We start from the raw sequence: 144,179 nt of genomic DNA, 5'->3' as shown, positions 1-144,179 counted from the left end.
TAACAGCAGATCTGCAATATCATTTTGTCTCAGGATAACAACTTTTTATTTATTAATTTTTATTGTTATTAGTGGAGTCAGTTTCCTTAGAAGTGTCACTCCTTGGGTGATCAGGTGCTCTCTGATCCTGCATTGGAGCTAGTTCAAAGGTATACAATTGAGGCGGCTGACTCAACATTCTCTGAAGAGGTGTTTTAGGTATGGCTCCCAGTTCTGTGTATTTAACAGTGGAGGATTCTGATTCACCCACACCCACATACTGTATACTTGCAACGGTCCACATTTTCATTCATACCATCCTTTTCTTGTAATGTAGGTTGACCTTTAGAGCTTTCATGAAAACTGTCCAAAACCTTCACATTTGGCTTCAGATGCATATCTGCCTCTAGTTCCATTCTCTCTAATTAAGCTCTTTTTTTTCTTTCTATTTCCACAGCATGTTTCTCTTTCACTGCAGACATACGTGCTTGCAGTGCTGATTGTCCTGTCTATTTTTGAACCTTTTGATTTCTTGAACTGTTTAGACACATTGGAAATACTATCACGAGTTTCAACAAACACCTGAGGATCTGATGAAGAAGTTTTTCATGAATCCACATCCAATACGAATTTCTTAAATGTTTCCATTTTGGGTTCATACCAGTCCCTTGCCTCATTTTCTTTTATTTCATCAGGCAAAGGCATTTGGACAGCAGCATGAGTATCTTTAAAGTCGTTGAGTGTCATCTTAAATTGTTCTGCACCACTTAACACCCTTTCAGTATTTCCATCATCAGCAAGCAGTGATCTGAGTTCATTTATTTTACGAGTGCAAACGCCAAACTTCCCTTGGCGAGTTGCACTGACAGTTTTTAACTTGTTTTCCATTTCAGCACTCTCTTCAGCCATCATTCCGTTTTAAGCCTTAGGATCACAGTTTATTGATCATGCCCATTCCTTTTTGTTTATTTCCATCAGCACCTTAATCCAAATATTGCATCAACACACATTTCTCTCAGCTCCATTTCCATTAATTTTGACAGGCCTTTAACACTACTTATGTTTATTTCACACTATGCATCTTGGCTAACGGAAAATAATGTATCTGAATTAAGCTTGTCTTATAGCCAACAGGGAAAAAAAATCTATATGTCATCAGATTACTACTTCCCTGTGAATCTGAACTGATGTATGTATAATGATGTTTAAAAGCTGTAAAATACAAAATTTGATGTAATGAGGTGTTGTTTAAATTTTGAACAAATAATACAGTTTGATAGCCGAAAGTTAAAGTTGTGAATCTGCTCTATCTGAAACAGGCTGTTAAATGTTTAAAAAAAATACTTGGTTTGTGATTAACCAACCTTTTTCATATATTACATTCTTAATTCCATGTTTTATTCAGGAGAGTTTCTGACGACTAATCAATGGGAATGTACATTTTGGTTTCTTAACTTTATCAATATTCATGTACTGCTGCATACTCTGTTATTCACATTCATTATCACAAAGCCAGGAATAAAAAGAAATGCATCTTTAATGTTAAGAACGTTGCATTTGCTTGGTAATGTTAATAGACAAATAGTGACAAATAATAATTGGGGATAGAGTGAACAAATTAGATACAAAGTCATTTCCAAATGAGTCTGATGAAAATGGAATTCACAACCTGGTATTTTAAAATGAATGGCCATGAAAAGAGCACTAAAAAGTTAAGTCAGAAAAGATTATTCAGAATACATATCTATCTTTACATGCATACATATCTGATCAAAGATGGCAAATGTAGATATTAAAATTTGATCTGTTTTAGTTAGAGGCAACTAAGAAACGTAAAGTCTAGAAAGGCTGTAAGACTGTTTTAAGGGTTTCAATTTAAAATTATTGCATGATTAAAAAGAATCTCTTTTATTTTTTACTACTAAAAAATGAATGTATTTTCCCAATCAGGTTAGTTTGGAGTATATGAGCTGGAAAGCCTCTAGTCAGAGGATTATTAGAGGAGCTGATGTTGCAAACTACATTATGGTCCAGTATTGTGATTGTCTGTGAGCAATTGTCATTACATTTATTCAATAAATGTAATTTTCTCAAAATTGCTGTTATTTTCAAAAGATCACTATTATCCTCAGCCATCACACTGCAATTTGATAACAAAATCATGACAACCGAAAAGCACCCTTTTAAAATCAGTGTGGGCAAAGGTTGCCCTCTGACTTAAATGCCTCATTCCTCATCCCAGTAACTGTAACATAAATGTCTGGGTAACCATTATGGTTATTGATGGCTTTGACTGGGGTCATTATACATGCTGTGGGCAGCATATGCTCTTCCACTGCTCTTGAAAGTCCTGAGGGTTTAAAGGACTCCTAGAAGGATGCATGTCTAGACCTCAGTGTTTACACCAAAGCAATTATGTGCCTCTGTTTTCACAGCAATTGCAATATGCATATGCAATCACATGTGTACTCTGAGTAAATAAATCAAAATGGTAGTTGTTCATTGTGATGGCGTTAAATTCATACAACTGAACTGTGTGTGATTATGCTACAAAATACCAATAGAATAACCATGATTAACTGAAGGTGCATCAAAAACTGTGTATCATATATAGTATAAAGTAAAATAATATTATATAGCTAAATTGTGTATCTTTTTAAAAAATGATGAAGACATGAGATGAAATGTGCATTAACATTACACTCCAGGAGCCAATATCTCACTGTCAGTGTAAAAGGTTATTGACTCAGTTGTAGATATCTAGTGAATGTCATGTCTGTGGCTAGTACAGTATGTTCTTCAAAATCAGAAGCAGTAATAGAAACTGTTCTTAATTTCTATTTTTTGTCAGCCAGAATAAATGATTTTAGTATGTCTAGATTTTTAACTGAGAATGAAAATTGAAAAATGCCTCTAAACGTTAAGAAATTGATCTGAAAAATGCTTGACCTGCATCAAAATCTGACATCTGTTTTTGATTTGTTTTTTTAGATATTGTGAAATCAAGCAGACAGATGGAGTTGCTTAGAAAATACAAAACAAAGCATATTTTGAGTGTTTTTCTTTAGGCGATCCGCAACATGGTCATAAAAAATGACCTTTACATTTTTTTGAAATGTGGAAGTAACAAATATGTCATGATGTCTTTCATTCATTACTGGGTAATATGTCTGGGTCTACTTTCACGGTTGCTGACTTTCAAACACTTGTTCCATTGGGGGGGAAAGACATAGCAATTTCAAGCTACATTTATCCCCAGTGACTTAAAATAGCAGTGATGTTGTCATGAGTGATCGCTGTTTAAGCAGGGATTTGCAGACGTGCCCTAAGCATCTGTTTCACTCTTCTTTGTGAGCAATATCTCCACTTTTGATTGAGATGTCAGAGGTGACCACTTCACTGCAGACTAATGGATAGAGCTGGATTGAAGATTGGGAGAGGTACTTATGTCATGTCTGAAGACCTGTGGCGAAAAGAGAAAGGCAAGCATGTTCCAAAAGTTTCGGGATAATGTGCTTTCTTATTACAGAGTGAGCCACATGCAGCTGTTGTTTTGGTATACATTTATTCATAGGTTTCCTCGCAGAAACATAGACTTTATGAAAAAAACATTTTGGGGGGATTTCATTCACTTTTCCCTTAACCTTAGAACACCGACTTGACTTCCGTTTTTTCCCCCTTCAATTTCAATTGTATATTCAATGCAGATCCTTCTTAGAAATAAATAAACTGCCTAAATGGCAAATAAATCATTTTAATCCCTCCCAAAATGTGTAAGACCTTGTCTTGAGGACACCACTGACTACAATGTACGTTAGGTAAGAATATGATTAAGCATGTTGCAGTTAGCATACGATTCTTAGATATTCATTTAAGCATGGTTATTGCAGCTTTAGCACCTAAAATATTGATACATGAAAACTGAAAATATCTATTTATATCTGACTTTATGGACACCATACATCATGGTAAGCAACAGTGCTGATTGGCACAGAGAGGGTGTCAGGTGAGACTCCATCAGGCCCTGAGGCTTTCCTTGTATGTGCTGCCATAATGTTCTATATGTATTGTCTTCTGCAAGGAATACCCAAGAAAAGAGAAGGCAATATCTATATGGGTGTCAAACCAACACCCACACAGGACTCCTGCTCCCCGCTGCCGGGCCAGTCTTCAACTCCTCAGCTGCCTCCAGTGTGAGAGTTTTTGTGTATGAACCATTGCAGCTTTATTTGCCAGTGTAGGCTCAAGGTGGACCATCTTTAGTGGTAGAATAAAAGTGTGGTTGAAGATCCAGACAGAGTACATACAGTATGTACAGTAAGTATGTAGGTAAATAAAGTTTGTTCAATATAGCACCTTTCATAGAGCAGGTCATAAAGTGTTCCACAAAAGTACATAAAAAGTAAGACCATAAAAATAGAACAATATAAATACAAAAAAAGAAAGAAAGAAAAGAAAAGACAAAAACCAAACAGGCAAGACCAAAACACGTACGAATTAAACTGATGCAAATCAACCCTGTGTAAAATAAGCACAGATGCAAATACAAATAAAAACCAAAACCTATATAGACAAGGGGGGATTACAAACAGGACACAGGTGAGTGAAACACGATACAGGTGAAACACATGAGGAAATCAACTAAGGCGGGAAAACACAGGAAGTAAAACTAACTACAAACACAAGGAGAAAATCTCTTTCAAAAAAAGACATGAACTAAAACACAACAGAAACAACAGACAGGAGGTGACAAAAACAAGTACAGTAGTCAACAACATAGTATCAGCATTTTTTCAAGTAGTTTGTTTGGGAGGAGTTTGATGCTAACAGGAATTGTGTCTAGTTTCGGAGGTAACATGGCATGAACTAAAGGGAATTTTGACTTGATGTTGGAACATCTTCTGGATCATGGTTATTGAATGAAAGTAATAGTAGTGTTTATTCCTTAATGTAAGGTTCCTTAACCTTAATGAAGTAAAGATTTTAACACAAACCACAATCTTTCCCTGACCTTAACAAACTACTTGCTATGATCTTTTCCTAAAACCTGACAAAGTTGTTTTTGTACCTAAATTTAACTAAACCTAAACACTAAAAGTGTTTATTTTTCAACAGTGATTGTACAGACAGATGAAGAGGTCATCAGATCAGTACAAATATTAATGTGCTGTTCTAGTGTGTCAGGGCCTTGCTGTGACAAGTCAAAATGTCAGCAATTTAGTAGTATTCCCTTTAAATCTATGTTTTCAGGTCTGTTTTTCTCAATATGTGACCTCATAATATATGACACAGATGCAATAAGTACATATAATACAATATATATGTATATATATATACCTCATTGATTGTGTATGCCGCTTATACTAAGTGAAATATTCAAATATATATTTGCATAATTTGTGTTAGCAATGATGGACCCCTAGTTTGTCTGGTAGCGTTAAAGGAGTATAAGATGAGATGCAGCTAGTAACTCAATCAATCATCCATTCATTCTTTATTAATATAGCGCCAAATCACAACAAAAGTCATCTCAAGGCACTGTTGTTACATAGAGCAGGTCTAGACCGAACTCTTGTACTAACTATAGACAAATCTAAATGAAAACAGAAAGACCAACATGAAATGAATGTAATACCTTGTGCTATTTAATATGATGCTGTCTATGTTAACCATTATTGGTTTATACACATGAATTTATTTCCTTAATGGCAAATGTGAGATAGTGGGAGTCCAGCATGATTAATTATTTTCTAAGAACAGACCTACAACACTAGAGAGTCTGCAGAGTTTAAATGCACTTTGAACAAGAGAGCCACTTTGATGAAGAGCCACTGAACATGTCAGAATATTAAGAAATCCGTTAAACTACATATTAGAAATTATAACGGCATGTTTCAACAGTTTGTATAATTTCACAGCACATCATTGAATTCGGCACAAGTGGAAAACATTTTCATTGCAGAGCTCTTATCAGCTTTAACCCAACAACACTGCTCATTACTTGTAATATTTCTGAGTTTTCTATCTGTTTCATAACCGGATAAGAATAATTTTTTATATTTGCGGAAGACATGATTCATCGATTTGTTCACAGTGTAATAACACCCTTCTGTGTTTTCCAAATATGCCACTGCTGCATTCAAGTTCATGCAAACCAGTGATTATTACATGAAATATGTCTGTGATTCAATTTTGAGAGGCTTACAAGAAAGTTGAAGTTACAAGCTGCTAAGATCAAAAAACTGTCGCTACAGACCAGCTGATATCTGATATCAAGAAACGCAGCATCTCAACAACAGAAATTTGATTTTTATTACAAATAATGATTTCAGTGGCAATATTTAAAGCTGCCAATAGCACAGTAACATAATAGTAGTACTAATAATAGTAAATAATGTCAAAATGTGATATCACATCATATGTCTGAATACAACTTTCTCTTTTTTCTGACTATGGCTTATATCATATATATAGTGCTAAACAACTTGAGCATTCATACTTTAATACTGTAGCACATTTTTAAAAAGACTGACCTTAAGAATTATGATTTTATTCAGTATTTTTAATACAATTACATTCAGTAAGAGTCTGCTTATTTTTCATTCAGTGATCGAATATATGCGAAATAGGGTGACTGAAAACACAGATAAAGAAAACCAATCAAGAGGACATTGTTCATAACAAAACACTCAAAATGGCATTCCAGTTTATTCAGGTTGCAGCAGTTGGTAGTTTAGCTAGTAATATTCATGGCATCCTTTTTTATGTGGTCTATTTTTCCACTTCATCAAATCCTGAATAACGTTTCATTCAGAGCACACTGTTGGAACACAGATGCCATGCCTCCTTTGAAAAGATGCCTCAGCTTCTTCTGTCTGCACATTTTCTCTTGGTTTGGAAGCAGTGCAGGTGTTTACAAAACTCTGGTCAGGTTAAAAGCATGCATAAACACTGGTGCAGATAATCTTGACCCATGTCTTCTCCATATAAGTGCCCCCTTAACCTGTCCACATTTAACACATCTTTTTAACAAACCTTTGTAACAGGCATGATTTTCTTTGTGGAAAAGCATCTTAGTGGTACTAAGTGGTGATGTCTCCAGTCTGAACAACTACTGACAAATATCTAAACTTCCTTTCTTACCAAAAATCCTAGGATCATCAGTCAATTTACAGCTTTATTGATTCACTGAATTTACTACAGTCACAACAGTCTGGTGTTTGCCCAGCTCAAAGACCAATTACAGCTGCAGTTTCAGTCACTAATAACACTGCCTCCTCCTTGGATATAAAACTATTTTCTGCCACTCTCTTCATTGACCTCTCAAAAGCATTTAATAGTGTCGATCATAAAATCCTACTTCATAAACTGCAGTCTATAGGTTTAGATGAAGCCACACTTAATTGATTTCAATCTTACCTTACAAAAAAGAGCTCATACTGTTGTTGCTGATGGTGCTAAATCAAGTTATCTTATTATCAGATATAGGTTGCCAGAGGGATCTATCCTTGGTCTATTGCTGTTATCATTAAACATAAATAACATAATTCTTCGTAATCAATACATCAATGTCCTTTTTTTATTTGCAGATGACACAGTTTTATGTGCCTCAGGCTCCAGCCCAGTCCAGGCCCTTCAGGTCTTCAGTCTGCCTTTACTGCTTTCCAAATGTCACTCCTTAACAGTGGCGGCTGGTGACAAAAATGTTTGGGGGGGCGCAGTTTGATGGTTGGTGGTCCTAGGGTTAGTGTCAAATAAGCCGTAGCACCACTTCATACCGCAGCAAAAAAATAAAAATAAGAAATAAAAACTAATCTAAAAACAACACAACACATTATAATGTCCCCTGGTTTGTCCCAGTATGGTATCTCTGACCCACAGAGTGAGGAATAAAAAATTATAACCAGACATGATAAAATGCCCATTTCACTCACATCACCTAAAGTTACCAGCAGTTAAAGCAGAGTTACCAATAAGGTAATATGCTTAAAAAGAGACACCACCTATATTTTAGTTATTGTGTCTTCAGTCCTGATTTCACTGTAATCTGTTAGTTGTTGCAATACCTAAACATGACAATAGATGGCGCATTAAACACTATACACTGCTGTGATTAAGCATAATTTATTTAACTTATTTTAATAATGTACCCCAAATCAACTGTAATAGTCAAAATTACTTCCATCATTTCTTATCCTGCATTTATGCATTTCAGTTTTTTACACTTCATAGTTATGTCTTTTATAAAGTATTTTTTAACACTTTACAATATTAATAACAGCAATCCAGCTACTACCTGATCTTTTATATGTCCTGTTGGAGCTGCTGGATGCAGCCACTGACTGAATCTATGTTCCTCTTCTGGAGCTTGGCATAGCACATGTGGCCAGATGTGGTGAAACAGCTGCAGAAAGAACTCAGCAATGCTAAGTCTGCTAAAAACAACTTAGCTCCATGCTATTGTCTCGATGGCTGCAGCTTTCTGTTTGATTTTTTTCAGAGAGATGTTTTAAGTCTCGTTCCCCTGTCGTTGTCCACAACGCTTCGGTGCTGACACTTTGAAACAGCAAACAGATTAAGCAATAAAAGGAATAACTCACACTGCATCCAGCTAGCCAGCTCCGTTTGTCAGCAGCAGGAGATACTCTCAGCTCCTCCATCACCTGCTGCTGCTTTATCCTCTTTCTCTCTTCTAGTTAAAGTCTTGTGAAATCATGTTTTTGTAGAGAAATTACAAAATAATCTTCTTTAATTTCCGCGGCTCCACTTTAACGTCATCTCCTGAATCTACCGTCAGCAGGAGTTTGGGTGACAGCAGCTGACGGGAGGGCGTGAATGACAGCCGGAACTGTCCAATCACAGTAGATTAAAAAACATGAAACAACAACAATTCGCTGCCAATAAAGTGGGCGTGTCCGGGGCGCACTGAGCTGCGCCCCGTGGGAAACGTGGCGATGGCCAATTAGAGAGCAGCCTCAGGTCATGTGCTTGTCAAAAGTTTGAGGGCTTGCATTGACTCCCATTAGTCCGGCGCCCCGCATACAGGAAGTACATATAGAAATTAATAAAATACAATTTGGAATCGATTTATAATGAATGCTGACAGGTGCTGAGAGACTAACAGGCGCATTTTACAAGCAAATACTTTGTATTTCATAATGATTTAGCATTATCTAATTAATTTATATTTAATATGTTTAAGTAGACTTTCTCTAGATTATTGGATGGGGCAGCGCCCCAGCGCCCCGCATTGACCAGCCGCCACTGCTCCTTAATCACAGACTACTTTTAAATGCAGAAATGACCGGGTACCTGATATTCTCCACCTCCGCCAGTGACTCTGAGTATCCTGCCATTAAAACATTAAATATTAAAAAGCACCCATATGCATACATGAAATCTGACAATGTCTGCAGTTAGAGAAGTAAAGGTTCTCACAGAAGGGATCTCTGACATTGTTCCATAAAACCTGGGGCCCCCTGCCAACCTATATTAGCAACAGTCTTACTATTATTCGTAATGATGATGAGGACACCTTTAATGCAGATGTTCTGATGAACTGTAAAGTTGATATACTACTTAATATTGTCTGCAAAAACTGAATTTAAATAATTGGGCTGAAAAACACCCATATTATTGTCAAGCAAATATTAAGGAATTTAGCTTGATAGTAGACTATCATTCAAGATTCATATTCAACATTTGACTCGATTAAAATTCAAACTAGGCTTCTTGTAACGAATTAAAGGTTGACTGTCTTTTTCAAACTGCAAAACTCTTGTACAGTTAACCTTAATGCCTGCCCTTGACTGTGGAGATATTCTGTATTATCATGCACCCCCATATACACTTCAGCAGTTAACCCCTGTGCATCATAGTGCATTAGGCTTTATTACAAATGACACATTCATGCTCATCATTGTTCTCTGTATCTCAAGGTTGGTTGGACTTCCTTACAGTCAAGAAGAAATTGCCATCTAATGTCATTCATCTGTAAAGCTCTACTGTTTAAGCTTCCAAACTACTTCACCTCTCTTCTCTCATTTAAATCTAGTAACCACAGTACACAATCCAGTAACTACTTAACCTTAGAGATCCCCCCATGTACATAATGTTGGCAGCTCATTTCAGGTACAATGCACCTTTTTAAATGGAATGAACTGCAAACTGCCCTCAAATTTGAGTCTTACATTCCCCTTGTGTAAAGCTTTATTATCTGATGTTTTTTTATGATTCTTTTAACTGTCCACTTTCCAAAAGTGTCCACTTATGCTGAATTTACGAACATTTCTCTTGTCGTGTTTTTGATTGGTTATGTAAAATCTCTCTCACTGCTGTGTTTTTTTTTTTCGTATTTAGGAGCTTTGGGTCTAATAGCACACTCGATGATTGACCGAGGCACCTTCTTTTTTATTTTGGCTTCCTTTTTCCTCACATAGAGTTTTTTTTATTTTATTTTACAATAAATGATTACTTTTGGCTCCAAACCCAGTGTGCAGTTTTATATGTTGCTGACCTCCTCTTTGAGCCATGCTTTATTAAGGCCATAACACATACCATATAGCTTGGATTTTTTTTTTGTATGGAATATAAAAAATATTGAAATTGAAATATTATTCTTGTTTTGACAACTCAATTTTGGCCATCATCCATGGCCTATTATGTGCTTCATTTATGTCCATGAACTTAAGGTGAATATAAGGACAGCTGTAATTTCAGCTACAGCTGCAACAGCTCTTTCAAAGTAGTTTTTAATCATAAAATACTCATTTAATATCTGCGCATGTGGTAACATTTGCAGTCTAATAGAGGTATGATGGTTCCCAAGGAGTGGCAGATTTATCCTCCCCTGCCAACATAACTGAGGCCCTATTTTCTTGTTCAGTGAAGTGGAAGTGGGTGGTTCAGCACTGTTTGCCAATGTAATACCAAACAGATCTTATACAAACACAATTAGAGCACTGCTTGGTTCTGTTGTGCATACAATTGATTGACAATTGGAAAGTAGCTTTATTGAGGTGCATTCTGCAATTCTGAGCAATTGCTTTCTTTAGAAGAGAAACGAGAGGTATGCCTGTTGCGAAGGTGTGGACTTATCCTCTTAGCTGCAGGTTATTATACTGGAAAATAATCTGCAAGCCCCCAAGGGTATTAGATTTGGACCAAACCAAATATCCAACTTCTGCTCAACTCCCACTGAATCACCTTACTCAAATGATGCGCAAAAATAAGGAGGAAAATTGTAGAAATTTGTGAATTCTTTGAATTGCATGTGCACTGTATACAAAATATAAGTATGTGTCATTCTGGTCACACATACAAACACATGGACATAAGTGAACCATTTTTAGAACAATGCTCTCTGTTACTCACCCATCTCTGCTCCATTTCCAGCACTCCTCACTGCACAATTTGCATTGCGTGAGTGTAGAAGCCCCCTACAGCTGGTCTCTTTGATGTCGGTCAGCAGTTGGAAGAAGCCCACTGATACGTATATTGATTGCTGTGAACCACAAGTATACCTCCTGCCGTTCTGTGTTTCTTTTCCTTTCCTTCTTTTCCAAGCTTAATCTCGATATTGATATATTAGATGAAACAGTTTCAGCCACAAAAACCTGCTTTTAGCAGTTGAATGAAATGCAATTTCTGTTGTTAAATTCAGTTTTCTTGAAGATTTTGAAGGCTTTGTTTCTCAAATATAAATGGATAGGCGTTTGAATGTGGTTTTCTGTTTATTTGATATCATCAATTTATAGTCAACTCTTTGATGTTTTAGGGAGTCTGCTTAGGAGAGTTTTTATTTTGTTTTTTCCTAGTTATTTTTCACGTCAAATTCATATTAATAAGTTATTAAGCCTTGTCAGAACTTAAACTTGTCTTCCCTCAACAACCTTGGGCTTCATTAACATTTTGAACCTTGGGTATGTTTTCTTCTCGCTTCATTGACTCTCTCCTTCTGTGCCTGCTCAAACTCTTATTTTTGCCCTTTTGAGATTCAGTGAGATGACTATCCACTGAGAGTTATACATAAGTTTGTAATGTGCTTTTTTCCCCCAACAGGCGTAGTAAAGATAGTTCTGCCTGGATGATTATTTATGCAGCGTGATAATCTACACTTCAAGGTAAGAATACAACTGATGTGTCATATGTTATTGACACATCAGTTACAAAGCTTGCACATGGTGTTAGAAATGTATTTCTGCGATTTCTTATTAACTGTCATGAGAGTTACACTGTGAAATGAAGTGTTTAATTGTTGTTAATAAGATGATACAGATCATTTTCAGTTCTTTATTACAGAAGTACATTCAAAACTATTCAACTGAACACTGATCAGTACACCAAGTCACATATCAGCATGTGGTGACTTCTAGGCTGATGTTTCAGTTCAATTTCAGCTCTCAAATGAGGAAGGTGGCTGTCCCGTATCCGCCAACAAATTTAGATCTCCTGGTAATGTGAAACTTATCTCAAGTCAAATATTTGCCCGTAGATGCTGTCAAGGAGAGTAAAGAGCCAGGGGATGATGAGAGACAGCTCTCTGCAGGCCACTCTGTTTGTTCGATACTCATGGGAAGTCCTGATACACACAAGTCAATAATGGAGGACTGAGCCTGATGTCAGCTCTGTGGACAAGGCTGGCATGGCTAAAGCAGCACTTAGAAAAAAGAAATGATTTCAACTATACTCTTTAAGGCATTGTATCATGCACATTTCTAGGTCTAAATTTACATTATACGCGTTGATGGTATATATAGTACAGATTAACAATTATTATTATTATTATTTTTTTAAAATCCATATTTAAATTATATTAACTCTTTACGAAGCCTCTCAGTTCAGTTTCTGTCTGTAACAGGCTGTTTTAGCTGCTAACTTTTTAAGGCCAATGGCTCAGGAAGCTGCGTAAACAAACAGCAGGAGGAGGATTTCACTGCTTTTTCTCATTCTTTTCTCAAAATGGAAATTGCTCAAATACATCCGTACAGCAGTGGAGACTGCAAACTAACTCATGGGACAACCTTAGCAACAAAGTATGAAGAGCAGATGGCTGTTTGTGGGCATGTGCCAGTAATCTGATGTCATCCCAAAGAGGAAATAGAGGCAACTTTGGAAACTAAGCTTAGAGCTTTGGACTATTAACCATGCCACTGGCTGTTTTAAATGTGCTATATACATAAAGATGACATTGACAATGACATTGACATGTTTAGCATAAAAAATAAAACAACAGAAAATCACATCTCTATATCTCTTTTACCCCTTTCTAACCATTCAACTGGTTTGGGATTTATTAAGATAGGTTTTTTAATAATGTGTCTTTGAGATTTCTGCCTCCACCCTGTGCAGAATACTGCAGGACTTTTAGGTGTCTTGCACTGATTTCTAGTGTGACTGTAAACACTGTTGGTGAGTGGGTCATGCATGATGAGCACTTGAGCCAAAGATGGGAATCTTTTCATTTGAAAGGGTTGAATGATGATGGTGTTTACTGATTTTGTCACCCAAAGCTCAGTGCACCGCTGCTGGTCAGAAAAAACAGGATGCACACCTGAGCTTAGCCTCCTTTTATGAGCTGACAGTCAATCAGGCTCACATCCCTGCAGCGCATGTAGGTTAACCCTTTCTGTGCTGCTTCTGATCAGCTTGATAAGGTGGAGATGAATAGGATTTAATTTCTGGTGTCACCAGCTTTGAAAAATACATTTTAAAAAATGACAGCAGCAACACAAACAGTATTCTTGACACTGTGAACAGTTGATGTTGAGGTCTGTGGAGGATTGTTGGACATTGTTTCTGAGAAGTCAGGTTGCTGTTTTGCAGTTTTGTTTTGAAGGTAGTTCAACATTTCTGGAAGATATGGTTATTTGCTTTCTTGCTGAGAGTTAGATAAAACGATTGAAGCCACTCTCATGTCTGTACAATCAGTATGCAGCTACAGCCAGCAGTCAGTTAGCTTAGCTTACTATAATGACAGGAAACCATACAGACATGAAAGTGATATAAATCTTTGAATCTAGCTCTCGCTGAGAAAGGGAGTAAGTGCATTTGTGTGTGGAAATATTCCTTTAGGCAAAGCAAGACAAGTGTATTTGTATTGCACATTTCAACAACAAGGCAATTCAAAGTGCTTTACATAAAACATAAAATACATCAAGACAGAATGTAAAAGCAACATAAGGCAATACAAAAAAGACATTTAAATACAATTAAAAAGTGTTAAATTGGAAATAACAATAAGCTAAAATAGAATAGAAGACAGATAAAACAAGAGAATAAAAGTTACAATGCAGTGTAAGATATTATTCAAAAGCCTCAAATTTGATTTAATAGACAGAAGCAAACAGAAAAGTCTTCAGCCTTGATTTAAAAGGACTGTGAGTTGCAGCAGATTTGCAGTTTTTTGGGGAATTTGTTTCTTCAGTGTAATATTTTCTGTGAATACCTCAAATCAAATTCCATTCACCTTCATTGTAATGGGGTGTAGGACTGACTTAAAGGGCATAGAGGTTAAATACCTTGAACCAATCCTTTAACTGTCCAACTAAATACCTCAAGACCTTTATTACAGCTCCCTGCTGTGTCACATACACAGGCAGTAATTTTCATTCTCTGATAGTCCTCCAAATAAATATGTATATTCTGTTGTATGAATAACAGTAGACACAAAAGGTGCTGCAGGCGGCATATTTATGCAGAAATATGCTATTGTAAAGAGGAACATTGAATGAGGATGGGATTCATGCTTTCAAGTCATTGGCTCAGGAGACACAACAGCTCTAAAATCAGCTACAAACCATTTGATAAATCATTCATGGAGTCGGACCAATGCATTTAGTGGTAGAGCACTCAGTCCTATAAGACCCCCCTGAGGCTGACTTCATTAGTTTAGTTTTCTTTTGCTGAAAAGCTATGATATTCTACAGGAAGAGCTATTCAGGGAGCAGAATGGTTGACAGCGGCCCAGAGGTTAGGTTGGACTTTCAGGGATATCACTGTGTTAGTTCAGGGTGTTCCTCCATCATCTTTAAAATAAGACAAGACAAGAAGATGTGTATGGGTGTATCCACCTTAAAAGGGAAGAGGAAAGAGGAGATATTGATTTATGGCCTCCTGCAGCTTTCCTCCCTCATTCATCATGCTGTCCCTGTGCACGCTGCCGTCACTCCCCGGTAGGGAGCTTCTCTTCCTCTCCATGCAGTCAGCCACTCATTCTCATGTCTGGGTAAAATGCTGTGTGCTCCACTCAGACCCCCAGCAACCCCCCTCCAATGCCCTTCTTTCCCGTTTTACTGTCACACTCCTACACCCAGAAACGCACCATGACAGGATTACTCACAGCACGCAAGGTTATGAAATATGGCAGAGCTAGATATGTGCGGACGAATACCTCCTGTCATAGCCCATCAAACAGCTTATTAATTCCCAATTCATTAACAGAATGCTCTATTTGTCAGCTAATTTGTTTTAGTTAATGTTTGATGGGCATAATTAAGTGATTGGTTTTCGAAAAAAAAGAAGTTATTCTATGTGAAAATGTAGCTCAGAGAAGATTACACGTAGGACTGATATTTGTACATGTGGCCTTTCAGAGAGCAGGTCTGACTTTCATGCACAGATATGAGAACAAGAAGTAACAAGCCCTTGAAACAAGTGTCAGCTCCTTCATTATTCAACAAAACAAAGTGACAATTGCACCTGTGTGATACTGGCTGGCATCATGCTGAAGTAGTCTGATGCTAATTAGTACCATTTCTCGCTGTGGGAGGTCTAAATAATTTAATTGCTCATCTTCATCGTTACATTCAGAGCGCTATTTCCTTTTATTATTCCCTCAAAATTTAATGACCTCCTTCAGATAGTCATACACTTTTATTGCGTTTTTACTGCTGCATTCATTTAAAAAAACATTTTGTGTTTTATTAATGCATTCAAACACCGAGGTCTACAGTATGAGCTGTTGATGAATATTCAAATCAGGCTTTGCCCTTTAATAAGAATAAAGGGTGGCGCAGCCTTTAGTGATATGCTGTCAAGGAAAGAAAAAAAAAAGGAAGAAATGTCTCCAGGAATGTTATAACACTGGGCTACATGCTATTTTTGACTTATTTTCATTGTCAAACTTCTGTTTTGCATCTACTTGAAAAGATAACATGATGACATGAAGCAAGGTCTCAGCAATGTTATTGTTTTTTTTTCTCTCGGGTCACTCATGAAAATGGTAGTGTCATTTCACTTTGACGTTGCCATTTGAATAAGATTTTCCTCTTCCTTCACGGCGATGCCACTAGCCCGGGTCATCTGCCCTTCACCCTTACAAAGGTTTCACGAAGCTTTGCCACTTCCCTCACGTAACATTGCCATTGCCTCTGATCTTCGGAGAATATTATCCTGCAGCATAGCAACAGCACATTCTCATTCCATTCCCTTTCCCTTCCTTCAAGGCCCTCACAAAGTCAACCTCAATTTATTCGCGAGGAATGGACTCATCATCGCTCTAGTCTGCCTCTCTCCAAGCCACACTCTGCATAGGGATAACAGAGCCCTGCTGCTCATTCACATGCAGCTGTTCGTACTGTATTTCATATATCTTGTCTCTGAGTCACACTGATCCCTGGTCAGTCAGAGTAAATTAAAAACAGCAGCTGCATTCAGATGAATTGGAAGTTAATCATTTAAATGAAACTCAATTCTCAAATGCCCGTGATTCAGTGGAATATAACTTGTATATCTACTACCCCTTTAATCTTAGTCTGAGGATATTTATATAGTTTGTTGCCAAATTCCAAAAACAAAAAGAAAAACGTATTTTCTCACTGACGTTTATCAACTACTGCAGATAGTTTTTGGTTTTGTTTTCCCAGGTTTCTTTGTAATGACTTTTCATTTCTGTGAGCACCAAAAATGAAACTCACGTCTCCGTCACTGAGTGGGAACAGAAACCTCTCAAACAGGTTTTTCAAATTTTGGACAAATAGACCAGAAATATTTGCGTGGATTCATACTTCATGCTATACGTAAGAAAATGTGTTGCTTTTGTAATTTGGGAGACCTGACCCTTTAAATTGTTTGTTTTGGTGGGAAAACAAAAGGCATCTGAATCAATCAATCTTCTGTCTACTTTCAATTTGCAATTTGCAGCTGCAGCGTGTTTGCTACACAGCATAAAGCAACGTGTCTGAAAACCCGGTTGTGAATAAAGTCAGGCGGTATATGTCTAACAACAGAAAATACCATAGCTTTACTCCTCTTGACTATTCAGAGAGACAACAGAGGAATGTCAAGCAACCAGTGGGCTGATACCCCTCTCATCCTTTATTTACCTTTACAACAATCTGGAGTTGTTTTCATCCTCTATGTGAATAGACATGCCACAGGGAGGAAATTTAATTTTCCTCTAGGATCAACCCCTATGGTTAGCATAAAACACGTTGTTGTTTTTCGTTTTTATTTTTGGCATGCATGTTTTGTTGAAACATATAAATCTCTTGCTTTATTCAAAATCTCCTCATGAACATCATCGCAGAACAGAAATAAACATGTCAAACAAATCTTCTCAAAGGAGGAGAATTTAGTTTGTATTTGAAGACTGAATTCTCCCATTTTGTGTCTGTGTAGCTCTCACACTGAGCATTGTCTTTTCTTTCAGTCTGAAAAGAATCAACCTGGGCCAACAGCTGCTGCTTTTGGATTTGCTGTGTTGGCTGACTGATTCCAATGCGGGAAAAACATTCAGATCTTCCCCGAGATTTTACTGTACCCACATTATGTCTGCCTCTCGATTGAGTGAGTTACATGTCCTTCAAAAACAATTCTAGGCTGACTAATGAAGCCAAGCTGATTCAGAGGCAACCAGCCTGCACAAATTGAGCACAGCATCCTTTCATTCAATCTCCTTACAGGAACCATGTTCTTGTTAGAATTTACTCAGAGATTTTCCTTGTGCACTAACGTATGACCAGAAGCTCTTCTTTGACAGGCTCTTTGTGCCAAAATGAATGTGTTTGCATTTTTAAAATGAAAATCTTTATCACAGAAGGATAAAATACGATATCCCAGTTTGCTTCTGATTCATGATCCAATGGGTTTGAGCATGTAATGTCATCTTACAGCAAAACAGATCTTATTGTGAGTGGATCCATTTCAAAGGTGTGGCTCATCCTGTCCATACTGTGGTTGTCTCTCGGTGATGGAGAGCATGTGTCTGTGGCCATACGTGCTGTTGAGCTCTCCAGATCACCCACTGCAGGCGTGACCTTCCCTCTCTTGCTGCTTAACCTAATCAATTATGGTTCAGAACAGAAGCCAAGAGAGAGGGGAGACAGAAAGCCTATGACCTTGTCATAGCCCTGAGGAGACTGTGAATAATTCCCTTTGAGCCCCATAAAGAAGGTTTCAATGGCAGGAGGAGAACAGTAAAGGTAGCTTGACGAGCAGAAGAGAAGGAAGTTGAACAATAACATGGTACGAACGTAAGATCAGGACCTGCTCGATAAGCTCAGAAAACCACAGACATGACTCAGGTCAGCTGTCTGGTGCTTGTAGCATCAGACAAGTATTCTGCTTTCACTGCAAACAACCTCAACCTGCACCAAGAAGGTGACGAATAAAAGTCTGAAAATGAATCATTTCAGCAATATTCTGATATTAGATCAATACGTTAACTACATAATATATGTTGTTAAATACATATTACTATAATAACTGTGGAACTACATATAATATATAACATATGTAGTTATATTATAATGTTTTCCCACTGCTGAATTAGGAGTAAACAGTCCAAAAAGTACAGTTACTATGAGTGATATCTATGTATTTTGAGTATGTATATTCTTATTAATTTGCTTATGTTGTGTTTATTATACAGTACATTAGATCGCGACGTGATGTGACGTTACGTGACGTTACGTGACGTGCATGTTTTAGCTGGGACGAGGCAACTTAAAATCTTTTGGACCTGAATCTGAAGATCTGTTGTCTCTCTCAATTATCTAATTACTTTCCTCTATTCAGAAACTGTGACTTCTGTATTTATGACAATTCAAAGCCACTATTAACTGTGCCAGAGATCTGTAGGTATTTAGTGCTGAGTGACTACCCGAAACTGGCTCCTTTTTGTAATTTATGTGTAAAATAAATACAAATAAATGAACACGTATTTACCTTTGCTGAGAGAAACTGATTGACACTCTTATACACACAGCTTCGAGCAATTAAATCTTTCAGCAGTGACAGAATCTCCAGCAGAAATTGTTTTATTTGTCAACACAGTGAAGCATTGATGTTGATGCAGCTCAAAGCTCTGCTGAGTCAAGTTAAGTCAATTTCATTTATACAGCCCAGTATCACTAATCACAAATTTGCTTCAAGGGGAAATTTGTACAACATATGACACCCTCAATCCTGAGACCCTCAATTTGGAAAAGAACAAAGATAAGACCTTTAACAAAAAAATGGAAGAAACTTCTGTGGAAGAAAATAAATCTTTCCTCCCGAATGGAGAGACATGGAAAATATGTTGACCATAGATGCCGACTTTTGTTTTTGCCCGTGGGTGCTCGCGGTTCCCAACTGGGGGTCGCGACCCATAAATTGCATAATAACGTTTCATATAGTCCTATTTATTTTCCCTGTGCATATCGCATCAATATTTTACAATAAAATAACCTATTTAAATTTAAATCGAAAATGGAATTACACGGCAAACGCTTGACGCGACACAACCGATGGCACTTATGACCAAAACTATTTCCCGGGATGAAAACACGGTAAAGCAGTCAAGCTGAGCTTTGTAATATGACAAATCAATCTGTAGCCAGCCTAGTACATGTGTTGTAGTGTGGTAATATCACTTTGCTAAAAGATCTAGCCTACATTTTATCAAGGGTGGTGCTTTTATCCCTGCATTGAGTTTGGATAGGCTGCTAACGGATGGGTGCGCGCGCCATCTCCATTGGCACTTTTAATCTGACTCCCCTCCTCCAAATTTTCGACACTCGGTTTCAGACATCATGAAAATATTTCTATTAACTGGTTTAGAGTTAGGCGAAAATAATGTCCAGGACAATAAAAGAAACGCTTATTTAATGCCTGAGCGAACAGAACGCACAGAGGCGAAACGTTGTTCGCTCTGAATAAAGGAGTGTAAAGTCAAACAAGTGCTTTCCATTTGAAACGTTTATTTACCTCTTATTGCAAGGCGAGTAGCCTAACTTTGGCACTGTCAACCTGAGTCCTAGGCATTGCATTTTTTTAACTGAGTAGCTTAATTTATTTAGCTGAGTAACCATGAAGTTGTATCAGGAAATTCAACAGGTAAAACAACAGGCTGATAATGAACGCTGGTTGATTGCAATCAAACAAGTTAAACACAATCACATTGCCCAAGATAACTGATTCCATTCATAAACTAGGCTAAATCAGTTGATTTAGACAGGTCTTGCTACTGGTTGTAGCCTATAACAGATTTAAACATGAGTGCGTTTGAAACGCTTCACAGAAATAGCCTATCTTTAACAGATGAGATGACAATAAAATAAAATAAATCAAGAGTGAAAATCATTAGGCTACATTACATCATCATAGCCTACATTTCATTGCATTCGTGAGACGCTTTATAACCAAAAATTAGAAGTAATTAGAAGCTATATTATAAATATTTAAACATTTCTTTGATGGACATAAATTAAATATGCCTAAAATGAACCTCAGAATTCATCTCAAAACACAACATTACAAATATAATGCTTGTTTGTATGGATTGTGCTCCTTTATTAAGTAAATGACTACACTTCTCTGCGCACCGTTATGCAAACATATTTTAAATAGAGCGCTATATATCCCAATCGGACGTCTATAATAAGTGTAAGTAGGAACAACGGTAGGAGTTACAGTGTTTTAACAGAGAAACCGCTAGTCTCGTCCGAAGTACGTGTTTGATTAAAAAAAAATGTCAGCTGGATCCCGTGGGTGCCCGGGCCCCGGAACACGGTTTCGGCGCCTATGATGTTGACTGTACAGAACAGACCAAAATAGCTAAATGTGTGAGTGTGGAAAGTCAGGATGACTAAATTACAGTCAGACTGTAAACATATGTGAAGAACGTGATCAGAAGGACATTAGGCAACTTCCAGATGCCACCAAGCTGATCAGCACCTGAGCCACACAACGTCCTCTCATAACAGCTGAGGTCTCCTGTCGCCTCTCTGCAGAGGCCTGAAAGTCACCCTGGATCTCCATTGGGCTGCAGAGCCATGACTCTGTCCCACAGACAAGTACAGTAATTAAACAGACCATGTTGAGATGAATGTGTAATAACGTGGAGGCTGGCATGGTGATTATTTCATGATTATCAGCGAAAGCTCAGCAATTCTCTGTGTTTAAAATCTTCAAAATTGTAATAATGCCTTTACTAAGGCATTCAAATGAAGAGGGGAATGTATAGTCTATATATTCTCAGCTATACCTACATTGTTTTTATTATTTTACACAATACAGCTCTTAGACCCGTAGATCATAGATATTGCTGCAATTTAACCATCAAACTTTCCCTTTGTAGTTTATTCCCTCTGTAGTCAATGTACATTGTATTGTAATAATCTTAATCTCTGTCAGAGATTATTAGCCAGATGTGAGTTCTGATGATTTTCAGACAACTACTATCTGTTTTATTAACTTTCAAGATAAGATGTTGGTTAAACTGTGGAAAATGTCCAGTTATTTGGTCCAGATGTTAAGCATCTCCTACAAGAAATACTGGAATGTGGTCAATGTGATGTGAACTACCTACTGTATTTCTTTTTAATGTTTTTTGTTGTTAAAGAAGTCCAGATTCTTCCAGGTACAGGTGATTTTCAACCAAGATATTCTGTTCAATATTTAAAATCAAGACATGTATGTATGTTGACTTGCCTATCTGAACATTGAAAATCAGCTGCTTTATTGTTATTATTATTTAGTTGTTATTTTACATATTAAACCTTTAACCAGAACAAAGTTTGAGAGTCTGCAAATGCTTTATTACTTGCAGCCACTTTTTCAACAATTATTATTTCATACTGAACTAGCTCTACAGGCAGGTTCATCTGGAGGCTGCCCAGTACAACCATAGTTGGTGTTGAGATTAGCATTCAGGGCTCAGGGGAAGGTTTTTAAAGGACACACCAGTGGTTAGTGTTAAAGGAACCGGCATCAGGATTTCAACCAAAAACCTTTAGAGTCCTTTATATTTAGCCTACATCACTCAGGTTTACAACATCACATAATCATCTGTAATGACTGAAATGCACTCCACAAGATTTCTGCATCCTTTTTATATGGCACTTAAAAAGCATGGGTGGAATTATATGAGTTTATGTTTCACACAGCAGTTATTCATTTGAAATTGTTTCGCTGAAGGGTCGGGTGGTAATGCAACATAGAGCTATTTCAACAGCTTGTCTCTGCATGAATTCTTGTCTTTAGAACAGCTTATTACCTTTCACTGCTGTATTATAGCCTAGGGAGGGCAGAATGTTGAGTTTGCACTACTATAAGATACATTTCTATAAGGTTTTTAAATCCCCCACAGTCTAGTGGGTATTTTAAATCACCAAAGTGTCTTTGGAATAAACAAATGCAATAGCAAATCATGCTGAGTGACACTGAATATAAAACATGTTTTTCATACAAACACAAACACTGTCTCAAGATTTGTGTCCTATTACTGTTTTTATTTGCTTGCATTTTTACTTTGTTTGATGGTTTTTCAGTTCACTGCGCCAGAGAAAAATGGGACTTGATCACACAAGTCAGATATAAACTTGGTAGGATAAAGTATGGAGGTTTCACCACCCTGATTTGAAGAGCTGCAAACCCAGTTGGAAAAAAAAAATTAGTAAATGTTCAGTGGAAGGTTCAAGCTTCCCATCGTCTAAGTGCTTTTTCAATGGCTTTTCTATTGAAAAAGATACAGAAGGAAACACTGCTTGTATGCCCTTTAGCCAACAGAGCCATCAGGACAACCTGCTGCCTTTTATATGTTAATTGCTGGTAGCAGTTATAAACTCTGTGTATTTTTGTAAAGAGCCTGCCATCCATGTGCTAATCATAACATCCAGCCAAATCCAAGTAATCTGGAAAGCAAAACATCAACTCTCTGCGAAGAACACTGAGCTTCAATGCCTCATCCAATCAGAGATCCCATAAGGTGCACACAATAAAGTTAATAAAGTGTTTAAAGAGCAAACCACATATAAATACTCTGTCATGATGAAGACAATGAACATATGGTGGAATGAATGCCGTCTGCATGACTCTGCAGTTGGTTCACCTGCAGTTTGTCTGGCTTCCACACTGATTCCGGCAGCAGCCGACGGTAGCTTGTTTGTTTCTAACACATCAATCATAGTCACCTCCTAATGACTTATTCATTAACTCCTCCAAAACACACATCTTGATGATGAGACTGGAAGGAGCATGTTTCAAGACACACAGTTGCCGAGTCTGCAGTCAGCATTCTGTGGAATTAAAGCCACTATTAATCAATTTTAGCTGAGCTGGAACCGATCCCAGACGCATGATCCTAAGAGCAAAAGACTGAGAAATGTGCTGTAAGTGTGTCTGTGCATGTGTGTGTGTGTGTGTGTGTGTGTGTGTGTGTGTGTGTGTGTGTGTGTGTGTGTGTGTGTGTGTGTGTGTGTGTGTGTGTGTGTGTAGTGTTCATGTGGTGTCGAAACAGAAGGGGTGGAGGCAAGGCAAATTCAAATACTAATGATGCCTTGCAGACCACAAATAAACCATGATAACAGCAGATAGATCGATAAATACTGGAGGACAGTCAGATAGAAATTTGATTCAATGTTTGCCTGAAAGATTCCCTGATGCTTGCACTCCTTCAAATCTAAAATGATCAATTTTCATATTGGTGATCAGGAGCTTATTCCACTGTTCCATCCACAGGAAAACACTCTCGATTAAAGCATCGCATACACGCCTAAAATGTTAGCCAAATGTGAAGTCATTGGCACCATGTGAAGCATCGTGCCTCGCAATTTATGTTTCTCCAGCACTGGAACAGGGATATTACTGTGATCAAGGGTAGATTCAAAACGTAGCTGTAGGATACAGACAGCCTTTCCTGAGCTTCCTGCAGGGAAAGGACGACAACATGTGTCCAGCTGTCAGGCACAGTCACTGGCCTCTGAAGTGATACCCTGGGCGGGTGCAGCCTACAGTGGGTGGTTGTAACACAACTCCTGAGGTGGCCCCATCAATTAGGTTATGACAGTGTTGTGACCCTGTTAAATATCAATGTGTCCTTGGGTTTGTACTGCTGTGTTGCTATTATTGATCTTACATAATAGAAACATTACATTTTCCTCTTTTGAAGGAATCCATGTCATTTGGTATAAAATTGCAGGCAGCTCCAGCAGAACTGAATGAATACATTTGTTGGAGGCACAAACAGCTCTTTTTGGATAAAGACAAGTGATTTCAAAGCAGCAATTATTGCACTTGTTTGTTTGTGTGTTTTTCTTCACCCCAGGGAAGAATTGGCCAGTTTTCTCATTGGTGACCAAGTGGAATATGTTTTCTTCTATTTTTTCTTGTCTGTAGAGAGTATTTTCATTGTTCAGGCACTCGGCACAGAACCAATTTTGCATTGCCTTCAACTCTGGGAAAAAAAAAAAAAAAACAGAGCTGAGACAACTTGACTATACTCGTCTCTGTGAAACGCTGCCTATCACACAACTTCGACAATGGCAGTAACACATTCTTTTGTATATGCTTGGTTTATCATCTGTGATTTGGAATGGAGTCACAGGTGGAGTGAGCGATGCCTCTCTCATTAAAGAGGCTCTTGGCTGTGCTGTGACACATGGATAATCCAACAAGGAATCAATCATTACGTAGTTATTGAGGTAATAGGTGAGCAAATATGTTTCCTGGTGGCTGTCCTTATTATTCTGGGGCTAGCGGGCCCCCAGGAGACAGTACAGCCAGATGGAATTGAGGTGTTGTCACTACTGAGTGAACAGGTAATGAATTACTCCAGGACAAATGGGTCGCCACAAGGGAGATGAAGAATCCTCTCACAAAGAGTACAAACAGAGGGTGAATGGCAGCATCCACAAATACGGCTCTGCCTCTACTTTATTACTATATGTTATTTCTTTCTAAATAGACTTAAAGTCAATGAATGGCAGGGGTTGTGAATCAAAAGAATGAATGAATGAGGTAAGAACCCTCTGACATAGAGATAAAACAAATATTTTCAAACCTACTTTAGAATTATAAACCCATTTTTAAGGATTCTGATGCAGCTTTTTTCCAGAATTGCATGAAATTACACAACACATGATACTGAACCTTTCAAATTACAGTGTCCAACCTTTCCCTCCCGCTTCCTGGCTCCTGTTCTTGAAACCAGCTGATTTGTTATGACATTAGAGTAATGGTATTTCTCTGGTGACAGTCATTGCTGAGGGATATGATTACGCTGTGGTAATTATGATTGTTACTTCCAATCACAGCTGAATGAAGTCAGAGTGTGTTATTTCAGCATCGTAGACAGCACCAGAGTGACTATGTGCACTCGATGATTCTGATGGGGGCGATTTGAGATGCAAGCGTTCTGCTGGCACAAGCACTGACAAATGCATTCTGTAGTTCTGCGGGGATACAGCAGACAATCTCACATTCTCTGCAGGTGGATCTACTGGTGGCTGAGGTGGCTGGATGACTTTACAACACTCCAGTAAAGACAGAGAGGCGTGCAGCAAAGATTGTAGTGTGACCTTGTGTACAAAATGAAACTTATATTCAAATTATTTGATTCTGTAGCCAAAATGCACTTAAAAAATATTTTGAGGTAAGTGGAATACATTTTTTACTTAGAGAAATTAGAAATTATGCAATGTCAGCCATGAATGAACAATATAAGATATTACTATTAAAGGGTTAAACTAAGCTATTGGGCTAAGTAACTGGGATATTGACAGAGTCATCCTTTGCTTGTGTGATGGATTTATTTTTCTTATTTTTATTTCCATGATAACTACATATTTATTCAGTTTTCAAGCTTTTTGTACTGCTAAAGACGAATAAGATGATACATAGCATTCTTTAGTTTTTAAAGTAAATATATAACTTCCTAACAGGTTTGATATATTTAATTAACCCAAACTGTTTCATTTCTGTTGTTCTCCAATTGCTTAAAGTAGATTTTCAATCTTGTATTCCTCGTAGTGACTTTATGCAGCCACTTGGATGCATAAATACTCTACCCAGCAGATGCTGGTGCTACCGGTAATGAACAGAATCAGTCTACCAACCAAATTATAATTTACCACCTCTATCTAGTCAGCATCTGCTGAGTAATAAATATAAATTGCTCAAATTTGCTAAGCATGTTAATGTAAGTCACCATCTGTACTAGTATACCTTTATGATTTCCTGATGTTTATATAGCAGGAGATTGTCAACGCCTGACAGATGAAAGGTTTACACTCAACAAATAAAACACTCACACATGTGCAGATGTACATTCATATGCACAAATAGAGTAAAAAACTCTCCTCACACAAGCATTTTTCTTCATCAGATAAATGCATCATCATCGTATTTATGCAACAGTAATAACATATATAAACATACATTTCATTAAATTATTCTAAAAATAGGGTCCTGCTATTTTCCAAATTTGAATATGAAGTTGGTGCAGCAGCCTGAGCAGTAGAGAAGTGGAGAGCAGTGTAGCACAACGTAGCTCTCAGAGTGTGTAATGAAGATAAATTAAGACGTTTTGTTCGTGGATAGTGCTGTGTTTGCTCAAATGCCATCTCTTTAGCCTTTTCTTGGGAAATTAGGATTCAGTCAGCTGCGACATCACACACCACCTTGCAAAGTGCAGATGTCAGATACTTGTGTTGTTAGAAGTGTGAAGGCGTTACTGGCAGAAAAAGAGACAGACTTGAGTGAAGGAAGATTATGTAAAGAACAGGTTGTGCCAAGTATGAATGAGCTTCCAGCCATGCAACTAATTTCTTTAAGGTAGAGCTACAGTAACCTGTGGGGCTGGCTGGAGTCCCCACAGTTAATTTGGATTTAATTTCATGTCAAGTATAAAGGAGAACAATTTACAGTCTAACACCATTCAGGAATCTCCATAAAAGTACACTAATATGATCATATAAAGTTTGGCTCAACAGTTTCAGAAACTCTTGCACCTTAATATATAACTCATATAGCTACTTGCCATTAGTTGTCAGGCTCTAATTAATAATCCTTTTCCTGCGAGCACCATCTCTCTAATTATTTGTGACTGCTGTCTTCTTACCACTGACAACGTGTCATCATGTTCTGCATTTGGTATGACAGTTTTATCTTGTGGGAAGGATCAACTTCTCTAGACTACAGTTAAAGTTGAAGCTTCCCAAGTCTCTACACTGTGGACTGATTACTCTACCACTACCTAAGTCTGACTCTATGAAGTTGTCAGTATTTTATAGGTCAATTGCGTTGGGTTATGTGATACATGACTGTATAATGTTTTTCTTTCATTTTTATATATTTTTATATTTACTTGAGATTGTATTGCCTGTTGTGCTCTATTAAATATTGACTGGACCCCAGGAAGACTAGCTGTCGTCTTGGCGTCAGCTAATGGGGATCCTTTTAAATAAACAAATAAACTCCTCAGCTGTAATTATTTGAAATTATGTGTTTGCAGGTGGTTAGAAGTTGGAGTGTCCAAAAAAGGTCAAGGGTAGAAAGACAAGTCATATTAGATAGAGGATAACACAGGTTAAAATTGTATGAATCATTTAATCATTGTATTAATCACTATAGAAGCTGTGTACAAGTTGGCTAAATCCCCAGTTTAGACTAACATTGTTTATTTGCAAACAACAACTAAGTGCAGTGAAATAAGCCGGATTTCAGATTTAGTTCCTCATAGCTCTAATGTGCACCCAACTTTTGTAGTATGTGCACATTTTATGCACATTAAATGCAATATCATGCTCTCAGGTGTTACTGCCATAATGACTCTCTAAAGCCTTTGCCTATACCACAAACTAATTTGGAATCAACATGTTCTAATATTAATACCTCTGTTACTGGGCTAGAGATTTTTTCTATATATAATAACATAAAACATTTTAAAGGGAGCACTTCACAGTGTTGCAAGGCCTTGGGACGCAGAAATCACTGCACAATTTCTGGACTCAGCGTGTGAGTGTGTGTGTGTGTGTGTGTGTGTGTGTGTGTGTGTGTGTGTGTGTGTGTATTTGTGCATGCATCTGTGTTTGTGTTGCACAGTGATTGCTTTGGTTTGCAAATTAAAAAAAAAAAATGCTGTGGACTTGCCATCACAGGCCTGCCATCTTGTTCCTGTTGCCCAGTTAACAATGTAAAAGTGCATGGAAGAAAAGTAAAGAACTAAACTAACACAACCAAATCAAAAGGGCATCTGAGAGGAAGAGGAGAGAACTGGAGCAGCAGCCACAGCAGTCGAGTGTCAGAGAGAGACCTGTGCTGCATCCAGGTTTAAGTAAACTGGGAACACCCTCAGGTATTTCCAGTTGCTCTAATGATCACCTGCAGAGAGAGAAAACAAACAGGTGAACAACATGGCAAACACAAGACATCTTCACAGTAGCTACATGGACCAACTGTGACACAAAGATGAATCAGCTGCAAGATATCTGCAAATAAATCCATCCACTGAATCCGGTCCCTGAGTGCAAAGATCTAGGAGACTGGATTTTTCCCCATTGTGCAGCTTTGAATCCATGAACATTACAAAAAGAAAATTAAAAAAAACTGTAGCTCCAGACCATACAGTGTTGAGGCAGAGAATACTGTCTCTTGATTAAAGTTGTATTTTGACTGATTGATAATTGCTTGCTTTATTTACATGCGTGACAACAGGACTGCTGAATAGATGACACTGCATTAGAAATGATCATTCAGTGTATATTCACTCTGCTGACACAATTACACTGCCATACATAATTAAGTACTGGAAACCACAGTCCTATACTACTATGCTTAAGCTAACAGACACAAGAAATAATATGCCTGTTTACTGCAATATGTTTTTTACAGTGAGCAAAACTCTCCAAACGATATCAGCACTGACAACCAATCCTGTGAAAAGGACCCTTAAAATACTGCTCTTCAAAAGATGGCATCTAAGACCTGATAAAAGCTACAAGCATTGGAATGGATCAATTGCGCAATAGGAAGAGCACTCAGTCATGGGCACTGTTTAATTAATGATGGGGGATAGAGATAGGCTGTTAGCTCCATATTGTCAGTCAAACTCTCACAGCAGAGTGTGGCAATATGAGCTATGTAACTGATACATGAAACAGAAGGACCAAATCTATACTTGCCAGTCTAGTACCATTAATGTTCTGTTAAGAGAACAGGGGTGCTGCTGCATGGCATACATACACTTGTTAGTTTCTTCTGAATGCAAAGGAGCAAAGGTCATGGATAAATATGGATAAAATGTGGTAAGAAAGTATGGTATTCTCTTAAGAATTTGGAGTTTGAGTGCCTCTTTGGCTTGGAAAAGAATATACATGAAACAACCCCACTGGACTGCACATGTACTTCTTCAATTTCACTACCCAGAAGACTATAATTTGAATTTACATTACAAACAAGCAATCCAACAGATGGAAATAATACAAACACATGCATTTTCTGTTGTTTGTAAGATTCTTTGCTGTTGTTGTTTTGACACTTATCACCATCTGGTGCCTCGGTCACCTTTATATTCAGATTTTTATTCTGTAACTTTCCTCAATGTTCTTTAGTTTATAATTGAGGACAGGGTATGCTGAAAATGAACATGGGGTGTTCTGGGAGAAAAAATGAAAAACAAACAAACAAACAAACAAAAAATCAATACAAAGGCAACACATTTAATAAAAAGAAAAAAAGAAAGAAAACCAAGTTATTTCGAGCTCCAGGGAAATTTTCTGAACACAATCTGATTTTGAGTCTCAATGAGGTTACAAAGTGGCCTATTGATTAGTGAGGTCTTGATAGATCTACAGCCAATTATAACTGTCAGTAATCACTTGACCTGTCAGAAATTACTGGAGCAAGGCATTAAACCCATAACTGTCACCCAAAGACTAATACAAGTCAGTTTGAGGTGAATGCCTCAATCTGCACTAAGTGATGGATTTGGAAAATGTATCTCAAATAAATATGTAAATTTTCTATACTTTCCAAAAAGGTATATTTTCCAATAATAAAATGAGGGTAAATTAACCAGAAAAACGACTTTGGTCAATTGAACAAAAAAAGTGTATAATCATGACAGTTCAGTGCCCTTTTGTAGTCACACCTATTTATATTAATGTGTTTACACCACTTCTCTGTCTATGGTAGATGTTAAGTTAAGGTTTTTCATTAGAATTATTCAGGAATGTACTAAGTATTACAATGCTTTTGTGTCTGTCTCGATGAGAAGAGTCAACAATTGTGTAATATTTTTAATATGAGACTTTGTTGTAGATGGACTGCTATGTGACTGATGTGGTGAGGTTTTACTTTGTCTTATGTATTTTATATATTTTTATATTCTCATTATCTCCAACTGTATTTATTGTCCTCTACTCCCATCTTGTCAATGCCAGTCTTGTTACCTCTCTCTGTGTTGTGTGTTTTGCTTTGTATTTTACTGCTTTTGCCTTGTCTGTCAAAGCACTTTGTGAACTTTGTTTTTTAAAGGTGCTATATAAATTAAGCTTATTATTATTATATATTAGTTGAACTAGCGCTAGACAAATATTTTAACATTACCCTAGTTAGGAAGATTTACCTAATTGTTTTCTACCACTGTCTGTGTTTTGGCTGGGCGACTAATTACAATATATTAATTTATCATCCACTGAAAATTAACTTCCATGGCCTCCGCCATTTCTGAAAACATCAACAACATTTTACAAGTTATAGTGCTTTTAGAATATGTTCACTTCTGAAGTTGTGAATAACACAGGGAAAATATCAGAAACAGAAAGCGAGGAACCACTGCAACACACAGGAATGAGGATCATGTTATAAAATCAAAAATAACATGGATGTATAAAGATAACTGGATTCAGCATTGGAGGTGAGGCACCATCCATTCCTGTGAAAGTTGCTCTGTGAAGCCATAAAAGCCACTTCATGCTGTAAATAAATTATCTGGATGAAAACATACTGAGTACACTCTATTGGCCCTATGCACCCATAAAGCGTGCTCACTAAATATTTGTTCAGTTGAGACAGCTAACTTTCGATTTAGCCCTCCAGATAAGTTGAATGGGGATACAATTATTCGATTGTCCAGCTCTTCTGTGACTTTCGAAAATGTAAAAGGATCATTTTCGGGGACTGTGATGCTAAAAAAAATGTATCAACTATTTTACAGACGCTCCTATTCCCATGATTGTGTGCAGGAAGAATGTTTTTTTGGGCCCCTGTCGGACTCGGAAGATTGTCCGAGTTTGACATGGTTTTCCACTATGTCAAATTGGCACTGTTTCTGGGAGCTCGTAAAATAACCTTTTAATTACAGACAGATGTGCAAGTCGTTTTGCCTATTGGTTGACACTATGAGCTACAACATCTGTATGTGTCCAGTCAAACATGTAGTTACACACAGTCACCACAGGAGTGCAACGAACACTCTTGATAGTTATGCGCTGCTAAGTGATTTTTTTTGTTGTAAGAAAAGCAACAGACTAGCAAAGATGGGAGAACGATTTTGCTGCTTTTCCAATATTTTTGGGCCTTTGAGACACTTACTTTTTATTATATAGCAGTCAAATGATAAGAAATGTGAAGTGTTTTGTCAATTTAATTGACACTAAGCTAATTACTTAGTTACATTTTTTTTTTTGATAAAAAGTTTCGCTGAAATGAGAAAGAATATGCAGAAGATGCTACTTTTGATACTGAAAATAATGTAATTAAAGTTTAAAGGACCAAAATGTAGGTTAGTGACATTTAGCATTGCAAACAACTGAATAACCCCCCATTCACCATCCAATGCCTATGCTATCCTAGGATTTCGCGAAAAACAGAAAAGGCCCTCCTAGAGCCGTTGTTTGGTTTGTGCACTCTGGGCTACTGTAGGCACCTGGCGGCAACATGGCGGGCTAGATAAGCTTTGACAGGTAAAGACAGGTGAGGAAAACACAATTATTGTCTTTTTCAGATGATTATACAGAAGTGAAAATATAGTTATTATGTTAAATTTCTGCGAAAGGGTCCCCTAAATCTTACACACGTCATTTAACTGTATTGTCACATGACCAGTTCATTGGGGATCCATTAGTTAGCTAGTTAATTGTCAAACTAACATTTACATTAGTGGAAAGGGGGGCGGGGAGGGAATATCATTTATTCTTTTAGGCAAAGAGCAGCTATCTTTACATTCTTTTTCACTCCTCATTCAACTATTTTTTTCTGAAAGGGCTCAACCTCCTGAAAAAGTAAACAAACAGATGTTGTGACCCCGATAACCTCACAGATTGGAGGAAAGTGATGACATGCCACTCCTTATAACTAACGGAGGGCCACCTTGTTCCCTTCAGAAGCAGTGAGGCGGGATGCAGCGCTGCAGAGAGCCTCAGCCGGCTGCTGCTGCGGTGGAGGCTGACTGAGAGAGAGGACAACACAAACCAACGCTCCGTCCAGCACGACGCACAGCATCTCCGGAAAGGTGCTTGAAGTGGATAAAAAAAGAAGCTTTGGCTCTTAGGGGGGGGAAGAGCTGGACCAAAAATAACTATACATACATATGCATTATTATTTTTTGCACTTGAGGATGTTGTGTATACGCTGGCTAACCAGATAGAGCGGCAGAGACTTGACTGGATATTCTTGATATCGCTGCCATTTCGCTGCTTGGGTCGGGAGGAAGAGGCAAACACACGCACACCGGTAGCGACTGCGAGAGAAAAAGCAAAGAGACGGCTGACCGCTTGCATTTTTTTGTGAGTAAACTATTTTACTTTTGTGTTTCCGTGTGTGTGTGTGTGTTTTTTTTTCTTAGTTGGGGTTGTAATGTTGCTACAGCTGCATGAGTGAACGCAGGTTGGTCAAAGAGAGACAAGTTCTCCGTGCAGTGCTGGCGATAGTATCTTTCTTCTTTTTTTTTTAAACACCGAAAAGGAGATGGATAGTTTTGGATAGTGTCATTTGCCAGACTGTAAGTTACTGTGGTTTTGACTGACAGCCTCCTGCTCTTCCATCTGAGTTATTCCTCCTCTGGTTGTTTAAATCACTTAAGTGCCTTTTTTCTCTTATGAGTGAATGGTGTAAAAAATGAAACCTGGGTGATTAAGCTGCCCAAACACACTACAAAGTATCCTAAATGGTTATTTCTGCTCTTTTTTATATGACCTAAGCAAGTTGAATAAGGTGTCCCACACTGAACCCTGTAAAGCATTGAAAAGAGAAACAGTTTGAAATGTATTTAAACTGAAGTGGGGGTGAGGTCTGAGGTTTGCTTTTGACAGCAGCTCAAAGGGATCCGTTGAAAATATTTTGTCAAAGAGAAAGAAAAGAGCTCTCCTTCAAAGGGCAGAGGCAGGTCCTTTTTATTTTTGGGGGAGTGCATCTGTAGGGTAACAGAGCAAGCTTCTTCTAACACACCACTTACCACACAAGTAGACCCACAGGAATGATCTAATCAGAGATATGCAAATTTCTCCAGCTCTAATTTTGCGGCTTGGTTGCGGTTGATTGTTTAGTATAATACTATCGTCTGACAGTGCTGGTGACAGTTGGGGTTATGCTTTGTGGCTTGGGGGCTTACAGAGTCTTGTTTGATCCCATCGATTTGGCTTTTTCTTCAGGACTGTGTTCAGAGGATGCACGGAGATAAATGGACATTATCAAGCCATTATTCAATTAGGAATGTTATTCACAGTGTTTTTTTTAAGTTTGTTTGAGGTTGTTTTCAAATGGCAGCAATTAGCGAAGTGATGGCAGATAGAATAAAGTCTGGCAAAGGAAAGCACTACCCTTAAAAGTATATCTGCTGTCAGTGAATTCCCCCGCTGCTTTGGCTTTTCTTCAATTTTAATGCAGGTCCATGCAGAGTCACTAAAAAGCAGCATCATACTATTTTAAGACAAGTTTATAATTTAAAGTCACCAAGTATTTCACTCCAATATTCAAGGCTCCTGAAGATTTAAAACCATAAATCCTTGATCCAGTTTCCCTTTCTAAAAATATGACAATCTAGTTTATGTTTTTGTGGTTTATTTTGACACAAATTATGTTCCAATGAAGTGATTCTTTTGAAACGGACAGAGAAAAATACTAATGTCAACAAAAGAAGACAACATGATGGATTTGCAACTACAACACGTGGCTCAGAGGCTCAATTTTACAAGGAAAACATGAACAAATCGACACAAAGACAAGTAATAAGTGTGTTTATAATCTTCTGTGGAAGAAATATGATTTATGATATTCCACGAATCATGACATTCAAAAATGTCTTGTGACACACATAATGGGGTCTTGACCCGCAGATTGACTTACATACTATGTAGTGCATATGTATGTATACTGTCTGTGTTAGAGTGAGAGAGGGGTATGCACAAAGAAAAATAGCCTACTCAGTCTTTTTCTGCTCCGAGCACAATTTCATTCACACACTTTGAAGGATTGTGAGTTGAGCACATCTATCTTCAACTGTCGTGTCACATATACTGTATGGTAGATGTCCTGTATCGTTTGCAGCATGGAGGCAATCAATATTACATTTTGCTACAATGTATCAAAATTCTTTCCGACTCAGCAAAAAATCATTTGGCCTTTTGTTTTCCTACAAACCTGCTCTCAAATTAGTTTCAGTTTTTATTTAATTTTTTTAAAGTTTTTTTACTGACAGTAACTAGTAAATAATTTCAGTATGGAATGCACATTGTTTAACTCTCATTACATACTGTGTTGTCTATTTACAGTGATACATTTCTCTGTGAATATCTCCTTTACTGTGCTAAAATCATATAACCTTTGTCATAGTCTAATGTTGCCATGGTTTCCTTTTAGTGTTATACAACATCCATTAAGACTAAGTTATGGAGAGCATACTTGAAGGCACACGGGTGATTTATATAATTTGCCATAATGTCATGGCTGAAGGATAAGTTCACATTATTTCAACTCCTAAAGCTATGGCTGCAACTAACGGTCACTTTCATTACTGATTAATATGTGGATTGTATTCTAGATTATAATTATTTATCAGTTCAGTGATGAAATGTCAAACAATGATGCCCATCACTATTTCTCGGAGCCCATGACGACATATTGAAGTTGCTTGTTTTGACCGAAAGTCAAAAACACAAAGACATTCAGTTTACAATGATGTAAAGCAGAAACAAGCAGCACATCATCCCTAAGCAAGAGTGGGAATTAGTGAATGTTGGGCTTTATTTGTTTGAAAAATGACTGACACAATTAAATATCACAATAGCTGCTGATTGAATTTCTGACTAATTGTTTCGGCTCCACTTAAAACAGTGCGAGTTATAGCTTGCTGTAATTGTTCCTCGGGTCCACACTGAAAGGAGCCCTCTTGAGGCAATTTCAATGTAAGGTATGAGGGACTAAATTCACAGCCCTTCTGTGGAAAAATGCAATCTAAAGTTCAGTGGACATCAGACAGTGTTTTAGCACCGCTTTATGTTGTCTATGCCGAGGCTCAGTTAGGGAACACAGTTCATGGAAGCACAAATAGGAAATATCGCACTATAAAGACAGCAACTTTGGAAGATAACCACTTGATTTGTCTAACTCCACTGAGGTATCACATTAGCTTTAGATTGAGTGCATTTTTGCACAGTATAAGATCTGTGGATTTCATCAAGAGAAGGAATCACAGCGCCCAATAACTCTTCAATGTGCATATACCTGTAGGCACATCACTATGGTTTTAAGATGGAATAATGTGAACCTATACTTTAATCTAGATATATATTTCATAACACTTAACCTGCTTAAACCATTCTCATATTAACACCCTCCTCGGTTTTGTTTAATTTCACAAGATCATCTGAAAATGGTTAATCTCAGCAAGAGATGTATAGTTAGTCACTAGACGCAGCCTTAATCAAAAGGAGATTCACCTGCATATCAGGGGAATACATGAAGGGAATGAACAGCTGTGCCTGTTTCACGTGGCACAAATCAGAGGTTACCTCTATCCTTATCTGATGTAAATCAGTTATGTGCTTGCGGTAACTGCTTTAAAATGTTTGTAAATCCACTTGGGGGCAGGTGTGAGATGAAATGCAAATTAGTAGATCAGGTAACCTTGATGAAAATGGAATATGTCTTGAACTTACAGCTGTCCCATCCTCTTCAGTGAAATGATTATTGACATCAGCCAACAGACATGCATTTAGGGTATAGCTAATTGAAAATGACAACTCTAGTGAAGGCTAGCCTTTGGTGGGAAAAAAAATGCATCCCACCAGTGACAAGAGGGAGGGTAGGGTAAGAAATTGTCTGACCAAGACAAGACAGTGGCACCCAAGGGAGTCCTATTTGAACTGAGAAATCTATAATTAAATATTAAATATTAATATTAATATTAAAAATAAGAATAATCAAGTGAAAATGGACAAAAATGCCTTGCAGATCACACTTCCTACTCAACATGTCCCTGAGGAGTGTTTTTTATATCATGTGAAAAAAGATATTCAAAGACAGTGATATGACTGGATCGCTGTGTAGGCTGCATGATATAGAGCACTAGGTAGTTATTCCTGTATGGTGACAAAAGTGAGGCTAGGAAGTGTTGCATCCTGAAAATCTGTTAAGAACATGTTTTTCACTGTCCAGAGGATGCAAGGGTGTAATTTTGTTCTCAAAACACAACAGTGTCTAAGAATGTAGGTCCTGGGCATCTCTCCCTGGTAAGATTTGAGATGGCATGCATTTGTTAGATTAAAGAAATTCTTTTTTTAAGAAATGTTGGTAATCTTGACAAGAAGCAAACCCGTCCTTGGCTGCCTTCCTATCTAGCACTTTTGTTTGTCGGGGGGGGGGGGGGGGGGGGGGGGGGGGGGGGGGGGCACTGGTCCTGCCTCCTGAGCTTGGAAGACAAACGTCCCTCAGGACCCATCTGACAACTTAATTTATATAATTGCTTAGAAGCATCTGCGTAAGAAAGACTGACTTTAAGCACCCTCCTCCACTTGTCACTGTTATGAATGACTCAGATTTGATGTCCAATGAGTCAAACAGACAAGTCACACTATTGTTGACATACTAAAGCATGTGCGAACTACGAAATAAGCACTGTTATTTGATTATGGGCATTGCATCTTTCTCAAGGGAAACAGTTTTAGTCGAGTTATATCTTCACCTTACGTTGTTAGTTAGCACTCTGGTCTGGCTCTTCTGATGCAGCCAGCTGATTGTACAATACATCTTTGCACCATGACAAATGTGTCCATAGCAGTAATGTAATTAACAGCGGTGACGTGAGAGCATCAATGTGTAGGCTTTCTCTCTTGATTTTTGCAGCTCACAGTCTTTCTGGTAGTTAGCAGCTGATCTAAATGGTTGAAATAATTTGTTTTGGTTGGCTTATATGTCCCACGGCCTCATTATTATTAATTATTGCAGTTCCTTTATCTGTTTGTCTTTGTGCTGTCCCCATTGTGTTAACTTTAAACAAGTCATCTGCTGATACCCGCAGGCTTCCTTTATGCCACTTCTTAAATGGGTGGTTGAGAAAATGTTAAAGGTTATTAATTGCGTGTTAAATGTGTGGAACCAGGCAGCAAGCTTTGGGGCAGGATTTGGAAATTAAAGTATTTCTTTTATTTTTTGGAAAAGCCAGAACACACCGTGTTTGGAATAGTAAGATAACAAATTAAGATGAATCAAAAGGACATTTATCATCCACATTATCAAAAATATTTGCCCCTTATTTTTTAAGGTATTAACATTTGGCAATAAAGGCAAACCTTTTGGATGTAATATTAAAATATGTTTATATCACCATTTGCACAAAGGATTCTTACTTTAGTGATGTGCTGTAATGAAATAGGTGATATTAGGTTTGATTTGTCTTGCAAATAGTTTGTCAGTGAAGTGAACATCAAGTACTGTGTTTGTGAAGATGGTATGGAGAGAGTAGTGATGATGGTGATGGTGGGGAATAGCCTGAGGATGGAGTGTTTTTCAGTAGGCAGCTCCTGATATTATGTGACAGTAAAGGGCCTTATCTACCAGGGCTGTGATGAAGCACAACACTCATTTTTTATCTTCCAAATGTTTAACAATCTCATGCTCTGAACAGATTAGTGAGATGAAGGTGCAAAAACAGGCTATGTGGTTTCAGGGGAGTCAAATGCAGCCAAATGTGGGGTCTAAGGCAATATCTGCATCATGCTGATAGCTCAAAATGAAAGATTAACTGAAATTACTCGCATACTTTTGACCTTCAGGTTCAAGAAAGTCAGAACATATTATACATTATGGCGTGATTTTTGCTTAAACCATACAGTATTCGGCAGACAGTAAGTGAGATAAAAAGGGGTTGAAAAGGGAGCAGGCTCATGAATAACATGCAAGGCTCACCCATAAACTTTACTTGAACCTGCAGTAGCAATATGTTCCCCTTGTTGATCTATTCTAAATCTATTTGTGTATCTGCTTTGGATTGTTTTTGTTTTTTTGGTTTGTCATGTTCAGAAGTCTCTCACTTGCAATCAGCTTTGCAGTTTACATTTATTTCTGTTTCATACCAGGGCACCAATCCCCCTAAATAATTAGCTGGTGGTGTTTTTGTACCCCACTTAAAATTAATCAGGGCCCAAACCTTTTCTTCACAAAGGCACCTCAAGATCAATTTGTTTTCATGTTTCACTTAGTTATCATACCCAATCATGTAGAATTACTGTTTTGGATTTCAATCTTTAACCCTAATGAAAATGTCTTCAGGGCCTGTTAGTTAACAATTGTCTTTGTTAGCTCATTAATGTGAAATTGCTTCTGAGCTTCTTGTAAAAGCATGTCCTGAAACAAATAACATGCAGCATCCATGCAGATTGTTTTTTTTTTTCAGTGATCTTTTAATCCCGTGTTTTGTACAAATGTTCGTGTCATGTTCTTTTCTTAGCTAAGTTTGAATATGACTGTGGAAGCATCTTGAGTAAGCTTCCGTGTGCTGTGTGTCACTTGCCATTAACTTGTTTTCCAAAGCTGTTGCTTTCATACACCATGCAATTTAGTGAGTAATGCCAGGTCTTTCAGAATGAAAACATTTTTAGAATCCAATAAAGTAACTCAAGGTTAAATTGCTGTTAAAAACTTCTCAGATATTTGTCAGTCTAGGCCTTCTGAGTGTCCACTAACTCATGGTGAAACTGCATAGTAATGTTTCTTGCAACCTAGTGAGTATTTTTTAAAAGAAGGCAACAATGCTGTACATTAAAAAACGAGGAGGAGTGTTTTAGGAGTGTTTTTCCTTACAGTCATGCATCCCGAGAGATGAAATGTGTATGGAAGTATCTGTCAGAATACAATGAAGAGGACTGCTTTGCTTTAGCTCTGCTTGTGCACCACTTTGCTGTCTATATTCTTGTGACAAACACTGAGTGAGGATGATGTAGCATAATTCCTTTAATATCTTCCTGTTATGCAATGACATAACGGGACTTATTATGCAGGAATAATGATTGATGAGGAAGGATTTAATTTCTCATTTCATTTTTTTCATGTAATTTTTTTCCTACCAATCAATGGACAATCTCGATCTGGTACATAAACTACACACACAGTGAATGCTCAACTTGAATCTGAACTGCTAATATTGACTGGAAAATGTTCAGCAAAAAAAACAAACATTGGTATACAGAATGCATGCTTTAACAAATATAAGACTTGATACCAATAAAATGTCCTCCAGATATTAGAATCATGTGAGGCTTCATTAGGCATTGGGATAAGACTGAAGCTCTGATGCATTGTACACTAAATAAAGGTAAGAAAGCCGCTGTATGAAGCTTTTATTCAAAGCTACTATAGTGTGGTGAATACTGATGTTTGGTTATACACAATTTCTGGATATCAGCTGTCAGTTTGCTTTTTTGCAGCCTTATAGTTATAACCATTTTAGCCCAAGGGTCCTGAAAAACAAGAAAGAAAGATGCATCATATTATAGCTATCTGTATAGTAATTAATTCACACTGCTTACATAGTAAGTCACAAATCAATATTCAATCTTCTTTATAACATCTCAAATGATTACCTCTTCATAAAATAATAAGATAAGCAACCTGTGGGAAGCTCAGGGAGACTAAGGGCTCAGCAAAACTCAAAGGAACCGCCTTGTCACTCAAATGAGAATATCTGGTCTACCTTAAATGTATGTTAAAGGCTATTTGTAAGTGAATAAATGCTACGACTCTTCAAGATCCAAGCCAGCTTCCCATGTCTTGCTTGCCACTTAGCTGAAGTGATCAGGGGTTAGCCACCAAACTAGTGACAAGTTCAACCCAGCCTCACTTACGATGGACTAGTTTAAGTTGGACCAGCTAGTCTAATCTTAGTGACAATGTCAGCCACACCTCTGAGTTTTGCTCAGTGCTGGACCTAACAGCCTTACTGGCGGAAACCCTGCTCCCTCTCTCTCAACTACACACTTGCTACACACACAACCTGCACTGAGCTATTCCTTAAAGGAGCTATGCTACTTGTATAACACAATTTAGTTTAAAAAATATCTTATGAATGCATTAAAAAAAAAACTCTCTGATGCTTAGGCCCAGCGCAGAGTCTGCTTAGCCGGGTAGGTGTGGGCGATGTGACAAAAAAATCATATAATATGATCATGATCCACAATCTTATCTTCTTTTCCATGGTGGTTTTTAAGACTATTTTGTAAGTTACTGAAGAGTACTCACGATTCAAAAATTGTCACATTTCTATCACATAATGATAGAAACGTGTCTTTAGTTTAGGGGCTCACAAACAACATAAAAAAACATACAACCCATGAAAAACTTAGAAAAATATATAAAAACACAAACATTTCCAGAAATAAGTAAGAGCAGGTGTGCAAAGCTGCATTACAAAGTAGTGACAGTGTATTTGGCCTTGTTTAAATTGGATATTGTTGTGGGAAACCAAACTCACAATGCAACCAAACTAATTTCACAGTTAAAAAGCAAACAGTTGATGTTGTGTAGAAGCGTTACTGTGTTGTTTCGGATAACTAGCATGATGTGCACCATTATAAAAAAAGAAAAAAACAAAAAAGAGACACCAACACAGTACACCAGAGAGCTGACATGCTAGCTTGCAGCATGACAGAAGTTAGTGCTACCACTTAGCAGGCGAGCTAACTGCTAAACGTTGGCATTTACTTGCAGCCAAGCTGTTTAACATGATGTGCAGCAGGTGAGATTCCTTGTAGGACATTAAAACTGCTGTAGATAACACACTAACATGCTACCAAGCATCAAATCTGAGCTAACTGGTGAGCTGGTGATGTGATCAGACAGGTGGCAGACACAAGCACCACTGCTTGCTGTTTTTGTAGCATTTACCGTTAAAAACAAAGACTTTGGGCTCCGGATGTGAGTAGTGTAGATAGCTTGCTATGCTTAGAGCACTTCGTCACAGAGCTGAACTCATACAATTTGCACTGCAGCACAATAATAACGATCTCTCTGTAAAGGCAGATTGTGGAGACATTTTAATCGTTCATGATCTAATATTGTCATATCACACACACCCCTACCACCGGGTTTGCAATACACTGGCAGAAACCCTGAATACTTCACATTCTGGGAGATTAATGAGAGATGTGACAGCAGCGGATGACGGATCAGTTTTGTTGGAAGACATAAATTGAAATATAGTACAGTCTAATACGATCAAAATAATAGAAACTGAATCATCAACCATTAACCATACAGCTGTAAAATTATTCAGCTGACTTGCTGAATTCCCACCTCACACTTTGATAAGCAGCTTCCAATTGGTCAGCAGCTGGAGGTTTGTAATTAATCAGCAACTCAAAACATCTGCTGCACAGAAGAGTGAACAGACACATACAGTAGTAGGCTACATACAGTAAGTAGTATGTATCTATTGCATCTAACAAGTCAGTTAAATTAGTCATTTTTTCAGGGGGAAATCATTTATGGAAGGTCTCAATTGTCTTGAGTGACCTTACTCCAGTCAAGCCTGTTCTATTCTATTTAGCATAAGACTGTAATATGATTTTAGATTACATTGTATGAAAATGCACTGGGAGTTTGAGTGGTTTCAACAAAGGATTTTATTTTAAATAAGTATTCAGTGATTTCATGATTTAAATGTTCAGCAGACTGAAATATGATGACTAGTTATTGTTATATCGCCATATGTACACAGGTAATGTAAGAATCACTAAATCACTTAAAAATGCTAGGTGAACATAGATGCAGTGTGTTAATACTGCAGTGTTTCTCGGACCAGTGTTTCTATCTGCCATGTGTTATATTTAGATTAGTGATGTTCCACAAATGTGTGTTGATGCGTCTGTGAGTTGAAGTTCAAATTAAGTTTTTAACTGTGGTAAAAGATTTTTCATTTATTAATTCATACACAGAAACTATGTCCTCTCCTTTAGGCTGTGTTTTAATAGGCGATTTAAAGTTGTGCCAAGTCAAATATTTATGAGCTGTTGTGTTGTCTTTTCTTTCAGCCTTGCTGTCTTTTCATCTAATGTTATCAGCCTAATGTTTTGGTCTAATGCATTTTGAAGTGAGCAAAAACCCATTTTTGAATCTCAGAGTTTGGGTTAAGTATTCACATTTATATTGCTCACATTTTACTGGGGCACCATAATCAAATTTACCTTAACAATTATCTCTATTCATTACAATTAATGATCACAGATCACATTATTTGAAATCCTAATCCCCTGTTCAGCTGCTAATGTCAACCAGCTAGCAGCATCATTGTATTGTTCATAGAAGAGATGAAGGCACTTGAGCATCTAGGGAGCCAGACAGTGGAAATCGCATTCAAATAAATTGAGAATTAATTAGATCTATATATCATTGCCAAGAATGTGCCATGGGACTGAACAGAATTGCACTGGGAATGAACATGTGACACAGAAACCCATAGTTTCATTTCAGTGGCTGTTGTGCTCCACTTTTCAATTGTGCTTCTTTAACACTGACCACACATAAAAAAGACTTATCTCTGTCACAACTCTATTGCATTTATATAAAAGCAATTTTTAGAAGATGAAAGGAGATTGCAGGGTTTTCCAAAAGTGCTTTAGTTCCAACTTTAATTCTACAGATCAGCGTATGGTTACTATAGCAACTTGTGCCCCTTGATTTGAGCAGGGGAAAATCAGGTCACATTATTGCTATGTTAGATGCGACCTTTACCTCACCACAGATCTAATGGTTGGTTTCCTCCTTCCAACCTGCCACTCAGTGTGCATCTCAGCTCTTTACCTTCATTTTCTCCATTCACTTAGATGTCAACATAATTCAAAACATGAACTTTAATCAGGATTAAAAGCATCTTGACTAATTCACAGAGATTGTACCATCAAAGCAAAACTTTAGAAAGGACTTTTAAAAGACCATCTGTGCATTTCCCTTTTTCTCTTTGCCTTTAGAACTCAGTTTGCACCACTGCCATTTCATTGTTTAATGGACTTTTGGACAGCAATAATTAGTGGGAGTATATAAAAGAGCCTGACCGATATATCGGTCAGCTAATGTTTTCAGCTTATATCGGCCTATCACAGATATATTGGTATCGACCTTTATGTATGTATTTTATGTATATTCTGTCCTTTTCTTATTGCAAATTTAACATTTACACACGTTTTTGGTTATGTTGTAGTTATTTATACTAAATAAATTCCCAGTGAAGTTTACTGTTTCAGTGTCAAATACATAAAGTTTATTGTTAAACTGTAGAATATCATGCGCCCATTTCATATCTTAGTCACAAGTGTTTGATGTGCTATGCATGTCATTTTAGTGTGTTAGCAATTGGAAAAAACTGTAATAGTCTAACATTCATGCAGTGCACAAGTGGAAGTGTTAACTGTGCTGACCTGAGCCGTAGTGATCCAACAATGAGCCTTGAGACAGGCCCCACGTGCCAGATCACATACTCATTAAATCTCAATTTTGATACACAGATTTTCAACACAGCATAATTGTGTGACACACAGAGCCTGTTTTCTGCCGATGCCTGTGAAAAAGGACAAATTGAAGCAACAAGCCTCAGGTGCTCAAACCTGCTGTGTGTGTGTGTGTGTGTGTGTGTGTGTGTGTGTGTGTGTGTGTGTGTGTGTGTGTGTGTGTGTGTGTGTGTGTGTGTGTGTGTGTGTGTGTGTGTGTGTGTGTGTGTGTGTGTGTGTGTGTGTGTGTGTGTGTGTGTGTGTGTGTGTGTGTTGTTTGCAACAGCCAGCATTGACATAGTTTGTCAATGCAGATGTAATATTCTGTCCGTTATCTGTATTCAGCTGTGCATATCATATATTCATGTTTGTCAGGATTCAAACACAATCTTTTTAATGCAACAGTTAAAATGAGGGGTCTCCGTCCTATATAACTGGGCTTAGTCTATGTACAGAGGGATATTTCTGGCTAGATGGGTTATTTAGTGTATCCCAGTCACTTCCTGTAGCAAAGCAGTGTTTTGTCATTGTTTTAAGGTCAGAATGAATTGATTAATCTCCAGGGAAAGAACATTTCTAAAAAATAACCAGATGCTTTTACAGATTGTGTCTTTTGGCGAACTTGTCATACTGAAAATGGGCTCAATTTGTGGTGTGAGAAAGGATTTTAATTACAACAATTAAGCAACTGCAAAATGTAATTTATTCAAGGCTACATTGTATAATCTACAAATGATGCTTACCATTTTATTAAGCATGGGCAAATGTAGCCCTGCAAGCCATTCTAGATCCAGTAAATTCACAGCATGGCATGACCTGTCTGCCCCTCTCATCTGATAGAAGACTCGGAATAAAACAAAACCTTTACAGAAGGTTCACTCAGCTTTTTTAGGGATTAAGACCCCAGTCTACTGAAGTGATAGTCAACCATTGTGTGTCCCTGGGCGATCATTGATCATCTGTGGCTGACTATTGCTCGAGCCCACGTAATATTACCAACTGACATGCTTATAATGATTCAATACAAACATAAATATTCAATTTATAATTTAATCTGACATGGTGTTGTGCAAGGGTTCTTTTGGAGGCTTCTGCTATGTGAGCTTTCCCAGAGCAGACTAGTGTGCCGCCCTCTGATTGTCTGCATAACAGCTTTAAAAAAATGAACTGGCTTGTTTAGGTATTCGGGACTTCATGTAGTCTCTGATGTTTTGAGCAGTTTCTTAGGCGCAGATTTTTTTTTTCTTATGGGAAGTGTCAACTGCCCCATTATCCTATTGTCATCTAGATGGATGATAGAGGTGGAAATTCTTGGGTGAGATGGTGTGTGTTAAACATTAACAAGCGCAGTGTGGTGTTAGTGCATTACTTCTTTTACAGCAGAGGATTTTCTCAAAATATACCCACCTAGAACGAAATACAGCACCTGATATTCATGTGGAGGTTGCAGAGAGAATGACTTTTACTGTGAAGCAGGTGTAGGAAGTGTTGTAGATTCCATTAACAATAGGTCAGCCATTAAACTGCAACAGCCTTCAGCTGTTGGTTTCTGCTTTCTTACAACTGTTTTCTGTTACTGTTATTCAGCAGAACTTTGCCCACATGGTGCATTGTTTGTGAGTACATGTTAAATAAGATTAACTATTAAGAGATGAAAAATGAACTTTAAAAAATAGGCATGAATGACGGTTGATAATAAAAATGTAATATTTTCCCGTAAGGGATCAATAAAGTTAACTTAATCTTACATTAATAGTAATTAATAACACTATTTTAAAAAATATTTAAAAATCAACTAAAGCCATTAGCGCAATGTCCAGTTGAAGTTCATCATGACATGGATTATTTGTTTTCATTTTTCTTACTTGCTTTTAGCCCAGGACTACCTCTGCTACTGCTGCAGTTCAGCCCGCTGTGCAGAATCGTTGGTGAAGTGTGTGTCTTTCTCCCGCTTCAAAACAAAAAGTGATTTCATCGATCCGTAGTATGGTGAAATAAATCAATTTATGATGATTGTGAAACGTGTGTTTTCCTTGAATTATAATCATACCTTCAAAACCTACAGTTGTTGCATGCCTGGTTAGCATATTTTCAGTAACTAGCTGTGTATCCCGGGGAGCTGAAGTGAGGACCTGCACTGCTTTTTTTGGCTATGTGTTGAATCTGTGATGTTGTATGGATATTGGTGCTCCTGTGGGAGTACTGTTTACAACACCGGGGTATAGAATTACTTTAAGAGCCTTTTGCTCAAATTTATTCCATTGCCAGATGGACACAGCTTGCATCAATGGTTGAGTACATGGTCACTGTTTTTTTTTTCCTTTGAATATAATCAGCCAGATTACTAAAACCTCAATTACAAAAATATTTATGAGTGCTAGATGGAACATGTTTTTGCTTACATGCACTATAGTAAGCTAAAGAAAGAAAGGCACTTGGCTTTGTCTAAATCGGTTTCAGACATTTTCAGCTTACCGCTGTGTTTTTGTACTGAACCAAGAGTTTTATCAGAATATACTGCCGTTGGAGTTAAAATACTAAAATAAACAGAAGACGAGCTGTCTGTTTATTTTCCAGAAAAACTTGTAAATATCATATGTTCAAAAATCCCTTGGGAAAGATGCGCCGCTCAGAGAAATGGGAGACAGCTTCCATAAATGAAAAAACAATAGAGAAGCAAGTGTTGCATATTCCCAAGGGAACAGCTTTGACTTTACTCAAGTGCTTCTGCATGCACACACAGAGAGTATAGCTTTATAGAAAACTGAAAGTAAATGGAAAGCATTTATATGACAAAATGTTTAAATATATCAAATAGATGAATGATTTAACCTGCCTCTGTTAAAAGGAATAGACATTCTTTCAGAAGCAGCGAGTTCATTCTGATCAAACTGCTGACACATTTCTGACCAAGCTTTTATTTTGAATATTAGTGGAAGAAAAGGGCTGATTTAAACACAGTTATTGATAAGGTTGATCTGAAACTGGTAAGGAAGACCAGATTCAACCAGACTGGATGAAATCAAAACTGATTGCATCCAGTCTGGCCCATTAATAACACAAAATTATGTTTTTTATTATTTCAACTAAAAAAAAATAACGAAACAAAATTATTTAAATTACTAAAATCTGAAAACGAAAAGCAACATAAAAAGTAAATTGCATTCCAGCAAATCACCAGCTGCACATTTGATCCAATGAACTGCACTGTAGTCGGCTCCTTGATTGGACTCAGGTGTGGGTAATCAAGCTGTTGCTGGAGGTAAACATGTCATTTGTGGCACTGAAGGTATTCCAGTGCAGTGCTTCTATAATCTGCTTCAGCAGTGTCAGAGATCGGAATCTAATAAAATAATCTGCCATCCACAGAAATGATATCTTAAAAGAAATAAGGCCTCAGATGGACTCATGCTTTGCTCACTCTTAAGACTGTATCTAATCCTTTTACCAGTTTAAAATCTGTGGCACCTTTTTCTCTTGGCTTAGATGTGTCAGCTCTTCTTCATCTTCCTTTATAGCTTTGTTGAATGCTGGATGGTAGAAAGAAAGATGTATTAGTTATCAGAATAAATAACTTTGATTGTGTAAGTTGTCCATTGGATAAAATGAAAAACATGGCTGTTAGGCTTGGATAATATGGTTTTATGATAAATTGGAAGAGGTGTAACCAAAATGGTTTGTTCTCCACAATTTAATGAATATCATGCACAAAAGAAATAATATAATGTTAGGGTTTCAGGTATTTCTGTGACTGACCCATTGCTTGACTTTAAAACTATACCAGCAAAGATTTCAACTTCTTTTATTTTGAGTAACAAAGAAAATCTTGATATTTATTGTAACATAATGCTGTCATTTAGTGCTTGCTTTTAATGAGGAGATACTGACTGAAGAAAATGTGAATATTGTCCAGCCACAACAAAATGGAGTAGGTTGGGTGTGCTAGCATGACTCAGCCAGCATCAGTTACAAAGAAACTTTTCATGTAAGGCTTATTGTTCATCCTCAGATATTTTTTATACATACACTCTAAGTAGAGACAATGAGTAGAACTATTTACCTGCTTATTTAAATACAACACGTAAAATGCATTGCGTAAATTTGCACGACAGTTTCATTGACAAATGTTAAACTAATTATTTAACTGAGTGAAAATTTGAGTGTGTGAATGTGGCATATTATTTGACTCTGATCTCGGCAGCAATGAGTTAAAAAGCCCCAGGGGGGAAGTTTGAGGTAATTAATTATCTGAAATTTAGGGATTTGGAGTTTGCAATCTTCATACTATGTCCATGTGTGTATGCATTTCCTGTATATAAAAGATGAGAAACAAAAGGTAGAACATTTTCACCTTCTTTCAGCCATGGTGAAATAACAATAGATCATTTTTATGCCACTTTTCAACCTTTAACAGGCTTCACGAGGTTGTGTGTTCCCTTGGTAACCATCTCGTCCTCAGGTCAGTGTAATTCCCTAGGTGGACTCTGTAGTGGATATAACACACAAATAACTTGTCATCACAAATATTTCAAGAAAATAACAAATACAATTGCCTCTCTCCTCAAAACATTATTTGGATGAAGCAAAATGCTGATAGAGTGCAGTGTTTCCCGCAGAATTAGAGTCTATCTGTGCTGGTAGCTGAACAGGGAGGTAGTGGGTGGATGTGTGTGTGGATATACTGGATTCAGTATATCCACACACTCCACTGCAAACATTTTAATTGCCAAATATTTTATGACAAGTAAATAACTGAATGGATGAATTATATTGCAAATGCATTGTCGTTTTATGTAAAGCACATTGTGTTGTCCTTTTTTTCCCAACTCACATCCCAAATTCATCCAAACAACGGGAGGTCCGCTCATATATGGATTAGAGAGACCATATGATTATGTATGGTCTCTCTAATAACAAGGTAGAATTACTTGATCATTATAAAGTGAGTAAAGTACCAGAAAAAGGCACTGTTTGGTACCGCTACAGTATCAGTTCAAATATAAACACTACCCAACCCTACTTGAAAGACTAGATGACAGAGATGATTGTGAAAGTACATATTCTGACAAGACAGGTGACATTTTAAAGTGGCATTTCAAAATCTGGTTTTCTGGTATAATTTACGTTGATTTGGCTGTTTGATTTAGGACAGCATTGCATTGCTCGACCACAGTATGCATTATGATGTTCTATCAGTATATGACATTGCATAATATGAAGTTTAAATCACAGAGTCAAATATATAAACCGGTATTAAAAAATATTTGTTTTTATTAAGCTTTTATGTCACATGGATTTGTGCATGTCTTTATACATGCACAGAATAACAGGATGGCTCTCCTGTGATCCCCAACAGCTGCAGAGATGATAAGCACTTTTGAGGCTTACTTCTCCCTCAGTTCAGGAAATGTCATTTCACCAGCCTCAGTGTGCATCTCTGCATTGATTCTTGAAACAATGATGGATTTAAAAGTCAGACAATGAATAATTTGACTACAGTTTTATGGAATATGCCCAGTTTTTACTACAGTCCTAATCCACATAATCAGTAATCGGCTGATTTTATGCCAAATTGCAGAGTCTTAAAAATTCAGAGAAAATGTGTTTAATTTATAGGAGAGTAACATTAAAGTAAAAAAAAAAAAAGTCTATATGCTCACAGTCCCTCTTAACCTATTTTCTAAATCATCTCAGCTTGCCCTGAATTCCTCTGCATAACTTCATATATGCGTGCCACTTCAAACCATAGCACCTTGCTCATTGGGCTTTGAAGTGTCAGTGTCTTTTCATATTCCGTCTTCTCTCAGGACACCAAAGCATTTCAGGCACATACTTCATGCTCACTTCTTCATCACGACAGCCATCACTGGCTGCACATGTCATTTTACCACTGTGAAAAGCACTAGCTTAATTCAGGTGTGCTCTGTCTCATGGTGAAGACAATAATTGCCTGTACTGCTCTTCCCTTTGGTAATTGTCTTTTGATTGAGGTCATCAGGACAATTAAAATCATTGAGGGGTGAAAAGTGGTAGCGAGAGACCTGAGACAGCTATGGTAGGTGGTAGAATGGATCAGCAAAATGTACAGAAGAGAGTTGTGTGTGGGATCACCCACTGAAGTCAGAATAGGACACTACAGAGAATGGCTTTGTCTACACCGCTTTATTGCAGTTGATTAATTATATGGCAATTTCAAAAATCTATTGAAGGTAGCAGGGTGGTGTAGGGTTTTTCCTGGATCTTTTTTTTTTTAGACAAAGGTGGGAAAGGCTAGAGAACATGTGTAGTATTGGGTATACGGTTTGTGCGTGCACCTTTTGGAGTTTTGTGCATTTACGTAATAAACAAAATCTTTTCACAAAAAAAATTTCACAGACAAACATGTCCAAAGTGATTTCATAACAAGGATATAGAAATTATAAAATAAAATATGCTTATCTCTCACGATACAATCACAATACTTGGGTGAGGATTTGATTCAGAATCGATTCTCAATTCAAAACCGATTCTTGATTGAATGAACAGAAAAGGGGGCATATTTTCAGTCTGTTGCTCTGTGTACTGTCTGCCAAACCATTCAATGTTGTCCGTAGTCCACTGAAATAAAATACAAAACACAACTGACAGGTAAGATAAATGGTCTACAGCTTTTTTATTTGAAAAAAATGAATTGCATTAATTAATTAATTTATTTATTTGAAAGCATCTTATTCTCCTGCCTGTCTAAGAATAACAATGAGGAGGAGTAATGCTCTGCTTGTTGTTAATAAAGTCATATCTCCAGCAATGGAAAGCAGCCTCTCAGCTGCACTGTTAGCTACAGGGAAAGCCACCATTGTTCAAAATGCTGAGTGGATTCAGGGTTTTTGGGTTCAAACGGACTGACCACTGAGTTATTTCTTCACCACAGATTTGGATTATGTTGTTTTATGCTGCAGTGTGTTGGTCGGCTAGTCTGCTGGAATTTGCTGTTCCGCTTTCCTAATGTTGGTCTCAGAGTGACAGCATCAGAAATAGTCACAATATACTTCATGTTTGTGTTGCTAAGGTAATTATTTAGTTATTGACTCAAAAAATGCTTGCAACCACTGCCTATTGTAAGGATGAACTACAAAATAACTCTAGCCTGTGCGTGATGTAGACTGACTAAATAATCATGACCTGAATCTGTGAGTCTGTCCCTGTAACATAATACACAGAGCTTCTTTGATGACAGAAAAAGATATGCTTAAAAATGTTGTCACCCACCAATAATGGCAACATCTGCAAAGAAGACCAATTGGTTCTGTCAGTATAGGAAACTTTCTCATGATGAATTGCAACTCAACAAATATTCATGATGATATGTCAGAAAAGACTGGAGAGATTATTTCGCTCATTTGCTGTGGGGCCCCTTAGGCAAATCATTGTAATTTTTTGAAATGCTGCTTCTTAGAATAAGACACATCATTCAGCCAAGTTTAGTCAAAATCGGGTCAGTAGTTTCTGGGATGTCGCTTGTGACTAGAGAGATAGAAATGGATAAACTGTTCAAATAATGAATAGGAAACTGTTTCTGAGCATTCACACATCGGTTGCCTCAACCATAACAGACAGTTGAATGTCAGGTATGAGGCCCGAGTCTGAAAATATGCACTCATCCCCAGGAATTCCTCTTGTATTGTGTGACAATCACTTTTTTTAATCTACACTAGCCATTCTCTGTGAATGTGTAGCAGTGAAGCGTGGGCTGAACAAAGTTGTCTCTGCTGTCTCTGTGTGGGAGATAGTGGTGGATCTGTACTGATACACACTAAATAGTCTGAGGGTGTATGAGCAGCATTTTGTAGGGCTTGAAGTTTTATGGTTTCCCTGTTGTGATGACTCATTGCAGGGCTACCAAACATAATCTTAATTGTCTCTGTTACAGACAGTAGCAGCAATCATCTAGTTTACAGTTTAACTCCAATTTGAGAGATTTTGGGGCATTATTTGACACAAACTTCAAGGCATCTTTTTCCAAATTAATGGATAACCACTTTTGTTTGACCACATAGACTGTTGTGCCAACCGTAATAATATAAATCATATATTAAACAATATTATTGTAATTTTAAAACCATTTTATGCCACTGTTGTAGTTAACATGGTAACAGTGGTTCAGATAAAGAACTGTTATAATAAAGTTAAATGAAGTACTGTTATATTGACAATCAAAGAGGGGCCGCTGATGTATTCTGCTTGTGCCTTGCCTTGGGCCGGAAGTGTTGATGTAGTTGCTGCAAATTTGAAGCTTCCAATCAACAAATAGTTGAACAACAGTTAGCAGAAAGTTAAGCTGTTACCGTTAAACGTGAGGATTTCTTCACTGTGAAAGGGAAACTGGTTACACCTGGCCACTGTTTGAGCAAACTAACAACTCTTTGGTTCACACTCGGATTCTAACAGGCTAACCGTCTAGCTCCAGGTCTTAATGTTAGCTGCTAGCTGTCATATGTATTATAGCTCAATGTAAATAATAAATGAAATATCCATATAGGAATCAGTGTGGTGGTTAAAAACAGGTAGACAGATTATTTGCCTCAAATAGATAGGCCACACACAATAAATGATGCTGTTTATCCTGGCATCATGTTGATTGAAATGTTGGTGACATTGTTATGTAAGCAATCATGTATGTAAACAAGGTCAGCAAAAATGATGAAGGTCATGTCCATATATCGTTTGATGAGTCCAAAACATAATTAGTGTGACAGGCCTAACAGCAATTAAAAGCAGCTCACTTAGGATGTAGGAAACACAACAATTGTTTCTCCCAGTTACATTGTCAATAGCCATTTCGATAACTATAACCTGATTTTAATAGACATCGTCCCCAAATTTTGATGAAACCCAGTCATGAGGGGTACACTCTGAGGCAAATGAAAAACTATTATCAATAATTAAGAGTTATGAATGACTAAGAGTTATTCATAAGAAGTATTGTGGTAGCCGCTATTGTCACAGACTTGGCTTTTATGCCTGTAAACATTATCTCAGACAGTAACACACTGATTAGGAACATTCATGTTCAGTGTTTCCCCTAGGTTGACTGCTTTGGGGTGGGAGCAGGAGGGGGAGATGGGGTGCGGAGCAATACCCTGGAAAGACTCAGCAGCCAGACATATCCCCGTTCTGTTTATTGGTGGCTGAGATTGACACTAAAAAAAAGGAATAGCTGTTCAGTCCACCTTAAGTGGGCTTGGCCAGGTTAGGCTAAGCCATTATCACTAACTTTAAGACTAACCCCCTACCCCTTTAATTTTTCCATTAGTTTGGGAAACAACAGAGAAGACTTTTGTTGGTGTTGAGAAGCTACAGCTTTTTTTAACTGACACTGTAGCCTGTACTGTGCATTTACTGACAGATTGACAACTTACTGCTAACCTTTTTATCTGCTCCACTCGCATTCACTGTCACTTTTCTGTTGCTTGCTTTCTCCATTCACTCAACCACACGCTTGATATGATGGTGCACTGCTGCAGAATGAATGTAAGAGAAACACTGATGTTGCTGTTTTGGCTAGCAGGATGTCATTGTATCTTTATCCATCAATGTCAGACTGCTACTGAGACTGAATGGGGTGTGAATGACTGTTAAAACGGTGTACCATAGTTATTACAAGAAATATTTTTGAAGAAACGTTCCACTCCAAACAGAATAGTGTTATTCACCTAATTTTAAACAGCATATTTGGTATCTACACATAAAGACAGTGAGCTGAAAATCTTAGCATCAATATTAAACCATGATATCATCAGGTGACCTTTTTTGAGCTGATCCAGACTGCATTAATGACTGATGCTTTGTGCTCAGAGGATTTTTGTTTTAAATATTGCATCCAAATGAGTTTTATTTGAATGTAGAGCTTTCAGCTTTGATTCATAAAATGTCCCTATGTCCCAGTATAAACACCATGGGTGCTGTCATTGTGTCCCATGAGTTTTGTCATTTTTCACTGTCTATGAAGCAGCTCCAGGATTTGACTGTAGATGACATAATCTCTACAGTCTGACTCACAGCTTTTCAGTTAAGGGAATACTTTTTATATGGTACAAATTACATAAATGTGTGTGTATGTGTGTTTTGAAACGGTCAATAAATGAAATTCAAATTCCAAACATTTTTGTGGTACTCATCTAGATGTTCATGTTTAGATGATTCACAATGAGGCAATTTATACATTGTTTGGTGAATGTCATACACCAACATATTTGTCTTGATATCAGTTCATAAGTGCACCTGGTACCAGAACACTTTAGGGCAAAGGAGTAGTGAGTTAAGCAGAAGATGTATATCGAAGGGCGGAGAGGGCAGCAGCTAAGTAGTTCGGGAATGGCATGGAGAAGGACTTCTGGTAGGCCTCAAAGAAGTTCTGGCAAACCATCAGGCAACTCAGGAAGGAGAAGCAAGGCTTAGCCCACACTGTTTTGAAGCAAAGTCGCCCATGATACCGTTAATTCTATTTTAACCCTTTTTTAAAATCTGGTATGGATGTTCTTGTTCAGCAATTCTCTTCTTCATATAGCTATTTTACATATGCACTTTCCCACTATAAGTGGCATTTAATTGCAGGCCACAATTCCGTTCTATTGGCATAAAAGGAGGTACAGTAAAATACCCTGCTCAAGGGGATCTTCAATAACGTAAATTGAGAGAGGGGACACTCCGGTCGAAGTTACTCAACTATAGTGTTTACTTCACCCAGATTTTTCCTGCCTGGCCAACAACTCAAAATGGTGAAATCCTTATCAGTAGCCTCTTACATATCCCCACATGCACCTGTTCACTGTTTTTTGAGGTTATGAAAGTTTGCTATTGTTGACTTTAGTTAAAGGCTAATCTGGAAAAGATGTCCTATTAACCAACGTCTTTTTTTATATCAAATGAGTAGACTATAGTGAAAGTAATCCCTGTATTATGATGTTTTAACTTCATCCCTTTGCACTGGGATTAAAACCACCAGCATGTGTGTAACGAGAGCCATTCCAAAGAGCTTAGTTGCTTGGATCACTTGAAACACTAATATATCTACAAACAAGATTTCCTGCCTTTTTTAATTACACATAATATAAAGTAAAATATTTAAATCTGTTGTAATACAAATTCTATTCTTATGAGGAATACTAAAAGATAGGGCATTACATAACAGAAAGATACAAACATATAATTCAGTTGTACAGTCTTTTTTTTTTTTTTTACTCTTATTCTAGGCCAAAGAAATTCCAAATCTATTACAACATATCACTGACAAAAATGAACCTCCACCCACCCATACAATAAGAGTATCCCTGTAACTTACAGATCCATAATATTGTATGAAATACTGCTAATTACACAGAGACAATATAATCACTTGCAATAATATGGCATTTTATATATTGTGTTTGTATGTGTATGTTTGTATTTCATTCTATTTTCAGATGATGTATTATTATTGTGACTAATCACAGTCAAAACCAATTTTAGTATATATTTACAGTCGCATCCTGTTAACCTATTAAGGTCTATATTAGGAAGCAGTTGATCAGTGCTTATACAGTTGCTTATGCTGCTTTAGTTCACACTACAGCCAGTGTGTGTGTGTGTGTGTGTGTGTGTGTGTGTGTGTGTGTGTGTGTGTGTGTGTGTGTGTGTGTGTGTGTGTGTGTGTGTGTGTGTGTGTGTGTGTGTAAGGGGATATAGAGACAGAGTATTGTCGAGGTCCAAGTACTGTAAAATGAAGCTTCTGCAGTTGGTCAAACTGAAGGTATGCTCATAGGCGGCTTTTCAAGGGAACTCTGGCAATGTGTCTGCACAACTGCAATAAACTACACTGGCATGCAGTGCCCCTGTGTCTAGTTTGCTACAGCCTGTTTTAGTATGTAGACTAATTAATCATATTGTATTGTAAGTGTAATCAACTCCACAATTTCAGTAATTTACCGTATAACAATATATGAGATCTACACAAAAAGTTATTCTGATATAGTAGGGATTTATTTTGTACAGAATATCAGTAATATATACCCATGTCTTCAAGTATTCATTTCAAAATATCCACAAATCAATGAGCAAGTGCAGGAAAGATGAGTATCCTAGAGAATAGTGAAGTGTCATTCACTCACTGCCTCTCACACACATGTTTCAGATGATTATATTAAAATGATTACTGAGGAGAAGGCAGATGTTTCTTACTGCTACTGCTGTCATTAGTGCTGCTGGCAGTGGTACCATTACGGACTCTACTAGAACTGCTGCTCATCACCACTGCTGTAATCAATCCTACCACTAATACTTATTATTGTAATAAACAGTGAGAAATTGTTGAAATATTTTATTTACTATTGTTTTTCATATAAATTAGGGCCCAACTGATACTGTTTTTTTTGGCAAGGATGCCAATTCTGATGTCAATGTACTGTAGTAGCCAATATTCTTGTGTATACATAAACCCATTTTTTGTAATGGTCCCTCAAATGTGGTCAACACTTGTGACAAAGTTAATGTAATGGAGGCGTGGTATTTTCCAGTTTAAGTTTATAAACTTTATAGTATAAAATGACATAAGTGCACTGAATTGAACTGGGAAGTTAATAACTCTTAAGTGACTTTAAATAAAAAAAAAACATTATTAAAACACATTAAAACAACAAATTAAACTTGAATAAAGCAAGGGTATCAATTATACATAAAATGCTACCTATATAATTTAAAAGATTAAAAAGTATCGGCACATATCAGACCAACATACTGATATATCTGTGATAGGCCATTATCGGCCAATAATATCAGCTGACAGATATATTGGTCCGGCTCCAATATAAGTATTACAATGATAAATATATTTCACAAATGGGTATAGATTTTCCTTTGATATTATTTGTATGCTTGTTTCGTGTATTTGATACTTGATAATGTATTTTAGACTTCTTTAAGACTGTGTGTGTGTGTGTGTGTGTGTGTGTGTGTGTGTGTGTGTGTGTGTGTGTGTGTGTGTGTGTGTGTGTGTGTGTGTGTGTGTGTGTGTGTGTGTGTGTGTGTGTGTGTGGCACTTATTACATTCCTGATTTCATCCTTAGATACACTTAACTTTCTTGATGCACACAGATACATGTTAATTGGAATTGGTGACAAGGTGAGAAGAGGGAGTGTGAAAACCACAATTACACTTAGGATTCTGCGTGTTTAAGCATGACTACAGAAACAGACTAGCTGTTGAATAATCCACAAGTTAAAACACACAATGTCAATACTGACAAACATACATTGTACATAAAGTGCAATAGTACCAGTTGGAATACTTATTATATTCTCACATTACAGCAAGTGGTTGATCAGAATGTAGCTGCTGTAAAAATATTATCCAATAATGTTTGTAACTTTGCAAACCATGTACAATTATAATGTGTAACACGCCCAGTGGAAACACAACCATGAGGTCAAGTAGAGGCATCAGATTCCGAACGGTCAGCGCACCTTGTTGCACTCCAAGTACTACCTCATTAATAAACATCTGACTGGATTGTGAAAGCCTGGAAGGAACGAAGGCAGAATCCATCTCCACACTATTAGTGGTTGGTATATAGCACACACCTGGACATTTTCCACGGTGCAAAGTTCTGTGTATTGAATTCCAAGAAAGACAAAACTGAGGAGATCCTTCTTTTTTAGGAAAACACACATGAAAGTAAGCATCTTTCAGTCATATGATGTCCCAGCTGGACCAGTTTCGGTAGTTAAAGCCTTCATAACAGTTTGTGTGCAGAAGTGTCTCACATCATATATTGTGTGAGAATATTTAAACTATATTCAGATGATATTATCTACTTAATTGGTGAATTGTGTATTTTGCGTGTGAATTAGGTAGGAACAATGAAATGACAGTCGGGAAATGACATTTCATTTTTTGTTGAAAGGAGTTCTTTCCTTATTGAACACACTTTTTCCTCATCATTATACACTAAAGTCTATATGTTGAGTGCAGAATTGTCTCTAGTCAATATAAAACTATCCTGCCAGTTTTCCTCCTGTATAGAGTATATGGTTGACTGGAAAGTGAAAGCTGAGCCCACAACTGACATGTCTGGCAGAATTCTGTGAGACATCGAGCAGTCAAGTGGGGTGAACTTTGGGTTGTTTGAGTGCAGACCCACTTTATTTGATATACACATGGGACTCATGTTCTCTCAGAATGATAAATATTTGACAGTAGACGAGAGAGATTCCCTTTCCGAATCCCAGTTACTGTAAGTCACAGTTAAAGCTGCAGTTGGTAACTTTGAGGAGAGAGAGGACTTGGCATCAGTACAACTTTCAGATCCCTCCCCCTCCCTCTCTGCTGCACTCCTGCCCCGCCTCCAAAGTCCCTCCCCCAGAGGAGGCTGACGTGCGCGTGGCGGCACGCGACCATGGATGTGCAGTGTATGCTGTTGTTGGTAACGGAGGTATCGGTAGTTTTGTCCTCGCTGATGGTTGTTGCTGCGCCATTACTCAGAGATATGAACTTGACCGAGCTGAGGAGGAAGGGGGAGGGGGCTGTGTGTGTGTGTGTGTGTGTGTGTGTGTGTGTGTGTGTGTGTGTGTGTGTGTGTGTGTGTGTGTGTGTGTGTGTGTGTGTGTGTGTGTGTGTGTGTGTGTGTGTGTGTGTGTGTGTGTGTGTGTGTGTGTGTGTGTGTGTGTGTGTGAGAGAGAGAGAGTGAGAGCAGTGATTGACAGCTGTCAGACACTCCATCAGACATCATCCTGGCTCTGATTGTTTTTTCTTGTCCGGTCGCGGTGGATTCTGGCAATTTGCCAATTTACAGTAGGAGCGGTATGTGGGGCTAAATGAGCCTGTTTTTTTTTTTTTTGTGTTTTTTTTTTACAGATTACTAGTTTCATGTAATGCTGTCTTTACATAGTGACAGTCTTAGCAAATATGACAAAAAGTTACTTTTATAAGACTTACCAACTGCAGCTTTAACTGAAGAAGTATTTTCTCAGTAACATTTCATTTGATCTACATTTACTGTATGTATCTACATTTACCACAGTTATCTTACAGATGTACAGCTGAAATGCACTGTTCTTGGGCCTTTGTGATGTTAAATGTTATAGATTGTCCAATCATTTTTCATTTTTGCCATTGTACAAAAAAAAGAAAATCTGATTAGCAGCTCTTTAGTAAAAAAAAAGTACAATCAATAAACAGACAAGATAAAAGACACTAAAACACAAAGAAGGTTGATGCTGATACTAATCTGATGCTCAGTCTTTGCTCTTCTCTTTCTTCCTGAATTGTTAATCGGACAACTTGATTGTGCCTAAGCAATGAAACATTTTAGCTTTATGCGCAAGCTACTGTTGTTTCAGTCAGCCTACTAAACAGTGTGAGTGATATGTGACAGACATTGTTGATATATAGGACATTGTATGAGTGTATGAGTTTGGTAATTGGCAGAGATCTGCTTGTTCGCTCCACTTGATCTCACACATTTTCCGAGAATAATCAGATGCTAAAAGAAACAGTCTGTGTTCTTTGGCAGTACTTGAGGTTGAATAGTTTTCTTCTCACTTTCCAAAATAACCCAAACCAAAAGTGTTGAATTTACAGTTTTAATATGACACCTGGAACATGCTTGGAGTCAAGTCAAGTCAATTTTATTTATATAGCACCAAATCAGAACTGAAGTTATCTCTGGGGACTTTTAACTTAGGGCAGGGGCAGAGTGAACATACTCTTGGAAAAAAGTTAGTTGTTCTATTCTGCAAAAATACACTTCAAGCCAGAGACGATAAGCAAAAAAAAATGTATGTGGATTTCTGTAGGAAGAGGTTTGCCTCCAACTCTAGTCAACTGTTGGGCTGATGAGGATGTTGGTCAGTCCGACACATACCCCAGGGTTTGCATGACAACAAGCTGACCTATAAAGCCGACGATGAAGTGAAGCACTAAAAAGAAGGGACAGAGCAGGCTTCCTTTCCTAACCTGATTTGTGTGTTTTAATGTATTCAATAGGCGTTAGCTCCTCATCTATCACACTGTTATGGTTATGTTCTATTTTTATGCAGCTATATGCAAGTAAGATTCAACGATGGTCATTGTGAGGTAAAGGAGGGTTAAAACCTTTTCCAAAAAGAACAGTTGTAACCAGCTTGTGCAGACAGCTGTCTAGACAGCAGACCTTCAGCTATTTAATTCCTTACAATCAGTGAGCGAAGACATTGAGACCTAATAGAGAGCAACATAAAGCAACTAAAAAACTGCAGAAAAAAGGCCCACTGATAGATTAGCAGATTCCATATGGAGGACAAGCTGCAAAAACAGCTTATACTAAAAGGAATGAAATGGATAATTGTGTCTCTGTCTTTATCTATCTTTATTTCTTTCTGTTTTTCTTTCTATCCATCTCTAAATAACAGATAGTCTAATTGATAATTGTTAAACCCACTATTACTAGGGATGCACCGAAATGAAAATTCTTAGCCGAAACCCAAAACCGAAACGATCGGTATCGGTCGAGGGGGGGGGGGGTTGCGATCGGTGTAGGTCTAATAAGCAGCAACACAGAGCTATAAAGACCTTTACTCTCACACGCGCTGCATTTATACTCACACAAACACACACACCTTCTCCTGTGCTGTGCGCTTCTCCGTCTCTAAGCGGGTTCTCCGCATCCATCGCGGCCCGGATCATTTCTGGTGCGCGCTGCTTTAATCCCACATCCAAGTAATGATCTTTATAACGCGGATCAAGTACAGTCGCAATGAAGTGCAGAGGATCCAAATAGATCTCAGTGAAACGTGTGCTGGCAGACTCTAAGAGTGAACTACACTTTAGTGCTGCAATTAAAGGAATAACGTCTGCTACAGATGCATCAGAGGAGCTGATCTCTTTAGTTAGCTGTTTCGGCCGTGTTGTTTCGGTGATAAAAGTATTTCGGCCGAAAACCGAAAATGCGCTTTTGGGCCATTTTCGGCCGAAGATTTTCGGTGGCCGAATTTTCGGTGCATCCCTAACTATTACTACTGCTTGTGCATTCTGGGAGGATAGGGAGCAAATGAGGTGAGGCAAAGACGAGGAGGATGATGAATGTGAGACAGCTCCTGCTGGATGTGGACATGCTTCCCTCAACCGTCAGAGCAGCCTGTGCCACTGCATTAATGGTCTAAATGGCACAGACAACTTAAATGAAGATGAGAGAGACTGTTAGTGGAATAAGAGAGAGAGAAACAAAGAAAAGGGGTGTGCACTCAAACATGCAGACAGAGAAACTCAAAAGATCACATAAAAGGAGACTGCTTTTTGCGCAGAGATGAATAGCAGTGAGGTTGAATAACAAGGTCAGCACACTCTATTTTTTAAGGCCTATACATCAGCAATATATCCCATTAGCATTATTTGCAAATAGAATTGAATCCATAAGCATAGGTGCAGTGTTTTATGTGTTTAATATTATTGCCCCTGAAAGATGGGCATTTGTTATTGTGGTCATGTTCTGATGCGGTACTTTGTAATGGTGCTATTCAAGATTATAGCCATCATACGAAAGCCTCTAAGCTAGAATTTTTGTGAATTTAGTTTGTAATTAATTGCAGTGCATCATTTGCAGTATGTTATATATTTTTTCTGTGTTGTTGGAAAATTGATTGTTGCTTCTCAACCATTTCTTCCAAAACAACAGAAACCTAATTTGACCATAGCAGAAAGAGCATGTGGATTATTATATATTGGTCTTATCCAATCCTCTGTAATCAGCCAAAATGACATGTATTTTAGTGTGGTCTCATTTGTTTCATGTGTCGTTTAGATTTTTTGTCATTAGAAAATGTGTGTTAAAGAAATTGCAATGAGCTTTTGAGCATGTTAACTTGTTATTTTAAGTGTACACTTTTTAGCATTGAAACTACTTGTTTTGTCTGTTTGCTGCACCCACAGATGTTGACTGTGGCTGAGGTCAGACTGTGGGAGGGTGAGCCATGCAAGCCAGCACCTCTTGCTCCTTCTTCAACTATAAATAAGTCTGACATAGCTTTAGTGCATGTTCAGAGTCATTGTTGTGCTGGAGGGGGAAAAAATGCCAGAATGGATGGAATATGGCCATTGAGAAAAGTGGGGCTTCTCTATGGTCAATGTGCAGTGAAATAGTCACTCGTGTGATGTTATTGCATCATTGTGCTTTGATAGCGGGATCTAAGCAGTGCTTGATTGACCTCTGATGTGGCTGTATCCTCAAAGAAACATTTGTGCATGTTTTATACCATGGCCTCTTAAAATAGTCAAAGGTGCCCGGATAAAGGCACCCTCAGGGATACACTCAATAATACACACAATGGAAATTGCTTAATGTAAACATAACCGTTGTTTAGCAAGAGCAACTCTGAGTCATACATACTGAGGGCCATATTGCATCATAGGCTTTACTCCGTTTTAGTGAGTGTGAATGGGGGTGGAGGGGTGGGGTGAGGGGGAGTTTTTCTGTCTTAGCAGAGATTTGGGTGGAGGTGAAACGTATGAAAGTAGTAACTGATACTTTAATTCAGTGTGCAGGGTTTATTCAAATGCAGGTCAACATAGCAGTAACAAATCTCCACAGGTCAAACTTACTACAAACTTTTAAAAATGGATGGTAGTTTGCAGACACATCCATATGCTATGGAAGTGAGAATTTACTGAGATATATCCTGATACAGAAAATAACAAACTCACACCTCACATCTAGATCCTCCATGTTGTCCAGTCTTTTGAATTATGTATTGTGTACGACCAACTCTCTATAAGTAATTCGTATGTGTGTAAGGTGTATAAAAATGAATGTAATTACACTTTATGACAAATGAGTGTCAACCACTTTGGTTTTTTTTTAATCTGTTGTGATTTGATTTTAAAGGAACATGGAAAATTCATGTGACAATGGAAAAACTATTCAATTATACTTATTTAAGCTAAGTAATTGTCATTTAAACATATGTTTTCCTTTAGTAATCCACACAATAAATACATTTATATGACAGTATAATCAATCATCAACGTGTATTGTATTTCACTGTATTTCTTTGATTGTTTTCTAGATAAACAGAAACTTCCTGTTCTGTCTCAAGCTGTGTTTTGCACAGTGCGTTCAGAAGAAAAAGTGTAATGGATTAGATTGATTTACATTAAATAGTAGAGTGGGGTTAACTTGCCTCTGGGCCACTCTGTATGGCGTGAATATTTCTACGATTGAGAGACATGAAACTAAATGCTTAGACTTCATCTAAATACATCAGCAGAGTGATTTGGATTGACATTTGTACAGTTCTACAGTGTGCTTATGATGCAGGTGATAACCAGAGATATATGCTTCCAGTAATTATTTTTCTTTTCTCTCTCTGTAGGCAAAGCTTTAATGAAGAAGCAGAACTGCTAACATTGTTGCAGAAGGGACCCTCCTCAACAAGTATGGGATCACCATGGAAACCATTTCTCCTCCTGTCTGTCATCAGTGGCCTTTCAGGTAGGAAATTCATAAGGTGGTGTTAAGGAATAATTGTGAGATGTAGTTGAACAGAATCATCTTAAGTACAGATATAAGAGGAAATAGTACAGTACGTACTGAAAAACTACTGTAATGACATGGCACTTGTAAATGGGACACAGCTGGGAGAATGATCATTTATAGATGTGAGAGGGGACTTGTCTTCTCACATTTTCAGAGAAGGAATCCACATCTTTTGAAACAAGGAATTTTTCAATTAACCGGAGAATAAGTGAAGATGCCATGGCTCATTTAACATTGCTATTCTCTTTTTTTTTTTTTACTTTGAGTTTGAGATATTTGACAAGGTTTTTCTACACCTGGTCAGTGAAGGTGTATGGGGGAGCAGCAGGAACCCTCAGGAAAAAACATCTGCCACATCACTACTGTACTTCCCCAGTCCCAACATATGCACAACATAATTTAAACAACAAGGTTAATCAGCCAGACAAATATTGCTTGATTGAATAAAGTAAATAAAACCCCATTTGTGGATTTGGATATTTATAGAAGCATCTTCAAGTAGCTTTCTTGCTTTTGTGGCCCAATAGGAATCAAAACCTCAATGTGATAGTGTTCTGCTCTATCAGTTGCGTTTTCTAGTAGCATATCTTTGCTAGTGCAATTAGCAGTGAGTGTGTAATTTTAAGTTCCAGATCAAGTGTCTCACTCAGTCAGTATAGTGTCTGTGTTTGCCAGTCTAATGGATTCCGCCCTTTTAATAGTTCTTTCAACCCACAAGAGGAGGGTTCATGCACTCTGTGGTTCTCTCCGAGCTTCGTTTCTGGGAGTCAAGCATACAGTGCTGACCTCATTTGTCTGCTTTTTAAATCATACTATTGAATGAAAACGATTCTTTCTCAGTGTTTGACAGTTCTTCCAGGAAATGTGCAATTGCAAGAATTAACGCAAATTCATAAAAATCTCTGCAATATTTGCAAGAGTTTATAATTTTGCCAAATTACTGCAGCTTCTCTGCATAAAATGGCTAAATCAACAGACCACTTGTGATTTGGACCAGTTGTTGCATTTCATGTCATGGTAACTTGCACTCAAGTACAGTATTTTCTTTTTATATAACTTTTCACTCATAGTTTTTCTTAATACAGTAATATAATGAAATAAACATTAACACTGTAATACAGTTGTTTCTGGGATATGCAGAATCCTATTTATCGAAGTCAGTGATTACATATGACTCATTGGTAGTCTTTTTTTTTTCAAAAGTCAATTTTTCCCAATTCCGCAATTTTACCACAATAAGAACACATTAAACATTGCAAATATCACAATTTTTGGGGAAAGCCACAAAATATAGCAGTTTTGGCCGCAATAATCATAAAAGAAAACTCCTGGAAGGACTGCTTTAGCCCTGTCTCTAGGGATGTTGGATTCTGAAGTTAAGAGGAGAAAGGCAGGTTTTTTACATGAGATGAGTAATGGGATAAGCACGCCATAATAGGTACAAGAAATACAAGCAGGGTTTGCAAGGTCCTGCCCTCCTAGTGTGGAGGGATAGGAATGTAGGAGCATGATTATTGATGTCATGTGAAGCATCCACCTTCCTTCCCTCTTAGTTCTTAGATTCAATTGGTAGGTTGTTGAGTCTATAGGCTATAGTCACTGACTGTGATGTCGCTGGCCTTAGGAAAGACGACGATTGTGTTCATAAGACTATTCCTGTAGGACATATTACATATTGCAGTGATTCATTTTCATCAAAGTCACCTGAATTTCTTTGGTAAACAATTCAAATGTGGAAAGGTGATTTCGAACATTCTCTTATTGTTTTAATTTCATGGAATATGTGTATTTTATTCATATAGCTTATATGAAATTGGTTTCACACTGTTGCAATTTACACCATTGCATAGCAATCTTAAGTGTTTGTATAGACGGGATAATGTTGTACAGAAAGCAACATCGCAAAATGAACATAACAGCAAAGCTTTTTCAGGTTGACACTTCTTTGTTCTCAGGTAAGACACAGTGTAGGGCTTCTACACTCAGATGGAATATGCTACTTGTATGAAGGCTGTGGAGGTGAAAGCCAATTCAACATTAAGGGAAGACATCTGTGGTTTTCTTTACAAAAGCACTTGGATGTTTGCTGTATTCTAATCATTTTGGTGTGACACTTGCCTCCCCAAGGAGTGTGATTCAATGGAAGCATGGGGATGTGTAGGAGAGGTGAGGAAGGGTGTGGTTATGCAAGCTTGTTACTTATTTGAAATATACGTGTAGCAATTCACTTCAAAAAACTTTTGAATGGGATTTTTTTCCCATGCTCTAAAAAGCAGTCACATTAAAATGCTTAGAAACAACAACACCATAGTGCTAACCTCAGGCCATAAAACAAAAACCCATACTAAAAATGTTACAGGTATCTTCACTAACATAGACTTCACTGATAAAACAAACTTTCTGGAACAGCAACAAAATAAATCACACTGTTCACACTCTTGTACTCCATCTCCATGTTGTTTACTATTCTGTGGTGTCATGTTTTACTAATCTCAACCCTATTTGTGATACTCATCTGGCTTAATCATTGGGTAAACATTCAACCTCAAATTTATATCCATTTATCTAATCTTGTCGCCTCAGGTAGATGTTAAAAATGCACATCAGATGACGTTACGGTGTGGTAGATATTGCCACACTTCAGTAAACTGCAGTACTAAGAATTCTGACAATTCAACTTCAGCTGTGCACTTCTTGAAGCAGATAAAGGCATGATGTGGTCAAATTTAATTCCTCAAAGGAAAATGACACTTCCATTTTCTGGTTGTCACATACTGTACTGCTTTGGTTTCCAAGGATAAAAAAAAGGAGAATAACTATATTTATTTTTTTGATGAGCATTTTGGATAAAAAAAAGAAAAAAAAGATGGAATAGTTTAAACTACATTATGTGTAAAATATTAAACGGTCAATCAAACTGAAGAATGACTCATCCACAATGAATTGTACACACAGTCAAGGCAATAAAAAGAAACATTTCAACTGCAGTGTACAATAACTACGAAGTGCCATGACTTTTGAAGGCTTTTCAGACCAACACTAGCACTTTAACTACAGCTCTCAAAAACGTCTCGTGGGTGTCTGACTGCTTTATGAGACATAAAAGCAAAGGCTGTGGCTTTTGTTGTTGCAAACATAATGAACAGAGAAATGTCAAAACTGGGTGGAAATCAATAGATTCTGATACACCAAGGTCCACTGTGGGACTGGACAATGAATAGACCCGCAGTACTGTAAAGAATGAATTTTATTCCCAGTGTTTCATAACTATAAATATATTATTGATGTTTGTATAAAATTGATAACATAATTTGAATAGTTCAGTGTTGAAACGATCATTTCTGCTACAGTGATTACATTATTATCATAGTATCTAAGAAACTTGAAGATACGGATAAAAAACACACAATACTCAAGAATATGTTGCTTCAGATACAGTCTTTTTTTTATGAAAGAGAAATTAGACACTAGAAAATAATTAATTATAGAAAAGCTGGAGTTCTTCCTTCAGTTAGTTCGTCGAGTTTATAAACAGGGACTGTGTGTTGCTCGTGCAGTTAATTTGTTGCAGGTGAGTCAATTCTGTCCATTGATTTGTGATCTCAGGACTTGGTTTCTTAGTACCTTGGGTGCATAAAGAACAGAACTGACAGAATTTGTTCTGCTTGTTCAGTATAGGTATGTCAGCCCTTCTACATTTCTACATTTAACTCTGTTGTTTTACTTTGAAAGTTGCCTCACAGAAAAACTGGTAGGCTCTTTCTCTGAGGCCTCACAGGGCTTTACTAGAGGATTTATGTTTCCACCTTTACTCTCCATACTAGTGTGGAGAGAAATCTGTGACCATGTCTACTTTTCTCCTCACCAAATATGCCATTTTATCCATCAGAGGTATAATGGTATGTATATTTCTGGAGCACAAGCAATTAAAAGTTTCAGACAAACTTCATGAAATTAGCTTCCTGTTCAACACACATCTGATTGACATTACAGAAAAGGAAAGACTCTATTTAACTTCATGGTGCTGTTAGTGTTTTTACATTCAGTCAAATATAATAATATGCAAACTCTTCAATTGCAAGTCATTAACCTTTCAGCCATGATTACATCACAAAATGATTTCCATTGGATGAACAGTAAATTATAGTCACTATTTTCGCATTAACATACAGTGCCGTATATGCATGAATTAAGATTAACCAGTTTTATATGATACCTCAGTTTGTCTGCTGCTTCCAAGTACAGTATTGTATACAGCTTTAGTTTTTGAGCATGCAGACTTTACACCTAATGCTTTGAGACAGTTTCAAACTTGTTGTTGCGATTAAAAATACAATCACTTTAGCAGGCTCCAAGAAGAATCAGGCAAACAGTGATGACATTTTTCTGATTGAGATTGCATGGTCACTATATGCTTAGTACTGCGGCCGGGGCGGCTATGGCTTGGGAGAGGTAGAGCAGGTCCTCCACTAATCAGAAGATTGGCGGTTCGAGGCCCCAGCTCCTCCTCCGCATGTCAAAGTGTCCCTGGGCAAGCTACTGAACCTTAAATTGCTCCTGATGCCTGTGGCCTGTGCCATCAGTGTGTGTGTGTGTGTGTGTGTGTGTGTGTGTGTGTCTGTGTGTGTGTGTGTTTGTGTGAATGGGTGAATGCAACATATAGTGTAAAAGCACTACTGTAAGCGCTATATAAATGCAGTCCAATTGCCATTCACTCTTTCTGCAGTGTAGGTTAAGCAGCATGTTTAGCACAGCATCAGCAGTGTGTGTGTATACAGTTGTGACCAAAATTATTAGCCCCCCAGGAATTATGGAACATTTTCCTAAAATTCTTCCCAATGTTTGCAGCATTGATGAAATTCGATATAATCAAACATTCACCAGTGCTTTTTAGTAGCTTTTGGTACATTTTCGAATATAAAATAACATTTTAGGCTAGATTTATATCAAATATAGAGAAAAATGGGGATGTCAAAAATATTAGCCCCCATGATGGGGTGGTCAATAATATTTCCCCCAATGTGAATTATTGCCTTCAAAAACACACCTAATTAACCAATCAGCTTTCAAACCACACCTGTGCAGTCAATTGGCTTCCTAACAACACCTGAACATTAAATCAGCATAAAAGGACTCCAAGGAACAGGGCACTTGAACACATTATTGAGAGGGACTACTTTTACTCACCATGCCAAAGACAAAGGAAATCAGTCTTGAGCTCAGAAAGAAGATAGTGGAGGCTCATGATAAGGGGGAAGGCTATACTGCCATTTCCAAGCGTTTCACAGTGTCTAGAACCACTATACGTTGCATCATTGCCAAGTACAAGGAGACAAATTCTATAAGAAACAAACCTGGGCGTGGTCGTAAGCTCAAGATTTCAAGAACTTTAGAGAGGAAAATTGTCAGAGATGTCAGCAAGAATCTCCAGACATCTGCCAAGATGATTGTTGCTGACCTGGCCTCTTCTGGAGTTGATGTTTCAAGGAGCACAGTTGTGAGGGCTCTCCATCGTGGTGGGCTTCAGGGCCATTGTCCAAGAAGAACCCCTTTACTCAAAGAGCGGCACATCAAAGCCAGACTGAGGTTTGCCCGTGAACATTTGAAAGGTAAAGATGAGTTTTGGAAGTCTGTGCTTTAGCCTGATAAGACTAAACTGGAATTGTTTGGGCACATGGATCTTGTTTATGTTTGGCGAAGAAAGGGAGAGGCCTTGAACCCTAAGAACACAGTTCCCACAGTTAAACATGGCGGTGGGAGCATCATGCTGTGGGGCTGTTTTGCAGCCTCAGGCACAGGGAGCCTTGTTCGGGTGCATGGCATCATGAAAAAAGAAAATTATGTTGACATTTTGAGGGATAATATGCAGAAATCTGCTCGTAGTCTATCCTTAGGTCGTCGCTGGGTCTTCCAACAAGACAATGACCGAAAGCACACATCGGAATTGGTCCAACAGTTCCTGAAGGATACCAAAACCAAGGTCCTGGAGTGGCCCGTACAGAGCCCAGACCTCAATCCTATTGACAATCTGTGGCGGGTGCTCAAAGTGAATGTCCATGCTCGGAAACCACGCAATTTGGACCAGTTGGAACAATTTGCAATGGAAGAATGGGCCAAAATCCCTCAGGAGACCTGTGCCAACCTAGTAAAGAACTACTCTAAGAGGTTGTTGTCAGTTGTGGCTCAGAAAGGGTACACTATTGACTATTAATGGCCAGGGGGCTAATAATTTTGGATTTCTCATTTTTGCCCTTTTTTGTTTCAACTCATTGTATCAATAACATATCCTAATCAAACTTGTCAACTTTTGTCTTTGTAGTGTCTTTGTTTCCACAATAACAAACACGTGTTGTTAATGGACATTTCCATGGAGAAATCAAAAATTTTGACTAAATTCACAAGGGGGGCTAATAATTTTGGTCACAACTGTATGTGCGTGCATCCACACAAGAGGCCTTCAGCTACAGTGTTTTAGGTCACCTGCATTTACAAAATAATTTTTGCTACTTGCATAAAACTGAGGAAAATAGACTTGAAGCCTAAAAATACACCTATTACGCATGTGACATACAAGCTGTGTAGCAGCTGAATTGATTAAGTTAGACACATACTGTTCCATCAGATGCGTGTGCCCAGGACTGAAAAACGTAGTAGTATTCATAGTACTCATAGTATTCAATAATGCCCTGAGAAAAAAGAGGTAGCTCTTTGAAACATGTCAGCACAATAGGATTTATTGAACTAATACATTTGTAGAACTTCTTACACATCAAATTCAATATTTTTGTTTTTATGGAGAATTGAACATAACCACATGCAGAGAAATGCATTTTACACATGGTACACGTTAATGATCACAATTTGTCCTGTTGTACATATAATACACAAGTTCCATTTTGTCTATTTATACAATTCTGGTCTCCAAGAGAAATAACAGAAACAGTGAAGACAAATGACATGTTATGAGCGTCACATAAAGACCCTGAAAAGAAGATACACACAATACATCAGTATTGCCCTCAAGCATATTGTTGTCTCATTAGAAGCAATGACATGAAGCAATATCTTTACTTTGCTTTCTTCAGCCTTGAGAGACATTTTCTGAGCTCATTCCTGTACCGGTTATTTTGGAGGAATGACTCCCAGAGGTTTGTTTCCCCTGTCATCATCCACACATTACCAGCTAAGCCTTATCAATAACTGACATCATATTAGCCAGATTAGTGTTGCACATTTTGACTGCAGTGTTGATACCATCATGATATTGATTTTTAAATGGTCATACAGGGGGGGGGGGCAGTTTGCATGCTAAAAAGACCCCAGTATTGAATGTTAAGTCTGTGGTTTTTAGGGATAGTCGTTCATCTTACTCAACAGTTACTTGACTAATGTGACCATAGGTAACAAAGACAATCCATAAAAGTAGTGGTTTTCCACTTAAGTCAAAACAGTGCTGGGAGCTGAGTATGCTTTTAGCACTCACAACTATCAGAAATATGTCACATTTTAGTAAGAGTGCTGCACTTCAGACTGGTTTTCAATATTATCAGCAGCTGAAGCCACAGGCAGCCATTCCCAGGGGTGTGATGTAGTCTTTATCTATTATGATCCTTTTGACATGATAGCTTTTGTAATGGATTATTGACCTACTGTTCTCACTGAATATTCTAAAAATGCCCACTTTGAAGACAATAGTTCCTCTGCTCTATTTTATTGTCCTCTGTACCTGTCTCCGCTGTCCAGTCATTTTCCTTCCATAGATATTTAAATCATGCAGCAGCAGAGAGGGCAGCACAATTAGATTTCTCTCATGTTTAAAGGAAGGGTGGACAGGCATGATGTCAGAGCCTTTTTTTTTTTATCCCCCAGTCCGCCCTGATTGAACTACAGTGTTGCTTGGAGTATAAAGTGTGGAATGGTAATTCAGCTGATCCTCCGCTAACTCTTAGGTGTCTCAATATTAAAAGTGTATTCGGGGGAATATGGATGTGTGAGGCTGCATAAGTGATGCATGACGTCATTTTCACCAAGGGTAAAAGAGTCATTCAGAAATATAGTTCAGTATGGGGAAATGGATGGATATTTGCATGCAATACCCATAGCAGGACCGTGCAATGAATATACATTGCTGTGATTGTATACCAAGAAAAACAAATATTAAATATATAAACTTTAGTTAAAAGTCACTTGGATGCCGTAAAGGTCAACAGCTATTCCCATAGTCCTTCCAACTAACATCCCACTAACCCAAATTACAAAGTCCATGCCAGTTATTGCTAGTATAAAGCAATAATGAGTGATCACAGTCCTACAGGTTAATAATTTCATATAGCTAAACTCTACTGAATGCAAGAACTGTGGGATCTATTTTTGGTCTGACCATCAGGGGCTCATGGAGTTTCTCCAACTGGCAGGAGGACCCAAATAATGACAGCCTCTCTTATACTCTTGAGCCCTCTTGAGCCCAGAAAACAAAAGTAATTGTTGATTTCTCTAAGCATGAGATGCCGTCCACAACATTCATGTCTTTGCAGCCGTGCTTATTAAGTGTGAACAATGATCAACACTTTTATCAGTAGGTGGGGGTTTTGAATTTGGCAATGTAGAATACACGAGCACACACAATGAGCCTGTGTGATGATGCCAAGAGTTTTGCTATCAAGTGACATATAGTGCCAATTAGAAAAGTATGTTGTCATTTTCATGATATTTTAGATACATAAAACTTGTATAATATCAGATTTTTTTTTGTCACAATGTTGTGTCTCCAGTATTGGTATTAAATAAAAAATTAATATCAGTAGAAACAGAGCATACTGAACAGACGCTTCTACACTTCCCATGAAGAGGAATGACAACATTAATACCATACACCACTGTGGTTTCATCGTCACTCTAGCAAGGTTGAAGCAAATGTTACAATCCCCATAGTACACCATAGATCAGGGGAAAAAAAGGGTTTTAGTGAGTAGTCCGCTGTGATAGAGGGTGAGGTGAGGTTGCATATGATGTATGGATTGTTCTATCTGTAAAGATATTCCACTGAATAAATGGTTTCAAGCATAATCAGCTTCAGTCAATATAATCTCCCTGTGAAGGTCTTCATTAATCTTACAGGCTATGGCTAATCATGTCCGTCTACTTGAGCCCCCTTGATCGTCTCACCTACTTACTGTATGTTATTCTAATTAATTTTTCACACCACTGTCCAGAGGCTACAGACACGTCCAAGACTAACACATTGTCTCCCGTGCTGTGCCAAGCCAGTAGCCTAATACAAGCAGATTTGATACAAGCAGATGAGTTTCTCCAGTATGTCTCCCCAGTCTTAGTTTCCTCGGGTCTCCAGTCTCTTCCACTGAAACATGTCATCCTCCTTTAGCCTCCCCTTAACCAACGTCGTCGGTTCATTTACATGTTAAGTCCCTTGCTTCATGACTCTTTGTCTTGTTTATTTAATGCTGAACTTATGTAGTGTACTGAAATGTGAGTTCCATTAATGTAAATCTGCAGACTCAAAGTCTAACATGCGTATGATAATTACGGACAAGGTAACAGGAACGTTTGGCTTTTTGTTCTTTGTCCAAGCATAAAATGGCCTTTGTCTTCTTTGGTGATGTTATCGTGAAGGTGGTGTTAAGACCTGAAACGATCACCGATGGCATTGCTTTAGACTTCCCTGAAATGCAGCAGGTGCAGCCCTTTCAACAACAATGAGTGTTTCTGATTTTGTACCCTCAGAAAGATAGGGATCAGTGAGATCTGCAAGGGTCATTGCTTTTATCAGATGAAGGTGACAGTTGACAAGAGCAAGTGCCTGTCGGCTTCAGTAGTCAAACAAACAAAAGATACTTTTTTTTATAGTATGCTGCATTTGTCAGGATTTAGCCCGAGCTCAGAATGTGGTTTTCCTGGAGATCACACAGACAAAAATGCAAAAATGAAAAGAGATGTTTTTATCTGTGAGTGCTTTCATTGACAAAACAATGTATAAGAAACATACGCATGAAACACATAGCCATTTCTTTTCTCCATTAATTTATGAGTAAACAACTAAATAAAAAATGTCAGAAAATCTAAATCCAAATATTTACAGTTACCAGTTTCTGTAGTTGGAGTCAACCTTGCAGCCAAAGTTCATTGCTGAGTTGGCAGTTTATAACTGTAAAGAGACCTAGCTACATCAGGTACAATCCAATACAACACATTTCACCTCCACTGACTCAATTGATAGGGGATGGAGAGAGTATAAGAAATACCATTTGGTATCATTCAATGCACTTAAGCAGCATGATAAACTACAACTGGGGCAGCACACTGGTGCAGTGGTTAGCACTGGGTTCAAACCCACTGGCCAGCAAAGATCAAAGACAACTTTCCTAACCAAAGGATTGGACGGCTATTTTATGCTTGGACTAAGAACAAAAAGCCAAACATTCCTGTTACCTTGTCCTTATTATCATATGTATGTTAGACTTTGAGTCTATGGATTTACTCACATTTCAGTGACCATCTAGGTAGGGAAGATCGATGGACAAACTACAAACTCCTAAAATACAGCCTCCAAAATGACTATTGAGTTAAAGCAATACCTCCCTGATACTGTGGCAACCTAAACTAAATATGTCAGAACTGTTCAATTTAACCATGCAGACATAACTATATCAAAGACAATTATAGCAGTTTGATTATTATGCTTAAATGCTGTCTTGTCTATGGCAGTATGTCACATATGTATAGTGATAAACACTTTTAACTTTATGGCGTTGGGAGAGGCTGCTTTACATTTGAGAATCTCATAATTATGTCACTATTTGGTAATGAGTCAGGGTGCAATGGTAAAATGTTTCTGATGTGTTTTGATACATCTTCGTCTTTGGTTTTGATGTGTTACGGCATGACCACATTTACAATACAGTTACAATAAAGTCTGATGAATTTACTTGCTGTACCATTTATTACGGTGACAGAAGTGTGCCAGCTTGCACTGACATGAACATTACAACATTGCATCTCCCATTTAGTTAGAGAAACAAGCCTTATATGGTGGTATTTTGAACCTTGACTGAATGAAGTCAGTGCAGCTGTCATCTTTTAACAGGATCAAGTTATTTTTCAACACGCTGTCTTATTGTTATTACTCACTGCTCTTCTCAACCGCACTGCAACTGTCAAACCACAACAGCTTTCAATCAGAGATACTGGGCTGTGCTAACTCACGTATATACTGTACATGTATGAACTGACTGAGACCATGCTGTCAACAGCTGACTACAGTGCAGTCTGGTGCTGACATCTTGGTCCCAGTCAGATAAAACCGCTGTCTTTTCTGGACTCTGCTTTCATTTAGAAAAATAATAATTTCTGAATGTGAGGAACAGGAAGATTAGTTGGATTTAATGTGCTAATCTCATAATCCAGATGTGCGTGGCAGCTCTGGAAAGGTTTGGTCCAACAACAACAACAATGACAACGGCATTAATTTACCATTATTTACCGTTTCATATTGCATAAACAGAATCTAAGTATATTAATAACATTCATTTCCTCAACGATGCTCATATAGAAACTTTTGTCACAAGGGAGTGCAATATTCACTTCTCAGTACTGCTTTCACTAACAGTTTGTGTCTGATATTGTTTTTGCTCAAAATAGTTCAATTATTTACTTAAAAATCCTTAAAATTACATTTACTCCCCTCATTGAAAAATCTATAGTCTGTGAGAAAGGCAAATATTTTTCATTTTAAAGTGTGTGGCCAAAAGACTGGGACCGAGGAAGAAAAGTAAAGTTAAAGTTTAAAAAGTACATGCTGACAAATCAATAAAACAGAGCCAAAATGAGAACAATAGAATAAAGAAGGTTTAAACCCAGTAATTACTGGTATAGTAAGTAAAAATGCTCTTTCAACAACATGGCTTTATAGAAATGTCACTACGGGGGAGTTTTTAGACTAATTAGATGTTAGGAAACCAAATGTTCAGCAAAACTATTGTTCTAGCATCTTTAAAAATTTTAGACGATTTGCATGGCATGTTAAATGCATGTTAAACATCACAATATGTGCTACCATATCCACATTTTATGAAAATATGATCAAAGTAGTTTTCACCAAATAAGGCTAAAGCAATAAGTGCCTTATCTTTAGACGCAGTGTTGCTCTTTGTCTTCGTAGTTGGGGTTAGTGTGGTTTTTTTAACTCTTTCAGTGATTAAAGGCACTTTTTCAGAAGCAGTGGAAGGTTTTGCATTGTTTAGCCAACTGTGGGCATCAACAGTGGGAATGTGGTTTACACCTCAATTTAGCTGGTTCTCAGCAAGATAAATGATTTAATTGACTACGAATCAAGTACTGATTGCTTTGCTTATCAATTTTCAAACTCACAATACCTTTAATTTCAAATATAGTTCCATATCCTGCTTCTCCTTAAAATATATAATACCGTAATTTCCCACTCTCCATTTATAGATAACATTTTTTTTGCAGTTGACAAGTCCCCAGGGGCACATCATTATTTCTCATTTTTGTTCAGTTCTTTCATTGCACTTTATCATGCAGTGCAAAACACTCCCCACCCCCATTTCCAGAGCTCTGATTAGACTCTTGATGAGCTTCAAGCTTCTACTTTTTTGCATTTTTCTTAAAGCATTATATACATACAGCAACACTTCCATGTCATCAGTAATTTCATCTATTTGCTTTAGCAGTATGATACTGTTGCTTTGGAATAAGATGTGCTGATGATTAGCTGCCATGAGAGACTTCATTGTTTGTGTAATCTTGAATTGTTATTTATAGTATCACATAAGACATCTTGGCACATTGCTGTACATAATGTGGATTGAATTCCCCAAAAGTAAGAAATAGAATATTTCAGTGACAGCCTCAACTGTAGTTTACGCTTTAGAGGATAATATCCCAAACCTCCATAGACTTTTCAGAGAGGATATTCTGAACTTTCATGGATGTTTTTTTTACTTTAAAGGATGCTATTTCTCTCCTGTTCTGTCACACTTACCATTTTATTCCATTTCAGACTTTGATGATAGTTATTTCCTGATTATACAGTGCCTTTGTGGTGCAGAAATTCATGTTTTCACCTATGACATCAAAAGAGCCTGGGCACTAGATGCTAGATGCTCCAGAAAAAGACTGAGTGTGTGGAAGCCAAAGGGGAAATTATGCCAGCATCTATCTTGGAATACAGAGTCTTTTGGGGGATTTTGGGTATTATTGTTCCATTAAGTGGATATCAAGTCTTAAGAGGAATATATTTAGGGTCACTCAGGCTTTAAATCTCCAAACCCACACCTTGTTGCCTTAATGTGGATTTTTCTGTAAACTCAAACTTTAAAAAAACAACAACAGTTCACTAATGTGTATTACATCACAAATACTATGCCCATGTTTTTCAGCAGTGTGTTTATTTTCTGCAGGCTTTGAAAAAATAAATTATTTTTCCACCTATTTCACTCAGAACTGTCTCTGAACTGTGATACCTCCTTATCCTGCTGTCGCTTACCTTTGCTGTAGAACTTTTTTTGGGGGGAAAAAAATCCTCATAGCTTGGAAAACTGACTCCATCCCATCAGTTTTATAAATGATAGTACAGAGTAGTGCTATAAATGACAGAAAATGTAACCATCAACTTAGTATCTTTCTGACCATTTGGTCACTAATCTAAAAGTAAAAAGATAACCCATAAAGATGATATTTTGCATGTGCTACTTAATGGTTTTAATACAGATATCCAAACTGAAACAACATTCTTTAAGCCAAATTTGTCATCTGAGTTTGACATACCACAGATGTTAACCACCCTGCCAAATTTTAATGATTAAACACATCGCCAAATGTATGAAATTAGGCTTCAACGTTGTGTAAAATCAACCTTTTTCTCTGCTCCCAAACGCTGTGGGAGTGCCCGCCGAGTCCACTGAAACCCCGCCCCCTACCAAGTGTCACCTGTCAATCAAAGTCACCACCTCTACCAGAAACATGGACACTAGGTCTGAGAGCTTTCTGCTGCTAACTCAGTGGCTAACTCGGCGGCTAGCTCGTTGGCTAATTCGGCGGCTAGCTCGTTGGCTAACTCGGCGGCTAGCTCAGCAGCTAACTTGGCGTCTAACTCGGCTAACTGGCTACTGTAGACTGTAGTAGTAATAGTTTGCGCTGAACGTCTACAGCAGCAGGGGCGGGTTTATGCTAAACGCGGCAGTGATTTTCAGACCCGCCCATTAAATCCAGACACAGAAATCTTGAAACACAGTTTGTGAAGCCTAGCTCCACAATTCAAATCTAAATGGTTGAAATGCTTTTTACACCTTATTTAGAAATACATTTATGACGTATTTAATGTGTTTAGAAGAAAATGTCTGAATTCACTTTACACAGTCTTTAAAGTCATAGTCATGCCTATATGTGATATAACTCTGCATTGTTGCACCTTTTTTCCCAGACTTTGCAAGAGCTGTTGCAGCCCGCCCTATATCATATGCAGCAGTGTTACGAATGAAACCAGACAGCTCTTCGTCACTGCTCAACTCACGCAGCAGACCTCGACAACACCACAGTGGTGGACTGGTGACTCCTGACTGGCCTGCTTTCTCAAGTCACCCCCTGTCAGCCCTGAGTCTGCTCAGCTCTCAAGAGGACTACAGGAGTGAAGGTAAAACTAATGGTGCGGTCAAACTTACAGTTTGTTCGCTCTTGCTTGAACCAAAATGGAAAAGTGTTGCTTTCGGTTTCTTAAAGTCCACATCCAAACAAATACAAACACATGGTACCTTTTGCACAAAAGTAACATAACATAACAAATTGCTCATAAATGGTATAATTTGGAAAGACGTATTCCTGCATAGACATCATCCACTATTTTAGCCAGGGATAATGAACGCTTGAGTATACTTTGCATGCTGTGGTTTGCATTATTTAAGAAAACAAGAGGAGAAAGCTGAATATAAGAGTGGTTTGCTGTTTGGTTGGCTGTTATTTTGTTAATTGTTTTCAAATGTCAGCATCTGCCTCTGTCTGTCAAGACAGATTTGCATTTTTTGGTCATTCCCTTTTATTAGTCCTGGATTATATTTTCAATTCTGTCCAACTGCCTTGTAGATTGTGCTCTGAATTTTCGGGTAGTTTTAATTTAAACGGGAGGTGCCACGTTGCTTGGCATTCCTCTCACTTGCCAATTAAAAACAAAGTAAAGGGTGGACACTCCAACCTCTCAAAACATAATTGGTGTGAATGCACTCTGCTACAGTGTCTCTGCACTCTGCCAACACTCTGCCATCTCTGGTCTCACGCTGTGTGTGCAGGCTTTACTGCCTGTTTAGATTTGGTCTGGAAATGAAACTCACCTATCCATCATCACTGTGCATGGGCTGTAGTGACCAGGGTCATGCCCTTTGTGAAATTGAAGTGGGATCATGGCAATATCCAGCTCTCCTTGTGTTCCCGTCAGTATAGAAGGTATAGATATGATAGATATCTTTGTCAGCAGGGAAGATTTAATACCCCAGACACAGCATGGAAACACACTGTCATATATCTACATGGGTCACTTCCTGTCCTTACTTACAGTATGAATAAATCTAGAGGATATAATGACACGTGGAGGGTTTAATATATGATTAATCACATCATGCTTATTGCATCTAGAGTGCTTAATTAATGGAAATCCAGCTGTAGCTGCTGAATCAGCAAGCAGGATAGCACACATTGGGAAAAATGAAATGAGTCACATTAAAGACAGACAGAAAATAGGATTAACAATAAACTTTCTTTTTTCATTTTGCCTCCCAGCTTTTTTTCCCCTGTCATCCTTTCAGTCATTTCTCTTTCTTTTCGTGTGCCTCACTGCCTATCTTTTTGTCTTTTTTACTTTCTGGCAGCATTATTACTATGTAGCCATAAAATGACTTACATCTCTATATCCAAGGTGAGAGTAATGCCTCTCCATTGTCAGCAGTGACAAGAGCATTACACCATTGCACTGGATTGATGTCCAGTGAATGAAATGGATGCCAAAAAGTAATGCACCTTTGATGGCTTGAAGGGGATATTGCTTTTTTGCTCTGACGGGAGATGGCAATGACACTTGAAGTTGAGTGATTTAAAGAACTCCTATGTTTGTGTTTGTGTTTTGTACACACACACAGACCGTATGTCCTTAAGCATTGAAACCAACTCTAATCTTTTTTATGCTCACAAAAAATGTATCCTGCATGGACAGAACTCCACAAAAGGAAAATAAGAAACAACTTTGTGGAGTCCATTTTCTTGTATGTTCGTCCATGATGGGAGACCTCTGATTGTCAATATACCATGGTAACAATATTATGTAAATATGAGAATCATCAATTTTCCATTTATTGAATAGTTTGAAGTCAAACTAACCAATGTTTATTTTTATTTTTGAGCTGAAGCAGAATGCATATCTTAAGTATCTTCTCTGCAGTACAGTGAACCATACCAATTTAGATCAGATTCAACTGTTGCAATCAGGAAAGTTGACAACACTCTTTCTCACTCTTTTGTGTTTTTTTTTTTGATGCAGTGCACTGTAGCTGAAATAAAGCAATAACCAAAGGGTTAAAGTTTACTGTCAAGGTGTTTACATCCACATTCAGTGGCGGTTCTAGGCCATGTCAACCACATGGGGTAATCTGTGCTTTTAAAAATTCCATGTAAATGGACTCTGGAACTACAAGTGCTCATTTCAGCAGTGAATAGGTTCAAAAGCCAAGTCATACAGGTCATATAAAGAAGTAACGTATAAGGTAGGATAGTGTCAGAGGTCTCAGTAGATTCATGATGGTGCAGCTGGATACTCACCACAGGCCCTTACAATGGGTCAAAACATCATTTAATATTAATACTGGGCTTCCATTGGAATGCTCACCCAACGTTTGGCACATTTCACTATGTGTATGGAAAACAAAGTGTCATTTTACCAACAACAGCACCCTCAAATCTGTAGTACTGTTCTACTGTGGTGTAATACAACAAACCACATGATTGATTAATAAGCTCTTAGTCAAATAATGTATTTATAAAAGAAATACACATATAATAGATACATATATGTATCAAATGCATGGTGTACACAATCTTATCTATATGCATACAAAACATACAAAAATAGCCTACAATGTTTTCAGTAGCCTTACCACTCATTGTGTTGCTTACTATACAGCACATCTTAAAAACATAACAACAAAGAAGACATTCTCATAAGCGACTTTCAGACCTTCAGCACAGGCTCATTCACAAATCACACACCATCAACAAGTGACTGAACAACCAATAAATAACACCAGAGGCATTCAAAATTATTCAAAACCCTGCAGGAGGCTGTTTTTGACTCACATTATTTGATGTCAAGGTTCATTCCCATTTCTTTCATCTAGCTATAAAGTTAAAAAAAAATAGCTGTCTGTTGTTTGAATGTACGTTTGTCTTTTGCATATCTCGAGAACTGTTCATCTGATCTATTTCAGACCAGATGGATGTACTTCTGGGGACCCAAAGAGGTGCAATGTAGATTTTGAAGTTGTTCGGACGAGCAGTTCTCAGGAAATTCACAGTGACATGACGGTGACCACACCTGACTAAGACTTAACTATTTTATAATCAAAGAATGCCAGCTTTACTTTTATTTACTCTGTGGTAGACAGCGGTAAGGCTGCTATATCATGTTTTACCCCACACACAGGCCAACACTTACCAGCTATTTCAGGATATGGTTGATATGCTCATGGTACCAAAATAAGAAGTTGTTATATGGCAAAGTTATTAAATTGTTTTAATAAAATGATTGTAATAGCCATTTTCTATAGAGAAAGAGTCCTGGCTTTCCTTGGTTTCTAAGAGAAAACCCCACTGTATTTTACGGGCCACAACTGGATCCAGGCTTATTGCAACAGAGGCACTGCCACCCCTTTATATATTGTAATCATAGAAAATTCACACTAGATATCACATTTCTCACCACATTTAGTGATATCTAGTTCTTCGCAGTTAATGACTTCCTGTAGTCTACGACTCACAGATGTCATCAGTCAAAGAGCCTGATGATGCTATGCCTGTTGCCTTCAGTCTGGTCTTTATTTATTCAAAAGGAAGTGAGAGAAAAACAAAGCAAAACATTATTGTCTTTTTGTCATCAAATCATTCCTAAATAGTTAGAAATACTCAAGATTGGTGACTTGCATTGTTTTATTATTTATGTATCAGAGCAAATGCAATGCCAGACAAACCTAAATGTTTGCTTAATGCTTAATGTGCTTATATTCTTCATAAATTCATTATCTCATAAGGAAACCTTCTTCTAAAGAAAAACATAGGGTTGAGCTGTCTGAAAATCTGAGATGCAGTATACCTAGGAACCCTTGTACAATAAGTGCATCACTTCTGTGTTAACAGAAGACTAGATAAAACCAGCAAGCACATCAATATGTTGGTGCCTTAGTGCTGAGGAGAAATCACATTTTAAACTAGAGCCAACAATCTTAAATCTTAAATAACATTTCACAAATGTTACATTGTTAAAACATTCATAATTCAAGCTTTTAATTGACTAACACTAAATGTAAAAACTAAACAAAAACATCCCAATGTAGTGTTTTTTTTTTTTTTTGTTCAATAGCAGTATTCTGTAATACTCTCTATCTGCATCAGCCTTTAGATTCAATTGTTTTAATTTTTGTTGTTGGTTATTTAATCATCACTACTTGCTTGTCTAATTTAAATTTTGATGTTTTGTTTTTGATTTTGATCAGAAACTTAAAGGGAGAAATTTATATTTTAAATTATTGTTCGATACAGCAAATCAAATCTTGCATAAAGCAATAACATGAAGTTCTTTAATAGGCAGTACAGATGTTTACACTGAGCCTGATAGCAGCAAGCTAGCAGACTCTGGACATCAACCTGCATTCGCTTTCCTGCTAAAGTATCCTACTAACTTATAAACAAGAACACACATCTTGTCATGCACCTTAGCTTGCTGAGTGTGCCACTACCAAACATTCCCTGTGGAAAAGTGCAGCGTTAACCTCAGTTAGCAGGCTAGATATCTTATTAGCTGTTCAGGTGCAGAACATTAAAGTATTTTGACATGTCTGTCACTTTGGACCAGTTAGGACCAGCTGGGTTCGTAGTTCTGAAACAACTTTGCCAAGCAAAACAACAATAGCACAACAATGAGAAGATGCTTCTTCCAGGAAATCATACTGTATAGTTGCTTGGAAGGTGCAGAACATGCAGCACCACAAATCTACAGTCAGGCAGATAGTGTTGGTTTTTAAATAGTTTATTAGTACAATGATGATAGAAATAACATAATAGAAATATGTGGTGAACCCTTATAATCCAATGTTTCCCTCTTAAACAGGCAGACTACCAAGTTATAACCAGGAAGTCAGATGTTTGCAGAAATGCGTGCGGTTATTTTGCACATTAATTATCTTGTGTTATTTGCACGAGAAGATGGTTGAAGATGGCCAAAGTGCAGTGGCTCTTTGGTCTGCAGTTCAGTGGGGTTTTTTGTACTGTGTTTTTAATGCACCACCTAGGAGTAGCTCTCCTTATTTCATTGTATGTACAATAAAATGACAATTAAGGCTTTCTATTCCATTCGATGTGATTTAGTCATGGTAAACTTGGTGGACGGCCATGTGTATTGGCAGTGCGCTCTGGCTCAGCACTTCTGAAATCCAAGGTTGCAGGTTTATTAGCATAGCTGTCCTGCTGCCTTCATATGATTGAAATGATTTCATGAACTGAGCAGAGCTGTTTTCATACAATATCCCACAGCTGTGGACAACCATGAATCACCAGTATTAATTCATAGATCAATGCTGACTTATTTTCTGATGTTCCTGCAGATAATTAATCCCCCATTGCAGCACGTTTTCTGCAAGTTTCTACTTTGCTCTTGTTGATAGAACCACCAAAGTGGCAGCAGATTGACATTGCACAGTAAACAGATGTAGTTTTATTCTTAGTACAATGTCTAAAATCCTATTTCCAACAAAATATCAACAACTCTCCTTCTGCTGCCTCAATTGAATGAACCTCCCAACTGTTAGTGCTTGTCCTGTCAGCTGTGCACAATGCGCTCGGCACCAAAATACCACACAGACGGGTATAACGAGTTTTGAGATCAGGAAAATACCAAACTCACATGGTGCTGCTTGCGTTGGTCATTGTGCCACCATGAAAATAGGGCCCTTTTGTTGCGTGTAAAATAATGAAAGATACTACAACATAAAGCATATTATTTGATGAAAGTAAGAGCAGTATTAAGTACAGTGATTTAATCCTTCTGTAGTCAAAAGGCAGTTTTTAATATAAACCTTATAGATACAAATTATATATTGAAACATCAGCAGTATTGAATTCAAGATGGTGCAGTCAACCATAACATGAAGGGTAAGATGAAAAGCACCAAAAAGCTATTATTTTGTGATATTCATAAGCTTGTGCTGTCATGTAAAAGCAACATTTTATCTGTTTTATTACATTAATTTGTATATTGCAGTTACATAATACCATATTAATGCCAAAAGATAAGAGATACTTATGGTATTTGATGCCCAGAATTGAACAATGTCTAAACTCCCAGCTGGGGCCATTTTTTATTTATTTTTTGGATAACACTTCCACTATGGGCTTGTTTTATTTCTTGTAATTTTGCTTGTAGAGCTTGTTATAAAAAAAGTAAAGTCTCTGGCACAGGCTATTAGGAGGACAGTAAACAATGTTGGAGAACTGACAGAAAAAGAAAAGATTGTGTTGTTGCAACATCTCCACCCTGACAAATAGAACATTGCTATGTTCTGTTCAGTGGTATGGTGGTCAAATTATTCTGTAAAAGCCCAGAAATAGATCAGAGAGAAGAGATAATAAATAGTGTGTTGTTACAAATGTACTAACATTATCTTACTAATGTTATCACTCATCTAATGCGCTTGTATACCGCTGGATACCTCTGTTTGAACATGTGTTATCTTTTTAATGTGCAATGGGAATCATAGCAGGAAACAGGCCACAGAGACCACAGATGTTTGCACTCTCAAACCTGGCCAAGAAATTATACTGTATAATGTTAAAAATTTTACTTGGATGTGTTAAGACCCATGTTGGCAGCAGTGTTGGCTCACCATTTGGCCCTCTGTGCAAACAACACTAGGTACAAAAGACATGAAAGTAATTGGATATTTGCTTAAACAACTAGTACTATTATTATTACTTATATTTGCCCACTGCTACCACTGTAATTATTTGTTATATCTCCATTATTCTTCTCTGTGTTTCTCTCCCCTCTTCCCTGGTCAAGGCAGATGGCAACCCACCTCATGCTCAGTTCTGCTCAAGGTTTTTTCCCGTTGAAAGGAGAGTTTTTACTTGTGCTTGTTCATGGGAGAATGGTGGATCTCTGTAAATTAAAGAGTGTGGTCTAGACTAGCTTTATGTGAATCATGCCCTGTTATGACGTGGCTCAAGTGGCCACAAAAAAAAGAGACACACCCCATGGTAGCCATTTAACAAAATATATTTATTGAAGCCAAAATAAACCAAATTAGACATTGTGCCAAATAAAGTAACCGAAGTATGTGGTATGTATGTCAGAGGCATCAGTAATGTAAGGGCTGGGTAATGAGTGTGGGAACGTTTTTTGCGAGGGTGTTCTAATATGCAGAACAGATATAACTAGAACTGAAGAAACATGCTGGAAACCAAATTAAACTAAACCCAGGATGATGCCTGTGGGAAGAAGCAGAGGGGAGACAGATAGCAGGGAGGTCAGAGCTCACAGCACAGCCTACAATGAATGAGAAAGAGGAGTCACAAATAAACTATAGGGCACTGGGCCCAGGTGCCCTGAGTTACTGCAATCAGCCCAGCTTATTCACCTGCAAGGGAGAGAAGAATTAGACACACCCAAAACATGACCTCACAGGGGCATCACATATCCAGAGATAACTTTTGTTGTAATGTGGACCTACATAAATAACCTTGACTTGACCTGCCTTAAAAAAAAATAGCTCAAGGGTGACACTTTTCTAAAGGTTCATCTTTTCACCATGTAAAGTATGTCCACCTAGGTCAACTGTATGATCAGAAAAGATCACCTCTAATTTAAGAAGTTATTTTTCTTTTAGAAGTGTATCCAGGCTATCTCATTGAAAACAAATGTAGACTTGCTTTGAGGATTCCCAGCATTCCTTCCTGTAGTCAAACCAAAGTTATATATTATCTCAAATTAGTGTTATTACTTGTGAAAAAGGAAATGGTCTGCTGCACAATATACAGCTAGTTATTGTTTAATTTTGTCCATTATTCCATCACACTATGGGTCTGTACATTTTCTTTTTCTCCTGTTTCCCATAATGGAGGTTGGAAGGAAATATGCACTAATCAAACTGGGGAACAATTGAAAAAGTAATGTGATGCTAAAACTTAGGGGAACTCCTGTGATGATAACTGTAATCATCCTTGTTTTTATCTCTCCTTTCCCCATAGAAAGTGAAGAGTTTGGGCCTGTTTTTATCCAGGAGCCACATGATGTTGTTTTTCCTTTGGATTCTGATGAAAAGAAAGTGGTGATGCACTGTGAAGCACGTGGGAATCCAACCCCCACATACAGGTGTGACATATATTTGTTTGTCTCCTAATTGCAATACTGCTTTCACAGCTCATTAGCTTGTCATTCATCACAGTCTCCTACTCTTTTGTTGTGTCTTTCAGTTGGTACATCAATGGGACAGAAGTAGATGCTGTGGCAGATTACCGCTACAGCTTCATCGATGGAAACTTAATTATTACCAATGCAAGTGAGATCACTGACTATGGGAAGTACCAATGTAGAGCGGGGAACAACTTTGGGACCATTCTAAGTCGGAATGCTCATTTACAGTTTGCATGTGAGTATCCTTTTTATTTTTTTTATTGAGTTGTGTTTTCATTTCCATGTTGCTAACAGTATGATATACTCTTTACAGTAGCATGAATCTCCCTTATATTTATGTTGGAAAATGTACATTTTAGTCTGTAAGATGAAAAACAAGGCTGTCACATGAAATATATAATTATCTCCAAGCTCTTTGTCTCTATGAGTCAAAATAAACTGATTCCAGGGGTAAATAAGTACCAATATGTCTACAGTAAGGTTTTGTAGCTATGTCTGGGTCCTACTGGCTCTATCTGATATTATTAAGTTGCATTGCTAACAGGGTATGTGCCCTCAAATGCCATGTCTCAATGGTAAATGAGAGCAAAAATCACATTTCTTCCCCCAGTAATCCCCTGGCCTACCTCCAAAACATCATCACAGGCTAAGGCAGCACAGACAGAGAGACTCGGGGCAGTATGCTCGGAGGAAAATACATTGTTGGTTTTCTCAACAGTTTCCTCAGGAGCAATGACCATAATAGCCTTATTGGCATGTCTACAGGGAGCGTACCGTTCTCAGTCACTGAGCTGTTAGTAGAAAGTACAGTACATAGTCTCGTGTTGTTATGGGGACTTACAGTTGTTACAGGAACTACTTAGGAAACAAATGGCTGGAATAGCCTTAAACTATGTAGACAGAAAAAAGGAACCGACTTCTGTGCTATAAAAGCAATATTTTGTTTTTGTTTTAGTCTGGTATGTTTTCCTTCATAAAGTTTCCTATATATAAATATAAAAAAGGGATTAAAAAATGAACACAAATCAACAAACCTGCCTTAAATTAAATATAAGCCTCACTGCATTGGCAAGCTGAAATGCCCAGATGGTAAAGCAAAAACACACACACTTCAAAAAAGTACTGTTAGTTTCTGAGCAACAGAAGCTGCTCTCCAACATGTACCCTCATCTGTCCTCTCAACTGTCCAGATCTCTTCCTACTCATCTCCCCACTTGGTGTTCAAATCAGTATGGAAAAAGAAAAGAGTTTTGCCTATATTTTTTTTCTGAAAAATCAAACATGCCTAATATGACCAGTGTACTACGTAGGTGCTCATTCACTAGCCTATGTTTTAAGCTGCTAAATGAGCAGCTATTGTTAGTGTTGCATAAATACTGTTTTCATGACACTGTATTGATCAGATCCTTATTTGCAGCATGTATTACTTCTCCTCTTTTTTACCAGCATTTTTGTTTGAAAGTTTTTTGCAGTGTATCATCTTCATAGTTAATTTTATTTAATCGAGTTTTTGTTTCTGTTGGTAACTTTGACTTCTTTATCTTTTAAGTCTAAGATGACCAAAATTAGCTGTGTACGTTTTGGCAGCACTCGGAGCCCAACACTTAATCACTGTAATTTTTGGGTTTAAAACACAAATGTAGTTTTTTTTATTGATTAAAACAGGCTGAGTGACTGGCACCTGAAAACGGCTTAAATGCTTTTGGTTAAGATAGGCTACAGCTCAGCTTAAGATATTTTAATTGCAGGTCATTCAGTATCCTGTTGTTAGGGGCATGACAGGAAGTATTGTGAATGGTACTTACTCATATGAACAGATGTGTTTTATCACATGTGATATATGTAATATCTGTCAATGACAGAATAGAAACTGGAATAGTAAAAAGTGTCAACTTAGTTTTAATAAACTGAAATGATCAATTATCAGTCATTGCATGTTGCATTGATGTGATATATCCAATGGATTGTTGGGAAAGATTATCTTATTATCTTATTAATTACTTTGAGACAAGACATTGTATGATTACAGATGATTATGATTACACCATATAAGCTGGGTTTGATTATAATGAACGTTGATGTGTGGCTGATGCGAGGCATCCATATTGGTTTTCAGGCACTTCTGTAGTATTAAATGCCAAGTTAAATATATTGGTGTTTTGAAAGAAATGAGTTTCCTAGTCGTAATTGTGACATTGACGTAAATGCTATTTATAAGTTGGAAACTAATTACGATAACTCTGATATGACATGAATGCTACATGAGCCTACTGAACTCAGATGAGATGAGGGGCCAATTTATTGGAATACAGCCTAATTTTCAGTTTGTGGAAAGAGCCAAAACAATACGCAAAGTATCCCAAAGTATCCCACATCCTGCCCAATTAAATAGAAATGAGCCCAATGCAATCTGGCCACACTGGCAGGACATTCCACATCTCACCAACTGTTGTTGTGGTGAGATCTGAAAAGTCAGTCACTAATGTCCATATTCGAGAATTGATTTTTGGGCAATTTACATGACCCATCCCTCATAAAATTATTCTGATACAGTAATCAACAACAAACCAAATATTACACCCTGTAAATCCACCAACATCTAAAAGCACCACACATTAACATGATCTAAATTTGAACAACCTATACATAAAAAAAAAGGCAAAGGCTATTTGCACCCCTGGTGCAAATATCAATGAATGCTATTTGCACCCCAGTACAATTACAAGTGGAAGCTATTTGTACCTTGGTATATATAGCAAAGTGTTCTATTTGCACCCGTCTTGGTGCAAATATCAATGTATGCTATTTGCACCCCAGTACAATTAGGAGTGCATGCTATTTGTACCCTGCGGGACTGAGTGTCGGAGGGGAGCGTCTGGAGATATGCGGAAGATTCCCGTATCCCACCGGGACAGCAGGATAAATATACGTCGCTGTTCTCTTCTGTATATCATATAATAGTTTCTGTCCGGTGAGATCTTTCACTTCTCGGCGTGAAAAATGTCAGGTGTGGCGTGTGAGCATGAGAGCAGCTTGAAATGCATGTGCACGGCCAATGCCTGAGATTTGAGAGGTCTGAAATGTATTTGGTATCCATGGCAACCATAGACTTGTCTGTCAAGATTTGATTGCAGCAGAGTTTTTCCGCTGAAAACATTAACAATATATAACTGCTGCTGCAAAGATTCGAACCCGTGTCTCCTGCACTAGTGACGGACATGCTACACATTACGCCACCGCTTTGGTCCTACGTAGTGATGTGACAGCCCAATATGTTTGCTAATACGGAAGATAGATATTGGCGACAAATAATTTCTAACTGACAAACTGACGCTTGTATGCATTCACAGAGGAAAGATTATGAAAATATAATACAACTTTCCCGCCAGAAATGTCTTTAGAACAAACATTAGAGATTAAACCTTTCTAAATTCACCCTTTTCTGCTGGCGTGGAAGATGAATGTCTGCCATGTTTTCACGTTGTTATACGTCTAGGGTGCAAATAGCATCCCAAGCAAAACATCTACATATGCATCTATTAATATTGATTGATAGACTATATCTATTAAAGCTTATTTTTCTCCTCTTATCCTGTCCTTTTGAAATATAATCAGAAAATGCAAAAACATAATCAAAAAGGTAATCAATTAAAGCTCCATTTTCAATTATAATCAAATCTAAATCTGGAACATAAACTTTTTAAAAGAATATTTGTTGCAAATCATGATGTGAAAGACTGTTGTAGTCAAGTCCATCTAACCCGAGACTGAGTCAAGACCAAGACCAGAGCATACCAAGACCCAAGACAAGACCAAGACTTTAAGGGGAAGAGACCAAGTTAAGACCAAGACCAAACCAATGCAAGACCATTTTCGAGACTATTACTGTAATCATAATCATGTGGCTCAACATTTACATTATTCCTCTGCTAAAAAGAAATGCTTTATGTAGGAATGTTAGTGAAGTACAAATGGATGTACAGTAGTGCTGTGTGATATGATGATATACAGTCACCGGCCACTTCATTAGGTACACCTGTGCAATCTCATTCAATCCAATACAACAGCTATGTTATAAACTGTACTTTTCTCAGTTTTTGTTAACATTGTCAAAAAAGTGAGAATTCTACTATGTTTATTACTGAGGTCGTACTAAGTGATGGTGACATACTGGGGTGCATTATATTGACTGGTTTTCCTAACATTTTGCCGTCTCGACTGGACTTGAGAAAAAATTCAGAGTCCAGCTAGTCCGAGAACGAGTCAAGACCGAATAAAAATGAGGTTGATTCCAAGACAAAACCAAGACCTTAAAAATGTGAGACCGATCTCGAGTACTGCAACACTATGAAAGACGGTAGTGAATGATCTGAATTTCACTTTGCGCTTTGCATTGTTTCATCTTCAATGAAACTATCTTCCAGTTTCAATATATGTAGTGGCAATATACCACTATACCACATCCCCTCTCAGCACACAGTCATCTCTTACTTTTAGACAAATTATACTTGATACATTTTATAATACTTCTAAAATAATCAATAAGCCTTCTGCTTCTGTCTGTATGCATTTGTTCAAGACTTCCAGTGTTTGAACTCCTCCACCTCCACATTTGTTTTTTGGAAATAATTTTCCTCCAATCCATACTCCTGTAATAAATCAAATATGGCAGGTGCGCATTCACCTCTGACAGAAAAAAACCCCAATAGGATATTTCACGATCAACTCTATTTGTCTGTACACTCAGCAGTCTACTCCAAAGGTTCACCATGCTGTCCTTCCATCTAATCTCAGGGTAGCCCCACCCCATATCTTCATTAACTGTCAAAGCAAGTGCATATTTATGAATTAAATTGCCATATTATGGACATTTTCACTTAAAAAAAAAAAAACATTTTACTCTCCAGTTTTGTCTCTTTTGAAATTTTCTATTTTCATTTTTTATTTTTTTGTCTTATTATCAGCTTGCCAATCAGCTAACTGTAAACTTCAGCTCTACTTTGAACTACACTAGTTTGTATGAAAGGTGCTATATCAATAACGTTTGATTGATTGATTGATTTTATAACCCCATTTCTGACACATAATCTAAATCAGGACTGACACATGGTAGTCAGTAGTAAACATTTATAAAGAAATCATGATGTGCAGTGTAGGGAAATAATATGATTTAGATAGAAATAGATAGGTAAAATCTGTGCATCGTAGGTTATATACATAATTTCCTCACTTGGACAACAACATGTTATTATATCTTATATCATAGGGACAAATGCACAAATTTGGATGTTTTGAAGTGATGTAATAAGATTAGTTAAAGTTAAATTAAAGTTCTACATTTTCTTTCGAAAAATGATATTCTTTAAACAAGCTGCTTCATTGGGGTTGCTTCATAAGTAAGCTCTACCTAACTTGACATGGGAGCTCAATTGTTGTTGCTGGAGAGTTGTGCAGAAATCATGTCCAGTTATCTCACCCTATAACCAAATTCTTCATCCATGGCTACCTAGCATTTGCAGTTACACGTTTGTGTGACTGTTTGTCATCAGCTATACGCAGTACAAATATTCAACAGCATCAAAGTGTAATAATTGCATACTCTTTACAATGCAACCCTTCAAAAGACCAGACACAGAAACAAAGAGAGGTGCCCTGCAGCACACATTTGAATGCAGAACCTTCCCTCTCCATAACAAATGGTGGGTATTTATCACACTGCATGGAGCTCAACTTATTCGTCCCTTTTCATGTTGCCACCACACATTTTCATGCATTGACACAGTTGTTGATAGCTTTAAGTAGTTCAGATACACGTGAGCAATTATTTCCTTTCTAAACCGAATGATTTTTAAAAGTAATTACATGCCTTTATGTGTTGTTAAGACTTAAGACCGAAACTGAATTGTCGAGTTTTTTCACTTGTGTTGTGCAATCAATGTACATGGAGACATTACATATAGTCAGTAGGCCCTTTTTAGGTGGGGTCTGGACACAGTTTCCAATTTTTGTATATATGATGAAGGTTTAGGTCAGGTTTGGACTTAAATTATACTTCTGAAGCTCAAACTGTTGAATATTATATCTACTGATGTTAGTGAAGATACTCAATGATAGACCCTATGATGAATCTACACTGCAGGAAAGCCTGGATCTGCTAGCTAGCTGACCTGTATGTATGGGTACTGTGAGTAAAACAAGTTTTTTTCTGGCTAGTTTTCTCTTTTAGTTGTGTGTCAGTTTGGAAATATTTCAGATGTTGATGCCCCAATGTAAGAAGAGGCATTATTGAGGGTTTGTCATTTCCAATCTGGCAGTGTACTGCATCTTAATCACTGCCTACCTGCTTAAAATGGGCAAAAAGGCACAATAACATTTTACATGCCTTTTCACTCTTAATATACAGCTCTGTAATCCACAGCAGCTAGTATTCTATACTAAGGGTATTTTATTTACTTCTGTCTTTATAGCAGTCTGAAGGCTGCACGTATCTGTTTGTCTGCAATCTCTAATTGGACTGATGTTGCTCATTGTCAACGTATAATTACGCACACAGTGACTGTTGCAAAACAAACACTGAAACTTCAATGCATCTATGCACATCAAACTTGTCAGTTACAAATAATATTCTGTACCATTTCTGATACAAATCAACAGACATGTTGGATACTGACACATTAAAAACAGTTTGTGCCACAAAAAATGTAGATCAATTAAAACATATCTCTGCCTATAACTCTATAAGGACCGTCTCTTCAAAACAATCCTCTTCTGGTGTCTCTGTCCAAAACACCAGGAATCAAAAAAACAGAGTCAACAACTGCATACGTCATTATTTAAGAGTCAAGAGGCAATTTTCCTTAACAAAAAACAAAACTCCTTAACAAAATTTAAGCTTACAACTGGGATGATGTTAAAATGACTTACTTGTTTGGGCCTGGCTGGGCTAAATGAATTGTGGTCACGTTGGCCTGAGTGAATTTTGTGAGGCTGGACAAAGGCTCAAATTATAAGTCTGTACAGCAATCCACCAAACCCTCTAATGCAGAGAGTTGTGATGTCAAGTTAGAAAACTGAAAAGAGACCTGTTTCATGCAGGGAATCAGAGGAGAGTTAGACTGGACCAGCCAGAATGCATGAGGAAAGGTTTAGTCAAGGTTTTCTATATTCTATCCACTGTTCATGTACTCTGCTCCAAAGATTTTTCAGTAGGATGCTTTTTCCTCTCTGTGTTTTGAAATTCTGAGCTGCTGAACTCACACTCGGGCTGTTTTTCAGCCGTGACTTTGAAGGCAGCAGGCAGAAAGGGGCCCTCTGATCTTTCTCCCCAAAGAGTTATTTTCTCTCTACAGACATGAGTCTGGCTGAGGCTCAGGTATCGAGCCACTCTGAATTGTACAATAGTAATGAAATTAATGGGATGCTTTGACTTGAGCATTGGAAGACTGACTCACACAACCCTATTCTGTAATGTTCTACAAATCTAAAATGATCAGTATGTAATGCACACTGATTGAATTCATACTGATCTTTAAATAAGTAATTTGCATTGAGCACCTGCTCCTGTGCTTGCTACTCATGTCATCACTTCATCTCTGGATTTTAAACATTTATACAGACATATGTTGACTTGTCGAGGACGAGTTAATGACCATGATGTGTTTACATTATTAAAAAGTCATTAATATTGATTCACTTACATAACTATAGTTTTCAAAGTGAAATGATAGGTCAGAGACTCATTTGATTTTCATCTCCTGGTTCCATAACTGATGCATGTTTCTAACACTGATGTCTTATTCTTGAGTGACTGAAACACCCACTTGGTGTCCATTTATGTATTTAATATTTACACATTAAGTCATCATGACTGTGGTAATTGCAGTACCCTGCACTTGACAATCAACCAGTATTATAGGTTTACATAGGTGGCTCTTTGATTTTTCCTCTTTATCAGTCATGGTGGCTTTTACTACTCAAACTATCCATTACTTATTTATTCCAAACAGTCAGTGTTGCTGTTGCCTGAATTGTAAAATGTAATATTTTCCTGTGTGCCTGGAGATGTTTCCCAGACTTCCCAAGCTATTGGATGTTTTCAACAAAAATGGGTTTCTTAAACTGGATATACCCTAGGTTGTATCGTTATCATGCTACAGCAGTTGGTAATAAACAGGGGCAAAATGGAAATACATAATGATCAAAATTATATTACATTTTTAAATTAAGCAAGCTAAGACTCATTCTCACATTGTGTAGACTGGCTGAATAGTATAGTAATACAAAAAACACCCATACTCATATCTGGCTGCTGGCAAGTTGCTGGCAACAGCCGTGTTGTAGGTCAGTAATTACTATAGTTGTACTTCAGCAATAGGGTATTGTAAACCTTGGTCAATAATGCATGGTTATTTTACTATAGGTTTTTGTATAATTGTACTATTTTACTAACTCACACATTTTAATTTTTTACTATCTTTATAAATGTAGGAAAATATATTTAGACTGCCCATGTCTACTTAGCCATTAAAGCTACAGTAAAGGACACTGATCAGCAATAACTCATGATTTATGTTTGAAATAAAAAGAAAAAAAGAAGTAGAAGGTAGCTGCACTGTCAAAAAATACAGGGTGCTGTCAGATGCTGGTGAATCAATAGTGAACATGGTGACAATTATTGGCTCTCCATGCCTTTACTCTGGTGGCAGGTTGTAAGCACAAATAAATCAACCCTAGTCACATATAGCAAATGGGCCACGATGAAGGGACTGAGTATGATGGTAGACCAAGATAGCTGTGATTTAAAGAAAAGGTAAGTCAGGGTTCCAACAATATGGAAAAGCCAGCAGTATCCAGCTTGGATCGAGGGACCGAATATTAAATAAAACCATTTTATGATAACAAGTTCAATCAATAGCAGTCAATTTTTAAATAGCATCGGGCCAAGAGAAGAAGGTATCTACAGTCAGTCTTAAGCTTTGTGTGTTGTTATTCCAACACTGTACTCTGTCTTGAACTGAGACACTGTCCAGTCAGTGATAGATGCACCTTATTTGAAGCACAGTAAGTAGTCAACATGGCTAGATTGATTTGTGTTGCGTGCTGAATACTTGCAAATCCAGCAATTGCATGACAGGCTACTCTTCAGGGTGATTCTACTGAAAAAGAGCAGCAGACCACATATAATATTCATTCCTCTCTGTTCATTTTGGACACGGTCAGGCTGTTTTGTCTGAGCATTGTCTCACCAATTTTGGAATGGTTTAAGTGAACCTTTTTATTATTTAAATATCATTTTTGATTATATTTTTCTTGTCTTTTTCATGGTGGCCCAGTGTGTCAGTGTAGACTCACTCTGTAAGTGATGAATGAACAAGCTGAACTTTTTACAAAATATATTATTAATAGTAAACACAATTTACAGTATAAACATCATACTTATGTAAAATGAAAAGTAGCAGTAGTAGTAGTAATAGTGTTATAAGAAACTACACTAATGTTTTAAGAAATAAAGAAATGCTGTGTAAATTGACTGCTACATTTTAAGATGAAGGACATGAACTATGATCATTATTGAATATGCCAGAAATGTAGCAGAAATGTAGGTTTCACAAGTCACTCTGTGGCACAATTATCCAACAGTTCCAGGGTAATGGTAAACACTAGCTCTCAAAGTGATGGAACAAAAGTGGTGGAGACACAGAGACCCACCCTGGGTCAGCAGCCTGTCGCTTGATTTTCACGCTTTGGCATTACATCAACTAGAAATTAAACTGGCAGTATCAGGTCCCAAAAGGCTGCAGTTCTGGGATTTGACCTGCTCTGCTCTAGTTACACAGAAAAAAACTACCAGGTAAAAACAAAAAATTGCCATAATAGTACGTTCATAATAATGTCAGTGAAGAAGTTTGCTAAGAAAAATAAATATTAAATTAGAGGTAATTTAATCTAGCAATGATTGGATTTCAGTTCTTCAGCAAATATTTAATGATCAAAACTGATTCTTCAAAAAAGCCTTAACAGCTCTACTACCGTTGTAAAAACATCTAAACTTAATTCATTTAGCAATAATCAAGTACATCTTAAACTCACACCCTCAGTTTATCTTTGTGATGATCAACAACTTCTAGGCTTTCCTTTTCTTCCTGTTCTCGCCAACTCTTCCCTTCCTTTCTTACATGCTATTCATCCAATGAATACAGTGCTAGATGGTTGTACACTGATTACATTACTTGCCCGCCACCCTATGGTGCCAAACACCATACTGTCGTTTTGCTTTTTTAAAAATAGAAATAAAACCCATTTACCGAATTTTCACTCAGCACCCACATTTATCAAATAATAAAATAAATAAATGTGTAAAATAATAAGCATGTCATTAATATTTATTCAGCCAATGGACACTATAATTATACACTTAAAGCGTCTGCTCTGTGACTGTCCACTGCAGCATCAGATTCTATGCACAGAGTAACGCAGTGAGACATCTGTCCTCCCTCCTGCTCTCTGCTGTAAACACACATAGCTGTTAGGGAGCAGCTGCTCTCGTGTCTCCCTGGGTATCAGTGTTTGTACTCGGCAGTAACTCTCATGCTCTCTGCCTACTCAGCCTGCTCTCTGTGTATCTCAGTCCAGATGGCAGGCAGGTTGCTCCGGTTCTGGTTTTAAGTGGTGGTCACTCTCTGGCCCGTTCCCGTGCCTGTGTGTGGCATGTTCATCCGATGTTACTGCCTATTTTTAGTTGTGTTTTTGTATGCAGTGGTTCAACTGACAAAATGCAAGTCAACTATTGACTGATCATTAGGATCTTTAAGATTAACCACTCTCCATACTGCAGACAATTACTAGGAGTTGTGCAGTGACAAAGATGAGAACCCACAAACACAGTCAGTTATGCGTGACTGAAGGTGCCTCCAATAGAATCAAACAGTGGATGAAAGCTTTATATTTGGCCCACCAAATGAAGCCTGTTGATGCATTAAAGTGTTCTTAAAATCTTCAGATCTTCTAGCCCCCTCAAAAGGATTCCAATATTTTTGTTATATTTGACTGTGTTGTTGACAAAGATTTTTTTTTTGCACGCTGTTCCAGATATTGGTGCATTCAGTGGGAAGACCAGAGGTGGGGTTTCGGTGCGTGAAGGCCAAGGTGTGGTACTTATGTGTACCCCTCCTCCTCATTCTCCAGGTAAGAGTTTTAACCTTTAGTTAAAACTAGAAGAAAACACATTTTCCACTCTCCACTACCTTTTGGATTGTCAGTAAGCTCATCATTATATTTCAGAATACCTCTGACAACAAGGAATGTTGTTATTACTGTGCCAAGGTACATTTTATTTATTTATTTGTTGTACTTATTTTGATGGTTTGTTTTGTATACATTCTACTATCCATTCATCCTTGCTGTTAAAATGAGAGACAACAGAGAGAGAACACAGATTCTCAGAGATCAAATTTGCTGGATCATTAGAAATGAAAATAAATGTTACACAACCAATTATTTCACATATTCAGAGCATAGGCACCACGCTTTAATAGCATATCTTGAATATCCCTCTCTGCAGTTGTCCTCTAATGTAAGCTCTTATGTGAGCCATGAATCATCCAGGCTTTCTGTTTGCATCAGCTCTGTTGCACCACTGCACTGCACCCGTGGGAATGTTTGCCGAGTGCTCCTCAGCACCCGCTTCTGTTTCTGGATGCCATTTTGCATGACATGATAGCAACCTGAGAATCAGTGACCATAATATCTGACCGAAAAAAGACACAATTAATGATTAATGACGCTTACTGATTGACAGATTAAAGGGTAGTAGAGACAAATCACATTGTCTCATCCTTAAAGTGTCCCATTAGTCACAGTACAGGTGTTATCGTTGCTCCAGGTGTATTTTTTTCCCACACTGCATTTAGAGGTCAGCTGCATCCTTCTCTTCATTCAGCCTAACCAAGCTTTTCTTTTCAATTGTTAAAAGTGTGATTGACATAACATTAGAATCAAACACTGGAGATAATGTAATGGAGTGAAAACAGCACAATTCTATAGTAGCAATAGTGATTTTCTGTCATTTAAGGTTTGTAATAGTCTTGCTGCTGGATGCAGGTTTCAGTCATGATGACATACAGTACTGTACGACCCTCGTGTTACATTGCTTGTATTAGATTAACCAAGTGGATCAATACAGAATATATTATACACAGTAGATAGCCACTCACTCATTGAAACTTTTAAGAGGTTTAGCAAGATGTTTTATGCCCATTCACTGTATTTCTGTGGAAGAAATATAAGGACCGTACAATAGTGAGATAAATAAAAAAAGTACAGTACTTGACAGGGCAACCCTGGCTAATAGAATTATTGCTTTAACAAAACAAAAAAAATATTTTTATATTTCACAAATTTAATCAGTTTCTCTACTAACACTACAAATATGTGCCTCTTAGCTTCTACAACAATGTTAAGTTTTGGCTTGAGTTAAGTGGTCATACAATAAGGCACTCACACTCACCACTGCATGTTGTTTGAGCCAGCTTTGTTGCATACAGTCTAGATTATTATATTGTTGGATATTGATTAGTGGCACGCCAACCTTGAACAGACTGCTGAGCCTTTATATCGATGCTTATTTACAATATAGATACAATTATAATTTCTTTAACATTGCAGACATGAAATGAAAATGATCTCCAAAATGTTCTGGTATGATGAATGTCTTGGTGAGTCAGAGCGTGTCACCATTGAAATTCATAATGCATAGGGAGTGTTAAACAATGTTTGGGTTAAATGGGTTGTGGGAGGATTCAAAGACATTAAAATGCCACTTAAATTAGATAGGTCTCATGAGTGAAAATAATTTGGAATCACTGAGATGTGAAAAGTTTATTATTTTCCATTTCATGGCTTTTAGCGCTTGTGATCAGTTTTTGCGTTTGGTAAATAGTGTTTTACTTTTATAAAGCTTAACTATGATGACCTTTGATTAAAAGTGATTAGGTTTCTAGTGTCTGTGGTCAAAGAAATTCTTTGTAGCAAAGCACATTGTTAATTATTTTGTATTATAATTTAAAGCAGCAATATATATTTAATATGAATTTGCCATTCTCTGTTTCATAGAGTACAATTAGGGTACCAGTTTACATTGTAGCTCAGTCTAGATAACTATATTCCCAATCCGTCATCCCTGTTCCCCAATAATGCTTACTTTGCAAATTAATATGTTGACATATAATAACTTAAACTTGCCTTGTGTTCCATTCAGTTCTCTACTTTATTGCAGCCACGTCAAGTGTAAGCTTGCATCAAGTATTGTATGAAGGTCAAATCTTTCAGATCTGATGACCTTTGAAATAACAGGTAATTCATTATTTACTAAGAGGAAACTGATAATGTAAAGAAGATATAGCCATCGGATGCAAATGCAGAAGAGTTGTGGAAATATAAGTATTCAGTGTTTGGCAACATTGAAGATTAATTTGTCCCTGTTTGACATCTTTTTGAATATAATGATGGATGTGGCTGTGTAGAACTTTGCCCACTAGACAAAAAGCAAAATGCACGCTCTCAAAAAACTGCACTACTGTATGTTGATCATATTCATATTTCGTCCATCCTTTTTATTATCCACTCATTCCTATTCAGAGTCACTGGAACAACCATTTCTGGTTCTTTTTTTTTCTTCCTGGAAATTCACGATTTCTTTCAACCAAGTCTGCAATCTTTCTATTGTCTTTACAATTTTATTTATATATCAGCATGCTGCCGGGGATAGCGAGTTTATATCGTGCATGATTGCACACTGAATAAAATATAAAACTATAACATTTAAAAGCACATGAATAAAATCTTAAAGATTCAACCTAGAAGCAAATAGCTTGATCATTTTTTTCAGAGAGTATTAACTATAAAGACAGAAAAGTCCTTTCCAGTAGTCTGTCTTGTTGGGTCGGATCATAGACTATATATGACTACTACACTATATATAATGCTGTGTAATGACCCTTTACATGTATGCATTTACAAACACATGCACACAGACAAACAAGCTTTCTCTGTCCACTCTGAAATCTCAGTTATCATACACAAGTTTTACCTTTCTGATGTTATCACCAATAAAAATGACCTCGCTGCAAATAGCATGCTCATTAAGGCCCCGTTAAATTGTTATTTTTCATCTTTATTATTTTCCTAAACTTTGTGTAGACTAGTGCTCATTTTATGTTGATAAACATGATTTGGTTTGTTGCTGTGCAAATCCAATATTCATTACTTTTTTAATTATTATTGTTTCATTGTTATTCAGAAGTGATAAGTAGTCGTTGCATGTATCAGTGCTTTATATATTACATATTATCTGTGATTAATAATTGTGTTCTTCTTGGACTGATAAAGTATGTGGAGTGTTATACTGATACAATTTCAATATTAAATTGTGTGGCAGTAATAATTATGTCAAATCAGATGCACTGTTTTTTTTGTTTTTTTTCACGCAATGAGACCACAATAACTTTGTTGGGTGCTTCAGTGATTATTTTTAATACTTACTGACAAAAATGTACTGTAGTCAACAATCCTGTCAAAATTGAATAGTTCATGTATTGTTCTATGAACCACATATTGCTATTCTACAAGTATGACTTGTTAGGAATACTCTTGAGTTTTTGCAAGATTACCACAGATGTAGATCTGTAGAAACACTCCACTATACTTAGCTTGCACAGGAATTGGTGACAGGGAAATGACAGGCTGTAAAAACGACTGTTAGAAACGTGAATAGCAAGTCAAAAATAGGCACAAGAATACATTCTTTCTAATCTGTATCTTCTGCTCTTGCTTTTTCAGATATAATCTACAGCTGGGTGTTTAATGAATTCCCCTCATTTGTTGCTGAGGACAGTCGACGCTTCATCTCCCAAGACACAGGAAACCTGTACATCTCAAAGGTGCAACCTTCTGACGTTGGAAGTTACATCTGTCTGGTGAAAAACACAGTGACAAATGCAAGGGTCCTGAGCCCTCCAACACCTCTAACGCTGAAAACCGACGGTGAGGCTTTCAGATTTATAGCACCTCTCACACATGATAGGTACTGATTTGTATGAATGCCCAAGCCAGACAAATCTAATGGAGTCCATTGGACAAACCACAGAGAGTACTGTTCTCTCTCTGTTCATTTGAAAGTGTAAAAATGTTTTGGTTTTTTCTTTTTTTCTTTTAGATCTATTACAGAGCTTCCCCCCTCTGAACTTGTTTAGCATAGATGAAAATCTTCTGCTGGTGCATTTTATTGTATCATAATGCATTTGGAGATTTTTTTTTCAGATCAGATAGGTTAATAAAAGTGGGGCGGTCTGCTTTCCACTGAGCCTGATGTTAGTGGAGGGCGTTATGAATTCCATACACACTGTAAATAGATAGTGAGCAATGCTTTAACATTAGTGTGGGGAGCCTTCTTCACTCGCAATGTGCTTTGGTGAAACTAGCCATCAGGGAAATCATTTTCCAGCATAAAATTAACTGAATCAATGGCCCTTGCTGTGGATGGGATTTCGCTCTTTTATAGTAGCCTCTCAGGAGCCATGCTGGGGAGCTGTTTGTTGGATTCAGGTGTGGATTTCACCTACAGGCTTTTTACATCTGACTACACAGAGAAACGTCCATCACATTACAAAAGTGCCTGTCATTGTCAAGGTTTCAAAGAACCACTGAGATTACATCCCCAGTGAAGCTGTGAAAAGGGCCTCTGTGCCTAAGAAGCAGGTTTGTTTGCAACACAAATTTACCTCTTTAAGGATTACACCCCTTTCAGCAAGATTCTCACTCTGTATTTGTATAACCTTGTATGAAATGGTCCTCAGACGCATACATAATACTTGGCACATAACCATGCTAAATTGGTCTGTGTCTCTCATTAACAGCGATGGGAAATACAGTCAGAAGGGCATGTGGTCAGTCTGCTATCAGCATTTTAATATGGTTCATGGTTGGATAAAAGAAACAAAGTATTGAACATTTTTTGTTACTTTTCCAACCATGGTGAAAATATGCAGATGGCTGCCCACCTAGAACCTGGTTCTGTGTGAGGTTTATTCCCGTTAAAGGGGAGTTTTTCCTTTGCTGCTGTCGCCAAGTGTTGCTAATGGGGGAATGTTGGGTCTGTTTAAATTAAATTAAAGAGTACCGTCTAGACCTGCTCCATGTGAAAAGTGCCTTGAGATAACTTTTCTTGTGATTTGGCGCTATATAAATAAAATGTAATTGTACTGAATTGATTTGAGTAGTGGAAGAGCAATCCGTTTTGTAGCATCCATATTGCAATATGTAGCTATGATACATGGGCTGAAGGGCAGCACTTTCACCTGCAGAACAACATGGCTTAATCAAGTCTCTACAACTGTAGGTCCATTATGCCAAAGAATGTCTTAGCATCCCTTGCAAATCTCATGACGTTCAGCAGCCTTCTATAATGTGACTTTTGGTCTAAAATGCTGAAAATTACATTGACACATCTCGCAGCAGACACCCAAATGTTTCTATGCTGTGCGCACCACTCAGTCATTGGAGTCTGACCAATCAGACACCACAATCTGTGCCTCAGTAAAAGTGAGCGATTATTACACAGTTCAAGTTGGATCTGTGTGTGGCTCACCACTGTCAGCTCCAACCCTGACTCTCTCAATCAAAACAAGCATCTGGGCTCCATTATACCCTGCTGGAAGCCATTGATCGTCAGTTTGCAATCCACCTTGAGTAGAGCGGGGCTAAGCTCTGAACTCTGGACTAATGCACTATTTTGTAACAGACAACACTTAAACAACAGTTCATTACAGAAATCCACTCTTTGATTTAACTGTTTGACATAAAAAGAAGCAAGTGTGTAATATTACCATGGATAGCAGTAACTTGTAAATGAATATGCACAATAGGTTATTTGAAATTATTTGCAGTAAAAATCAAAGATGAAAACCACAAAACCTGAGATTTATAATACCATTGAAAATCTAAATTCTGCTGAAACATCATGTTTACTATATTCATGTTAAACTTATTAAACTGAGTGACATTTGATTGTGACATTTTAAGTTTGTTGGTAAGTACAGGCTGGTATGATAAATGGAGAAACAAACAACACCCGAATTTATCCATCTAAAACTAAAACTCTTAAATTGTAAAAATACTTCAATTTTATGTTGTCAACAAAATTACATTAATATCACTTACAGATAAGTGGCAGTGCTTCCAGATGGACTGCAGCACTGGTGGTGTTATTATTGCCTTAAGACATTTTCTCTATGCATATTGACAGTAATATCAGTGAAATATAATGTGTGGAGGGACGTCATCTCCACATTTGTGCGTCTTCTGTACTACACTGTATATTATTACTGAAGACCTTAGGCCCATAGCTATATCGGATGTCAGTATGTATATAAGTATAATAAGTATTTTTTTAACTAATCAACATACATTTTTTTTGTGTAGTCAAAATAAATCATTGTTCTTTATTATTAAGTGTTACAGTATGGTCAATAATTGTACATTTGAAAATACTATACTATATATTATTTTTTATTTTATATTCTTTTTTTTTTCTTCATTCAGAAAAATGCAGCAGTTTTACCAGTGGAAAAACTAAGGTGTAGAGCATGCATACCCTAAAAAAAAAAAAACGTTCACACCTGCTGGATCAAAAATCACATTAAAGGCAAGAATGAGACAAAAGATCTGCACACTCTAACCAACCAAAAAGTTGAACCTCGTGTAAAAACATGTAATAGATGACAATAGAAATGTCCTTAAAGCTGCAGTCTGTAACTATTTTTGTGTTATATTTGCTAAAATTGTCATTATGATCTGACAGTAGAATAAGATACAGATAAGCTGTGACATAATTCACTGTCTGGGTCCACCCAGCGGTCGTAAAATGATTTGCAAGAATCCATTCGCTCCCGAGTAAAACAACCAATCAGAGCCCGGAGGAGTGTCAATGACGCTGTGCACACGCTCAAATTTTCTGGCTTAGTCCACTTTTTTCTCAAAACTACAGACTGCAGCTTCAAGTTATATGCAGTTAGTAGTTACAGTATATGAATTACTACACACTAACAAACACTTCAACATGTCCTAATATCTACTTATAGCTATATGTGTTATAAACCATTCATTAGATGTTTCCATAGTACTTATAAATGACAAACGGGGATTGTGTTACCGCTGCTTTTGAGAGGTTTCCTCAAACATAAAACAGAACTAGACATGATAATGGAGACAAAGAAACACTTACTATGCTAAAAGCATTGAAAAAGTAAGAAGAGGTACATTTTAGGACAAGCGTCATTCTATGAAATTGGTTCGAAGAAGAACAAAGCACAACAGAAAAATGTAATTTTGATGTGATTAATAAATGAAATTGGAACATAAGATATAAAGTGACAGTACAAATGAGGGCCAGTAATGTTTTAGCGCACCAAGCCTAGACACTATTTCTTTCAATTCTATCAAGTCCAGCCAGTGAGGCTGAATTTATATGATATTAAATATACCATGGCATGAAGCAATGAAATATTGCAAATTCATTATATGTGAAGGGCTGCTTTGGAGCCATAAATGTTGAGAATGAGATTGAAATTGAAAAGTTCTTTGGAACAAATATCATAAAACTCATTTTCCATACATAGTGGGCCACAATTCAATAACCCTACTCTGTCTTTGCAGCATTCATTTTATCACATAAAAAGTGTCAGGTACACGTAGGAGGTGTAATTATGGTTTCTCAAATGTCATGCCGGTCATTTGTCTTACTGATCATATACGTTATAATGCACCTGGAGCAGCACCGCACACAGTGTGATATGTTTTATTGTGAATCCACGAAGGTGCGGGGAGGTCAACAGTATGTCCATCAATGGTGTTCACACGTCATGATTGTGCATGCATTTAACATTATTCTGTAAAGAGTAAAACACTCATATGATATTCATATCACAGACTTCCATTTAATAAGACAGATAGTAGTAATTAGATCCCAGATGAAGGTGTTTTCCTTTGTTAATCCAAATTTGCTCACTTCATTCTGACATATAATCCTGGCAAATGGATAAATTATAAATGGGTGCCTTAACATACAGACGAATAAACAAAGAAAACATGTCCTCTGGCTATAAGTCAGAGTGGAGGTGTTATTTATAGTGGCACTTAGCAAGACTGATAACACGTTATCTCCTGTGCCCTTCGCAATGTATTTGCAAATTGAAGAGTGTATTACTAATTACTATTATACTGTTTTCCCCTGTTGTTATTGGTCAGTATTTGTTAGTACATCATATTAATGGTTTATTTTTTGAGTGCATGGCTTATGAGTATTTTTACCACTTACTCTACCTATCCACTTATATCTACTTACACAGTAGATATTGTGGTTGTGCATAGATGGTAATATGCTAAGCTCATATGCTGACATTTTCTTTAAAAAAAACCCAAGTCTTATATACCATGTGTTAAATTACAATTTTGTATTCAGAACCACAATGTTTTGTAGAGATCAAAACTATGATTATTCAGTTGTATGCTCTTTATTTGATCTAAAACAGTATCACCAGCCCTATTAATAAGCAGTGTGTAAAATGAAGGTGGATAGTTGAAAGATATGCCAGATGGTGTGCATAATGTGCAGGCCCTCACCTGAGCAGTGGATGATTTAATGTATCGTGTGTATTGTGCAAGGCCAAAGCACCAGGAATCCTCAGGAAATTTAGATTTACTGCAATATTTTTTCTACAGTGGTTGCTTGAATAATAGCATGTGGGCATCCAAGTTATTCTGAAATCACTATGCCCAGTCTCTGCAAGTAAAAATGTAAGAATATGAGGATGATGGGAAATGGGGGCAAGTGCCTTTGTCAATCTGCTTGGTTCTAATACCTTTTTCTTAACCTTTTACAGGTATCATGGGTGAATATGAGCCCAAAATTGAAGTGCATTTCCCGACATCTGTTCTGGCTGCCAAGGGAGTCACTGTCAGACTGGAGTGCTTTGCTCTGGGGAAGTAAGTAAACAAGGACATATTGCACAAATATAGGTAGTTGCTTATTAGAGCAGTATCATATTAATCACAGGGAACAATAAACTACAGCCTATTGCTGCTCTGTTGCTGAGAGATCCTTTAGATAATACGCCATGTGTTTTTCCTCTCTTTTTTAAATTACATTATTCCATTACCTGAATGGGAACCAGGCATATCTTGTCTTCAGGCAGGATGTTAAGTGAGTGTAGAGAAGTGCAGCATTGTAGCTCTGCTGTTAGATGGCATGTTAGTGCATGGGGGAAGACTGAATGGGGAATTCACCCCTAGGGACCCATGTGTTCTCATAATTGAGAGCCCTAATGTATCTGTGTTTCCTGGGTGCTTTCAGGTTGTGTTATGAATGTAGAAAGCCAAGGTTATGCCTATGAAAAAATTGAAATTGTAATAGTTGTCTGCCAGGAGGGAAAACACACTTGTGTCTACGGAGACTGAAATCCAAAGCACAGTCACTAAAGTGCTTCACAAATGTATCACATTTTAAATGAAAAATATTTTTGAAATTGAGTTTTGCAGTGACATATCAGGAATGTTTAAACTATGGTTAAGGAAGACCAAGGAGGAAATCATTTTTTTGTAAAATGTTAACATTCAACATCAAAAATGATTCACAAACATTTCCGATATGTTCTTCTCCAAAGCAAAGTTGAAGTGGTGTTTGACGTTACAAGATATAATTTCCATTGCACAACAATCTTTCATCATCCCCACTCCATTTTGTTTATAATTATTCAGCATGAATTATTCATTGCTGACTGCCATCTTAAATGCAAACAGTCTCTAATCTAAGATGACTAAGAACCTCATAATTGTTTACCTTGATTTCAATTAATTATCCACATTATGGATGTGCAAGTCATTTTCTAAATATATAGACACTGCATTATAATATCACACCCTTACTTTTTCCTAACAAACCAAGCAGGATTTTTGGGATGTTTGTAGAACAGCTTGAGTCCTTGCCCTGTGCTTCTCTCAATAAAGTCATTTGTGCATGATAGCTTTCAGTCAGACAGTGATTCCAGTGACTTACCCCTTTACATAGAGATGAATGATTTATCAATGCACCCTATTAAGAAATGGCAGTCTTTATATAGCACTGAAAATGAAGTTAAAATGGGTTCTGTTTTCCTGTTGATCAATATGCATGATGGCACCACAAGCTAAGACGGGGCAGAACAGCTCTTTGTGTGTGAATGCTGACGCTCCTTGATGTGATTGTCTTTTGTGATATTTACCAGTGACAGTGCTTTATAGGTCCCAGTCAAGGGCAAAGAGAACACAGAGACAATGAAAATGAAAAAGAGATCAATAAAAACATAGTCCTCTTTAACTATAAATAGTTGAGCATTCTATTAACTTGTAATAGGGTTATATTTGGTAATGTCTGCAAGACTGATTATTAATCATGGTTTTATAACTTGTGTTTATGAAAGTTGATTCTCTTTCTGTAGAATAACAAAAAAGCATCACTGTGCTGCTAGTGTGCTAAGTTACTTCATATACATAGATAGATAAATAAAGCCAAGAACAACTTTGGATGGAAAGGCGCTTCATTAGCACTTTTCTGGGCTTGGCATGGCTTTCATGTGAACAAAGCATCAGTTATATTCAAAGGCCAATAACAATCCAGCTCAGTTTTTTTTTTTGCAGTTACTGCTTAAATTAGCAATGGTGAAAAAGCCAGCTCACAAATGATGCATGGCAAGGCTCAACAGGATTATATGGGAACTATCAATAGGCCTAGACCAAAATTACTTAACAGGCAATTAGTCATTCTTTAAGCAGTGTTGCACAGTAAACCAAATATACAATCATGCAAGGGCTCAAAATTAACAAAAGCCATCAAATGTTGGTAAAATAAGCAAGTGGCTGATAGATTTGCTTCAGTCACTACCCCAAAACCCCCCAAAAAACAATATTAATGTATTGAGTTGCTGGTAAAATTTGAACATTCACTAGTCATTTGGCTAGTGGACAAAAAATTAATTAATTTTGAACCCCAAGCAGCACTCAGTTCAAATCAAAATATGGCACTGCTCATTGTCATCATCTAAACCACTATCGTATGCTGGGTGGTCTGTCCTCCAACAGCCAGGCTCAGCGGATGTTTTCTGGATGAATATCCGTGACAGAAAAGTTTCATGCTTACCTCTGTTACATAAATATTATTTACACTGGCTGTTTAACAGTGTCCAGTATACTGAAAATGAAATGTATTTTAAATAGAGGTAATATTTGATATTATCATATCAATTTGGTTGTGCCAGGCAGTTATGTACAGTATCAGCCTGTATTCAGTTATTTAAGCAGGACTGGTCAGTTTAATACAAAAATTTGCAGGATAGTTACTATGAATGGTTGGAAACCAACTATAGCTCAGTTAAATATGATATATTACATATAGATTTTCAAGCTTGATTAAAACACTGGCTTCACCCTCTGATTTACAGGAAACCGTTGAAAATTCAGTGCTGGCAGTTGCTTTTATTTAAAGGGAAGTGGAGTATGAGGTTCATTGTAGTTCAAAAAAACCTTCTACATTTGATGGGTTACACATTCTCCCACTCATTTCCACTTAAAATGTAATATGTGGCATGTGGTAGAAGCTTTCATCCAAATTGCCTTGGAGTAGTGGAGATACTTTTAGTTTCGGTGACCCCAGAGGGAATCAAACTCTTGAAACCCTTGCAGTTACTCTAGTCATTCAGCCATACAGGGCCACAAGGACCCCATTTTCAGCTATAACAGAAAGTGGCTCTTAATAATAACAGATTTTATACTCTTGGTTCCATGGTTAATGTTTTTGAAAGACAGATGTTTTTGCCTTGATCATAACTGTAAATGGTGGCTTTGTGTTTGATCTGAATAGGTACTTGCTTAAAAAATGCTGTTGAATTTCTCAAAGGTATCAAGAAAGTGAGAGCTTAACAAATTAGCTAAGTGGTTGAGATAATGTGTAGATCTTAATAGTCTGATGTAAGTCAGTCCTCCATTATATTCTGGTATTAGATTTAATTTTGAACTTTTATTGCGGAACAAGTCCAGAGGAGGGCACAGCAATTGTGTGAAATGCTAATTAAGATGTAATCTACAGAACTTGCTATGAGCACATTCTTAAATTGAAAAGCATAACACCTTACATAAACCCCACTGTGTAACACATTCACAAATGTTAGGGAATAAAATATTTAGATTGTACACTCTCAAATGAATATGAGCACAGATTCAGAGTTCAGGAGTTTACGCCAACAATTTCATACAAAGACAGTGACAGGCAGAGTTTCTCATTTCTAAGCTGAGTAAGCCTATTCCCTCCTGCCCACCCCCAGACCCGTGACCACGTACTTACCCAGTGCTCATAATTCAGCCTCCAAAGAGAAACCCTGCCACGGACTCAGAAAGATTCACCCTCATGTTCCAGCCCCTCAAGGTCTCTATAGATTTGCTCTGTTCTCTGGATAGAGAGAGTTTAGTTGGAGCAAAGGTCTCCAGCAAAATTCTCATTCAGTACCATAGCGTATAAGGAAGTGATTCATAACAACTACATGCTATATTCATGAGTACTGATTCAGTATCTATGCCTGTGGTTGGAATGTGTTTATGTTGTCCTAACACCCTGCAGGGGTTTTAAAACGTAAAAGCCAGCTCCCAACAAGTGGAACCACATTACACCACAGATATTTGATTTACCCGAGGCCCCACACTTTGCCCCTAGTACCTGTACTGTATGGAAAGATATTTGTTGCTGATTTAGCATGCTTTTGAACTCTATAGCTATCTTTACTGCAGGTGGGTAGATATCAGTGGTGACAATGACTTTTGATGGCTGGATAAATAAATGTTAAAAAAATATCAAGTAAAGAGTAAATATTGTGATTTCATACTATCAGTATGAATGTGTCATATTATGAACATATACTTAATGTTGTATTTAAAAAAAAACGTTATGCTAATCCACATTTTTCAAAAATACTGCATTCTCAATATTTTTCAGTTGTCAGATTTGGACGTGTGATAGGACTTAGTCCACAAATTTTGTATGTGACATAAAACTCCTGTCCAAAATGGAAAAAAAGAACACTTTGTTTAATATAATACATGCTCTGAATCCTAATTTGAGTCCATTGCAGCCAAGAGCACTTCAATGTCCTTGTGAATTTAGAACAGATAAAAAAGCTCAGGGATGTAACATTTCCATCTTGGCTAAATGATTGATGGGTTCACTAAAGGTATGGTGTCACATTTCCATCTTTCAGAGACCTGTCAAATCTAGTTGTCATACAAGAGCACTACTGATAGCGCATAGTAAGACATTCTCTCTCTGCATGTGTAAGTCATCTATCATAAGGATCTATAGGGAAATCCATGAATAAACAGGGATAGATGGCAACGCTCGAACACTAATCATAAAAATCTCTGCAGCAGTTGTAATAACCTGATTTGAATACGGTCCTTGTCCCTCTGAAACTCAGGGTCTAACAGGAGTCCTGGGTGGGTCATTTTGCACGGTAAATATATCGCAATGGGTCAAAAGGTCAATGATTCAGATGTAGAGCCAGAATGAACATTAAATAAGCATCATGGTCATGTCAGTACTTAACTGCAGATGAAGAACATCGGGATCTGTGGGTTTATTATAGCTAGATTATTTTATCTATAAGATTTAATCATGTTGTTTATTTAAAAAACTGAAAATATTTTTTAAGATTTCACTACAGTAAAGTAACATAAAATATCTGTAGTACTAACCATAATTATTATTAAAAGGTCATCTTCAAATGATACACATATTGAGTGTACAGTGCAATACTGAATATACTCGACATATTATCCTCCTCAATGGCAATGTTCTTATTTTTTAAGGACATTTTTTATTATGTATTATGAATTACATAATTTCAGCTCACACTGTAAACTGTGTGAAAAAGCTGCTTGTTCTCCTGTACTCACTGTACTGTTGAGTGTATAATTATACTCTGTTCTCCTCACAGTCCAGTGCCAACAATCACATGGAGGAAGATAAATGGAAACATCCCCAAAAAAGCAAGACTGCGGAAGTCCCAGGCTGTATTGGAGATTCCCAACATCCAACTGGAGGACTCAGGAACTTATGAATGTAAAGCTGAGAATCCAAGAGGAGGAACTGCTTTCAAAGGACATCTGCAGGTCTACAGTGAGTCTAAGCATGCTCTTATTCTTTGTTGATTTTTTTACCTTTGCAAAGCCGTTATACATCATCCAAGAGCACAAGTGTTAATGTTTTTCATTCCAAGAATAGCGGCCCAAACAGCACAATAAACCTTTTTCTGAGCTATTTTGATCATTCTGCACTGCTTGCAATGATTTTTAATGATATAATAATATAATGATATATAATAATGATATAAGTAACAGTATCATCAAACTCAAGCCTGGGTACTGTTACCAGCCCATCTGAATTTCCTGAACAGTCAGAGGACTAATTATATATCCATCTCGTATATTCCAAGAGCAGGTGTTCTCATCTGCACAAAAAAATGAGCTGGGTCCTTTAGTAGGTCTGTTTAGGTGTAGGCACAATGTTCTGGACATCTCCTCTGCTTTGTTTTCATTTTAATAGATTTATATGTTTAAAACATTTGTCATAGTGTGATCTGAAGTTTTTAAACAGTACATTAATGGTCTTTGTCACTTCAAAAACTGATCTGAATTATATTTTTAAATGAAATCAACATAATTTATAAAATGATCCATTAAAGGGAATACCCATTGTGGTTTGGTTTTACTCCAAAACGAACATGCACAGCAGGTAGTCTGTTCTGTTTGTACTACGTTAGGTGGCTATGTACATAGACGTGTTCACACATTTCACACATTCATCACAGTGCATACATTTCACACGTACAGTCAGCATGATAATACATTTTGAGCTTCACATAAATGATCCATGTGGACAGTCGCAGACATAGACAGATGATGAAATTAACTCCATGCTGAGCCACATGGCTTTGCAGATACAGAAAATGTTTACACTTACCTTATCCATACTAACAGCGTAGTATTTTCAGCATAAATCTTAAGATGTAACACAAATATACACTGAATTGATTTATTTCACCAAATCTAGTCCATCACAGAAAAACCTAACAGATAAGGGATAGTTAATAGATTATCATATTTATATTTTCATTATGCACAGTGTACTGTATTTGTGTGTTGTTTATACAGTGGTTACATATCTACGGAGCCCCTTGGGGGACATGGGAAAAAAATATATATATTGAGTCCACATTTTACTACATTGGGCACTCAAAATGCTATTATGTGCACACGAGATACAATTCATTCCAACGTTTTGATTAATTTGTGCACACGAGGTATAATTTGTTGCCACATTTTGATTAATTTGTGCTTACAAGATAAGTGTACATACAGAGAGTCAGCACAACAGACCAGCCTTTCTCCCCGCAGCATGAAGTGCAGTGCACCTGCTGCATTTTATTAAGTTTTAATATTTTTTCAGGCGAGAAAGTAACTGCTAAGATTCCCAATATGTGGTCAGTTTATCCAATTAATACGTCTTTGTAAATCTGCTTCAACATTTTTTTAGAGATGTGAGGAGCCGCTGGCCGGGTGAGACCATCTCAGCTGCTAGCAGCTACAGTTCTGTGTCGTCATCTCAGGGAGGAACATGATCTGATTAACTAATATGTGCAGTTCTTTGGAGATTTACCACTGGATCTAATTTCTCTACAGAATTTTGATATATGATATAATTCCTTTTGGAGGATAAATGTTGGTCTCGCAGTTGAAATCTAACAACTGTAGCTGCCAGGATAGTTTGCCTGTATGTAAACTGAAACCTTATGTTTGACCGAAAGACAGCACTACTTCTATGAGGCTCTGTACACACCAGATTTAGGACAGAGTTTAATTAAGAACATAGTTCAGTTTTCAAACCAATGTGATGACCTAGTAAGCTTGTTGAATTACTGCCTTTGCCCATGATCATATTTATCTATGAGGGTGTATGTCTCTCATTCCTCTCTGTCCATACCATGTGCACGGGGCCAAGATAATGGACTGCCTCAGCCTTGGGAGGACACATTTCCAAGGCCCTGCACTTCTTGGCAACCCCCATTCTGTTGACATCACAAGGAGAATAGGGAGCCTAATTTGTAGCAGCCTCACGCTAAATGTAATTTACACAGGTCAGCTGGTAGTTTGAACTTTCATTGTGAGGGAGACCTTCCTGACCATAATCATTCAATCAAACCACACACAAAAAAAGTATTTTACTGAAGGTGCCATATGCAAAGAATAGAAAAGTACGTGCTTGGCATGTAACTGTAGGAGTATCAGCTCAGTGGCAGGGTTCCCGGCTGTGTACACACACTAAACCATTATGCAGTGTAGGGTTGCAGCTATCGATTATTTGTGTAATCGATTATTCTATCGATTATTTGTGTAATTGATTATTCTATCGATTATTTCATTGATTAATCGAGTAGTCGAATAAATTATTTTGCCTTATTAAATAGCGAAAGTAAAGATGAGAAAAAGGACAAAAAAGTCATGTCTCTGAAAATGAACAATCAAGTGGGTTTTATGCTTAAACTAAACCCATTTATTACATTTAACTTCAGTATTACAACTTGGTGTAATATTTACATAGTTTTAACAGTAAAAGTCAAGCAAACCATAAGAGATGAACATTAAAGGGGAAAAACGGTTATTTTCTAACTGACTGATTAACAATCCCTCCCCTACATGAGACCAAACGATCCAGCTCCAGTAAAAGGTCTTGTAATTTTTATATGCCGGTACAGTTCAAGAATTGAAAAATGCACTCGTAGACTGAAAGAGACGATAAGATGAAAAGAAGGAAGTTTATACAGCATTCACAGTTGTGACAGAAATTCTCTGCAGCATGTGGAGTTGAACAGGAATTGTGTATGCAGCCTTGGAAAGACAAGTAAGTAGGCAATGAAAAAGAAAGAAAAGGGGAAAAAAAGCTTTGTTGTTAAGGGGCCCCCAGGAAAGGCAGTCATTTAGTTTGCCTATGCCATAGGCGAGCTATGCAATAGAGGCAGAAAACAGAACATGGTCACTAACATGATACCAAAAACATAAATGTGAGCCGCGCTTGGAGAGGAGAGAATATCGGCTTTTCTGTTTTTGACAACAACACAGCTCTGGGCCCAAGCAGTGAAAATGATTGTATTTTCTGTGACTGGTGGTGAACGTTGGTCTTGTGCTGGTATACTGGTTTTACTGTAAACTTGACGTTGTGTATCAGTATATCTAACAATATTCTAGTAACACCCCATGTGTTGATTAAAGCCCAAATGATGCATGCATCTACACTCACTCAGGTATAATGAATCTAAGGTTAAACCTGCTTCTGGAAATCTCATCTTTCCACATCCTGCCTCAGTTTTCCCGTGTGTTGAGGCATCGGTTTGAGCTTAATGTTGGCTAATGCACTGATACTCCTTCACCATTAACCATGCCTCCTTTGAGATGTAATTCAAGAATTCACTTAGTTGTGGAGTAATTCTAATCTTCTTTTAGGGAAACCAGTTCAGAAAATGTAAGCTCAGACAAAACTCAAAACCATGTCTAATACCCCTTTCAGACCACACACTGAAAGCGTTTTAAACCCGCTTTGGGAGAATGCATGTGTGGGTCAACCCAATGTGGATGTGAAACTGAGACTTATCTAGTAATTATTCAATGTAATTAGGTGTAATTCTCAGGTTTATCAGTGAAGTGTAAAGAACTGCACTACAGACTAGATTCTCTGCTAACAGTGAAAAGCAGGGTGACAGCTGTCTCATGTGAATGGGTCCAACGCAAACAAAATGTGGAACAAATGAAATGCAGTTCACAGAATATAATGTGGTAAAATAATGTGCCGGTGTACTTAAAAAAATAAATAATTTCCTATTGAAGTGTGTCCCAAACCAAGTCTTTGCTTCTGTTGGGACTATAACCTTGATGGATGTAACTAAAGAGTCTATCTTAGTGTTCCACATTCACTCTAAAAAAATATTGTCTCCTACAGAGTATTTTGCATACAATGAATTTGTGCATGCCTGTTCTTTTTCATGTAAGTACAGGTGACCATACGTGTGTGTATTTCAAAGATATGTTACTTCTTCTTAATTTTTTTTCTTCAAGCCCTCCCTCAGTGGGTCAGAATGATTAATGATACTCAGATGGATAGTGGCGAGAAACTCCAGTGGGAATGCAAGGCCACGGGAAGGCCCCGGCCCGCCTATCGCTGGCTTCGTAATGGTTTGCCCTTGACATCCCAGGTACCTACCTTCTCTCCCGGTTACCTCTTCTTTTGTTAATTGTACTATGAAACATCTGAATTATTCTTTGAAACTCCACCACTGTTATGTGTTACAAAGGGCAGTGTATGTATATATAATCAGATGTGGTGTTCCTTCTTTCTTTTCATCATTGTCTTGTTACAGGGTCGAGTTGAAATTGTGAATGGAGAACTGAGCATTCACAGAGTGCAGCAGATGGATTCAGGAATGTACCAGTGTGTGGCAGAAAATAAATACGGGGCCATCTACTCTAATGCTGAACTCAAGATTTTAGGTAGTTACACATTTTATTTATAATTAAAATAAGACAAAGCAAGTCATTAGAAGAAAAATCATTAGCCGTAAATTTTATGAGGTAACTTTTCTTCTTTGTAAAGTGTATTTTTCAATACTCTGCTAGAATAAAATTGCTTACTGAGTATTGGCATTTGAATAAGGTACCGGATGATAGGTAAGGGAGATTGAAATGCAAGTGGAGAACGCTGAACTGTGAGATGTGCTGATTGCCAATCAATGGTCCCTGATTTAACCCAGGTAGTGGGCGGCATGAATAAAAGAAGGACCCTTATGGTTATATTCAATGAGGTGTCTGTACATATCAAGATGAGGAGAGTCTGAAACAGTTCTACATTATTCTGAGGGGAATGAAAAGCAATGACTTGTAGGTATAGATTTATACTAATGGAAGCAAACACTAGGAGAGAGACATCAATGGTTTCTTTGATGGAGTTTAATGACTCCATTAGGGTCTTATCTCCGCTCTATCGTTTGTCATCAAAGAACGGGCTACATTGCAATCCCCATTACTTAGAGAAAGCAAACCTTCACTTTCAAAATGACTTTCATCAGGTGTTTATTAGGCAGAGTTTGCTACTATCATTCAATAATCAATTATAATGATCAGTGATTGCCTATCACACATTGTGCAATTTTTTCATTGTTGAAAGGAATAGTTGTATCTTTTTTGTTGTACATCAAAACATGCATCAGAATGTACTTGTGAATTTAAGGACATAACAAGTCAAGGAAACTGTGCTCTTCAACCTTAAGGCTTCAGGCTGAAAACATAACAATCATACGGAATGGCTGTCTACTGTCCTGCGTTGATGCACTATTTTCTCCTTGTCATCTTCTATACTGGGACACATCTGGTGATACCCATTCCCCTTTCGTGTTTCTCGAGGGACAGCTTGATTTACTGTCTGTGTGGCATGCCCTTTTTCGAAGGGGAATCTGTGGCATTTTGAAAATCTTATTGCAGATGGGCAAAGTTCTTTATAGAAGACCTCTAAAATGTTTATCCCTTACTCGCCAGTTTAAAATCTCCGTAAAACAACCTCTATTTAGTCGAAGTTGATTTAAATTCATGGTGTTGTCCACAAGACTCAAAAGTTGTAGATTTTAATAAGCTTTATCTGAGCTGACGAGGAAGTGCTTTTGCCTTCCTTAGAGTCACATTCACAATGAGGGTATTTTGAAGCTTGTGATGAATGTTTTCATAACTATACCCCCAGCCATCTCTTCTCAGTGACCTGTGCTCTGTGGAGATATCCACAAGCAAACACTATCAGGACAGATTACATGGCTAATAACATACTGCAGATGAGCGATGACTGGAGGCTGCATGGGGGCAGTGGCTGCCCTCATGCCTGTGATCTTGTCCCAGATCCAGCTCTTCAGGGAGGGTAGCGGGTGAAGCAATACGGGTACTGCTGCCACCAGCTGCAAGCCTGCTCTTATTTTGATTAAAACAAATACATACAGCAACTGCTCTGTTTTCTGCTGCTTTCCATGTCTAGAGGGACCTCTGCCACTCAGGCAACTACTCAGGCTCAAAGACACAAGTGTTACAGGGAGAGGGGTCAGCCTGTAGCTACAGATGGGATTGAATTGTCATTGTGTATAATGTCACCTATAAAGCATCATTCAGGATTTGAATAATCACAGCTGGCAAAGCCTTGCAGCCAGTAGATGGCCTTGATGTGTAATTTAGTCCTATAGCCACTACCACATCAAATTTACTGCTTAATTCAATCTCTTGAGCAAGCCATAATTGTTAAAAATGTTTACATAATGTATTTATTATTCACTCAGGCAACCTGATTTAAAACAGTTTTCATAAAAGCTGTACAAATTATCCAACCATGTCATCATGGTAATGATTCAGTAATTAGTTAGGCTACACAACACAGTGCATATTCATGTAGTAATAGTGGATACTAAATTAGCACAGAATTCAGACCAAGTGTGGTAAATAAGAGCATATTTAAGACCATGTACAGTATTGTCTATATGGCATACTTTATAATACTTAATGTGGAAAATCTAGTCATTAATTTGAATTAAATTAGTGTTTTGTTCGAGCAGCATTTTGAGTCATGATGTGTCAGTCTAAACCCTCTAGCATTTTTTGATTAATTACTTTGACATGCCACAGTTGAAGAGGTCGAACAATTCTTATGTTTGTAATTGCATTATTGTTTAGCAGCCACACTGATTTTAACTGTATTAAGAAGGTTTTTACCACTAGGGGGCAGAAAGCCTCCAAAACAAAGTCACAGAAATAAGCTAGTCAAGTCATGCTCGTAAACAGATGTCACTTTCGAATTCAGCATACGCAGAGTTAGATGAGAATCCCATTGTTGATCTCAATTCCTGTTGAACAGGTAGCACACAATTAGCTTCTGTTTGGCGCTGTGCTCGAAGCAGCTGCTCACATTTTATACAAAACTGCATTGTTTTAGTTTTTGGCAGTTTGTGTGACAAAAAAAAGTTAGTTGATTAAAGTGTTTTTTGGGTTGCTTTTTTTCAATACATCCTAAAATGTTTGTTTTTGTTCACAGCATCAGCACCCGTCTTTGTCCCCAATCCCATACGAGTCATTGCCACACTTGGAAAAGATGTATCATTAGAATGCAAACCCAGAGCATCACCCAAACCTCGGATAACATGGAAGAGAGGAGACAGAAGGATACAGCCAAATAAAAGGTACAGCAGATCACACTTCACAAGCAAAAAGCACTACTGGATATCTCTTTTTTGACATGTCAGTGAGAATTCATTGTAATTTTAAATTATAAAAAATACATTGAGTTATTGATATGTGTGAGGAAATTCTCCTTTTACATGCAGCCTGTGAGAGCTCAGAGCTGGTAGGGATCCAATGTCTGAAATGAAACCCTTAAAGTACCTTTTAGAAAGGAATCCTTCACGCTGTTTTCACTAGGATTGATTGTGTACATTTCCTTTGCAGACAGTGGCAGATTAACTGTGTTTACTGCTCTGTGTTATAAATAGTATCAGATTTTTTGCACAGTTTAGATAATAGAATATTTTGACAGCAAGCTAATTGCCCTGTAAAATATGTATGAAGTCATGAAAAGTTTGTCTCCCTTCATATCTTTATATTGTTTTTCATCACAGTTTCGCGTTGAGTTGCATAAATTCAAGTGTTATCATTCCGGCTCAGGCCCTAAAGGAGTTGTCTTGTTGTAACACATCTTGGTTTCATTACTATAGCTGAAATTAAGTGTCACTGCTAAAATAAAACACCTTAGGTACTTGTAAAGCTCCGGAGAGCCATCGTCAACCACACCTCCTTCTCAGGGATGCTGACAATTTAGACCGTACAATTGCATTTGGAATTCACATGCAGTTTGATGCATCATTTTTTATGAGAAACATCTCTCAGTTGCACCTAGAGGGGGCGGAGCGGGGCGAGGGTCCATCAATCAAACTGAGCGACACCACTGAAATTATCAGTCACTGCTGAGCATCCCACGTTTTGAGTGAGAGAACAGGGCTTTTGTTTATCAGCCAAGATTCAGCAGTCTGTTCAACAGCCTTGGCAGCAAGGGCAGCCAGTTGATAATCAGATCCTCAGTGTGTCACTCCTTTCAAACAGGCAGCGACAAATCTTAGAGCCTCTAACAGGTGGACTAGAACAGTATCCAGGAATTAGTTTAAAGTTGTAATTTCAGAGGTTGGTGCAAATCTGCAAAAAGTAATTTTTTCAAAAAATTCCCCTAGAGTTAATTTCGGATGTCTGTTTTCTATTAAAGAGAACTTAAGTAGAGTTGATGGATGGGGATAGGTTAGTGAGTTTTTTGCTCTAAAATGGTGATTAATGACCCAAGCTTCTCTGAATCTGATAAACCCTTTGAGGTATTTGTCAAACTCTTGCTAATCTATTTTCCAGTGTTGTTGGCGTACACCATAGGGAGATTCATACCTCTTCAACACCTTGATTTCGTTTTTATCTGACTGCTGATGAAGTCGCGTCTTAAGAGAGCAGAAAATTGTTAACAAAAAAAATTGGCGAAGCAGTTAGTTAATCTTCACCCTCGGAGTAATTTATCATTCACTCTAAAGTGTTGGCATTACATACTGTATGTATGTGGTTCATTTTCTTCATAATCTCAAAGAATTTATGCAATCAGTAATTGTAACCTCTCAAACAGATTCCTCTTGAGCAGCTGTACACAGTGTTTTTTTATCAAAAACTAAAATCCAATTAGAGTTTGACACACTAATAGGATGTTTGTTGCAACTTAACAGTACTAAAGTGAATTAATGAACTAGATAACACACTGCGCTTAAGGGGGGTCACTGCTCAACTGTAGATCGATCTTGTGAAAGGGTGATTTTTATCTGAAAAAAGCCAAAATAAGCAAGACCAGCTGTGTGTTTTAGATCTTGGCCAGGGTGACTCTTCAAAGGATTTTCTGACATTAGCTATTGTAAAGTAAGGAGTTTATGGACGGACAGGCGTTCTATTCTTGGAATAACGGGAGGAATCGAAACAGCTTCACGTTTATCTGGCATTGACAGCTGTGCTGACTTAATGAAGGTTTGTAATTAACATGGATTTCCGCTAATGTTCAAGGCTTTTGTCTCTTAAATAGAAAGTATTAATCCCATTAGTTTGAAAATACGTGGCAGACTCAATTGAAACCCACATCTTCTTTGTTTTAGATTCAGACAAAAAAAAAAAAAGCATAATTCGGTCATTTTCATTAAAAAATTTTTTGAATGTTTTAAAATGTATTACAGCTTGCAGATTTCATATGTAAATAAGTATTGTACTCTGTGACAGTCTATTTGATTTCACCACAGAAACCTTGCTTTAGATAATCAAAAAGATATTTGCTCTGTAGGTTGCTGTGATCTTTTTATTTCCTATGGTTGAACTGATTTGCATATTCTGAATACCCAACAGTCCCGATCTTGTCCTCTCTGCATCAGTTGTCCTTGTCGGATGTGAATTTCCTCCCTAATTTGGAAAATGTATCCTGGCTGCAGATTGCTTCTGAATTGTGTGGCAAGATTTTGTCACGCCTTCATGAGTTTTGTTTTGCCAATTTCAATCACCTGGCCAGTGATGAAAGAGCTTAGTGTTAATATAAATGCCGAACATTATGAATTCAATTAAAAGATAAGAATACATCACATGCCCATCTTTCCAATTGTTTGAATCTTCTACTAAATACTCATAATTCATAAATTGTCATATAAAAACTACATTTTGAATGAAGAAGGCTGGACAACAGACACTGAGGGGAGAGCAGTGGCTCAATATCATTTACAATACTATACTTTTACTTGATTCCTGCACTGAAGCCAGCTGCTCACACACCTGCTTGTAGTGTTGTTGGATACAGTTATATCCTTATATTATCTGTCAACCACTTAATTGTCCAGCTGTTATTTACAAGTCAAAGCAAAATGTTAATACCATATTGCTAGTGTCCTTCAACTGGATAAGGGGCTATTTATGAATACAGACACAGTGTTTACCAATGTGTTTTTCCTCTCTATTACATTTGTGTTTCTCAAGAGGACAGCTTGCCAATGTGCACATCTCATTTTGACAGCTTTTGGTTCAAATTCATTGAATGCAGAGATACTACAGGTTTGTCAGGTGGATTCGTGAACACTCTGTGCAATGCAGAGGAACAAAGTCTCATAACATTGTTTTTTTTTTATGATGTGTAATTTTCTCCTGAAATTTTCTCCTGAAATAATCCTTTGTTTAATTTTAAATTACACTGAAATAAGGCAGCCTATTGTGTTCTTTCAAAAGCAAATCTAGTGCATCACTCTACCCACAGTGAAAAATCAAATGATTACTGTCTCTTTGTTTATGACATCAAGACTGTACATTAAAGTCAAGCTTTTTTTTGTTGCCTTTACTGAAAAATTGTCCCCCATTATCTTAATTTGTATCTTCAATATCCTCTGTGTTTTAATCTTCTTCAAGATAGGGCCACTTACTGTTATCTGCAAATTAGATTCATTAACATATTTCAATTGTTGCTTGATATTAACTGAAAAGGGTTCATTTTCATGTTCCCTTTTTAGTAGGTTACACAATAAATACAAACACTGTTCTTGACTTCACAGCCTTCAGTCCTTTGAGTTTTTTTGTAACACAAACAATTTACTGTCAAACGCTTTTTGTCCTTCGAATCTGTGATAAAAGTTGTTAACTGCAAACAGACTTTAATTTTATATTTTTCACGGGAAATCTCTGGTGGGTGATTATTTCAAGAATATCTGTGCTATCTGTTTATTTTAACTCTTCTGTTCTCATCCCCAGTGAATATCGCTATTCTTATAACTCGACACAACCATGAACATATAACCTCATGCCTGAACTTGTAGTGCAACTGTTCGTACGTGAATTTGCCTCTCATACGTATTGATTTTTGTGTCCTTTCTCACAGGATTATGTTGTTACGGAACAACACTCTGAGAATTGTTAACTCCAGCCGAGCGGATGAGGGGAACTATGTGTGCCGGGCAGAGAATCAGTTGGGCTCGGCAGAGATGACTGCCATACTGTGGGTAAAAGGTAAGTGATGCCCTGGGGGCCGTTATTTTCTGCCAAATTAGCACAAGTCGGCCACCAGTAAACACTCCCCAATGTCATCCCCCCACCCTACCACCCACGCACCTTTGCTCGGGTGCCAGGAAATTCATTGTGCTTGCTCAACCGTGAACAAGGGCTCTCACATTCAAGAATCATATTACAAGGACACACGTTAAACAGAGGAAAGGCCTCTGTCTCATAGATGCACTGCACACAGTCAGATCAGAGCAAAGCAGGATATGTGAGAAAGGTGAGTGTTTTTTACCAAAGTTAGGGTTGGGTACTCATGATCGGTCTGGCGGCGATGTCACAGTCAAATGCAGCTGCTTGACACTAGCTCTGGGTTAGCCTGAGGTGACAGTGCAGCAGCTTTGTGCTTCCAGAGGCCATGCGTGTGGATCTTAGCCCGAGCCGAGTGGAGGTGACTGTGGGGGAGAGCGTGGTGCTGAGCTGCAAGGCGACACACGACACGTCGCTGGATGTGGCTTTCCAGTGGTTCCTTAACCAGAGACCAATCAACTTCCAGCAAGATGGCGGCCACTTTGAATACATCCAAACAGTAAGAGCGAGAGTAAGAGCAAAAGTAAGAGTGCATTTATCAAACTGGTTATGGTCCTTCCTACCTGTCTGTCTGTTTGTCCATCTGTCTGCCTGTCTATATAATTGTTCATCTGTTTAGTGTAAACAGATGTCTGGTGTTTATTCTTATTTATTTGTATTTATTATTTATTATTATTGCCCCCTTGGCCTAATATGTTGATCTTGTGGATCAACCTATTTAAGTTCATTATTATTATATCCATACACACTTTTCATCTAACTATTAGTAGTACTAGTAGTCATTGCATCAGTTCTGCCATTGATCACACCGGTGTCATGAAAGTCCTGCATTGAATCACAAAATCATGTACAGTATATAAACTCCAGTCTCTTGTTTTGAATTGCAACAATGGGTTGTATCTTCCTGAAAAAATGAAAACACAAATAAGATAGATTTGTGTTTTGAGAGTCACAGATTTTAAAAGGCAATAAGGTTTGTGAAATGGTCAACTCTCAATTGATAATGAAACATATTAAGGAAATTAATGACGACAAAAATTATACTTAAAATGAACCATTGTAAAGATGTAATTTAATCATTCCTAGAGTATGGCTTTGTAAAAACAAGGTTACAGATCCATGCCCAACAAGTGAATGGATGTATAACCTACATAGATTTACTAGAATAGAATAGATTTACTTTATTACATAAAGTACATAATAAGTACGTCGCTCTTGAATTGTGAAAGCCTCATTGTACCAAAGGATACAGGGTTAAAGACTCTCCGGGGAAGAAATGTAAATCCTCCAAGCAATAACAAAATACAATCAAAATTAGGGGTGTGACGAGATCTCGCAAGACTAAACTGTGACGATATTTCTCGTCAAAGTAAATCTTGTCTCGCAAAGCTATAATTAAGGGGCGCACCAAAAAAACCACAAAAAAAAAGATCGGTTTTCTATCGCTCATTTGCACGTCATATCTTCTTTTTATAATTTCACATGTGTATCATTAACCTTGTTACAGTGGGTGTCCTCGTTCTAGTTGGTGAACTAACAGCTTCTACCTGCAGAGAAGATCTCAGTCAATAGTAGGAGAGGAGAGGAGCAGGTTAACGCAGGTCTCTACACTGAGAGACTGAGGTAGGAGGAGCAGGGAATCTAGAGCAGCTATGGGACCCTAATGATGCAAAAAGTAAAATGAGTCACACTACCAAATTATAACACAATTTATATGTTGTTCTACTTGTGTATTTATGTGATACAGGATTTGTGCAATTTACTTTTATTTTTGTGTGTTTTTTATTAGCAATATGTTATAATTTGAGATAATTGGATTGGATTAATTTATATTTATATATATATATGAATTGTTTCTACTCTCTACAATTTACTTTTTGGTATTTGTGATTGTATCTAACTTTTGTATTTATGGTTGTTATTTCCATAAATACCAAAATGATTTATCTATAACATGTCTATCTATATGGGGAAACCTTTTACAGTGCTGCATACTGCATATGATAATTATATATTTAGAAAGTAGAACTGAAGTGATTCATTACAAGATGATTAGTTAAAACATTTCAAAATGCACCTGCATTATTTCCATTTTGTGAATTTCAAATAAAAGAACAGTCATGTATTTCCTCATTGAAGTTTTCTTAAAAATAGTGTTAAAATCTCGTCTCGATCTGGTGAACCCAATATCGTGTCTCGTCTCATCTCGTGAGCTGAGTGTATCATCACACCCCTAATCAAAATGCATTTAATCTTCAAGGTGGCACTGTTAACGTTGTCATTTCACTTTCATCCTTGAACCTTGTTTTCTTTGTGCTTGACCCATTCTGACTTCCCTGTTTTATTTGTTCCTTGTTTCCAGTTGTAATTTCTCCCTGGTTAAACAGTTGGTACACAAGGGGATCATATACAGCACAGCATTTGCAAATGAATAGTACCCACCATTATGTATTGTGCATATTGTTGTGAGATATACCACATTAATTAGTTCATATGAGTTGTCTGTGGTAACCAGTTCACAAAACAGAATCAAATGCAGGAAATATTAGAAAAGAAATGTTACTGTAAATTAACACCACAGAGCTGAATGTCACTTATACAGATAAATTATTATTATTATTATTACCTAATTAAAAAAAATGTCTCTGTTTGCCCTTTTTCTATGTATATGCCTCTTTAGATTTGTTATTATTAAACAACAAAGACAATTCTGATATGTCTCCTGTTACCATGGACCCTATACTAGATATTTATAACATATAACAATAAATATTTGCAAACAACCGGTGAGGCTTGTTTATTGCTTAACATATAAATATTTATAGTTTGTCTTTTACAAAAGAAAGGAATCATCAGTGGCTAAACCATAAAATTAAGTTAAAAACAACTTTTGCAATAGATGAGGGAGTCATGTTTATGTCATTATTTCTTTAACAGTGGATATTAAAATCTGTCCTGATGTTTCCTCCACTACTACCAATGCTCTGGGGATAAAGTATTTGCAGTGACAATCCTTTACAGGCACAACAGATTCCTGGCTGATGCATGGTTTGTAATTTTAATCAGGTTTCGTGCTAAACAGCTGCCTGTAGACCTTGAATTATTCCCAGTCTTGCCTTAGGCATTTCTCATTTCAACAGAGAGAAAATACAGGCAGCTGAAGAATGTAGCAGCAAGCAAGCACCTGAATTAAACAGGAATCTCTCAAGCCACATGAGCCGCTACAAGATGTAAAGGAGTCACAGTTTTTTTGTCAAGCACATTAAGGCTTGCTTAATACCTAACTTTTTTTTATTCTTTCCTTTCCCAATTGCAGCAGTCTTCGACGGTGGATCTTATGATCCGGAGCATTTTGTTAAAGCATGCTGGGAAATATGGGTGCCGAGCCCAGACCAGTGCCGACACTGTATTTGCAGAGGCTGAACTTCTTGTTAGAGGTGAGCTTGTTATCTGTCAGTGCACCAGTGCACTGTGACGTCTTGTACATTTTATACTGGAGGCAGTGACTCACTCCCCCTTGAACTGAACCACATATCCTTAATAAGAATTATTCTCACAATGAATGGACACTATGACAATGAGCAGTTTTTTGAGGGGTGATTCAAAGCTGTTAGCAACACTGTGAAATCATTTCCTGCATGTTTTCTGTAAATCTAGGATATTGGCCTATTTGTCACCAGTACAGCTGCTGTGGGAAGTTGGTTAATTACATCAGACATTAGAAATGTGGTTTTGCTGGAGAAGTCACAAAATGACCATTTCCGCATTATTGCCCCCATTTGACCATCTTGACTAATTTTTTATGGTCACTGTGAGTCTGGTTGGCCAGACGGTCCGTATGCAAGAACAGGTTTATGCAAGCGTGTGCTGTTCAGCAGATTGGCTGAAATGTCTAGTGATCAAATTCTGTGGCTGTTTCTGATTGTTGCTGATCATGTCACATAACATTTATTGTCCGAGCAGCTTCTGGTCTGTTTCTGTGTGATCAGATACATGTTTACTTTAGGATTTCTTTTGATTGGAGATTAATTAAATTTTATAAGGACCAGACTTCCAGTGAAAACTGAATTATGTTTAGTTTTGCTTAAGATAATTTAACATAATTGTTTTTGTGTTATGAGGGTTTATACGGTGTGTAAGTAAGGTATATAACACCTTACACCTTTTTTACTTACATTATATTCTGATGTTCAAATTAATGATACCAAGCAAATTGAAATGAAACATTTGTTGTTGTTTTACAAAGAAATTTGATGGAATAGCTGTGGAACAAACATTTTTTTTTCAATTTAATATTTTATGTGCTTTGCCATTTAATTTTATAATGAATCAGAAACTATTTTTAAATTAATATTGTTTATTTTGATTTCAGTCAAATCACCCAGTTCCAGTCTATAGTGTGATGTATATAATTATTGTTATTTAACATTTTGCACTTAGGCAGAAAAGGTATTATGCCATTGTGTTGGGCACTCTAAAAAGAGGGCGCTTTTCCTGTAGTGACACAAAATGCATATCAATGTCCTGAAATGCAAATGCACCATTCAGTGCAACCTTCTAATGGGCACTTGCTGGGGACACAGTACATTGGTTTTCATAGAGAATACCAGCTGCCAGCTTTTCATTTACAGCTGTTCCCCCTAGAGTCCTTAGACGTTTGCTGCACTTGCAGATTACATTTACTTCTGAAGACCGAGGTAAACATATGTTCAGCTGTACTAAAACACAGGAAGGTCTACCAGTCATTCTCAGCAGAACTGGCAAACTGCCTCCAAACCCCCAGAAAAAAAAGCTTCAATATCCCTTTATCAGCATGAAATCCTTGGCAGCAGATCTGTGTCAGCCTGAATCCTGGTTCAGTTTCGAATGTTGTGTTCCTGTCTGTTGTTTGTTTGAGCAAAGATTACAACAGGGAATTTATGTTGTCACCATATGCACACAGCTGCACATCCTTTTTAATGCTTGCATGGCTGCATCTATTAGTGTATCTAATAGCAACAATGCATGATGAATACGTCACTATATGGGACGGCTCTGAATTGATTCGAACACGAGAAGAAATTATTTTTGCTTTTCCCTTCTGTCTTGTCATTTCTGAAGCATCAGTGGTTCAGCTGTTCAAACCTGTAATTTATCTGCTGTCTCTTAACCGTTTTTCCACTAGGCCCGCCCGGACCCCCTGGAGTGGTGATAGTGGAGGAGATCACAGATACCACAGCCACCCTTTCCTGGACTCGTGGCCTGGACAACCACAGCCCTATCAGCACCTATAATTTACAAGCCCGCAGCCCATTTTCATTAGGCTGGCAAACTGTCAAAACAGGTAATCAATAAGGAGAAAATTGCATCCTCTAGATCGAGGAGGTTAATGTGGGGCAATATACAAAGGCCTTAATCCTGCCCAAAGTCATGTCCAAAGATGGTAAATTAGCCCAACTAGACCAAGGTTACTGTTTTCAAGAGACATCATTAAAAATTCTCGTGAGGTTACTTTTATATGACTAGAATTGGATAAATACTGATCTGCTACAGCATACATATCTATCTGTAAATAAAATCTGAAAGCAAAATGGGGAAATGTATATTTTATATATTTTTGGTTTTGTGATTGCTCTCGCTATCTTTGCATTAATCCAGTGCAATACCTTTAGTTGTCAGTCTGCATTGATGAAGAACTTGTTTTCATACAACCAAATCTTTGCAAAAGCAGCAACATCAGTTTTCTATCATCGGCATAGCAGGCGGTCCCGCTCAGCTAGACAGCATCTTGCTACACAACAACATAAGAGCCAAAGACTATGAACAACAACCCACATTAGCACATCTGCTAAAAGTCTCTTTCTTATGTAATTTACAAACGTGGACCCCAGGAAGAGTAGTTGCTACCTTGGTAGTGGCTAATGGGGATCCAAATTAATAAATAAAAAACATGAACACACATCTTGTCCTGCATTTCAGCTTCTTGAACAAGCAACTAAACAAATACCCTCCAGGAGAATGTGCATAGCCAACGTCAGCTTGCAGGCTAGATAGCTAATTAGCTGTTGTACCTGCAAATGTCAGACAGTGTGTTTAGATGCTGATGTAGTCTGGCTTACTCTTCAATACCGCTGCTAACTACACGCTGGCTGCCTGTGACTTGTAGGCCAGCTATTGTCAATCAAACACAGACACCGATACACCCCTCCACCCTCAGCCGGCTTAGATGAAGGGGAGCATTTCTGATAATTCCCCAGAATTATCAGAAGACCTTTTTCTCCATTTTGATAATAAAAACTATTAATACATTTGAGAAAAACATTGACTTTTTCACTGCAAAAATGGGATAACAAAGTGAGAATTACATTTGACTTCAAATCTCATCCAGAAAAGAATTGATGGAGCATCTTACACTCTTGCACTGGACCAAGCTCTGATCAACACTTTGTTCTCAGATGCCTGTTTAACAAGTTGACTTGCAAGTTCCCTTTTCAGCTATCGTTTTCATTTTAAACTTGGCTGTTGTTCAGAAGAGCTTAGCAGAAAGTAATTTGAGCCTATATCAAATGTCACTGGCTTGAATTTAATTCAGTGTCATATCAGCGGTTAGTGGGGAATTAACCTTTTGGGCTTGAATCATAAGACTTATCAATGCTCATTTAGTGAAAATGCACTTTCACTGTCAAAAATGAATTATCCACTTTTCTTCTTTACCTTGACAGAAAAGCCATCAATTACTATAATTTAGCATTAAAGGGTGAAGACATGCTAAGCATTGTGTGTAATCCATCTTAATATAGCATGAGATAATAATAGCTAAAAATAGTTTAAGGTGTGATAATGATTCATCCCCATAGACATATAAATCATACTTTGTATACATTCCTCTCACATCATGTCTGTTCAACTACGTTTAATTCGATAAAGCACAATTAGGACTCTGTGATGTTTTGTCAGTGTGCAGCTTGTTAAGATTAGAATAAAGGGGATTGGGCTTTTAGCTCCCTCGCAAACAGATTTATCAGCTCATGTTTGAAGAGCAGCTTGCTCACCAGAGTGGTCTCATTGTGCGCTGCTTTGGATGATAAGAATGCAAGCTCCACTGCTTCACTGAAATGTTCCCTTAGTTAGCATAGAGAGACCTCTGCTTCATTTGTGACACGGATATGCTCTCAGTCAATGTTTGTTTGTTGTTGCAGGATCAATATTGACAAAGCTTGATTATGGCAACCCAAAGAAACTAGATTAATTGTGTTACTTGCTTGTAATCCTGGTAATTCATAAAACCAGATAGATTGTTTTTTTGTTTTGGGGGATTTTTTGTGTTTTGTTTGTTTCAGGATGTGATTTACAAATACTTATCTCTGTAAGTCTTCTTCCGAAACTGTGAAAATTGATTGAAATCAGATCTCAACTAAATTCTATGACATCACCAGCTGTTGTAAAAATACGCCAAGGCATAATAAAATGCGGAGGAAATGTGTAACACTGTGCAGTCCATTAGAACTAAAACAATGGTATATTTTTTGGCTCTGCACACCAGAACAGTGGATTAGATTTGAAACAATGGCAATGAGGTGTCAACTTTCAACTTGTACACACAAGTATAGTGTGGGAATTATTACAGTTTTTTACATCATCCCCCACTTCAGGGAACAGAAAGTAATTTGACAAGTTAACAAAATCCTGAAGTCATCACTGTTAATGACAGGCTACATCCCACAGACATCAGCAGACATTTGATATCTTCCCTGGCGATGCTCTGCTGGGCCTGCACTGCAGCTGTCTTCAACTTATTTAGTGTTTCCAGGTGTTTTTGCTTTCATCTGGTATTCAGCAAAGAAATACGTGATCAGTTGGTTGATTAAGGTCAAGTGACTGACCAAGCTCATCAACAAGATTCAACTGTTTAGCAATTAACAAAAAAAAAGGACTTGTTGTCTTGTCTGCATATTTAGAATAATTTTCTTGCTGCATTGCCCTTAAATTTGAGGGAATGTATATTTAAAGGTCTATTATTTCCACAAGGCTCACTAAATGTGGATGTAAGAACCCTCTAAAACACGTAAGACTCTTAAACCTCAAAGTCATTGTTTCATTTCTGTTTGAATGAGTAGAACAATAGAGCCAAAACAGTAAAAAAACAAAAGTTATTACGGTAGGCAACAAAACAAATATGCCTCTGTTCTGTACTTAGGGAATGCAGCGTATGTCTGTCTGTATACCTGTGTTTAACAGAATTACAGTGTTGATTGTCCTGAATAAATAAAAAGACAAGCAACTCTCTTGTATGCAGACCCAGAACCTGTCACAGGGGAAATGGAGTCAGCCATGGCTGTGGAGCTCAACCCCTGGGTGGAATATGAGTTCAGAGTGGTGGCCAGCAACGCCATCGGGACTGGAGATCCAAGTGCTCCTTCAAGAGGCGTTAGGACTAAAGAAGCAGGTAAATCCTCTCTGCCACTTATCAACGCTCAATATGTACCACATTTAAGTCATATTGTGATAGACAGAGGCAATCACCCATAGTCCAAGAACTTATCATACAATAAACTGAGTGCAAATTCCAGCTGATGATTTGTTATGGCTATAGAGCGTAGCTGATGCCCCGCACGCCATTTCATGACCATGTTATATTCTAATTGTTAATATACTCAGTTTTAATTGGGCAAGAAGTTGAAAATAAGCTGCTTACATGAATTTTAACAAGTTTAGTGTTTCAGCTAAAGCAGTCAGCCCCTATAATGCCCTTAGGCAAAGACACAGCAGAATACACTTTTTATGGTGAGCAAAAATTCACTGAGACAGTCTGTATCGAGCGTGCTGCTTCACTAACGGCTCGTTTCTCATCTATAAAATGTTAAAATTACAAAGGTCATTGGTCATTTCGAAGTGGCTTATTTAATTTTCCTGTTTCTTCAGCGTGATTAACAGACTAATTACTGTATCTACGCACAGTTGTGATAATGCATTAAAGGTACAATCTGAGATCCAAATGATCTTAAACACAGCAATGGTTCCTACTATCACTTTTAAATTGATCGACAGGTTTTTAATGAAGGCACTAACATTTAATTAAAACCGAAAGGGTTTTTTTAATTTTCTGAGGATGTTAAAACTATTTTGTGTTCAATTATAATCTGTTGACAAGAACATTTTAATCATGCCAAACTTTTCAATTATCTAAATTGAAATCACACAAATGTATGTGATTTAAAATGGAGTCTTTGGTCTTAAAGAACATGCTATCTGAAAAATATTTAATATTGTCATCTTTTCCACAGTTTTAAAAAACACATTGAAGTGAGCCTGTGATGCAGTGTTAACCTTTCTGTCTCACACAGTCCCGTCAGTGGCACCAGCAAACGTTAGTGGAGGAAATGGCCGCAGGCATGAACTGGTCATCTCTTGGGAGGTACGTCCTCTGCCAACCTCTTTTTGTAGCACAAGCGTGATAACACATTTGCAAAAACACAAATGTCACAGTTGGTCTGGTTGCTTCAGTTTAGCAAACTTAGATTTTGTTTGAATAGACACAGTTTAGTTAGTTAATAAATGCAGGTCATGCATGAATTACACTGGAACTCAGATTCCAATTATATTTATTATTCAGAGTTCGCTAAAGTTTTCAGCATAATTTGAACATTTTGAATGTGAAATGTTATCGTCTGTTCTCTCATTAAAATGCAAAATCAATGTGATTTCAGTTAATAGATTAGCTCAACATTTGGCTGTGCTTAAGATGCTTGTTCAGATAACTGTCTTGAATATCATTATAGAAGAAGAAGAAGAAAAATATGAAATAAAAAAGAATGTGTATGTAAATAGTATATGTAATTGGATATTTGATAATAAATATAAACCCCACCAACATACTAAACATACTTGCTAATATCTCAGCATGTGATTTATGAGTTCATTGTTTTTTAAATGCACATCTTGATCGTGTATACCGGTGTTTCCCAGCCTTTTCAGCTTGTTACTCTGTGAAACAAAGCAGTTCCTGCAGTGCTGAAAACCCCAGGCATAAAACCACAGAATGATGATTATTTTTAGGATATTTTGCATGATTAAATATGGGAAGAAACCTATAGGGTGTAAATATTCATCATTTAACTTGAGAAAGTATTAGCTCATAAAGATAAAAATGTGATGATAAATCCTTATGTTAAGGTGGGGGGCTAGGGGGGGATTCAGATTTCATTTATCAGCACCCACCCGCTGCTTAGAAGGTTTTTAAACCCGCAGGTTGAGATTCACTGTTATAATCCAAATGAAACAAGCCCACTGAAACTGGGTTCACTAGAAACTTCCATACTGGAACTTCTGCTTTTCCATTGTTCCCTTACGAATTTAACTGTCACCACGTTATAAATCCTGCATGTGAATGTGACTTAATAATCATGTTGACGTTGGTACTGTGTGTGCCATTCATTAAAAACATTCACTCTTTGTTGCTTGGGAATACTTGTCAGACATTATTAAGAAGGATAAAACATGGTTGATGGACGACGCTAGTCCTTCTGGTTCCTAAGCTTGAAACAAATGGTCTAATGATTTTAAGGTATACAGATGATCACATTAGTATACAGTCAGTTGCATTCACTTGAGGTGAGATGTGAAGAGTATAGCTGCAGAGTTGCTCAGTATGGGCTTGGGAGCTGCGTTTGCTTGCCGTCCTATTCCCAGAACCATCAAAGTGGGATCTAATTAAAACATAAAGGAAAGTTTCAACAGCTCAAGTTAGAGAATGTTGACAAGAGTCTGGAGATGTACTTAAAATGGAAGACGACAGATGTATTGAGGGATTTGCTGGAGTATTAAGAGAACAGAGTTAAGCATAGGAGATAATCAACACCGGAGCTCAGACAACTTCTATCCTTACGATGAAAGCTCATACATTTTTTTTGCTAAACACTCTGTGTTTTGTGGGTCTTCCCACCCAAGGGGACATACAGTGGTGTGCAGGTGTGTTACTTAGAGTGGATTGCTGATTTTAAATGGGAAAATCTAGTCGAAATGTTATTGATGTATTGATTGTATTAAGTAGCTTTTTTTTAATTTAATGAAAATCTAATGAAAATTTTTTAGTTTTTACACTGGCGTTTTCACATTTATATTGTTGCTGTTTTATCCAATTATCTCAGCTCTACAACAACAGTGTTTCTTTTCATCAGCATCTCATCAACACCAAACAACCCAAGTCAGCAATTACTCCCAACACTAAAATGTTACTATGGACAAAAAGTCCATATATAATTGTCCATATGCAGTGTATCAGGTCAGAGTCAAGGATTTCAAGTTCCAAAGGACATGTAGAACTAGAAAAAAATGATTATCTTAGCAGAGCTTTGTGTTTGAGACTTCTTCAAGTATGCATGATGTGATTGAAGTTGGCTTCAGTCAGAATTCACTTGCAAGTTCTAATGTGTTGTTGAATGATTGTTCTAAGTCTAAGTTAACCAATTCTGGGCTTTTACAGCAAGTTAAAAGAGGAGTGCATACTCAGTAGTTAAATAGTATAGCACCAGTACTATACCAGTGCTTTTCAGCAGATAAACTGGTCAGCACCATAGCTGTAGAAAAAATGAAAAAAAAATCATGTGTGAATGCACTTAACTCCAGGAAGCCTTGACCTGTCTGATAGAGAAAGAGGAAAAAGATTCACATTACATCCAGTGGGGATAACACAGAGGTGGAGGTTACTGTCTTCACAGCTACCTGTACCTTAGGAGGGAGGGAGTCTGAGTTGTAAGGGGGCTCAAGTGAGGGCAAAGTGATCTTTTTTCAATTTGAGAGGGAAAAGAGGGGAGGTCCAATGCTGCAGTTCTCTACATGGTTTCCTCTTAATTGCTTTCACCAAATCTGAACCCCATACCGGAGGTTTGGAGCAGGTTGAGCCTAGAAGAGAGGCTTAAACTGTTCCAATGAAAGAGTAAACCAAAGGGGTAAATGCTTCAGCCTACTGGGGCAATATTGTTTTCCACAATACCAGAGGCTGAAGTGGTTATTGTAATAAGAAGCACCTACAGTATATGAGATAAGAAAGATTAAACATTATTGGTCACAGGGGAATGGAGTCATGGCACCAGCAAAGAATACAATATAATAATAAGTATTACTATAATACATAAAGCCTATTCAAATGAATGTAAAAATATGTTTGAATAATATGACTTTACCAAAGCAAATTTACTTGAAACAATAACTATTTACTGATAAATGGATTATGTGTGATGTTTACAGACTGGTATTTCCAGCACACACACAGAATGTTAAAGTGTTTTTCACCGGCTCTTCTCATTCTCAATTTATACAGCATGTGTGTTGTTTGTGTTCAGGTTGTCATTACCAGCAGGGAATGACTCCAGCTTTATCATTAACAAAAGCATAACCTCAAGATCACAGCTCAATGCATTTCAAAGAGCTTCCCGCTTTATTTTGTTGGAAATGTGTTCAGGGTCTTGGAGTTTGAGGGCAGATCTTAGCCACAGTTGCAACATTTGCTGACAAAGCTCGAAGAAGGCCACCTGGGTCCTGTATTACACAAAGCTCCATCCACCGGGCAAATGATTAAGATGTAGTGAATTTTAAATTCAGTCCCACCACACAGACACAATGATGATTAACCTTGAATATCAGAGTCATTCTCAATAAATCCAGTGATGTTTATGAATATCTGTTTGTAATCTCAATCTTGACAATAGTTATAGAAAATGCAATCTATCTCACAGCAACCAAGTCTGATCTATTACCAAGTGGACAGCTTGGCTCTCAGCCAGGTTCAGGGCACAGCATGTACAGAATTACTATGAGCAAAGCCGAGAATTTGCAATTGAGATCAGTTGAAGGATATATTAACAAGGGAACAGTGAACAGATGTGGAATCAATTGACAGTTATTCTTGTAGTTATTAAGTATGGAAGCCCAACTGCCACTGGGAAGATAACCTTCACAAGAGGAGAAGTGCACCTCAGTGGCACATTATGGGGGATAATGTCCATTCCAGATGGGATGCTGTTTGGTGGACCATTTCCTATTTATAACTCAAGAACGTGATTAGCTTGGCTAGTATAACTAATGACAGCCTGCTTATTAATAAATAAAGGACCCCATGTTGGAAGAATAATCAAGGGATATTTGAATTATACAAAGTGAGTGAGTGTACAATAGTGAATTGAAGCCCATCTTAAAAATGATGTCTCCTCTCTGCCCACTGTGGGGTACAAGAATTGGTCACTCATCAATACATCTGTCAGTTTTCAAGAGTGTCACAGGACAATGCTGCGCTCCACTTAGATTCAGTGTCCTCCTTTTGGCACTTGGTATTTTAAGTCGTTATAGCTCTGCTCTCTTTCTTCTCGTTTCTGCTAAATGCTTTTGGAAATAAATCAGGAGTACATCGATGATCAATGGAGATGGATATTAAAGGAGACGGGGCAAGAATGTTAGCCCTTTTTGGCAGTCAAGGCATGTGAGCGCATGGCAGTTCTGCCTCTCCAATCATCTGTGGAGAGTTGTCAGAGCCTGGACGGTCATGGTGGGCAGGGTTATTAAGCAGGATGAATGACTAAACAGTCTCTGCAGCTTCATTCAGGCGTCTCATTAGAGTCGACGGTGAGAGACTGCTTTTTCTGTGGCAGCTATTGGGAGGACCATTAGTGATGCCCCCACAGTCACCATCAGTGAGCCCAGCACGCCCCACAATTTCATCCACAAGACTTACCTCAGTTATATCAGCCCTCTAACACTGTCTCCACACTTTTCTGTGACTATCTCAATTTCCAAACTCAGAAAATTATGTTTCTAGAGTAAAAGGTGCAGTGTGTACAATTTAGTGGCATCTAGTGACACATACTTGGCAGAAATGGAATGTAATATTCATAAGTATGTTTAATTAGTGTATAATCCCATGAAAATAAGAATTGTTGTATGTCCGTTACCTTAGAATTAGCTCTTCATATCTACATAGGGAGCGGGTCCTCTTCCATAGAGCTCGCCATGTTGCGCTGCCATGTTTCTACAGTAGCCCAGAACAGACAAACCAAACACAGACTCTAGAAAGGGCCATTCGGGTTTTCACAACCAATCTTGCAACTTCACCACACTGGTCCTTTAACTATCTAATTTACTCATGCTGCTTTTTTTAAGTCTCGTATTCTTTGGCATTGCTTTAAATCTATGCTTTGCCAGCTCTGATAATAACTTTGATGAAAGCTAATTCATTTTCACTGACCATCCCTCTAATTAGGCAGTCATGGTGAGTAGTCATTGTTCAATGAAATGTGAACTACATCTCGATCCACCACTATTCCCTCTGTAGACTAGATAGCTAATTTGGGTGATGCCTTTAGGGGACAATATTACTTTGAAGCCTATGCAAATCAACACATTACAGCGGGAGCGACGGACTTGTTGCCAAAAACAGGTGTACAGGTGTTTGTCATTTATTAAATTTAGCCAAAGATTTAATCCCTGCAGCTCATATTTTAATTAAATTTTAGCGCACTTAATAAATTGGCATTACATTTGATTAAGTGTGGAGCAGCTGTGGAAGACAGCTCCCAGTTCCACCGCTTCAGGAAAACCGTAGATAAGCAGGGAAGCCATCGAACAAAACCTGTGTCCCAAAAATCCTGCTGTCAGACATGGAAAGATAAATAGCTACATAATGGGCACAACTGAGCCAGATATGATTTGTTTCCATTACTCAAGATTGACTGCATCTTTATTAACACTGGCAGACAGTTACAGTAAATGGGTAGGACATTGACAACTGGTTATACAGGACTGCCATAGAGGCAAAAGTCTTTCTTTTTTTTTAAATTGGAAAGCTTGCTTGCACCAAAGAATCTGTTTAAATGAGAGAATGTGCAAATAATGCCCCTTCAGTTACAGATTATATGTGCTGGTAAACCGTTTTAGAGCTCTTGGATGATGTTTTATATCTTTGCAATATTTTCAGCCTGTGTCTGAGGAGTTCCAAAATGGTGAGGGCTTTGGGTATATTGTTGCATTTCGTGCCAACGGAACCAGAGGCTGGAAAGAGAAGATGGTTACTTCAGCTGACTCTACAACATACAAGTACAGAGATGAGACCTTCCCTCCCCTTACCCCATTTGAAGTGAAGGTTGGAGTGTACAACAATAAAGGGGATGGGCCTTTCAGCAAAGTTGTCATCATCCACTCTGCTGAGGGGGGTGAGTTAATATTTGTGGTTGCATGGATTTAAAAAGTACACAAGGAAGAGCTCCCTGCATTTCAAAATGATCACCACTCTGTGTGTTCACAGAGCCGAGGGAGGCACCATCTGATGTGAAAGCTTACAGCATTTCTTCATCGGAAATAAGGGTCACTTGGAAGCCACCCAACCCTGGCCCCGGAAGACCAAGGGCATATGAGGTTTTTGTACAGTGTTTGCGTGTGCATGTGTGCGTTTCTGTGCACACTCGCATTTATGCATTTGCAGAAGCATGCATAGTGTCCCAAGTCATTCTTTTGTGTTAACAGGTCAGCTACTGGAAAGACGCAGAGCAGGAAGAGTCTGGGCAAAAACAAAGAACTGTAAGAAACGAAACATCAATGGTCTTGACAGGACTAGAGGGCAACAGTCTGTATCTCATCACAGTAAAGGGATTCAACAGCATTGGCCAGGGTCCTGCAAGCGCTGCTGTCACAGCCAAGACCAGAAAAGCTCGTGAGTACAGCACTGACACTAATCATGTAATACTGTATATGGAATAGGGGCTACCTGTTATGTTCCCTCTAAATCCCCTTGTAAAAAGTGTAATAATTGACCTAATCTGTTTATAGTTTGTCAGAAAGTTTGATCATCTGGAATTCTTTGTTCTCTTCTTAGCTCCTGCACAGCCTCCAACCAACCTCATGTGGATTCAAGAGGGTAATAACGTGTCTTTAAGCTGGGACCCAGTGAAGGCAAAAGACAATGAATCTGATGTCATCGGGTACATGGTAATGACCTCTTCCTAATGTCCTGTTTCTTCAAATTCATAATCTTAAGACACAGGGAATCATGTTTTACCTCTAGAAAATAACAATATTATAGGTGAATATTATGGCCTTTCGTTTTAAATATTTCAACTTGGTTTCTGAGAAATGATGCTTCTTTCTGTCAATTGGTATGACAAACATTCCTAACCAACACCCATGAATTTCAGCTACTGTTAACATGGAGAAGAACCCAGTGAGAGGGGCAAATCAGGTCTACCAAATACAGAAACGTTTATTGTTGCAGTTAGAAACAAACCATGACATAAAAGTTGATGAATTTAATTAATTTCAAATTCATTGACTCAGAATCCGAAAGTGAACCACTCTAAACTGCTGAATGTATCATAAGGTCTCTTTGAAGCGTAATTAAACTCAGTGATTTGACTTTCATATATTTTATTTATTGGGGGCTGGTGAGAAATCGGTAGGAATTGTCTTTGGCATATAATTTAAATGACTGGATATTTCCACAGCTGCTCATCCTTTTTAGTGTTGATTCAAATGGGAGAATTTTATGCCCATTCAAGCCAAGGAAGTACTCTACTCATACTCATACTACAGCTCATGTAACACTGTCTATGCATGAAACGAACAGGACTTTTACTTCACCACCTTAACACTGTTTTAAGAAAAAAAAAGGAATTGGAGCAAGTTTAAAATGTCGTTTTTCATGGTATGAAAAGTGTAAACCAAGCGGCTATTTGCACATGTTCTGCAGGTGTTACTCAGACAGGAGGGCAGAGGCCACAACCAGGTGACAAGGACCATTAACCCTTCCACCATGCTCTCACTGCCAGAGGGAGGCACGTATATCATTGAGGTGCGTGCCCTCAGCGAAGGGGGAGAGGGAGCAGTCAGCTCCCAAGTTCGAGTTGTCACCTCCTCTGGTAAGCTTTAAGCTAGATAGTCGCCTCCCCAGCCGCATAGCCACACACTGCATTACACGACCTCAGAAATCCAGTCTCAATACACAAGCCATTTTCTCTTTGTAGCGATCTTATGTTCCCTCCCTTAATTGAGTCGCCACAGCTGTTGTGCGAGCCAAGTTTTCTTTAGCTAATACTGTTTTAATTACCTCGCTCACACAAACCTTCCTACTCTTGCACAGCCAATTAACTTCTGAGCAACAGGATGAAGAGAACGTTTGCAGTTCTCAGTGCGACGTGACCTTGGATGCCTGGTTGTGTTCTTAAATTGGGGAGAAAACTTGAAGAAATACATAATTGGCGGGGAGTGGGGGAGGGGGGTCTGGAAACCCTCCCCTAGAACAAAGATGTAATTTAAAACAAATTTAACCCCCTAACCCTAACCCTAAAACCAAAAATTCATCAAGAAAGGTATATAAATGTATATATAATATATGCAACTATATATATATATACATACATATAATTATTTTTATTTTTTTAATGGTAGCAGGTTGCAATCTACTACGCTATCTTGAAATGGAATAGCCTTACAGCTCATCACAGTATGATTTGGATAATTAAACCTGGTTAAAATAATGTTAAACCCATACCATTTGATGCAAGATTGTGGCTGTTGTTCACTACTGTGATGCCTGTCAGCAATAGAAATGAAGAGCCTTATAACTTTGTCCAACTGCCTTCCTCTACTGTTTTTCTGGGTCAGTGTTTCCCAAACTGCTCCTGGAGTAGGCTTCCTCCTGTCCAAAATGTTTATCATCACATCCAACCCTGCTCCACCAGAGAAACAGCCTTACCTAACCTGTATGTGCTGAGCTCAGAGTTGAACTGATCTGAGCTAGTTGTGGCGAAGCAGGGTCTCTTATTATTATCAGTTATGAGTTTGATTTTCACTGTGTGAGAATATCAAGGTGTGACGTCATAGCGTGTCAAGTGCATCAATTGCATTTGAGTTGGCAGCTCACTCGCAGATTGGTTTGGCATTTCCGCGACATTTCAAACCTACTTTTAGCTAATACAAAGTTAGGCTGGAGTCAGTGGGCCAAGCAGGTTCATTCAATACATCATTGCTATGTTCTGTTTTCAGTCAGCGATGATCGCAGTTAAGCTAAATGGCATGTTTGTCACCTTTGTAAACAGTCAGATTCCTGACTGATAGCCACAGCATACTGTAGCAAATGATCAGAAATGGGTTCGACTAAAGTAACTCAAAGGGTTGTCCAAAAATATGTGATTTTATTTTTTAATTACTTGCTTTTGTCAGTTGCTGAAAATAGTAAAATGATCATTGATATAGGCTGCTTAAATATAATCACTTGATTGCGAGGACTTTAATCAGAAAGACAGAAAGTGGGGTAGCAAAACCAAACTATTCTCCCCCTAATTAAATAATGGGGATGCATTTGCTCCTCTTGCTCCACTGCTCAGGCGTCTTTGGACATGACCAGCCAAATTTGCAGGACACTGGAATGCTGTTTTCGTCCTCGTCATCAATTCAATAAAAAGATCAATGGAATTATTTACTATTAAAAATTAATGCAGTTATTGAACTTTTTTTAAGCATCTTTGTTTTCATCAGCATTAAATATCCACCCTCCCACCCACCCCACCCCCTCGCTCCCTTCTCTTAGGTGTTCGAGCAAAAAGCCACCAGTGCTCAGTGCACCGCCTGCCGCGGAGCCTAACATGGACAGCACTGCTCCTGGTTCTTCTGGTGCCTTCAGCTTCCTGGTGAGACCACTGTGCCATCCTCATTTTCATGGAGGGAGCCACCAGTCTTCCGCTCCCTTATTCCCTCTGACTGCCTGCTTGCTTTGGCCTTACCCATCCTGAAGGGCCGGAGGCCTGCCAAAGAGGGGGTTAAGTCTGCCAGTTAACATTCGACTCTTCAGAGTACACCCTTTTCAGTTCCTTCTTCTTTTGAGGCTCTGGACGTTTGATTTGCACAATTCTTTCCAAGATCACAGTAGTGTTGTACTGTAGTGTACATTGTGTGGAAAGATTGTTTTTATCATTTACTTTAATATCATCATGTGTTCGTCTCATTGACTGGCATCTTACCACTTCCAGACGGCTCCTACAGCTCTGGGGCTCTGCAGAGCGTGAACAATTCCTCGAAAGCTGCTGTGGTAGTAATACAGGGATCAGCCGGCCTGTTTCTTTTCATTACTTATCTGCATCAATTTACCCCTTGGCTGCCTAACAAGCAATGCAGCAGAAGCTCAGTAGAGATAAGTGCATTGTTTTCTTATTCACACATTGAGGAGAAAAAAAGTTTTTTATGGAACCAAGACTCTTACTATTTCCAGACTTGCTTTTTGTACATTGTGTTACCTTTAGAGAAAAAAAAACAGTGGTGTGTGTCAGCTATGTCAAACTCTGTTTTTTGGTAGCGATTAAGCAATGCTTGGTGATACAGTTTGTTGACTGTTGGATGTACGGAAGTAGGAAACAGGTGCGTACCTGTAGTACCCAAACACATCATTAGACAAAGACAACTCTGTTCGGACTCTTGGTGTCAGTACAAATAAATGTGATGTATATTTTTAAAAGCTTGTTGTTTGTAATTTTTAACTTGTAGAGAAGATATATATATATCGTAATATAGTAGGAGTACAAATAATTATTTTTATTATTGATAAATATGCTATTTTCTTCAGATAATCAATTAATTTTCATATTTTAGAAACAGAAAAATTGAATTTGTGCTTGATAAATGACAAACAATTCATGGATAAAAAAAGTGATGATACATTTTTGTTGATTGACTCATTTACCAATCAACATGTCACTTCAATACTAAAGTGTATTTAAACATATCACTCTGAACAATACAAATTCACCAAGACACTTAAGTTCTTTATTGCATCTGCAATTGTAATTGAGAGTTCTGCACTTTACTTTGTTATGTAAAGTATGGGTTGATTGAATTCTCCACACGTGACATTAGAGGCCACAAAACTTTCGGTGATAAAAGAAGCACTGCAGAACCAAATAGGGCAGCATCAAGAGTATCTCTCCTTCCTCTCAGGCTCCTCTCTTACCTTGTCTGCAATAAAAGCTTATCTCTCACTGGGCAGAAATCCAAATGAATTTGCCTCAAGTGTAATTAATGTTAGAATGGAGATCTGTAGTCCTAAAGCCTGCTTGCTCGAGCAGACCCTTTACTTGCTCTGCCTCCAGCTCCCTGGACTCTCCATTACAGAGTCAGAGTAACCTGGTTCAGCCGCTCGGGTTCAGACAAGGGCACACCGGCTCGACCACAATAGACAGGACCACACAGACAACAGAGGACGAACACTGCTCAAAGATACTCCTCTTCTTTTAGACCTCTCTTCTTGGTTACATTCAGAGGGGGAGTATGGTGAGGTTGGCCTCATCTTCTTCTAACTCATACATTATTTCTGTGTGTAGTGTAAAGCATTAAGCAGTTTAATGTGGATGGAGGGGTTTTGCTGTGCTTTTAGACTGTTCAGTGACGTCAGCTCAAACACATACCTACACACAAGTGCTAATGTACCAAGCTTTAATTATTCATGCAGCACCTGTCTGTGTTGGTGCATCTGATTTATGATAATGGATTATGTATCCTGCAAGGGGAACCATTTGGTTCAGAGAGCCAGAAGCTATAGTGTCAGCAATTAAAACATTAGGTTAATGTCAGTTTCTCTCTGTGTGTGTGTGTGTGTGTGTGTGTGTGTGTGTGTGTGTGTGTGTGTGTGTGTGTGTGTGTGTGTGTGTGTGTGTGTGTGTGTGTGTGTGTGTGTGTGTGTGTGTGTGTGTGTGTGTGTGTGTGTGTGTGTGTGTGTGTGGAAATTCTCTACTGTATTTTTCAGTTATCTGTTATGTTAGATTAGATTAGAGGGCTAATACATATTGCTTGAGATGAACAAATAGTTGGTTTTACAGTTTGAGATATAATCCCAAATAATAATAATAATAAGTACATTCAGTACTAGAAATATACAAGTTGTGATTCATGAAACTTAAATTACTGTCTTTCTTTAATAATTGAAATTGTTTTTATTTTGTTTGGTTTAAGGGTGATATTATAAAAAGTATTTATGGTCAGTATTGCTCTTTAATTTTAATCTAAAGTTTGTGTTTTTGAAAAGCTAAAGAGTTGTAAAGATCAGATCAGTTTCAGTTTAAGGCTTAAGCTGAAGCAACACACGTAATCTAACAGCGTCCCTGAAGACGAAGGATTCAACATCACTGTCTCAAGGACATCATAGCGGGATGGATGCTTGCTGTTTGCCTCGTCGGAACTTCAAGTAGGAGGATGCCTCTGCTTTTTTATACATGTACTATAATTATGCAATGCTGCTGAAAATAATAGTTTTGGATTTTCAACTTTAGTAGAGTTCAGTGTACACAATAGGAAGGTTTTAAACATGCATGTGGAATGTTAAGTTTCTCCTCTCTCCTCCTCTTCACTCTGACTGCACTCTCTTTGAAATCTAAACCATATCCACATGGAGGGACTCCTCTGGACTAAAAAAAAGAACCCTTCAAATACAATATCCTGCAAGTATCAGTTGATACTACTTCTGCCTTCATACAT

General features: G+C 37.6%; 1 protein-coding gene across 1 annotated transcript; it reads left to right on the top strand.

Annotated features, from left to right (window-relative positions):
• Nucleotides 1-78,172: 78,172 nt before the first annotated feature.
• On the top strand, nucleotides 78,173-141,350 carry cntn5 (contactin 5). The gene is made up of 22 exons (XM_062419452.1): nucleotides 78,173-78,344; nucleotides 86,207-86,330; nucleotides 86,432-86,607; nucleotides 97,461-97,556; nucleotides 101,208-101,411; nucleotides 106,307-106,409; nucleotides 111,440-111,621; nucleotides 115,611-115,747; nucleotides 115,913-116,042; nucleotides 118,612-118,756; nucleotides 122,494-122,621; nucleotides 123,023-123,198; nucleotides 126,016-126,136; nucleotides 127,864-128,022; nucleotides 130,975-131,124; nucleotides 132,023-132,093; nucleotides 137,644-137,878; nucleotides 137,971-138,080; nucleotides 138,189-138,375; nucleotides 138,538-138,650; nucleotides 139,408-139,576; nucleotides 141,247-141,350. Exons 1-22 carry the CDS (start codon nucleotides 78,188-78,190, stop codon nucleotides 141,348-141,350), a joined length of 3,177 nt encoding a protein of 1,058 aa, XP_062275436.1. The 5' UTR covers nucleotides 78,173-78,187.
• Nucleotides 141,351-144,179: the final 2,829 nt, after the last annotated feature.

Source organism: Scomber scombrus, chromosome 5 (assembly GCF_963691925.1).
Source record: "Scomber scombrus chromosome 5, fScoSco1.1, whole genome shotgun sequence".
NCBI lineage: Eukaryota > Metazoa > Chordata > Actinopteri > Scombriformes > Scombridae > Scomber > Scomber scombrus.
The sequence above is the reverse complement of the archived record's forward strand: the minus strand, read 5'-3'. Positions and strand labels throughout refer to the sequence as shown.

Coding starts and splice junctions, on each gene's coding strand:
- cntn5 (XM_062419452.1), top strand. CDS start 78,188: ATGAAACCAGACAGCTCTTCGTCACTGCTCAACTCACGCAGCAGACCT. Junction 118,757..122,493: donor AGGATACAGCCAAATAAAAG/GTACAGCAGATC, acceptor CCTTTCTCACAG/GATTATGTTGTTACGGAACA. Junction 128,023..130,974: donor CTGGCAAACTGTCAAAACAG/GTAATCAATAAG, acceptor TCTTGTATGCAG/ACCCAGAACCTGTCACAGGG.